We start from the raw sequence: 144,179 nt of genomic DNA on the forward strand, positions 1-144,179 counted from the left end.
GGTTGGAGCAATCAGTGGTAGAAGGCCAGTGATCCCCATGGAGAGATGTTGGTTGGAAAGTGTTGAGGATGAAGTCCAATAATCCTGGTGGTCAATAACAGAGGTCAGCAGGTTCTGATGCTGGGTGCCAGTTCCCCACCCCCAACCCCCGGTCAGTGAGCCCTGCGGTTGAAGGTCCATGTGAGTCCCGAGGTTGAGGCCTGGAGTTCAAAGTCCCATGATCAGAAAGTCCTGGGCTCAATACCCAAACATCAGAGAAGTCCAAGGACTAGCAATTCCAGAGATCAAAGGCCATAAAGCATAGTCAACAACAGAGGGTGAGATCCAAAGTCCCTGGAGCGTTGTGTCCTGAGGTTGGAGGTCTCAAGCCTACAGGGACCAATGTCTGCCACTCTGAGAGTCTGGTACGAAGGACTGGAAGTCAGGGGCCCCAGAGGTGGCCTCATCCTAGGGTTGGAGGCATGATAGTGCATGCGAATTGAAGGGTGAGAGGGTGCGAGAGGGGTTTGTTTAGCTATTCTTTTGTTTTGTTGTGGTGTTGGTGTTGCTTGTGTTGTTCTGCTGAACATACTGAGTGTGCTAATGTTGGTGCTGGAATGTGTGGCAACACTTTGGGCTGTCCCTAGCATGTCCTTAAGTTGTGGTGGTTATTAATGTCAGTGGCTCATTTCATGGTATGTTTCGATGTACAAGTGATAAATAAACAAATCTGAATCTTATTCTGTTGGAAGATTGTTTTGTGCTTCGTAGTGAGTGTTGATGAAGTGAATGCCTTTCTTCATATAAACTTCAAGCTTATTTTTTAAAACCCTGGTGATGGCATGAGGCAGTCTGCCTTGAATCTCACAGCTGACTCATTCTGCTTATTGTTTTGCTGAGGCAAGTAAAATTTGAGAGATGTTTATGATGCAAGAGAATGGTTTGCCTAGAGAAGGATGGTATTAGTGACTCTGTGATCTAGTTGTGTAACGCAGGTGATTTACCCAATGATTAAAATGGAAATGAGATGAAGGAAACCTATGGCTCTCCTGCTGAGAAAGTAGATTCCACTGAGCAGTTCCATGAAAGCAGATGTGGTCTTTAGAATATGAGGTGTCCAGCGGCCAGGTCTTCCCTCAATACTGGGTTTTACTGCTGACCCAGCCATTAATGTAACTGCAACAGAACCATTGTTGGTGCAGTTGCTGAAATTTCTAAGCATAGTCATTCCTGCTCATGATGGCAAACTAACTTTATGCTTTGCAATCAGCCAACAATGTTTTGCAATTGGCCAACTCTGTTTTTTGGCTTAGTTTCGCAATTCTGGGCCCAAGTGCACTCCTCCTATTAAATCTGTTCCTTTTAATAACTTTCAGTCTTCTTTTCTTTCCATTTTCCTCCTTCAGGTATACCTGTACACCATTATGGCCCCTAAAAATGATACTCTATTCACTGTTGTTCTTCAGGACTTCTTATGGGCCCTTAACAATATCTAAAATTGCATGTCTTTATCCTTTTGATAAACCTGTGTTTTAGGTTTAAGCTCTATCCTACTTTTCCCCTCTCAATTTACTGTTCATCTCCAGGATGTAGGTTTTCCAACAAGTTCTACATAGCCAGGTGCCCTGCCCTTTTCAACAACATGCTAATTTGCTTGCTTGAACTCATTCCTCACACTGAACAACTTCTTCAACACCACTCATTTATTCTTTTAGCTTCAGTCATTTATTCTTTTTACTCTTCAACTCAACTAGTGCCATGAAGGTTAAAATTTTGTAGCAGCAACATACTATGTTATGAACCTGACAAGCATAGATTGACAAACTTAAATTATCTTGTGAACAGGAGAATGAGGGAAGATTTGATAGAGGGATACAAACTGATGAAGGGTATAGATAGGGTAAATGAGGTTGGGTGAGGCTAGAACTAGAGATCATGTTTAAAGGTGGTGAGAGAGTGGAACAAGATGCTGGTGGAAGTGGACTTTATTCCCTAGGATATAGAAGACTGAGGGGAGATTTGATAGAGGTATACAAAATGTTGACGGATATAGATAGCTTGCAAGCTTTTTCCCCTCAGGTTGGGTAAGTTGAGATCTAGAGATAAGACTGAGAGGTGAAAAATTTAAGAAGTAACTGAGGGGGATCCTTGTCACTAAGGAGGTGGTGAACGTGGAACAAGCTGCTATTGGAGATAGTAGAAACAAGTTCAATTGTAACATTGAAGAGAAGTTTGGATAGGTAAGTACACAGATAAGAGAGATATGGAAGGCAACAGTCCAGGTGATTAGGCAGAAGACCAGACAGGCACAGAATAGTTGGGTCAAAAGGCCTGTTTTTGTGCTATACTGCTCCATGGCTTGATACCGTAGCAGTTAGCAAAATGCTCTTACATCTTGGGACACCAGGGTTCAATTCCAGCATCCTCTGTAAGGAGGTTTATATATCATCCCACTAGTGCATGGGTTTCCTCTGGGTGCTCAGGTTTCCACCCATAGTTCAAAGATGTACCAGTTAGTAAGTTAATTGGTCATTGTAAATTGTCTTGTGATTAGGTTAGGGCTAAATTGGTGGGATGCTGGGTGTCAGAAGGGCCTGTTCCATGCTACATCTCTAAATAAAATTAATTAAAATGATGAAGAAAAGATAATGGCATTAGTACAAGTTGAGAAAGAGGGAGGAAGAAATTAAATATTGTCAAAGGTTCATTTATTATCAAAGTATGTGTGCAGTATACAACTCTGAGATTCATCTTCTCCAGATAGCCACAAAACGAAGAAAACCATGGAAATCATTCAAAGAAAAACATCAAACCCCACCTCCTGCACAAAAAAGAACGGCAACACGATCATCGACTCACATCCCTGCACGAAAAAGAACGACAACACGACCATCGACCCACATCCCTGCACGAAAAAGAACGGCAACACAATCATCAACCCACATCCCTGCACAAAAACTAACAAAACACACCAAGCAGCAACAAGAACATCAAATCCCAAAACTCTTCCCCTCACATAAAATAACTAACAGACTTGCCACACTGTAACAAGAAATAACGGACAAAGACACTGAGAAAGTCCACCGTTCGTAGTCTATTTACGTTTTTTTTCCGTAGATAAACACAGAACCTCGGTAACATCCTCTGACAGCATCTAGAGAGAGAGATACCACTCAAATGCAGAGATCTTCCCTCCACAAATGCCGAGCGATAGGCCATCACACAGATGACTTTTCTGGTAGCAGAGAAATCTGTCCCAGCAGCAATCAAAAGACAGGCAGTCAGCACTGAATCCTTGCTCACCTTCTGCATTTGCCTCAATGTTTCAATCTTCCTCGACACTTTAGTCAGCGATTAATGAATGCTTCAATTGGCAAAATGGAGTCAATCAAGGAGTCTCTAAGCTTCAGCTCGAGGCCACTTCCTGGAAACTCCTTGGAGGCAACAAAGCACTAGACCACTCAATTTATCTCTAAACTGTAAATCATGGGCTCTAACAGTTCCAGAAACACATTTAAGATGAAAAGCAGACATAAAAGAAGTGAAATAAACAGTTTCGTGGAATATCTGAAAGATGTCAACTGGGGAAACATTGTCCGCTGGTGCCATCTTGACTGATGTCCAAGGTAGTGTTGGGGTTTTGCAGTTCAGTTCAAGAACCTGATGGTAGTGGAGAAAGTAGAGGTCTTCAGGTTCCCAGACATGCTGCCCAAATTAGCACAAGGCTAATTTTGATCACAATGCACAAAGATCGATTAGGAGAGACTATTGATAGCTACAGACACATCCAGCAAGTGGGAGACTTTTAAAAGTAAGATAGGAAGAGTTCAGGGCCAGCCTGTTACTGTTAGTGAAAGGCAAAGCTGGTAGGTTTAGGGTTGATGAGAGATAATGAAGTAGTGGTCGGGAGAAAGAAGAGGCATTTATCAGGTATAGGCAACTGGAATCAAGCAAGTCCCTTGACGCAGGAGCAGAATTAGGACATTTGGCCCATGGAGTTGATCTGCCGTTCAATCATGGCTGATTTATTATCCTTTCTCCATATAACCTTTGATGCTCTTACTAATCAAGAACTTATCCGCCTCCAGTTTGAAGATACCCAGTTATTTGGCTTCCACAGCCATCTGTGGCAATGAATTCAACTGATTCACTACCCTCTGGCAGAAGAAACTCCTTATTTCTGCTTTAAAGGGACATTTCTCTATTATGAGGCTGTGCCTTCTAGTCTTAGACTCCCCCACTATAGGAAATATCCTCTCCACATCCATTCTATCTAGGCCTTTCAATATTTGTTAGATATCAATTAGATCCCCCTTTATTCTTCTAAACTCCAGTGTATAGGCCCAGAGCCATCAAAAACTCCTCATACATTAACTATTTCATTCCCGGGATCATTCTCGTGAACATCCTTTCTTTGATAAGGGACCAAAAACTGCTCAAAATATTCCGTGCAGTCTGATAAAGCCTTGTAAAGCCTCAACATTACACCTTTGCTTATTATATTCTAATCCACTTGAAATGTCATTGGTAACATTGCATTTGCCTTCCTCACTTCTAATGCAACCTTAAAGTTAAATTTTAGGGAACATTGCATCTTCCCTTGAGGAGTACAAGGATGTAGGAATACATTTACGAAGGAAATTAAGAGGGCTTAAATGGGACACGAGATATTTCTGGCAGATAGGGAGAGAATATGTACCCTTAATGGTCAGTCTGATAATCTGTGTGTTGGGTCATAGACTGAGATGGCTGCCTTCTCTATATTGATTGTGGAGAAAGAGATGGAAGCTAGTGAGTTCAGGGAAGAGAACGGTGATGCTGATATCAACATTGTGGAGGAGGAGGAAATGGGCGCCTTGAAACACACTAAAATGGATAAATCACTGGGGCCTGATTATCCTAAGGCACTGTGAAAGCAAAAGAGGAGATTACTGGGGTCCTAGCAGACATTTTAAAATCTTTTTAGCTGCGAATAAGATACTGGAAGAATGAGAGGTTTCTAATGTTGGACTGCAAAAACAAACCAAGGAACTACAGGCTGGTAAGCCTTTCAGCACTGGTAGGAAATCTACTGGAAGGGATTCTGAGATCGGGATTTATTTTCCTTTGGAAAGGCAAAGACTGATTTGGGACAGTCAGCATAGCTTTGTTCATGGGAGATTATGTCTTGCAAATTTGCTAAGGTGGTGGCAAGAGGATTAATGAAGGCATGGTGGTGGATGTTGTCAACATCCACATTTGACCTTGTCCCATGAGGTAGGCTGAAGGTTAGAATACATGTAATCCAAGGAGAATTGGCAAATTGGATTAAAAAATGGTTTGAGTGTAGTAGGAAGCTGCGGATGCTAGTGGGGGATTGCTTTCCCAATTGGAGATCTGAGACCAGTAGTGTGCCATTGGGATTGGTGCTGGGTCCTTTATTGTTTCTCATATATACATTAATGATCTGAGAAAGAATGTAGGTGGAGTGTTAGTAAGTTTGCAGATGACAACAACATTGGTGTAATAGTGGACCAGATGTTATCTAAGGACCAGATCATTTGGGAAAGTGGACAAGGGAGTGGTGGACGGAATGTAACTCGGACAAGTGTGATGCTTCCTGCCTTCAACCAAAGCATTCGGAATAGGAGTTGGGATGCCATGTTGCAGTTGTACAAATTGTTTATTAGATCACACTCAGAGTTTTGTATGTTGTTGTAAGGATGTGATTAACAAGAGAAGCTGCAAAAATAATTCACAGGAATGTTGCCTTGACTGGAGAGTTTGAGTTATAAAGAGAGATCAACTTCCACTCTGCTTTTAAATTCACTTGGTCTATTTCTGATGCCTCTCTCCCCTTCCCCAATCTCTCTGGCACCTCTCTCCCCTTCCCCAATCTCCGACTCCACTTCTCCCCCCTTCCCCAATCTCCGACTCCACCTCTCCCCCCTTCCCCAATCCCCGACTCCACCTCTGCCCCCTTCCCCAATCTCCGACTCCACCTCTGCCCCCTTCCCCAATCTCTCTGACACCTCTGCCCCCTTCCCCAATCTCTCTGACACCTCTCCCCCCTTCCCCAATCTGACACCTCTCCCCCCTTCCCCAATCTCTGACACCACCTCTAGAGCCAAACTGTCTTCCAACATCTTTTATAAACTGCTCATTCCCATTGCTATCTTGACTATTTCTTTTCTCACCTTTACCCTGTAAAAATGATCTTCCTTCCCCTCAGTTACTTTGCCATTTCATTCTCGCATCTGTTTCCACATCCTATGGACTCATTTTCAAGAACTTCATCTCACGTTCTTGATATGTATTGCTTATTTATTATTATTTCTTTTTTTTCCTTTATATATTTGCACAGTTTGTTGTTCTTTGGACCACGGTTGTTTGTTCTTACAGTTGGGTGTGTTCTTTCAATCATTCTATTGTGTTCCTTGTATTTAATGTGAATGCCCACAAGAAAGTGAATCGCAGGGTTGCATATGGAGACATATACGTACTTTGACAATAAACCTACTTTGAACTTTCCTCTCCAGGACAACCCCGATGTCTTCCTTCTTCAAAGGACAGGGTTTCCCTTTCTCCACCATCGACCCATATCACCTCCATTTCCCAGACATAGTGCTCACACTATCTTTGTACTGCCTTAACAGGGATAGAGTTCCTCTTGTCCTCATGTATCACCCCACAAGCCTCTGCATCCAGCACATCATTCTCTGCAACTTCCACCAACTTCAAAGGGATCTTACCACCAAACACATCTTTACCTCACCCCAACTCTCAGCTTTCTGCAGGGTTCACTCCCTCCATAATTCCCTTGTTCATTTGGCCCTCTGCACTGATCTCTGGCACCTCGCCCCTCACCTCCATTCAGGGTCCCAAACAGTCCTTCCAGGTGGTTCAACACTTTGCCTGCGAATCTGTTGGTTGTCTGCTCTATCCGGTACTCCCGATGCAGATCCTCTACATTGGTGAGACCAAACATAAAAATTGGGGGACTGCTTTGTTGAGCATCTCCACTCTAACCAAAAAAAGGTGGGATTTCCCAGTGGCCAACCAATTAAATTCCTATCCCTATTCCTGTTCTGACATGTCACTCCATGGCCTCTTCTGCTGCCCTGATGAAGCCACTCTCAGGGTGAGGAAGCAACACCTCATATTTCATCTAGGTAGCCTCCAACCTGATGGCATGAACATTGATTTCTCCTGGTAATTTGTCCTTTCTTTTATTCTATTTTTCTTTTCCTCTCTCCCCTCCTGCTTCTTCTATTTCCCTCTCTGGCCTTTTACCTCTTCTCTTCACCTGCCTATCACTCTCCTCTCCTATCAGAGTCCACCCACCTGGCTTCACTTATCACCTTTTAGCTTGTCAAATTCCCCCGCACCCCCCCCCCCCACTGTTTTATTCTGGCATATCCCCCCTTTCTTTCCAGTCCTAATGAAGGATCTTGGCCCAAAATGTCAACCGATTATTCATATACACAGCTGCTGCCTGACTTGCTGATTTCCTTCAGCATCGTATGTGTGTTGCCATGGAAAATCGGGGATCATTTTCCCTGGAGATGTAACTTTCTAGAGGTTTATAAAATTATCAGGGGCATAGATGGTCACAGTTTCTGTCGAAAGTTAGGAGAAACTAAAACTAGGAAGTAGATTTTTGATGAGAGTGGAAAAAAATAGGATTAACTTTAAAAAATGTAGGATTAAGCTTTTCCACACCGTTGGTGAGTAGATGGACCAAGCTGCCAGAGGATGTGGGTACAATTACAATGACAAGGTTAAGTGCTAAATATGAGCAAATGAGAATGGTGTAGATAGGCATCAAGGTCAGCTGTAGTCATCACTCTGGTTCAGTGTTCCTTCTCTTTGTGTGCTCTGTCCTGGTGAATCTGTCCTATAGCCACACTATTAGAACAAGGAAGCATCATCTGATCCTAATACCTACTCTTGATTCTACACAAACTCAATTTTCTCTCACTATCAGAGATAATCTCTTTGTTCTGCCATCTCTCTAATACTTTCTGCAACTGATTTCATAGAGTCATAGAGCAATATAGCACGGAGACGGGCCCTTCAGCCAAAGAGTTCATTCTGACCAGGTGCCGACTCAGCTCATCCCAATTTCCCATGTTCAGCCCACATCCTACACCCAGCTGCTTTATTTTATATCTTCAAAATGTGAATATATTTGTTAAGCACTTTCTCTATTATTAATATATTCCTAAGATTTGTGATCTAGCTCTAATATTTCCCAGCTGAGAGGAAAGTCTACCAGCAGTTTTGTTAATGCTAATTAGTGGGTGTTTGATAAGAGAGAAGCCTGTGGTAACATTTCATTTTCATTTCAATTCCCTCCCTGTGGGGAGGTAATTGACATCCTTCTACCACTTGGTCTTTATGGCATGATTAGAACATTGAAATATGTTGAATTTGTACCGTACCACACTGGTCTGTCAAGCAATGCACAGTACTATTGTCATGCCTTATGTTTGTACACATCTCAACTACTCTGAAGGCCCCCCCAAAAAAAGTCCACACTTAAATTTTGCCAGAGATACTCATCCACTGCTTTTTCTGCTGATCTTGTACAGCCAGATAATGAACCATGTATCATGTTCTAAGACTACAAATGAGCCTGGGTCTGACCTGCAGCCTTTTGTCCCTTGCCAGTTCTCTGCTACTTCATGATGTGCCTTTGCTGGAAGAGGAAATAGTTAAAAATCAAACACCAGCCATCAGGTTTAATATCAACCTACTGTATAGTCTAATGAAAGATGTTATTTTTGTAGAATTTTATACTTAAGCAAGTGTAACATTTAAAAGTTTGTGCAAAGAATTATATTTTTTATACATAGATCATTAGTACCTATAAAATGGATGAATACTCATATTTAAGTATTATTTAGAAATAATATCTAACTTGTTTGGGGAAAAAATAAACAAACAATGGTCCATTTCTGTGGAACAGAAATTAAGATACCCAACAATGTTCTTAAAAATTATGAAGGACTTTGCTTGGGAAAACTGTTTTGGCTTTACGAGATACAAGGCCAAAAATGCATGATAACCACTATCACATCAATAAAAAATTTCCTTGACTTCCAACATTCCATGTAGCAATGAGTATCTCATCTTTCCCTGCCCCCTACCCACTCAAACTCTACCATAGTTTTGCTACATTTAATTAGTTTTTTTCAGTGGAACTCAATCTACTTGCATTATGGGCTATAGTTGCAGCTCTCAGCAAGTTACATAGGCAACACCACACAACGTAGGAGAGGAAATGGTTAATAAATAACTCCTTGCAAATATAATTACACTTTTTGGGACAGGAACCAGAGGAAGAGGTCAGTGGTCGGAGCAGTTGCTGTAAAGTTAGATTCAATGTGTAGAGAGACCGTGAGGTGAAACTGGCAGTGGATAGGGCGCAAGAGCAATCAATTGGATGGGTTGAAATGTGTCTATTTTAATGAGAGAATTATCGGGAACAAGGCCAATGAGCTTAGTGCATAGATCAGTACTGTACATGGAACTGCTATGTTATGTCTGTCATAAGGGTAGGAATGGCTGATGAATGTTCCAAGGTTTAGATATTTCAAAATGCACGGAGGGAGGTGAAAGAGGTGGGGGAGTGGCATTGCTGATCAAGTATAGTATCACAGCTGCAGAAAGGAAGGACATCATGGAGAGAACATTTACTGAGTCAATGTGGGTGGAAGTTTGAACTAGGAAGGGAGAAATCACTCTATTCAGATTGTTCTATTGACAGTCTAATAGCGGCAGAGACACTGAGGAACAGATCGGGAGGCAGATTTTGAAAAGTTGCAAAAACAACAACATTGTTGTCATTGTTGACTTCAACTTCCCTAATATTAATTGGTACTTCTGTAGTGCAGAAGGTTTAGATGGAGTGGAATTTATCTGGTATGTCCAGGAAGTTGTGTGGCCAACTAAAGGAGAAGCCATATGGGACCTATTAGTGGACAATGAAGCTGGTCAGGTGACTGATTAGTTGCTGAGCATTTCAGAGACAGTGACCACAACTCCCTGACCTTTACCATGGCCTTGGACAGGAATAGAAGCAGATGGTATGAAAAAAGTATTTAACGGGGGGGGGGGGGGTGAATTATTATGCTATAATGAAAGAACTCGTGAGCATAAATTGGAAAAAGATGTGTTTGGAGAAATGCCCATCAGAAATGTGGAGGTTGTTTAGGGAGCACAGGTATGGGGTTCTGAATAGGTTTATTCCATTGAGACTGGGAAAGAATGATAGGATGAAGGAATCCTGGTTGACAGAGATATGGAGCACCTAGTCAAGAGGAAGAAAGCACACTTAAGGTTTAGGAACCGAGGATCATAGAGGGCTTGTGAGAGTTATACGGTATCGAGGAATGGACTTAGGAGAGCTAAAAGAGGACAGGAGAAGGCTTTTGGGGAGTAGGATTAAGGAAAACCCCAAGGTGTTATAGACACATGTGAAGAACAGGAGGGTGATGAGAGTGAGGGTAGGACCAATCAGCAATTAAAGTGGAAATGTGCCTGGGGTGGTCCATATTGAATGCTTACCTTCATTACTCACCAGTGAGAGGGATTTTGACAAATTTGAGAACAGCATAGAACAGGCCAATATGCTGGACATGTCAAGATTAAGAAAGAGGATGTGCTGGAACTTTTGAAAAACATTAGGATAGACAATACCAAAAAATGGAAGGGGTCTACCCCAAATTATGAGAAGTGAGGGTAAAGATTGCTGTGCCTTTGGTGATGATCTTTGCAACCTCATTGGCCACAGGAGTAGGTAAACTATTAGACAGGATTTAAGAGCATTTGGAGAAGCATCATCTGATTCAGGATAGTCAGAATGGCTTTGTTTAGGCTCAGGAAGCATGAGACCCAGGAGAACATGGCTCCGTGGATTCAGAATAGACGCCTGCAGTAGGCAGCGAGTGGTTGTAGATGGAGCATATTCTTCCTGAGGATTGATAACCAATGGTGTTACACAAGGATCTGTTCTGGGACCCCTGCTCTTTATAAATGACGAGGATGAGGAAGTGGAAGAGTGGGTTAATAAATTTGCAGATGACATTAAGGTTAGTGTTGAAGATTGTCATAGGTCACAATGGGATATTGATAGACTCCAGAGCTCAGCTGAGAAGTGGAAGATGAAGTTCAATCTGGAAAAGTGTGGAAACTTTAGAAAGATGAACTTGAAGGCAGAGTACAGGGTTAATGGCAGGATTCTTAGCAATGTGTAAGGACAGAGGGATCTTGGGGTCCACACCAATGGATCCCTCAAGATTGTCATGCAAGTTGATAAGGTGGTTAAGCATGCATCTGGTGCGTTGGTCATTAGTCAGGAGATTGAGTTCAAGAGCCAAGATTTAATGTTCTTTAAAACTCTGGTTAGACCACACGTGGAGTATCGTATTAATTTCTGGTTGTCTCATTACAGGAAAGATCTGGATGCTTTAGAGAGGGTGCAGTGGAGTTTTACTAGGATGTTGTTTGAATTAGAGATCATGTCTTATAAGGAAAGATTGAGCGAGCTCAGGCTTTTCTCTTTGGAGAAAGGAGGATGAGAAATGACTTGATAGAGGTGCATAAGATGATAGGAGGTATTGATACAGTGGACAGCAGGTGCCTTTTTCCCAGGGCAGGAATGGCTAACATCAGGGGTCATAATTTGTAAGGTGATTGAAGGAAAGTATAAGGATAATGTCAGAAGTAGCTTTCTTTACTCAGTTCTGGGTGCTTGGAACATGCTGCTAGAGATGGCGGTGAGTTAGATATATTAGAGACATTTAACAGACGTAGATAAGCACATGAATGAAAGAAAAATGTAGGGCTATATGGGGGGGCAGGGTTACACTGATCTTAAAAGTTGATTTAAAAAGTTGACACAACATCATGGGCCAAAGGACATGTGCTTTTCTGTTCTGTACTCTGTTGTTACTAAGTAACACTGGACAACAAAACTGTTGCTTCCTGAATACTTTTCAGTTTATCTTGTGGATTTTAGGCTACTGATCATGAAAATCACCATGAAATTTCCCTATCATGCACCATTTTTCTGAAATAGTCTTTATTTGTTATTTCATCCCATAATTCAAGTCAGAATAATTGATATCAGAATAAGGAAGACATTTTTTTGGTTTACAGACAGACAGACATACTTTATTGATCCCGAGGGAAATTGGGTTTCGTGAACAAATCAAACAGGCGATCAATGACAGGCAAATCGAAGAACTTCTAGCGGGACTGGAAAAAAATTGCATGAAAGGCTTTCAAAGATGTTGTTGAAAATTTTCTTGGCAACTACAGAGCACCAAACTACGTGCAGCTGGTTGACAACATGCTTCAAGCCTTCAAAACCATGAAGCATGACATGTCACTAAATATTCATTTTCTGCATTCCCATTTAGACTTCTTCCGCACAAATCTTGGCACTGTCAGTAAAGAGCATAGTGAGAGGTTTCACCAGGACATTTGTGGTTATGGAGAAATGGCATCAGGGCAACTGGAATCCATCAGTGCTGGCTAATTATTGTTGGACACTTGTGCAACAGACACCGAGTACAAACAAAACTCATCAACAAAACATTTCTAGCTTAGTTGAGCTATAGCAAAGTATCAGCACCATTATGCAACTAAACACAATATATTCAATAAAAGTTAATATCTTGCTTCTCTAAATTCCTACGTGATACAAGTAGTCTGAAATATATTTACGTTCAACATCAAGTGGTCTATCATAAACAAAAAAATTCTGTGAAACAAACACTTCCAAAAAAAATTTGTTGTCCAATATAATTAATCTAGAAGTCATAATTATAACTAAAGAATGCTTTCTGACATGGTTCAACTGACAAATGGTACATATAACAGGTCCTATTTACATTAAATTTCTATCTGCCTATATAATGAAATCCTTTTGTTTTGGTTAATTCCAATCTACAATCTCCAAACAATGAAGATATTTAATTTCTTTTTGCTAATTCCATCAGCGTTTCCCAGGACGACAATAAAAATTAAAGAGATGTCAGATAGCACTTGTGGAAAGAAAAATGGACCATTACTTTAGGTTCAGTTCTGATTATTTTGTCAATATATAGGAAAAACTTAAACTTTGGTTCTCTACAAAACCTCCATGATTTTCTAAAATTTCCATCATTTTTGCGGATTTTATTTTCAGATAGTGTGATAAAAAAATACAGCTCAGTAAAAGGCCCCTTGGCCCATAGACCATGCTGAACCATTTAAACTGCCTGGTCCCATTGAGCTGCACCAGGGTCATAGCTCTCCATACCTCTGCCACCCGTAAACATCCAAATTTCTCTTAAATGTTGAAATCGAGCTCGCATGCATCACTTACGCTGCCAGCTTGTTCGACACTCTCACCATGCTCCGAGTGAAGTTGTTCAGAATCAGAATCAGGTTTAATATCACCGGCATATGTCATGAAATTTATTAGCTTTATGGCAGCAGTACAAGGAAATACATGATAAATGAGTATAGAGACAAACAAACGAGTACAATAAGTATATGTATATTAAATAGCTGTTAAAATAAGTAGAGCAAAATAACAAACAAAAAAAAGTAGTGAGGTAGTGTTCGTGGGTTTGATGTCCATTTAGAAATCGGATGGCAGAGGGGAAGAAGCTGTTCCTGAACTGTTGAGTGTGTGCCTTCAGACTTCTGTACCTCCTTGCCAACAGTAACAGTGTGAAGAGAGCACGTCCCCTCATGTTTCCCTTAAACAGTTCACCTTATCCCATGACCTCTGGTTGTAGTCCCGCCCAACCTTAGTGTAAAAAGACTGCTCGTGTTTTCTCTATTCATATCCCTCATAATTTTGTGTCTTCATCTTGGGCCCCTAGCTCCCAGTGGAGCAAAGGCCATCGATGACCTCCCTTCTCCATCACCCAAGTCGATGGTAATGATTGGAGCTCAATGCTTCTGTACTCCACTGTATCCATTGTACTGCTTCACCAGAGCTGTTGGTCAGCATTACCCATTTCCGCTTTTCACCATGGGGACGCAGTGTTGGACTTTGAAAGGCAATTATTTTGTATACCTCTAGCAAATCTCTCCTCAATCTTCATCTTCCAAGGAATAAAGTCCTAACCTATTCAATCTTATAACCACAGTCCTCCAGCAGAATCCTTGTAAATTTTCTCTGTACCCTTTCAACCTGACTTGCATCTTTCCTGTAGGTAGGTGACCAAAACAACACACAGTACTCTAAATTAGGCCTCACCAACGTCTCATACAACTTCAACATAATATCCCATCTCCTGTACTCAATACAGTACTTTGATTTAAGAAGGTCAATGTTTCAAAAGCTTTCTTTACGACCCTATCTACTTGTGACACTACTTACAAAAAATTATGGATCTGTATTCCAAGATCCCTTTGTTCTACCATAGTGCCATACTATTCACTGTGTAAGACCTACCCCGGTTAGTCCTACTGAAGTGTGACACCTTGCACTTATCTACATTAAATTGCACCTGCCACTTTTCAGCCCATTTTTCCACCTAGTCCAGATCTTGCTGCAAGCTCTGATAGTCTTTCTTGTTGTCCACTATACCCAGAAGATTGGAGGTCACAGGCCTCCAGACAGAGAGACAACCATCTACTACCACTCTCTGGCTTCTCCCACAAAGCCAATGTCTAATCCAGTTTACTTCCCCATCTTGAATGCCAAGCAGCTGAACCTTCTTGACCAACCTCCCAATGGGACCTTGTTAAATGCCTTGCCACAGTCCACGTAAACAACATCCACTGCTGTGCCTTCATCAACATTCCTAGTAACTTCCTCGAAAAACTCTTGGTTAGATGCACAAAGGCATGCTGACTATCCCTAATCAGTCCATGTACTCATAAGTCTAGCCCCTTAGAATACCTTGCAATAACTTTCCCACTACTGATATCAGGCTCACCAGCTTATAATTTCCTGGTTTAATTTTAGATGTTTTCTTAAACAGCAGACAACATTAGCTATCCTCCAATCCTCTGGTACCCCACCTGTTGCCAAGAATGATTTAAATATCTCTGCTAGGGCCCCTGAAATTTCTGCACTTTCTGAGGGAACACCTTGTCAGGCCCTGGGGATTTATCCATCCTAATTTGCCTCAAGACGGCAAGCACGTCCTCCACCTCTGTAATCTGTAAAAGTGTCCATGAACTCGCTGCTGCTTTGCCTCACTTCTATAGACTCTGTGTCCATCTCCTGAGTAAGTACAGATGAAAAAATCTATTTAAGATCTCCCCTATTTCTTATGGCTCCATGCATAGGTTACTATTCCGGTCCTCCAGAGAAAAAAATTTGACCCTTGCAATCCTTTTGCTCTTAACATATCTGTGGAATCCCTTAGGATTCTACCTCACCTTGTCAGCTACGGTAACCTCATGTCGTCTTTAAGCTCTCCTGGTTTTTTTTTTCTTATGTTCTCTTGCATTTCTTATACTCCATAAGTACCTTGTTTGTTCCTACCTCCCCATACCTGCTAAGCACCTGTTTTTTTTCTTAACCAGAGCCTCGAAAACCAAGGTTCCATAAGCATGTTATTTTTACCTTTTATTCTAAGAGGCTCATACAAGTACTCTCAAAATTACATTTTTGAAGGTCTCCCAGGTACACCTTTGCCAAAAAACAGCTTTTCTCAATCCACACTTGCCAGATACTTTCCTACATCATCAAATTTGGCTTTTTTTCAATTTAGAATCTCAACCCACAGAGCAGACCTATTTTTTTTTCCATATTAACTTTGAAACTAATGACATTCTGATCACTGGATGCAAAATGTTCCCCTACACAAACTTCTGTCACCTACGCTGTCTCATTCCCAATTAGGAGATCAAGTATTGCACACTCTCTCCTTGGGACTTCTATGACCTGATTAAGGAAATACTCCTGAACACATTTGACAAACTCCACTGCATCTAGTCCTTTGGTGGTATGGAAGTTCCAGTCAACATGTGGAAAGATAAAATCACCTACTATAACAACCTCAAACAAGAGAAAATCTGCAGATGCTGGAAATCCGAGCAACACACACAAAATGCTGGAGGAACTCAGCAGGCCAGGCAGCATCTAGGAAAAGAGTATAGTCAACTTTTCAGCCCAAAACATAGACTGTACTCTCTTCCTAGATGCTGCCTGGCCTGCTGAGTTCTTACAGCAATTTGTGCAAGTTGCTACGCTAACAACCTTCTGTTTCTTGCAACGGTCTGTGATATCTCTACAGATTTGTTCCTCTAAATCCCACAGACTGTTGGGTGGTTTATAATATAACCCCATTAACAGGGTCATATCTTTCTTATTCCTCAGTTCCACTCATAAAGATGCACTAAACGAGTTCTCCAGTCTGTCGTGATATTCCCCTGACTAGTAAGGCCACCCTTCCTCCTTTAATCCTTCCCGCTCTGTCACATCTAAAACAACGGAACCCTGCCAGTCCTGCCCCTCCTGTAACCAAGTCTCACTAATGACCACATATCATAATTCCATGCCCTGAGCTCATCTGCCTTTCCTACGATGCTTCTTGCATTGAAACATAGGCAGCTCAGGACATTAGTCGCACTGTGCTCAACCCTCTGGTTCCTGACTTTGTCTGAAGTCTTATCAACATCTGGTCTTTACAACCATTCCACTATCTGTTCAGGCACTCTGGTTCCCATCCCCCTGTAACTCTAGTTTAAACCCCCCCTTTCCCCAATGCAGTGCTCGCAAACTTTCCCACTGGGATATTAGACTCCTCCAGTTCAGGTGCCAACTGTCTCTTCTGAACAGGTCCCACTTTCCCTGGAAGAGTGGCCAGTGATCCAAAAATCCTATGCCCTCCCTCCTTCCCCAACTCCTTAGCAACTTGTTCAACTGTATGATCTTCCTGTTTCTGGCCTCACTACCACATGGCATGGGTAGCAATCCTGAGATCACAACTCTGGAGGTCCTGACCTTCAAGTTAGCACCTAACTCTCTGAACTCATTTTGCAGAACCTTGCCACTCATCCTATCTAAATCATTGGATTCTACATGGACCACGACCTCTGGTTCCTCACCCTCCCATTTAAGAATGCCAAGGACTGAATCTGAGATGTCCCTGGCCTTGACACTGGGAGGCAGCATACCATCCAGAAATCCAGAATAACCAACATCTGCAGTGTTTTGATTTTGTGAAGATTATACCGTACATTAGGATGTGTTATGTCTACTGCATTGTCCCTACAATCTCAAATTTACTTATTCTTACATAAGTTAAATGCTCCACTATATGTATTCAGTGTAGCATGAATAGAAAACATTCAGTGGTGATGTCATATTATCCAATCTCAAACTGAACATTGATACTTTAATCTATTAAACATTAATTCAACTTTTTTACAAGCACAGAAGATGAAGAAAGCTAATGATATTACTACTAATCCCCCATTTTAAAGGGTTGTTAACTACTAAATTGTTCATACTATTTTAAAGGTTTCAAAGGTACATTTAATATCAGAGAAATGTATACAATATACATCCTGAAATTCTTTTTCTTTGCAACCATCCATGAAAACAGAGAAGTGCTCCAAAGAATAAATAACAGTTAAATGTTAGAACCCCAAAGTCTCCCCCAGCCCCCCTCCCTCCCGTGCGTAAGCGGCAACAAGCACAATCCCCCTCTCCCCCCACCGGCAAAAATAAAGCATCAACACCTGCCACCGAGCACTCAAGCATGAGCAAAAGCAACAGCAAAGACACAGACTTGCAGTACTCATTGTTCACTCAGCATTCGACATACCACGGGCTCTCTCTCTCTCCCTAATAAGGGAGAGAGAGACATCTCCATTTCAGTAAAAAACTCTTAGATGTTGATTAGTTAGCGCTAAGTCAAAATGATTGATAACATACAGATGAACAGATATTTGATATAACGTTTCTTAGAAGAGAATGTTTTTAGTATTCTTAATTTACACCATGGCAACAACAAATTCACACTGCTCAATTCCACCTATGTGACCAATTAACCTAGTAACTCGTACGTCTTTGGAATGTGGGAGGAAACCAGAGCACCTGGAGGAAACCCATGTCTGTTGTCCCTGTGACTACAAAGTCCTTACAGGCAGCAACAGGAATAGAACCCAGGTTGCTGGCACTGCAATAGCGTTTTGCTGATATGCTGCTCTATTGCTTGTAGAACTGCATTAGCATTTAACTAGCTCACTGCTCCCGGGGAAATTCCAAAATCCCAGGCTTAGCTGTTGAAAGAAAACTTTCCACATATACAGTGATATGGAAACCAATTAGTAACCAGCTATCTAAAATTAAAATTTGTAATGTATGGTCAGAGAATGAAATTAAAAATTGCAAAGTAAAACTTTCCCGTCACAAAATTGACACTAAAATATAACACCTACTACAACTCATAATCATCACTTAGAATGAGTCATAGAGTTGTACAGCAAGGGAGTGGGCCCTTCAGTTGACCATGTTAGCCTACATTTTATCCATATCCCTCTAAAATTGAGTTTTGAGTTACTGCTCCCTTGGCTCCCAGACCACTCTCCCTTTCTGGCCATTATGTAAAAGCTGTAGAGAATTTTGATTTACAATACACGGTGAAATAAAATAGAAACTGCAAATTCAAAGCAGTGATAAATAGCTGCAAAACTTATTTCTTTAATTACTGCAAAAAACTTTCAGCAACAAATTTAGAGTGTACATTAGTAGACCAACTTCGTCACCTTTCAATGAGATGGATGGGCTTGGTGCAGTGATATCAGCTTCTCGACACAAGGTGAATGTCACTCAGAAGGAGTCTCAGATCCCCTCATTCAGTAATTTGCGTTCTGTTTTGTTGCTTTGAAAGAAGTTGGGCAACTGCACTGAAACTGCGCTCCACTGAATATGATGCTGGAAAGGCAATAAAGAACACCTTGACCTTTTTCTGCAGTGCAGGTTGGCGTTCAGAAATTTCTTTCTGCAACTGAAAATCTTGATATGAATTTTTTTTAAACCTTAGCTTCAGATCAGTCATCTTGTAGGGAGATCAGTTCTTCCTCCACCCTTCCTGTTAATTCCTCATTACAAGTGTTCATGAATGGATTTATTACCCAATCAAGTGAGGATCCTGAAATTTCTCTGACGTGTCCTTATGTAGCTCACCCAGGTGGACACAGTATACTTGAAGATCGTCACCTGATATTCTTTCTTTCTCTTCCAACTCAGAGGCTCAGAAATTAGAAAAGGTTGTGATGGCCTATGTTGCACTTAAATAGGGTTAACTTAGAAATGTGGAGATGACTGATCTGACTTTGATAAAATTCAAATTATTTCCTCGAAATTGAAGATCAATTTTATTAAGTGCAAAATATTGATTTCCCCCTTTGTATCTTTTGGAGGTTTGAGATCAGAGATTGCCTTCTCCTAGGGAAGCAGTCAACCACAGTTGGGGAGCCCCATCTGCCCAAAGTGACTGGTTTTAAAGTACCAGTAATGTGCCTTTGCCCCTTCTATCAGCAGTAACGGTTCCGCTGGGCTTAGTGCCTAATCCCCACGTGAAGACCAGGAGCTGGACTTGGTTGTCAAAGGCTATTTGAAATGCATGTTATTGTAAGTATTTAATAGGTAGTAGGAGCTTATCCCCATTACCACCTTGCAAATAACAACTTTTGAACCATCTTTTATAAAGTGAACATAACCAAGAAACAAAGATTAATTTCTTGTCAAAGTTGACTCATTCAACTTCAGAGCAAATTCTGTTGTCCTAAGTATGTTGCACAATGTGTCTTCCACATTCTCAGACATTTCATCTATTTGTCTTTGAACAGAGCTGTTGCTTAGTGGAATCACTTCAATTATTTCGTTCGTTAACTTAAGCAAAACTGTACTCAGAACCTCCCTTAATGCTGGCAGAATCAGTTCTTCTCCAACTGTATGTGGCTGTTCAGATTTAACAATGAGCAATGAAAAGTTGCATGAAGCAAGCAAATCATCACTGTTTTGTTGTGAAGTGCTGACAAACATGTTTGAAGTGTCTTTCATTTCTGAAAGTTTTCACAGTGTGACTGAAAACAAGCCAAATTCTTATTTACTTTATCAGAGTACATTCTCTTCAAATGTTCAAGGGGCTTCAAATGCAGTCAAGACCTCTTGAAAGGGCAGATTTTGAACCTTACCCCATTGAACATCATACCCTATTTCACAGGAATTGGGTCACAGGAAATGTGTCACTGCATAATTAGACTAAGAGAATCATACTAGCTAACACTGTACTACAGTAGTGAATGGCAATAATGTGCAGGCCAGGCCCAGAAACAACATGATTTCTTCAGTCCAGATTTTTCATGATATGCCAAATACAGAGGTGTCACATTGCTTTTCAAAAACTATAACATGCTTTGAGCAAAGTCAGACAGAACAGTGGTTAGCAAGAGATTAGGTGGTTACGCAATTATTGTAATCAATTACAAGGCACTGAGGATCGAATACTTATAAGTAATTAATTTCTTAAATTATGCTTGCAATTTCTCAGCCACCCCACCCATTACTGAGTGCCTCCTACTGCCCTCTTTATCTTTATAAAGAGATATTCAAATATCCAGAGGAAACAGGTTGTCACCATACATCTTTCTATATTCCTTATGAATGTCTAAACCTTGGCCTCTTTGGTCCAGGGAAAACAGTCCTTGCATATCCAGTCTCTCCTTCTAAACTCAAGCCTTCCTGTCTCTGTAACATCTTTGTGAATCTTTCCTGTACCCGCTCTTATCTAACTACATTATAGAAACCATAACTGCACCCAATATTCCAGGGGTAGTCTTTTCGATGTTCTACACAACTGTAACATGGCTTCCCAACTCTTATAGTCAGTATTGCATGTGACAAAGGGAAACATGTCATACACTGCCGTCACCATTTTGTCAATCTGTGTCAAAACTTCAATGAACTACTGTATGTACTTGTATCCCCAAGTGATTATACTCCACAACTCTCCCCAAGGATCCTCCTGTTCACAGTGTATGTCTTGTTCTGTTTAAATTTCAAAAATGCATAACCTCGCTCTTTTCTGAATTAAATTCCTTCGCCCACTTTCCCCAATTGATCCAGATCCTGTTGTAATCTTAGACAACCTTCTTCACGGTCCGCTACACCACTAATTTTGGTGTGGTTTGCAGACTTGTGAATCATGCCACGTACATTCTCATCCAAATTATTAATATATGCTTTCAGTAAATATCTACTCTTTTCCTCACTATCTGAAAAATCTAACAGCTCACATTCAGCAGTTAAACTTTCTCTCCACAATTAGTCGTCTAATTTTATTCATTACATTGTACTTATGTATTCTCTTCAATTCTGATTGCTTCAAACTAACTCTCTTCAAACTGAGGTGGTATGAGCTAATTCTTTTCACTTTACCTGCTTGTACTCAGCTCATTTTTCCAAAATTATTTGGAAGAGTTTATAAATGAAAATATTTAGAATAGACTAAATAGTAGATGAAAGACCTGCAGCATATCTTCTGCTGCATTCTGCAAAATATCAAAAAGTGCATTTATTGTTCATTATCCCGAACTCAACTCTTTTCTGTTAATCATAAACTGGAATGTTTGTGACTGCAGTATCAAGTTCCATTCTTGATTCTAACACTTCCCCCAAAAGAGGCGGTAGATTGACGGATTGAGAAATTTGAGATATTCTCCCTCTCCTGTCACACTAATTCACCCACAAAAACAGTTTGAACATTTTTTGTTTCAAAGTATCTGAACTAAATAACTTAACTCACAGTAAATTAAAACAATTCAGGGACCTACATGTAGAAGTCACTTAAATCAAACCTGCTGGCTTTAGAGTTTCTGTTTCCCACATGGTGTTCCCGAAGGAGTGCTCCAGTTAGGCACTGAATAAGACACCTCACACTTCTCCAGTAACACATGACTCTCCCTTTTTAATACATAACCAGGTGAAACTTCATGACATCATCACAGGAAATTGTGAATACCCAAACGAACTAGTAAGTCCTAAACTACCACTAATAAGCAGTTAAAAAAACAACTCCCATGCTTTAAGGCATTTTAAGTGCATGATTGTTATACCTGTATATCATTGTTCTGCGTCTCTTAAATGAATAATATTTTATTATACATTGTTTAATTCGGCTTTGTTTCTATTCACTTCGGGAAGTACGTTTCCCTGTATCAACCTCACACTGCTCGCTTCCCATCTATTTTATAAATGCATGTCTCTAGCACAAACTTAATTTGTATGTATGTGTTTGAGGTCACATTCTTCGCCACACATCTAATTTTCTGAAGTTGTGACCTCAAATGAATAATTATCTGCAATTTTTGGAAATTTAATTTCAGGGTAGGATTTATTTTAAGACAAATGTTCACTCTAAAAAAGACAAGAAGGTTCAACAGAGGTACCTCTGTTCTGTACGATTATGAGAAAAAATATTGAAGTCATAATTATATGTATATTTGACACTTTCATACAGGACTGCCGGAAATCTAAAGTTTGACTGCTTTCGAAGGAGCACGCTAAACTGTAAGAGCACAGGCGCATATCCCGGTCCAGTCTGCAGGGTGGGAGTACAGTACAGGACTCTCCACTTCCCACCTCGCTATGGGATTTCGCACCGGCGACTCGGCTCCGTAATAGGGCTGGTCTAATATTTTTTAAATTAAGTACGAATTGTTATTTGAATAGTTCCGCACTGTTAGAAATTAAAGAGCTGATAATATTTTATGATATCAAACACCAATCGTCAGAAATAATGTACACTAGACTATTTATTAATCTGGCGCCTTCGCGCTGCAAAAGGCAGGATCTCCCAGTGGTCACCCATTTCGATTCGACTTCCCATTCCCGTGCTGACATGTCTGTCTGTGGACTCCTCTACTTCCATGATGAGGCCAAACTCAGGTTGGAGGAAGAACAGCTCATATCTGGGTAGCTTCCAACCTCATTGCATGAACATCGATTTCTCTAACTTCCGGTAATCTCTCCCCTTCCCGCTTCTCCCTGTTTCTATTCCCCAACTTGGTTAGCTTCTCACACCTTACGTTTTCATCACCTCCCCTTCTTAAATGCCCACTGTCCTCTTGTCAGGTTCCTCCTCCTTCAGCTCTTTATTTCTTTCACCTATCATCTCCCAGTGTCTTACTTCATCCCTCTACCCTCCCCTCAACCTGGTTTCACCTATCACCCACCAGCTTGTACTCCTTCTACCCCCCCCCCCGCCTTATTTCAGCGTCTGCCCCCTTCCTTTCCAATCCCGCTGAGGTTATTCCCCTCCATCTACGCAGGCTGATTTGCTAAATTCTTTCAGCATTTTGTCTGCGTTGCTCAAGATGCCCCAGCATCTGCAGAATCTCTTCTGTTTACTATTAGCAAGAATCCATGTAACAAAAATATTAGTTAAATTTTCACGTTGCAACACATACTTAGATTATTTGAGTTCAAATTGGTAAATAGTTAGAGCGGAGATGAGTCACAACTCATACGTGTGCAGGGAAACGCGTAATGCGATCGCAGAACTGTATTCTCCTATTTCGAACGCTGATAAAAATGGTTAAATGCAATACTTGCACAACTCTTCTTGACATCAGGGAGTTAACAACAGAACGCTCAACCTATTATCTTCTTACGTGCTGATAGATCTCGCTTTTCCAGTTCGGTCCCGGATTCCCCTATTTGCACTTCAGTGCTCTTAGGCATAATCTTCAACTCCACATGTTGACTTTATCCACAGTCTTGGAAAGATAAATGTTTACAATTCGTCCCCCAGTAAAGTCCGCTGGCAAACAGTGTCTTTTATTACTAATGCAAATTTTGGCTGCTGAACATAAGGAAAATAGCCAGAGTAATATCCATAAAACTGTATAGGGGCGTAGCGATACAGTATCTTCCAGAGTAATAAAGTACAGTACTGATTGGAGGGTAAAGTCTAAGTGTACAGGCAGGATGATATAATTCTCCATGTAATTTGATCGATGCGCACCAAATATTGGACAGACCATGTTGTACCGCGTTGTGTCTGTTCACCTTGCATGCCAGGTAAAGTTACACTTGGTCCAAGCTTTGTCCAGAGAGGCAGCTGTGTGTCCTGTCGCCAGCCCGGGCCAGTCACCTTCCCTCTCCCTCTCCCAGATGGAGCGTTGCTGCTGTCAGGTGGCGGCTGACGTCAGGAACCTGGTGGTGGCGGCGGGGGTGGGAAGGGAGCAGGGCAGCCGGGAGATGAGGCGGCGGCGGCGGCGCGGTACCTGAGCCTCCCGGTAGAGCTCGGCGCTGTCTCCGGTTGAAGGTGAGAGTGGCTCTCGCTGCTGGATTGCGGTTGTGCCTCCAGGCGGGGACAGCCGCCTGTCCGGGCAGGTTCGGCCTAGCGCGGCAGACGGTCGCGTTGTCGCCGCCGGTAGCAGGGCGGGGGGCGGCTGCCGAGTCGGGGAAGCGGCCGATCGGAGAGGCTGCGGGCCCGGGGCGGGAGGCGCGGCATCGGCCTCGCGTTGGCCATCACCTGTCATAGGCTGGGCTGGGTGGTGGCGAGCTCTCGGCCTTTCCGAATCGTCACGTCTTCTTGTGAGGGATTTCCATTCAGATGTTTCATTCTAATCCTAGTTGTCTGGAGCCTAATTCATTGTTCTGCTCGTAGATCATATTGTTTTAATATTTAATGACAGATGGTCGTGGGGAAAAGGCGACGATCAGAGAGGAAGGCTTGGATGTTTCCCCTTTTCATTTTTGAAACAGCCCAGATTTCCTAAATGAATGAAGAGAAATACCAATTGCGCTAGGATTATATAAATTCTGGAGAATCATAGATTTTGCAGGTTCACAGAGACGCGGGTTTCCTTTGATATTGTTTCGGTTAATGTTTTCATTCAGCGAGGCAGCTTCCAATTTTTGTGCAGTTTAAATTTCGGTCCCGCTATTATCGTTAAAACTGTAGCTTAAAAATAAGTTTGTTTTACCAATATAACATACAATTCGTGTCTCGAATTTTTTGGCTAATTTGAGGGGGGTTGCAGTTTCTGTCTGCTTTTGCTGGTTTTATTTTGGTTGCATGTGGCAAATAACTGGAAAAGATGGGTGGAAACTGGAGAGGGCGACCTACTTTCGTGGTTTGAATGCGCTGTATGATTTCAGTGGAGTAGTTAAAACAGGAGCCACTAGTACACAGTGTTCATTGCATTATCTTTGTTACAAAACGTGCTGAAAATTGTCTTCTTTCTCTCCTTCAGCCTTTCCTCCCTAAGCAACCAAACTGGAAAATATTGCATGGCTGGCTGGATATCCAAGATTAGTTTCAAGACAGTAATCTTCTCTATGCTCTAAGTATTTCAAGACTCTGGAAGAGAATTGTGTGCATGTAATTATTCCCAGATATCAAATCTTTCCATCTTGTTATAATTGTATGTGTTTCACTTGTTAATATCATATGTGACTAAAGAATATGAGAGTTTAGAGGACTTGTGAAGATTGATTTATAATGATTGAATTTAGTTTATAGTACTTAGTGAAAATATTAATAAAAATCATTGTTTTAATTATTGATCAATCTTGCATTACACAAAAATAACATTTTTTCTCCCCCTTTACTCCAATTTTTATTTTAAAATGTGAATTTTAAGAGAGAAAATACTACAACTTATTAATCAAATCTGTTGTACTTGTTTTAGCATGTTGAATTGTGGAAATTAGGTGCCAAAACACCAAGAATGAGTGTTACTTCGTGGTTCCTGGTGAGCAGCTGTGGCTCTCGCCACCGACTCCCAAAAGAAATGATTTTTGTTGGGCGAGAAGATTGTGAACTAATGCTTCAGGTAACTAATTTTAACTATAAGTTGACCTATTCTCAAATAAATTATCTATAGAGGGAGAGAGAGCAAATAACAACAGGAAAGCAGTGGAAGATTGTATTCTCATTTAGACTGTAAGGTTATTGGGTTTTTTTGCTGTTAGCTCATTCCTGGATGTTCCTGTACCACTCACTGGCAAGAGTACATCTCGATAGAGACTTATCCTCAGATGTTTACCAGTGGTACAAAGAGGTGCATTCTAATTTAGCACTTAGTCCAGTTGTCCACATACATGAAAATCACAGTTCTGGCTCATAATTTTCTTGTATTTTGCCAGTTCTTTTAAACTTTTCCTTTTCAGCTGAGAATAAAGGGTTTTGGAAATATTTTCACTGTGCCATTAGTTCATTTATAACTTTTGGTTGTTTTTGCTGGTAGAAATGTCAGGTAATGAGGAATCAATGCTGAGTTATCTTTGCATACCCGATTGACATCCGTAGTTTAAGGAAAAGTAAAATTATTGCTTTAGCTTGTTGTACTAATATAAGGATGTTTAGTCCCTGCGTTCTCATGCATAATGCAGGATTTGGTCAAAAGCATTATAATAATTTTCATAAAGTACTACAGCACAGAAACAAGCCCATTTCGGCCACTTAGCCTGTTATTCCCATCGATTTGCACCTGGACCATAGCCCTCCATACTCATCGTGTCTATGTATTTATGAAAACTTCTCCTAAACGTTGAAATCGAATCTGTCACTAGCAAATTGTTCACTCGCACTGCTTACTGAGGTTCCCCTTATATATTTCGTCTTTCAACCTTAACCTGTGACCTCTAGTTCAGTGGAAAAAACCTGCTTGCATTAAGCCTATCTATGTTCCCCCGGCACCCCAAATGTTGTAAATCTCTAACAAATCTCCCCTCATTCTCCTACACTCCAGGGAATAAAGTCCTAACCTATTCAACCTTTCCCTATAACTCAAGTCCGGTAGTCCCAGTATCACCCCTGTAAATTTTCTCTGTATTCTTTCAATCTTATTGATAGCTTTCCTGTAGATAGGTGACTAAAACTGCACACAACACTCACCAATGTTTTTTTTTGCTCTCTTTTTGTACTACTTATTGTTTATATATGTAGTTCAAAAAGAGAGCAAAAAAAAGACGGTGAGACCAATTGTGTACAGGAGCATATGCATCAAATATGGATTGAACACTCTTAAGTCTAAATGTTGACAACACACAAGGTTGTGTAGAAGGACAGAGCTAAGATACGCTGGGACTTCCAAATATGGACTGATAAGCTGTTACTGGCCAACCAACCAGACGTAGTAATACTGGACAAGGAACAGAAGAAAGCTATAGTAACAGATGTGGCAATCCTGAATGACAATAACATCGGAAAGAAAGAATATGAGAAGCTGAAGAAATACCGAGGCTTGAAAGAGCAGATAGGAAGGATGTGGACGGTTAAAGCCAGAGTTATCCCAGTGGTGATAGGAGCACTTGGAGCTGTGACACCTGCAGTGGGAGAGTGGCTCCAACAAATCCTGGGAACATCATCTGAGATGGTGGTCCAGAAGAGCATACTACTAGGAAAAGCAAGGATACTGCGTCGAACCCTCAAGCTCCCAGGCCTCTGGTAGAGGACTCAAGATTGAGGGAAAAATACACATACACGCCACCCATAAGGAGTGAGAACAAAAATATGTATATGTGTGTTTATGTATGTATGTATGTGTGAATGTGTTTATGTGTGTGTGCATGTATCATTTATAGATTTTTAAATTATGTATTACAATGTACTGCTGCCGCAAAACAACATATTTCTCAATGTGTACAGTAGCATAGTGGTTAGCACAATGCTTTACATTACTAGTGACCCAGGTTCAATTCCCACTGCTGTCTGTAAGAAATTGGCATGTTCTCCCCATGATCGCATGGGTTTCCTCCGGGTGCTCTGGTTTTCTCCCACAGTCCAAAGACACACCCAGTGTTAGGTTAATTGGTCCTTGTAAATTGTTTCGTGATTAGGCTAGGGCTAAATCAGGGGTTGCTGGGCAGTGCAGCGATTGAAGGGCTAGAAGGGCCTACTCCACACTGTATATCAATAAATATATATTAAACCTGATTCTGACTCTACAACTTCAACCTAACACCCAATTCCTGTACTCAATACTTCGATTTACGAGGGCCAATACTCCAAAAGTTCTGTTTACGACCTTAACTAATTGTCCCTCCACTTTCAAGGAATTATGTATCTTTACTTCTAAATTCCTCAGTTCCATCACACTCCTCAGTGCCCGACCATTCATTGTGCAAGTCCTACCCTGGATTGTCCTCCCAAAATGCAACACCTCATGTTTGTCTGCATTAAATTCCATTATTCAGTCCATATTTTCATCTGGCCCAGTCCATATTGCAAGCATTGATACCTTTCCTCGCTGTCCACAGCTTGTGTGTACTTTGAGTACGTGTCCTTACATGAAGATGTTGATGGATGTGAGTGCTGTGTGTGGGATGTTCTTGCTTGGTTTTATATCAGTTGTTGGGATGAGGTAACTTTTCTAGCATGGTAACAGGCCTTCTGGCCTAATGACTCTGTGTAGTCCAGTTAAACTCATGTGACCAATTAGCCCTAACCTGTACGTCTTTGGAATGTGGGAAGAAACTTGAATACCTGCAGGAAACCCACACAGTCACTGGGAGAACGTATAAACTCCTTAAAGACACTGGCAGATTTGAACCAGGGTCATAGCGTAATGTTAACTGCAACACTGTTGTATTTCCTTACTAATATGGATTTTATCCAGTTGTTTTCTCCAACTAATTACTCTGTTCCTAATGTTTCTGAAAAGTTATTTGTGTTATATCTTGGAAACTGAACCAAAATATTTTTTTCAATTGGTCTACCTTTCTTTAGCTGTCCTAAATTTATTTGTCTGCACAAGGTCTAGATTTGACTGCAACTTTTTCTTATTGTTTTTAATATTTCAATCCAGCTGGAATGAAGGAGTAGTCAGTATGTTGTGTTAGGAATTCAATCAGTTGAATGTTAATGATTGACATCAATTTATGCAATCATTATCCTGAGGTGGTTCTGTAACTTTGAATATTTAATTGCACTTCCTTCATAATAAATAAATTCAGTCAGTCTTAAATAAACTACCAGTTATTACAATAAAATTAATATATTAACATACCAAGCATTAACAGTGGAAGGAATCTAAAGCAGATTAAGGTGCTGGGAAAAGCTAGAGACCTTGACATCTTTCATTCAAGCATTAAAAAGATTGTTTAAACTAGTATTTAGCATGTTAGACCTATTTATAAAATGTGCGATTTAAATGTAGCCATCAATTAGAGGTACATATTAGCACAAAGAATTAGTCTTTTGTTTAAGGAACTTAAAATAAAATTCAGCCTGAACCAGTGCAATTAAAAGCTAATGCTTCTCCTTGTCAGGAAAGTCCAAAAAAAACGGGTTTGGGCAGTCTGGATTAAATTTCTAATAGGGGTTGCTCAACAGCTCCAAACAACAATCTCACAAGAATGGTTGGTGTAAGAAATAAAATGGTAATGATGAAACTGCTCTTCCAGGCTGGCTTGAGGCCAAGTAGAGCAACGTACATGTTGGCACAGATTTCATTTTAGCCCTCACTTTGATGGTGTAAGTTCTAGATTCTATTGCTCTTTGCTGCTACTTGGTATAGATTCAACAAAACCATGCAAACCTTATTTGTTGCTTCACAATGAATTTGTGTACTATCACAAATAAAAGCTGTGGATGCTTACCACTGCTCTTCATTCTAAGCTGGAGGACGTGCTCCCTAATATTGAGTAGAATATGATAATGAAGTGACATAAAATATTTTTTTCTGCTGTGGTCCAGTTCTATGGAATTTGGTATGTCCGCCTATCCTACAAGAATAGGTTACTCCCTCCATGTCAGTACTGGAGTGCATCTTCACTGTTAGGACTGAGGTGGTTCAAAAAAGGCACCATGCTTACACAAGTCTGGTTGAGAATTAAATGCTAGACTTGCTAGTTGTACTCACAACCAATGAAAGAGAAATTATATTGCCAAAAAGCAATTGATGCAAATTTAGTTTCACCTTTGATAATTTTTCATGTATTTCAAATCAATAGCTTTATTTTATACATTGTCCCTTGGACATATTTTTAGGTTGCGTATGAAATGCTAGTGGTTGTTGACGTTCAGTGGGAGGAGATGCAGTGCAGTGTTTTAGTGATTTCTCACCATCTAGGTAGCAAATCGCCAGGATTTGATAAAATAAAAAGATTTGAAAATCAACTCTTTTTATTTTCTCAAAGCCAGAAGATTTTGAGAATCTTAAATAAAAATAGAAAATGCTGTGGGTTCTTAGCAATCAGATAACACTTGTAGAATGAGATAATGAAGAATGAAAGGTTTTTGATTTGAAATATTTTTGATGCATTTCTTTTTCCACAGATGCTTCCTGAACTGCTGAATGTTTCCAGTGTTTTATCTTTTCAATGCAAAACACTTCAGTATTTATATAATCAACAGAGCAAATAACAAGATGACTATTAATTTTAAATAGGTCCCTATAGTATCTATAAGTGGAAAATATTTAGTGTTAATTAGAAATCAATAGAAAATACTACGAATATCAAGTGTATGAAACTTTCATCCCCAGTAGGGTTCAGAGACAGTTAAAGCTGGAAAAGGATCAAGTTTTAGTTAACTTCATGAAACTGCATATTGAAGAAAGGCCTGAAGTGGCCATCATTTAGCCTGTCACCATAAACTAATTTGACTTTTTTTTATTGTTCTGATTTTTACTTGTATTCTTTCTGAAATCCTGGAATAGTTGTACTGTAAAAGAATTTTCACCTTCTCCCCAACTACCTTCCTTATCCCGTTCATTGTACGTTTTTGTATTCTTCCTGTTCTTTCCTTGTTTCATCTGCCAGCCGCTGTTTCCTGTCCTAATTAAGTTTTTCTTAGTCTGGCCCTCCTTTTTCACCATTCATTGTCTCTCTTCTCCCAATCTGATTTCTCTTTCCTTCTCTTTCCATCCATGTCAGCTTTCCCTTACCTTTTTCCTTTTTTTATTTATTGTGTCCTTGCTTGCTTTGTCACATCACCCACCCCCCCAAATTTGATTGAAACATATTGATTGAATAAAGGGAAAAGAAACTTGCATGTGGATCTTTTCATGACTTCAGAATAATTGTTTTAAATGTCACTGGCATCCAGCCTAGAGTGGTTTTTGCTGTAAAGTAGAATCTGTTCAATATAGATAAGAAATTCGATGTACATATCACAAACAAGCGAAAATCTTCAGATGCTAGAAATCCAAGCAACACACACAAAATGCTGGAGGAACTCAGCAGGCCAGGCAGCATTTATGGAAAGAGTATGGTCGACATTTCAGGCCGAGACCAATCTTGATAAAGGGCTTTGACTCAAGATGTCAACTGTACATTTTTCCATAGATGTTGCCTGGCCTGCTGAGTTCCTCCTGCAATTTGTGTGTGTCAGTGTTTATATGATGTCTTTGCTGTGCTATGTGTTATGATTGTAGTTACTTATAATACAATAAGAAGCGTGCTAAATTGGAACCAATTAGCACAATACTGAAAATAACTATTTCATATAGCTAAATAGCTAACATTCATTATACATGTTCTCCCAGTCTCGCAGTGTAGACAAGCAACATGCAGTAATCAACTATGACACAGCAACAGATGAGCATCGGGTAAAGGACCTTGGAAGTCTAAATGGGGTATGTAGAAAAACAATAGAGTCATTGTTTCACACCATAAGTATTTTCATGTTAATACAGTTCACTGGGTCAGAAAAATACTTAATTTTACTAAGATGAAATTCAAATCATGGTAAAAGTGCTCTTCAATCAAAAAAGTTCCATGATACAGTTCTGGTTTGAAATTCTGCCTTTTTAAAAACTGAGACATTAATTATTCACTAAAATTATTGTTAATTTTAGCCATATTGATAGAAGTATCCATCTTTCCTTTTGCATTTGAACACTTCTCGTGCACTTGTAATATTGTTCCTGAATTTCTCTTTGCAGACGTTTGTAAATGATGTGAGGATTCCTGACCAAATTTACGTAACACTAAAAGTGAATGACACTGTTCGATTTGGATATGATATCCTTTCTTAATCTAATTCACCTTTGAAGCTCTTATTGGATTTATAGTTGCCAGTGTGGAAGTTTTGATGTACAGTGCTGTGGTGAGATTCCTGTAGTAATGAGTGCAGTTTTGTTCTGTTATGCATAAGAAAGGATAAGCTTGCCTTCTGTCAAATGTGGAAGCTGAATATGAATTGTTACCTCTCCAGATCAATTCTGGATGCAGCTTGAGTATCAAAGTCCATTAGCAGTCTCTTGACTGTAATAACAATGCAAAAGTAAGACGTATTCGGAGGATTGGGGTGCAAATGAATAAAGATTACATGTCTTGTATGAAGAATGAGGTGGACTGTATGACATTCTTTGTCTTTACAACAGCAATCAGCTAGGTTTCTATCATGTTTACGCGAAAAAGGTAATGGTCTTCTGTATATTTTTGAAAAGACTTCATGTATTCAGTTAGGTTATTTCATGGGGGAAAAAGGGTCAATATCATGGAATGAGAACACTAACCTGGGAATAGTAATCTTAAATGCAGAAGTGTTAATGAGCATATACCGCAAATGTCAGTGACGATTTGAAGATTTGAGTTTGTGAGGATAGACTTATTGAGGTGCATAGTGTTGTGGTACAGGTTTTCGAAACCATCATGCATGTGGCTTTAGGAACTACTAATAGAAATGCCTTTTAATGCAACTGATTTGCTAATGAGATAATCTTTGTTTACAGGAAAGTGAAAGAAAAAACAGTAATTTTATACCTTGCATAAATACTTCTTCAACAGCGGACTTGTGGACAATATTAGAGTCAAAGAGAAGTACAGCTCAGAAACAGGCCCTTCGGCCCATCTAGTCCATGTCAAAATAATTTAAACTTCCTACTCCTATCGACCTGCACTGAGACCATAGCCCTCCATACCCTGACTATCCTTGAACCTATCCAAAACTCTATTAAATGTTGAAATCGAGCTCACATGAACCACTTGTGCTGGCAACTCATTCCACACTCTCACAACCTTCTGAGTGAAGAAGTTTCTCCTCTTGTTCCCCCTAAACTTCTCACCTTTGTCCCTTAACCCATGACCTCTGGTTGTAGTCCCACCCAACCTCAATGGAAAAAAGCTTGCTTGCATTTACCCTATCCATACCCCTCATAATTTTGTATACCAACATCAAATCTCCTCTCAGTCTTCTTCTCTCAGACCCAGCAACATAAATTTTCCTTGTACTCTTTCAAACATGTTTCCTGTAGGAAGGTGACCAAAAATTCTGGATCTGCTGTTTTTCAGGCCATGTTATAACTTGGTTGTATTCCAGAGTACCATTTAGGTTCAAAGATTCAAAGTACATTTATTATCAAAGTATATATGCATAATACAATACTGAAGTTTGTCTTTCCCACAGACAGTCACAAAGCAAAGAACCATGGAACTAACCTGTTCAAAGAAAAACATCAAACTCCCCCTACCCTCACAACACACAAAGCAAAACACGCAAGTAACAACAAAAGAACGAGCATAAAACAAAATCAAAAAGGAGATTTCAGTATTGTTCAGCTCAGTGTTCATTATCTGCAGGCCACCCTGATTCGCCCAAGAGTAATAACAAAAAAGGAGCGACCAAAACTAGAACACCTCATGAACCTGAATTAGAGTGCAAATCTACAATCCACGTCAATTACACCTTGATCCAACATAATCCACCGACAGCATCGAGGGAGAGAGAGAGATAAGGACTTTCCGCCGTGAGTAGTGAGTGAGAGAGCAAGAAATCATTATAGCAGACACCTTGGGGTCTGGCAGCAGCGAGTGAGAAGCTGTTGATGGTGCTGAACACTTGTTCACCTTCTACACCACTCAATGATTTCAGTCTTCTTTGGCGCTTTAATTGACAAGAGATGGAGTTGATTGTGGGCTCGCACACCATTTCCTGGTTTCCTGGCCTCTTTGCTGTACGCTTTGGTTACAGCCTTGTGGAACACTTTTGGAGACAGAAAAATGCCAGATGGCCTGATCAGCCTGAAATCGCATTGCCAGAATGTAGATTATGGGCTCTAACAGTTGCAGAGCCACATCTGAAATAAAAAGAAGTGAAAGGAATCACTTTGTGACCCATCTTGAGGATGTCACCTTTTGAAGCATTGTTCACTGGTGCCATTGTTTTGATATTGCACTTTCAAATGAAAGTTCAAAGTAAATTTATTATCGAAGTGTATGTATGGTACCATATACTATCTTGAGATTCATTTTCTTGCAGGCATTTGCAGGGAAAAAAGAAATACAGTAGAATTTTATGAACAAATACACATAAACAGACGAAGACTGACAAGTAACCAATGTGCAAAAGAAGACAAACTGCAAATTAAAAAATATACCAAGAACATGGGTTGTAGAGTCCTTGAAAGTGAGTTTGTAGGTTGTAGAATCAGTGTAGAGTAGAGGTGATTGAAGTTATCCATCCCAATTCAGGAGTTTGCTGGTTATAGGGTTATAACTGTTCCTGAATCCATTGGTGTGGGACTAGAATGTATCTCTTGCCTGATGGTAGCAGTGAGAAGTAGGCATGGCCTGGATGGTGGGGGTCTTTGATGATGGATGCTGCTTTTTATAGCAGCGTTCCATGTAAATATACTCAGTAGTAAAGAGGACTTTGTTGTGATGAACTGGGTGGTATCCACTACTTTCTGTAACCTTTTCCATTCCTGAGCATTGGAGTTTCATACCAGCTTTGAGCATCCATAGAAATTTAGCTAAGTTTTTGGTGACAAGCTTAATCTACACAATCTTCTAAGAAAGTAGAGAGTTGTTGTGCCGTCTTTGTGATGACCCTTGTGTGCTGGTCCCACGATAGGTATGTTAATGTCAAGGAACTTAAAGCTACTAACCCTCTCCACCCCCATTCCCCTAGTGACGACTGGCTGATAGACCTCTGGCTTCTTTGTCCTGCAGTTGATAATCAGCTTTTCGGTTTTGCTGATGATAAGTGAGAAGCTGCTGTTGTGGTACCACTCAACCAGATTTTCACTCTCCCTCCTATTTGCTGACTCATCACCACTTTTTCAAATTTAAATGCAGCATTTGAGCTGTACTTAGCCACACAATCATAAATATGAGGTGAGTAGAGCAGGAGGCTAAGCACACAGCTCTGTGCTGGTGTTGCCAATTTATACTAACTGGGGTCTACCAGTGAGGAAATTGCGGATCTAGTTGCACAGAAAGGTACCAAGCCCCAGGTTTTGAAGCTTAGTAATGAGTTTCAAGGGGATGACAATATTGAGTGCTGTAGCCAGTGAAGAACATCTTGATGTATTCATCTTCATTGTCCATGTGTTCTGGAGCTGAGTGAAGAACTAATGAAATGGCAGCTGCTGATGGCCTGTTGTGATGGTAAGCAAATTGGAGTGCATTCAGGTCATGCCTCAGGCATGAGTTGATATGCTTCATGACCAACCTCTCAAAGCACTTCATAATGGTGGATGTAGTTGATGCTGGAAAATAGTCATTGAGGCAGGATACACGTACTTGGGCACCAGTATGATTGAGGCCTGTTTGAAGCAGGGGGGTACCTCAGAAAGTGGGAGGTTGAAGATGTCCGAAAACACTCCAGCCAGTTGATTAGCTTAGGTCTTTAGTACTCGACCAGGTCCACTGTATGTGCCAGATGCTTTCCGTGGATTCGCTCTTCTGAAGGATGATCTCACGTCAGCCTCAGAGACTGAATTCGGGGGCTGTGAGAGTGCACAAAGGTGTCTCCATGTTCTTTTGGTCAAAGGGAGCATATAAAGTTCATCTGGGAGAGAAACCTCATTGCAATATATGTTGCTTGGTTGTGCTTGTGTTGGCATTCAAGCCCTGTCACAATTATTGAGCATTCCACTGTGATTCAAGTTTAGTGTGGATTTGTCACATTGCACGTGAGATGCCTTTCCAGAGGTCATACCTGGACCTGTTATATGAAAGTGTTTTCCATACCTGCTTTGCTAATGTTTAAGTTTTACTATTCGTTTCTGGCTTAATATTTCTTTTATAATCCATTAAAATCATTATAAAGAGCAGTATGGTACTGTAACGGTTAGTGGAATGCTATTACAGCGCTAGCAACCCGGGTTCAGTACCTACTGCTTTCTTAAGGAGTTTGCATGTTCTCCCCATGATTGCATGAGTTTCCTCCGGGTGCTCTGGTTTCCTCCCACATTCTAAAGATGTATGGGTTAGAGTAATTGGTGGTATGGGTTTGTTTGGCCAGAAGTGCCTGTTACCATGCCGTACTTCAAAATTTAAATAAATAAACAAAAGATTGTAAAGCTGTACAATATATTTTACAGCTCCTTTCAACAAAAGTACTTTTCTACCAGATGTAATAACTTTAATAGATCTCAAAGCCATCCATTTTATTCAAGACACATTCAGTTAGTAAATACAGTGGATTCCAATTAATTGAGCCATCAGTTAATCAAGGCAGCCGCTTATTTGGGCCAACTCTTAAAGAACAAAATTTAATCAAGTCAATATCTAGGATTCCTTTCATCTATCTGGGACACTTTGCTGCTTAATTGGTGCAGGAGGCAATGCCAAACAGTTTTGTACCTAGCATCAATCGCATGCATTTGAGTGGCTGTTGAGACACCACACAGTACTTATAGTGAACAGTTTGTAAATAACTTCAGTTACGAGTGTTTGTGTTCAAAAAGAGCGTTTTTTTTTGTCACCGATAGTTGGTGAGAAATAAGCAGTAAGACAATTCAAAACTGTTTGCTCACTGCGGTTTCAAGTACTCATGCTTGGAGGTACCAGACACAGCTGGAATTAAAATGAAATTATTTCACTACTTCAAGTTGGGAACTATAAAGAATTTGAAACTATCAATGATCATCTTGAATGTTACATTGAAAATGAATATTTGATGGCAGTCCATTACCTGCACTAGATTTTATTCATTTATAGTCAAATCAAAAGAATACAGCAGCATTACCTCGAAATTCCTCCATCAGTAACTTTTAGGAACTAATACACAGTTTTATAGGAGTATTGAAAGTGTTCTAATCTGTTCTGTATTTCATTTAACTACATAATTTGTTACTCAAACAGAAGTTTGTCTTTTTAAAAAAATACCTTTTTAACTATTTATGTGAAACTTTGACAGCAGCTTAATTAGGCGAAAATGTACTGGTTCTGATACGTGCAAATTAACTAGAATCCACTGTACATAAAAATATAGTTTTTCTTTGGAAACTGGTAATGGCTTATATTTGCAATTAGGGAAACTGTAACAGGAAATTGCAGTACATGGATTTGAGAGCGAAATAACAGATCTTATGGCACTGTATTTCTCTCACTCCCAATCTATTCTATTTCTCACTGGATAGGTTTCCTATTTTTTTTTTTACCTTGTTCATTATGCTCTCATCTTCTTTCATTAAAGAGGTAAATTACTTGTTTTGGGGAGGTTAAAATGACATATTAAGGAGGAAAGGATCAGAAGGTTTAATTAATTGAAGTTAAGGAAATTAGGATGGGAGGGAGCTGAAGTGGAGAATCAACAGTTGGTTTGTTTGCCCTATTACTGTACTACATATTCTGTGAGATTTTGGGTCTATGCATTTGTAGCATTAGCTTTACTTCACCATTATTAAGTCGATTATCCAGCAGTTTCACTTGCAAAAATGATGCCCTATCAGTGTGCATAGGAAAATTACAATAAATTTCTGATCCATATTTTTTTAAATCCCATCCACAGCATTTTGGAGGTGGGAGAGCAGCCAGATGCCTTGCTACATATTGGTACCAATGACATAGGAAGGAAAAGCAAAGAGGTCCTGAAGAGAGAATTTAGAGAGCTAAGCAGAAAGCTGAAAAGCAGGATCTCCAGGATAGTGATTTATGGATTTCTACCTATGCCACGTGCCAGTGAAGGTAGAAACAGGATGATTTGGCAGATAAATGCGAGGCTGAGAAATTAGTGCAGGGGACAGGGCTTCATGTTCTTGGATCACTGGGATCTCTTCTGGGGGAGTTAAAACTTGTACAAAAGGGACGGGTTGCACCTGAACCCGAGGGGGACCAATATTCTTGCAAACAGGTTTGTTGGAGCTGTTGGGGAGTGTTGACAGGGGAATGGAAACCAGAGTGAAGGGACTCAGGATTGGACAGATGGTAAAACAGCAAAGGAAATGTGCAGTCAGATGGTCAGGAAGAGCAGGCAGATGATAAGACAAAGTTGAAGACTGCAGGGTAATATCAGTGCATTAGGGATGCAGAATCAAAAAGGGTAGCAAATACAGTACTCAAAAAGTTATATCTCAGTGCGCGGAGTATATGAAATAAGGTGGATGATCTTGTAACACTTTTACAGATTGTCTGGTATGATGTAATGGCCAACACTGAATCGTGGCTGAAGGTTGGTTATAGTTGGGAGTTGAATGTCCAAGGTTACACATTGTATCGTAGGGATCGGAAGTGGTGCAGTTACTATTACAGAGAAGGTGCTCAAAAAGCTAGAAGACCTAAGGGTACATAAGTCACCCAGACCAGATGAACTGCATCCTAGGGTTCTGAAAAAGGTAACAGTGGAGATTATGGAGGCATTAGTAATGATCTTTCAAGAATCACTGGACTGTGCCGTGGTACCACAGGAGTGGAAAACTGCAAATGCCACTACACTCTAAGAAAAGGAGGGAGGCAGCAGAAAGGAAATTATAGACCAGTTAGCCCGACTTCAGTGTTTGGAAAGATGTTGGAGTCAATTGTTAAGGATGAGTTTATGGAGTACTTGATGACACAGGACAATATAGAACAAAATCAACATGGTTTCCTGAAGGGAAAATCTTGCCTGATGTATCTGTTGGACTTCTTTGAGGGGATTACACATAAACTAGATAAAAGTAATGCAGTGGATGTTGTATATTTGGATTTTCAGGAGGCCTTTGATAACGTGCCAGACATGAGGCTGCTTACCAAGTTAAGAGCCCATGGTATTACAGTAAAATTACTGGCATGGTTAGAACATTGGCTGATTGGTAGGAGGCAGCGACTGGAAATAAAAGGATCCTTTTCTAGTTGGCTGCCAGTGACAAGTGGTGTTCCACAGGGGTCTATGAAGAACTCTGGGCTTCTTATATAAGAAAAGACGTGCTGGGGAGGTTCACAAGGATCATTCTGGGAATTAAAGGGTTATCATATGAGGAACATTTGTAGGTCTGTACTTGCTGGAATTTAGAAGGATGGGGGCAATCTCGTTGAAACCTTTCAAATGCTGAAAGGCCTAGACAGAGTAGATGTGTAAAGTATGTTTCCCATGGTGGGGGAGACCAGGACAAGAAGTCACAGCCTCAGGATAGAGGGGCATCCATTTAAAACAGATGCGGAGAAATTTCTTTAACCAGAAGGTGGTGAATTTGTGGAATTTGTTACCACAGGCAGCTATGAGGGCAGGTTATTGGGTGTATTTAAGGTGGAGATTGATAGGTTCTTGATTGGTTATGGGGAGAAGGCCAAAGAGTTGGGCTGAGGAAGAAAAAAAAAGGATTAGCCATGACTGGCTCAATAGGCCAAATGGCCTAGATTTACGACTGTGGCTTATGGTCTAAACGGTGTTATTCCATGGGAAGGCAAGCCTTAGGGACTGCGTACTAGGTGAAGTGAGCAGCAATGTCAATTTTGAATAAACCTTTTAGGAAGGTACTTGTTTCCAGGATTTGGAGATAGGTGTAATTAATTTGCAAGAGCAAAATGAGCTAGATTGGCTCTTAGAGTATTTTTATAATTTTGTTTCCTTAACAAGTTTCACATTCTAACATGTATATGTTGGAAAAAAGTACTCACAGAGTTCCTGAAGAAGCCCTAAAGGTAAGTAGAGCTCAGCCATCATATAAATCAAAAAGAAGGGAAAAAAATGCAAACTAATCTTTTTTTTTTCTTTTGTGCCTTGATAGCATGAGAAATACACCAGTCAGCTTCAGATACACGTGAAAACAGCAGAAGATAAGAAAGTGGAACAATCTGATATGGTGCAGGACCACTCAAGTACAAAATTGGAGTCACCAAGGCAAAACCTTGAAAAGACTGAAAAGAAAGGTGTGCGTATTCGTTATTCTTTGGCAATAGATGTCACTCTTCCCTTCTGTAGTAGTTGTTAATACAACAATATTACATTTATTGCATTAAAACTGGGTGGATTGATGAGATGTTGTAATCCACTCAATTTCAAAATACAATCTAGTTTTCAATAGGAAAGGATCATGAGGTTTACTTGCAATGCCTCTTATCGTTAAGGTAGAATTGAGGTTTGTTATTTACATTTTGTAATGGTAATTCTAGTAACCTGCACTGCAGCTTTAGCTTGGCCTACAAGCTCAGTTTATGTTCATATAGCAGCTATATTACCAATTCATTGTGCAGTGGTGCAGAATAACTACAGGGAACAAGAACATTTCTCAATACTCTGCTGGCTCTTTACATCTCCATATGTGTCAGAAAAGAGGGGTAGGTCAGCAGCCAAAAGGCTTTACTTTGCTACTGCAGAAAATGCATGTCCTCACTTTATTGCGTTTAGGGTACTAGTTTTGCTTTTCTGTAGCTGAATCTGGATGAATTATGAGCATGTCTTTATCTAGTAATCAGGAAATATGGATATTATTCCCATTTTGGATTTCCTATGACCTCAGTTCCATAACTTCCACTGCAAGCAGACGTAACTCCCCAATATGGCCTGTTCAAATTTTCCCTGATTCCCTGGCAATTGTGCAGGTTACTGCTGGTGTGAGTTGTCCCAGTCTTCAATGCTCCACCTTAGTTGCATTATATCAAAGCTGGGTACTGTATCAAGAGAATTAACTCAGAACCTAATATTCATATTCATGAAAAAGAAAATGTGCATTTGCTCTACTGTTACTTGGAGGTAAGCAAGGAGATAATAATAAGTCAATTTAGCATGATGGCCTTTAATGCAAAGACATTGCTGTACAAATGTAAGTCACACTTGTGGCAATATTATACAGCTTTGGGACAACTAATGGAAAAGCATGGGCACTTTGGTCTCTGTACCCAAGAAAGGTATACACTGGTACACTACTTATTGCAGATTCATTAAAGCACTCATGGTATTGCAGTCTGAATACTCATAGGTATATGCCACCAAGAAGACATCTGTTCAAGCTACTCTTTGCTGTGTCAGGAACTGGCATGGAGCCCTGCTGTCACTGCCACCAAGTTGTGGGTCAATGAGATCATGTTTCATAGATGCAGGAATGTAGCAACAGAGGGCAAGGGTTTGCAGCAGGTACCCAGGATAACAACACTATCAGCAATGCATTTCCCTATAAATAATGGCAATTCTTAGTACTGATTCCATTTGCACTTCTGTCTTTAAGGACACACCCCAGGTGGTGAGCAAGGTACCAGTGTATTTGCCTTGGAGGTGTTGTATTGCAGATTGACTGGATGGGTTTCTGGGTTGGGGGAGTTTGAGTTTGAAAAGTGGAAATTCAGAAGAATGAGAATTGATCTTTGTAAGATTTTGAGGGAGATCGAGAGGTTTAGATGTTGAGTTTCCTCTGGCTGGGCAATTTAGAACTAGGAAGTGAAGAGTAAGAGGCGAGTAAATTAAGAATGAGTTACTTCAATCAAAGAATTGTGATTCTTTTGGATTTGTCGACTTAAATTATGAATGCTGAATTCTTGAGACTGTTTAGCAGATTTTTGGACATTGATCCAATGGGTATGGGGATTGGCTGAGAAAATGTATGAGATAGAGTGTCAGTTATGATTCTGTTGATTGATGGTGTAGGCCTAGCTTCTATTTGTGTTCTTGTAGGTTAAGTTTTCATAGATTAAGTGCTGCATCTTTAAGTGCCTCTGAAATACATAATATAGTCAATTTATATCAAAGAACATTTTATTTTAGCTACAGAGTTCCTAGCTTACACAAATATGCTAACAGTTCAGTTTTAATAATACTCTCTGACATTGTGATGGTAGTAATATTATCATATTAATCTCTGTGGCTGTTTCATTGGCTGTAAAGGAATTCTACTGTAGCTGAATCAATTCCAGAGTATAACCTAAAGCAACAAAATGTAGATTGAGATATGTTGCAATTTATTGTCACTCTGGCGAACCTATGGCACAAATGCCTGAGATGGCACAGGCAAAAATTTTGTTGCCCCGTGATATGCAGTGCCGCCTCTCATTTCTTTAAACTTAACTTTTTTTGTGAATAGGTTTTCTAATCTGTTGATTTCAATCTGTCTCTGTTATACTTATATTAATAGTAAAACCTATTGCTGCAATCACGCAGAACTTTATTAAGATTACTTTTGGAGTAAGTATCGCATACAGTTTTGGTCTCCTTTTCTAAGAAAGGCTATGTTTGCCATAGAGAGTCTGGAGCAAAGGTTCACCAGACTGGGGTGGTAGAACTGTCCTAAAGGAAGTGATTGGATCAGCTGAACCATATTTAATAGAATTCAGAAGAATGAGAAGGGATCTGTGCTAGCCAAGGACTCATCTTCACCCACCTGCCTTTTCCTCATGGCCCTTAATTCCCCTACTATGCACCCCATAGCTCTTAATTCCCCTACTATGCACCCCATAGCTCTTAATTCCCTTACTATGCAAGGGTCTCAACCTGAAATGTCAGCAGTCCATTCTCCTCTACAGATGCTGGCTGACTGGCTGAATTCCTCCAGCAGCTTGTTTTTTTTTTGCTCACTAAGCTTAATTGATGGGGAAGATTATCCAGCCAACTCTTCTATGGGCGGCTTAATATTGTCATAAATTGCATTGTATTTTAAAAGAAAAGGTTATTTGATTATCATGGTTCTTTTCTGGAGTGTTGTGACTACACAAGTACTTTGTTGGTTATAAAACAGAAAGAATCTTAAGATTTAGTAGAGTAGATATTCATGATGGTTCCAAAATTTATTCCGTTGGAAGTCAATGAAATGAAATTGGAGACAGAATACAGTGTGCGATTGCATAGTGCATTTAGTGCCTCTAAACTAGATAGATTTTCTCATAAAGTTAAATTACCAACTAAATGCCAAGTTCAATTGTATTGGACTGTATGTTTTTTATTTAATATTTCAAGCAATCAATGAAGCCTCCTGATGCATAAATTATGTATACTACTGTAAATTAAATATAAAACAGATTTAAATATTTTGGCTAGTAATTATAGAGAATACAGATGTAACTCTGAATTACTTTGTATATTAAGACCATTGTAATGGAAGGAAATTAATTTTCCTGTATGGTACAGGTTGACCACCACAAATATGGAATGATTGGGACCTATGCAGTGCTGGATTAATGATTTTGACAAATCACGGGAGGTTAGGTTAATAGACGATTTTGTCTGCGTTGTAGAACTGCTCAGGACTTAAATTTTCATCAGAAACTTAACTTAGCAAACTCAGCAGCTGTTTCCTTCTCTGCTGACTGTTTTTCACCGTGCATTGCACAAAATATTATGCCATGCTGTTGTTTGAAATGCTGAAGCCACTGTAATCACACTCGTAATCCAGTCCTCATTCTATATGAAATTATTTCACATGTTTCTTCACCATCTCTCCTGACAGTTCTACATCTTCAATGGCATGGAGTTTAAACCATTTTATGAGAACTTTATCTAGTTATGAACTCCTTCCATCTTTCGTTGTTTTCCTTATGCACGTCTCTTTTTTTTTTGATTCGCTGTCAGCAAAGAACTGGAGCAACTTTTTGTTTCGTTATATCAGAAACTGTGGAAGAGCCAATGTTATGCAAGTCACATATGCGTTTCACATTCACACCACTGACAAGTTTTTTCCAGAACTTCCACCTTGTATAGTTAATGTATTGCTTTTGCGCTTTACATGAGAAGCACTTCCTTTATTCAATGAAGACACGACTGAGGCAAGATACACACAGGTTACAAAAATAAATGCAGAATAACTCAAGGGAATGACTTGCTTCTTTTAAAGATCTTGCTAACAGCTAATTGTGCTAATAGCGCCACCAAAACAGTGCTGATGAATTGGCGCAGTGACACAGGACATTTGAAATTAGGCTGGCGAAAATTATGACTGAACCAGTGGTGCAACCAGATTACTGATTCCCAGATTCAAGGTGGTCAACCTGTATAAGCTTTTTCTGTTGAATACTTCGTGTAGTTTTAGTAAATATCTTAAAATTCTTCTGCCATTACTTGATGGGAAACTCGGGATGTTATACTGATAGTGGACCTGTTTTGTGGGTATACTATATGTCTCATTTTCTATTATGTTTTGGTGAACAAGTCGCTGATGCCGTTGAGCTTGGCCTATATGCATGCCTAAACATAATACTGATATGGGAGTGACTTGGATTCTGAGTGGAAGCAATGTAGGTTGAATAGTTTCTTGTTTGTGCATTAGATTTGCTACATTCCTTTGGAAAGCCTCTCACCTGAGGTGACATGCTGCATTATGTGAGAGAGAGAGAGTGAGAAAATTGTGATAGATTTTCTACTACAGCTTCAACAGGTGTCTTCTGCAACTTAAAACTGATTGAAGAAACTCATTAAACTGGTTTGCCTTGTTTAATTTGTGAATTAGTTCAAAACTACACAGTTGAAACTGACTTCAATAATTATTTGTTGGTATATTTTAGTCACTGTGCTTAATATGTAAGGTTCAGACAGTAGGAATACTAGTTTTTTAAGGAGGCATTAAGAGCATCCTTTGATCTCTTATTCCTGAGTAATTCCTTGCTATGACAGAGCTAGGAATAAGTTGGCCTATTTCTGAAGATGTGAATGACAGTTCTGCCCTTTGGAGATGGCTGAATGCAATTAGACCTTCAATTCTGTGATTTTGGCCTGGAGCGTGTTCTGAGGTTGGTTTATTTATTGTGCGGATGGGGTTGGATGATTTTTGCATAGAAAACATGCGATTGGCATTTTAGATCATGGATCAATCTTGGGTCACAAGAAAAGGACATCCATGCTTGTGTTAACTTTAAAATAAATAAATAAATATTAAAAATCATAATAGAAATTTGCAGAGGTAGCCATTTAGCCCATATTATCTCCAAAGGTCAAAGAAGTCCCATTCAGTTCCATTTATGCTCTGTAACCATGTAATCTGCTTCACAGTTTACTTATGAAGATTTCTGTCTCTTTCAGCCTCTGAGATAGTGATTTCCAGATTCTCACCACTGTCTGGATGAATAAAAATATCTTCTGTGTTATTCTTTAATTTTTCAATTCCTCCCTGCTCTTTGTGTTGATTGATTTAAATCTGTACTCTAGGCTGTTGACTTCCAAGGAAAACGGGTTGTACCTATAGACTGCACATAGGTCTCTTGTGTGATTCAATTAACTCAGCATTCAGTTTCTTTTGTTCAAGGAAAATCTTTACAGTCAATCCATTATTTCCACATAATTAAAACTCTCCAGTGCTGATAGCATCCTCATGAAGCTGCTATGTGTGTTCTCTCCAGTGTGAACATGGGTGTTTTATACAATTTTAGAATAATTGTCTTATAGCCTATGCCTGTTAGTCTATGCCAGTACTAAATATAGTTCCACATATCAACCTATTTTACCAATCTGTCTATTGCTTCCAAAAGGCTTCAACAATCCTGTTAACTATTAACCATTTTGTCAATTTTGTTTCAATTTAGGTTTCAGATTGACATATAACAAGAAAAACTTTGGTCCTAATTTGACCTGCAGTGGATCCTACTGCACACATCTGTCCAGTTCAGTAGTTTCCAACCTGGGGTCTGCGGACCCCCTACTTAATGGCATTGGTCCATGGCATAAACATAAAAAAATTGGGAATCCTTAGTCTAGTTGGAGAATGAATTCTTAATTATTGCTTTTCGTTTCTTATCTCTTGGCCAATGGCATTTTTCGTTATTCATGGACAAGTTGTGACCATGGTTCAGAAGGCCAGTGTTTACTTTCCATCCTAAATTAATTTGAGAAAGTAGCAAATTCTGTCTAACTATTCTGATTTGTGCGGTGAAGATATGCTTAAGAATTCTTTTAGGGAGTTTGAGGACATATTTCTAAGTCAGTATTGTGTCTGACCTATAGTGGAATATGAGGTAGTGGAGTTTGCATATACTTACTCTATGTTAGTTAACAGAGATGATAGATTTTGATGAGAATTTGATGAAAAAATTGATGAGTTGAAAGTAAATTTAATTTCAAAGTACATGTATGTCACCCTGAGACTCATTTTCTTGTAGGAATTCAGCCATCATTCACTCGATACACTGAGTTGCCTCAGTGTATTTAGTAGAAGACTGGCTGAAATACAAATTCCAAATCTTCATTTTGAGCATATTATACATTTCATGTTGTATTTTTGCTGCATACATCTTTGATTTCTGACTTTTTCATATTACATTTATTCTTTGGCTAAGAGTATTTTTGTTTTCTGAATGATTATTTGGCAAATACATTGCATTTGGTATAGCTTAAAAATATCTTGAATATATTATTTGTATTAAAATACTCTAGGAGCATTTTTTGTAAAATATACCTTAATTTGCATTACTTTTTAAAAACAAATTAGACATGCAGGATTGTTGACTTGCATTTGAAAGGTAATCGTTCTGAAGGATGGGGTTGAAGTTTTAAGCTAACACTTAACAGTTGGTTTTTAATGGAAGATGTTTTGTGTAAATTGAATCAGCGTGGAGCATGTCACAACATGTTTTGTGTCATTGCTGGTTTTGTCCAGCTCAATATTACAAGATCACTTTGGACAGCGGGAAGAAAAAAGGTTTGAGAATATTTCACTCTCTGAGAGTTAGAAGAAAATTAAAAGTTTAGTTGTGTATGGATACATTTCCATTTACAAATAGACGTAGGAACTAAACAATGGGAATATCTGTAAGAAACTAGCTAATTTGTATATAGTATTGATATATGAGTCATTAAACTTAATGATATGTGATACTTCTACATCATTGAATCAACCCTTACATGTTAATAAGATATAATACTTATAAAAAGTAAATCATGCAAGATTTTTTTCCTCTTAATGTAATTTAAAAATGTTTGGTAAAAAGAAGTGAAGAAATAAGCAGCAGACAAAAACTTTTTTGAGTGTGTTAAAGAAATTAACACTGTAGAAACTATTACCTCATTCTCGGCATCAAAGGAATGAAAGGTTGGCCACGCCTGAATCATGTGCTTAAAGGGATTTTGAATTACATATTTTGGAGCAGCCTGATTAAGTAACTAACAGCAATAAATTAGGAAGAAAGTGAAAAGCAATGATGGTGTAGAAGATGAATATGCTTTCAATTCCATGTATGGCTGGATTATCAATGAGAGTTAGAAAATAGAACTTTGATATGGTTGCTGAGACGAAAGCAATTTTACACATGAAATAATTGATAATTGAACAAGAATTTGTAACCAAGAGGAATAGATATAAACTCGAATCAAGATAACAGAAACACTGAGGTTAAAGCACACCACAAATCTGTAAAGGTAAGTAGACCATTAACCCTTCAATTGTACTATTTAATTTGTCAGAGCTGTGTACATCAAAATCCTATTTTTTGTCTGTCTCCCTTAATGTTTTGATAAATTTTGAACAAAACATGGATGACTATTATTGAGGATATGAAGGGAAGGAAAAGTTATCGAACTTGATAACACTTGTTTCAGTTTTTTGGGGCGTAAGCAAAGAATTCTTCTAAAATTCTTCACCAAAATTCTTCTAAATTTTACATTAAAATTTTCTTTATTTCAGTACTAATTACCCTTGAGACAATTTTATGAATTTGTCCTTGTTGAAATGCAAAAATTTGCAGTGGTGGAAATCTGACCTCCAAAAAAGCTTCCATTATTTCCTCTGTCACAAGAGGTATAGAATTAATGTTTCGGGTCAATAAACTTCATCAGAGCAGAAAAAGTGAGAATATTTTAAGATGCAGAAAGGACAAAATGAATGTTTTTATTAGGATTGAAATTAAGATAGAGTAGGCAACTTCTCTCTTGGTTTCTACTCAGTCACAGATATTCCCTTTGTTTCTCATTCCCCAACTGTAAATTGAAACACACTTGTTTATTACTTTTCCAATTCCATTGGTTACTGACCAAAACTTTAACTCGATTGCGAGGGTACATTTTGCTTATGTTTTATCCATTCTTTCCTTAGATGGTGGCACGATTAGACCCACTCCTCTGTATGGCCAACCATCGTGGTGGGGAGATGATGATGTGGATAACAAAGGAGAAAGTGGTGAACTGAAGAAAACTGATTCCATGAAAGGTATTTGTCAGTTTATAAAGTTAACCTACTGATTTGCCATATTTATTTGTCAACGTAATCTTAGTTGGATTTTAGAAGCAGCACAGTTTACCATGTGAATGGGAGTAAGTCCGCAAACCCTTATGACGTTATAGCCAGATTCACTCAGCAGTCTGATTGGAATTATATTGACTTTGTACATGAGGAGTAAAAATCTTTACGTTACATCTCTGTCTGAATGTGCAAAATAGTAATTTATAATAAATAGTACGTACAGTAAGATATACAACAGAAAAGTCAAGATAACTTAGAAATACAGTTGTGTCAGCCTATGACACGATCTGATGGCCTGGTGGAAGAAGCTGTCTCGGAGCCTGTTGGTTCTGGCTTTAATGCCATGGTACTGTTTCCTGGATGGTGGCAGCTGGAGCAGTTTGCGGTTGGGGTGACTCGGGTCCCCAATGATCCTTAGTGCCCTTTTTTACGCACCTGTCACTGTAAATGTCCTGAATAGTGGGAAGTTCACATCCACAGATGCGCTGGGCTGTCCACACCACTCTCTGCAGAGTCCTCCGATTCAGGAAGTACAGTTCCCATACCAGGCAGTGATGCAGCCAGTCAGGATGCTCTCAGTTGTGCCCCTTTAGAAGGTCCTTAGGATCTGGGGACTCACGATGAACTTCTTCAACTGTCTAAAGCAAAAGCGGTGCTGTTTTGGATGCAATCAGTTAGAGATACTCATTTCAGGAGTTTCTTCTAGAGAAATAAAAAATGCTACAAAAATATGCTTATTTTCATACATGTTCCTTCATTGATTTTTTAACCTAGTGAAATAAATTGCAAGGCAGGTAAATGGCATTTAACTTCATGTATAATCAACAGTCACTGAGTATTCCCACTTAAATTCACAGAGCTAATCCTTCTTCCTGTGTATATCAATCCTTTAAGTTGGAGATTCTGGTTGCTCCACAAGCACCCTAATGCAATCCCCTCAATTCAAGGGGACCAGGTCAGAAATTTCTTCTCTCTGTATTACAGGTGTTGCTTTAGATATAGGCCTCATTGCTGTTCTATTTCTTGTGGCTGGCACAGTGGAAAATGCTGGCACTTGCAAGGTGCAGCTCAAGTAGCAGCAGTACTCTAAATATTCTCATTTAGCTGTATCAGGCTGAAAAAACACAACTGCTTCCAAGGTCAGTACAGTCAGCAACGATGTCAATGCATTTAAACGAACTATCGCTGCTTAAAACCCACGGAAACAACACCGATTCTGGTCAGAAGTGCCCACAGAGGACAACTCGGAGGAAGTGCGGGTGTAGATCAGGGTTACAAGTATGTTTAAGGAAACAGGGTTTTAAACTCCCTATACTGACTATCTTGCTGGCGAACGTGCAGTCTCTGGTGAATTAAATCGATGGTCTTAGAGCCAGGGTGCTGAATCAGAGGGACACTAGGACTGCGCGTGTCCTTTGTTTCACAGAATCCTGGTTAACCCCTTCCGTACCAGATGCAGTGATCCAGATCGACAGGTTTACTATACACTGTCAGGATAGATCTATAGTGTCTCTCAAAAGCAGAGTTGGAGGAGGATGCTTCATGATCAACTCTTCTTAGTGCACAAATATATCAGTGCTGTCCCAATTCTGCTCGCCAGACCTAGAATATCTAGTAGTTAAGTACCATCCTTTTTACCTACCACGGAAGTTCTCTGGGGTCATTTTGGTAGCAGTTTGTCAAGCAGGCTTTAGATGATCTGAGTAATGGGAACAACATGTACAAAATAGTGCACCCTAATGCCTTTACCATCGTTTTGCGAGATTTTAATCACGCCAGTCTGAAAAAATCAGCTACTATCAACAGATCACTTGCAATACCGGAGGAAACATCTTTGGACACGACCTCACTTTGTTTTTAATATACAGTATTTCTGTTTTTGCACATTTAAAAAAAATCTGTTTAATATATGCAATTGATTTACTTGTTTATTTATTATTATTTTCATTTTACTTATTATTTTCTCTCTGCTAGATTATGTATTGCATGGAACTGCTGCTGCTAAGTTAATAAATTTCATGTCACATGCCGGTAATAATAAACCTGATTCTGATTCTAGTACTTGCCAGCAGCAACTAGTCCAAAACTCCTAAGGCAAAAGTAGTACAGGTTTCCCCCGCAATCCGAAGGTAGAGCGTTCCTATGAAACCGTTTGTAAGCCGAAATGTCGTAAAGTGAAGAAGCAATTACCATTACTTTATATGGGAAAAATTTTTGAGCATTCCCAGACCCAAAAAAATAACCTACCAAATCATATCAAATAACACATAAAACCTAAAATAACACTAACATATAATAAAAGCAGGAATTATATGATAAATATACACCCTATATAAAGTAGAAATATTGCATGTACAGTGTAGTTTCACTTATCAAAATCAGGAAAACAGTGAGCCGAAGTCGATTTGGAGAAAAAAAAATCGGCATGTACACGCATACGTATGCACATGCGTACGCACGTACACGCATACGCACACAACTACCCACACAAGGTTTCACGGTCATTGTAGTCTTTCTCGGGGTAAACACACGTATAAAGCGGGCGTCTTTTTTTCGTAAAAGCAAAAATTCTCTTTGGTTAGCGAAAACAGGTACTAATGTAGGTCTTTCGTAACAGCGAGTTGTCGTAAAGTGTATGTTTGAAAAACGGGGGACACCTGTACACCTGTACCAGTATAGGATAAGTAGATTATTACAGTTTAGAGAGACTCTCATACTATCTACAGACTGCAATTTTAAACTCATCAGTTTTGCATCCCAAGTCTGGTAGGAATTATGTGCTACATGTGCCATCCAGAAGGAACAAATAAGATGTCCAGTTTTATTTTTCCTGTATTATTATTTAATCTCTAAAGGGTGCCTCTTTTTTTTTCTCTGCCTGTTTAGAAAATATAATGAATATTGTTAACACTAAATAAATCTGCTTAAAGTTATAATTTAACCTAAGTGTTGTAGAGCCAACAGTTTGCGAAATTCTCTCTCCAAAGAATACCCTTGTTATGTCCTTTTGAGTTGTAACAGGTAAACAAGTATACAGTAAATAGATCTATGGTCATCTTTTGTAGTTGTACAAATACTGTAAATGCTAAACATACACCCCATGCTTCAATCTGTTAGTTATATTGAAGCACTCTTGCCTGGTTCTGAGTACAAAGGATTTTATTTCAGGTTTTACAAGTTTGCATAAATTATTTTAATATCAAAGTTAAAGATATAGTCTTGGGTTTTGGAGAGTGTAACTAATTTGGCCAGATTCCATTTTAAGAGGGCAAAAGCCATGTGCAGAAGAGAAGGTACTTCTGTTGAGTTTCATGCCTAGCTTGTGCTGAATTATCTGAAAAAATAGCACTGCAATTAGCACCACACCAAAGCATCAGGTTATAATTAGCACTGCCTTACAGTAAATGTCAACCTAATTTTGAATTCACTTCCCTAGATTGTGATTTAATCCATGGCCTCCGACTCAGAGAGGAACACTTACTAAACCAAAGTAGTACTATGAATCCTTCCTGGTTTCCTGGCTACTTTCTGAAAACTATCCAGGAAACTTCATGCAATTACTTAACGTAATTCAATGAATCTAACTGCAGCCAGTTAGAATGCCTTTAATGAGCATTTAACAATCTTTGTTGCAACTTGTACAAAGCATCTATTTCTTGTCTACCCGACCACCTTGTCTGCTTTTGTATGGCTCAACGGTAGAATGAAGGGAAATCTTGCCAAGATCTTTAGTTATGTTTGCTAATAATATTTATCATAATTACATTGACCAATATACAATTCTTTTTGAATATATCTCATTTAGACCATCCCTGACAATTCTGAAATAAACCCAAAAATATTAAAAATACCTCACTAGAGATTGAGAGAGAAGCAGAATTAACATTTTAGGTGATGATCTTCATTGGAGATGAGTAAACTAAGTGAGAGGTAAAATCAAAAGGGGAAGGGAATGAAGAACTAAAAAATACCTTTGATAGAATGAGGACATCAGAGAAACCTGTTTTTCTTTCATTATAATAACATAGATCCTTGTATTTCAAACTTGGATTTTTACTTCTGAGAGCATATAATTATTTTTGGAACATGTAGTAAGGAAATTTCTTGAATGAAATTCACTATTTCCAAAACACTTGTTTTAATTAGGCTTATTCTACAAATACTTTATACTTTTGATGATACTTCTGGTTAGATATTTTAAAATACTTGCCAGAAATGTTAATGTCATACCAATTTAATAAGTCTTCTGCAATACCATTTCATCTAGACTTTTCAGCATATCCTTTTGTACTTATTAAATCTATTCTTAAATGCATCCAAACCATGGATGTCCAATGACCAAATGTGGGCAACCATAAATGTCCAAATGATGGTTATCAGCTTACATAAAAATGTTGATTATTTCCTTGGAAATATTCTGCAGTCATCAGCATGATATGTAAATATCATATGTAACTGATGGTCAGTGACTTGTAGTAGTAGCAAAGTGCTCAATTAATTAAGTGCTAAATTCTGTTCAACTTACCTGTGATTTTCCCAGTCATTAGTTGTAGATTTTTTTTCCTTGGGAAATGAAAATGAAAACCAAAGTTATTTAATGCAATAGTGTGATCTCACGTCACACTGAGGTCATGAAATGATGTGGCTGTTGGTTTTGGTACTGAAACTGTTGAAGCAAGAACACTGTCAAGAATAGAATAAACTCCACACAAAGGCTGATTCCTGACTTTATCAGGATATAGCTTGGTAACTGAATCTGGTATTTACAAATTAATTGGCCTTTGTCCTCTAGACATATTTAATGTTAGCTTCTTCTTTTACTTTCAAGAATCGTTAGATTCTGGAATGGTTCCAGAGGACTGGAAAAATGCACATCTCACTCACACTATAAGAAGGGAGGGAGGCAAAAGGCAGAAAATTATAGGCCAGTTAATTGGGAAGATGTGAGAGTTCATTATTAAGGAAGAGGTTTTGGGGTACTTGGAAAGTGCATAATAACATAGGCCAAAGTCAGTATGGTTTCCTTAACAGGAAATCTTGCCTCACAAATATGTTGGAATTCTTTGAAGAAATAATAGGCAGGATACACTAAGGAGCATCAGTGGATGTTGTTAACTTGGATTTTCAGAAGGCCTTTAACAAAGTGCCACACATGAAGCTGCTTAACAAGATACAAGCCCATGATATTACAGGAAAGATACTAGCATAATAGAAATTTTGTTGACTGGCAGGAAACAGAGTGGAAATAAAGAGGGCCTTTCTGATTGGCTGCTGGTAACTAGTGGTGTTCCATAGGGGTTGGTATTGGGTCATCTTTTTTTTTCACATTGTATTTCAATGTCTTGGATGACGGAATTGAAGGCTTTGTGGTCAGGTTTGCGGACAATATATAGATAGATGGAGGAACAGGTAGATTTGCGGAAGCAGGGAGTTTGCAAAATGACTCTGACCGATTGCGAGAATATAGTGTAAGGAAGTGTGTATGGTCATGAACTTCAGTTGAAGGAATAAAAGTGTAGACTTTTTTTAAATGGGGAGAAAATTATGAAAAATCATATGTGTAAAGGGACTTGAGAGTCTCTTGTAGGATTCCCTAAAGGTTACAGGTTGAGTCGGTGGTAAGGAAGGCAAATGCAATGTTAGCATTCATGTTGAAAAGACTACAATATAAAAGCAAGGATATAATGCTGAGGCTTTAGAAGATATTGGTCAGATCGTACTTAGAGTATTGTGTGCAGTTTTGGGCCCTTATTCTTAGAAAAGATGTGCTGGCATTGGAGAGATTCCAGAGGTGGTTCACAAGAATAATACCAGTCAAGAAAGGTTTAACAAATGAGGAGAGTTTGATGACTCTGGGCCTGTACTTGCTGGAGTTTAGAAGAATAAGAGGTGATCTCATAGAAACCTATTGAACATTGAAAAACCTAGTGGATGCATGCAGGGGAAGAATAGGACCAGAGGGTAAAGCCTCAGAGTACAGGAACGTCCGTTTATAACAAAGATGGGGGGGATTTTCTTTAGTTAGAGAGTGGTGAATCTGTGGAATTTATCGCCCATAGGTGGCTGTGGAGGCCAAGTCATTGAGTACAGTATATGTAAAGCGGAGGTTGATTGGTTCTTGATTATTCAGGATGTCAAAGATTACATTAGAAGGCAGGACAATGGGATTGAAAGGGATAATATCTCAGCCATGATAGAATGGTGGAGCAGACTCAATGGGCCAAATGGCCTAATTTGTTGCTATGTCTTATGGTCTTAAGGTCTGTCTTCTAGAACTCTGTTGCTTTGTCATATTTCACATCAAAATATGATTAGACAATATCTCAGTGAAATAATGTCCAGCCTGTGATGTTGAATTTGCATCATAGTTAATGTAACACTAAAAGATAAAAATTATTTTTGAATAACATTCAATGTGTGGTGGGACTCTCATTAAGTACTGTCTTGACTTCTCAGTGTGTCTCAAAAAAGTGCAAGAACAAGCTCATGAATTATTTGTGTTTCTAAGATACAGACTAATTATTTACCAACTTCTACAGCTTTATCTTTTCCTCTTAATGTCGACACAGTGCATTTCTGAAACAGTGCATTTCATCAGCTTCCTTTCCCATTTCTTTTCCATGCACATTCTACCCACGTCCCATCTCTCTTTCTCTTGAACCCATTTTGATTAATTACCATCTCTTCTGCTATCTTTCCTCCTCTTTTATTAGCTGGCCTTGTAAGTGCTTTTCTATTTCAAAATACCCGGTATTGAATTCTGAATGAAGTCCCAATTTTTAGACTTTCTAAAAAGTGTTACTAGCTTTCAGATTAGTGCCTATATGTCCCACAAAATTGGAATCCCTCTTGCACTCAAATGCCCATTCATGATTTATGGGGGTGGCAATAGTTCATTATTCTTCTGTATCTGTCTTTATTTTTTCTTCTTAGGTGGCATTGTAGTGGTTAGCGTAACACTCAAAAGAGCCAGCTATCACAGTTCAATTCCCATAGTTGACTGTAAGGCATTTGTAAGTTCTCCCTATGACGCCAAGGGTTTCTTCCAGGTGCTTCAGTTTCCTCCAACATTCCAAAACATACAGGTTAGGGTTAGTAAATTGTAGGCATGCTATGTTAGTGCCAGAAGCATAGTCACAATTGCAGGCTGCCCTCAACACATCGTTGGACTATATTGGACTATGGCACAAAGAACACGTTTCACTATATGTACGAAAGAGAAAATAGTCTCCATTGTCCAAATTGGTGAAAAATCTTTACTTAATTTTATTCTTAATTATTTGATAATGATTCGGGGTAATTTCCGCAAACCATGTCAGAATGTGTTGGTAGGATTGTTATTGCCAGCTTCTGCTTCTATATCTTACATTGCAACTGAGGATCCAGTTTCCCTCTATTCCCTCCTTAAACCTCTCTGCCCTCCTTTTACACCTCTAATCAGTCCTTCAAACCTGCCTCATCAACCCCAAAATATTTTTTTTTGTGGTGTGGTGTCAGTTTTTGTTTGCACTTGTGAAATATTTTTGCCTGACAAATCTGTTGGAATTCTTTGAAGCAATAACAAGCAGGATGGACAAAGTAGAATGGGTGGATGTTATGTACTTGGATTTTCAGAAGACCCTTGACAAGGTGCCACACATGAGGCTGCTTAACAAGTTAAGTGCCAGTAGTATTCCAGAAAAGATGCTAGCATGAATTGAGCACTGGCTGATTGGCAGGAGGCAAAGAGTAAAAATGACAGGAGCCTTTTGTGATTGGCTGCCAGTGACAAGTGGTGCTCCCCAGAGGTCTGTGTTGGGACTGCTTTTTATATTATACTGTATGTCAATGATTTGGATGATGGAATTGATGGCTTTGTGGCTGAGTTTGTGGATGATATATGAAGAAAGGTGGAGGGGAGGTTGTGTTAAGGAAGTAGACAATAGAAGGAGTTAGATAAGGAGAATGGGCAAAGAAGAAGCAAATGAAATACATTTTCAGGAACTGTCTGGTCATGCACTTTGATAGAAGAAATAAAAGGGTAGACTATTTTCTCAATGAAGAGAAAATACAACAATCTGAGATGCTATAGGACTTGAGGTCCTTGTGCAGGATTCTCTAAAGGTTAATTTGCAGGTTGGGACTGTGGTGAGGAAGGCAGATGCAATGTTAGCATTCATTTCAAGAGAACTAGAATATAAAAGTAAGGATGTAATGTTGAGGTTTTATAAGGCACAGGCGTAGCCACACTTAGATTATTGTGAGCAGTTTTGGGCCTCTTGTCTACGAAAGGATGCACTGACATTGGAGAAGATTCAGAGGAGGTTCATTAAAAATGATTCTGAGATTGAAAGTCTTGTCATATTAAGAATGTTTGATAGCTCTGGACCTCTACTCACTGGAATTCAGAAGAATGAGGGCTGACCTTATTGAAACTTATTGAATGTTGAAAGGCCTTGATAGAGTGGATGTGGAGAGGATGTTTCCTGTGGTGGGGGAGTCTTAAGACCAGAAGGCATAATCTCAGAATAGGGTGACCATAAAACCGTAAGACATAGGAGCAGAATTAGGCCATCAAGTCTGCTCCATCATACAATCATGGCTGATCCTTTTTTCTATCTCCTCCTAAACCCCAGTTCTTGGCCTTCTCCCCATAATCTTTGATGTCATGTCCAATCAAGAACCTATCAATCTCTGCCTTAAGTACAACCAACAACCTGGTCTCCACAGCTGCAAGTGGCAACAAATTCCACAAATTCACCACCATTTGGCTAAAGAAATTTTTCCACATCTCTGTTTTGAAAGGGTGCCCCTCTATCCCTCTTGTCCTAGACTCTCCCACCATGGGAAACATTCTTTCCATATCTACTCTGTCTAGGCCTTTCAACATTTGAAAGGTTTCAATGAGATTCCCCCCTGCCATCCTTCTGAATTCCAGTGAGTACGGACCCAGAACCATCAAACGTTCCTCATATGATAACCTTTCATTCCTGGAATCATCCTTGTGAACCTCTTCTGGACCCTCTCCAATGCCAGCACATCTTTTCTAAGATGAGGGGCCCAAAACTGTTCACAATACTCAAGGTGAACCCTCGCCAGTGCTTTAAAAAGCCTCAGCATCACATCCTTACTCTTGTATTTTAGACCTCTTGAAATGAATGCTAATGGACGTCTTTTTAGAACAGAAATGAGGAATTTCTTGAGCCAGAGAAGCAGTCTGTGGAATTTGTTGCCACAGGTGGCTGTGGAGGCCAAGTCATTGTGTATATTTAAGGCAGAGGTTGATAGATTTATGATTAGTTAGGACATGTAGGGATACGGGAGAAGGCAGGAGATTGGGGCTGAGAAGGAAATGTGTTAGCCATGATGAAATGGTGGAGCAGACTCGATGGGCCAAGTTACCTAATTCTGCTCCTATATCTTATGGTCTTGACCTATTGTGTTTAAAGGTGCTTCATAAAATACTTCTGGTGACAGAATAGTGACAGAGCAGTATTAGACAGCTGTGCCAGTGGCAATGGAGCTGTAAGATCCAGGAAAAAGGTACAGTAGAGCAGACCTTGAGAGATGGGAAGCACTGATTCTAAAAGCTGACACATCCAGAAAAATTAATTTATGTGCATTCTTCTCCACAGATAATTCCAAAGAAATCCCACGAAGTGAACAGGAAATTAATGGAAACCTTCCAGATTATAAAGATTTTGGAGATAAATCTGTCTATTCATTCCGAAGGGAGCCCAGCTACTTTGAAATTCCAACAAAAGAATTTCAACAGCCGTCCAAGTCTCCGGACAGTGAAGTTCATGAAATTCCAACAAAGGACACTGATACAATTCCGTCTCCGCGAGTTCATAGTCATGCTTCCTTTACTATTGAGTTTGATGATTGCACACCAGGCAAAATGAAAATAAAGGATCATGTGACCAAATTTCCTTTGAGACAGAAAAAGGCTCAACAGTTAGAAAAAGTCCCTGTACAAAGTGATGCACTGTCAGCAGAGAATAAAGTGGTTGATTGGCTGGTTCAGAATGACCCAAGCTTGTTGCTGAAAAGGCAGACACCAACGGATATTTACAGCACCAAGAGTGATCAACAGGTTCATATAAAGACACTAAAAGGTATTGTTTTTCTTCTGATTATTGAAGCCTCGTAGGAGCTTAAAATCAATGATAACGTTTAAATATGAAATAATATTCTTTTTCAGAAGGCTCTTCTGACTACCATAAATTTATTGGCACAATCCAGACCAACTTTGAATACAGTTTTTCAAAACAGATACAGAAAATATTGAACCAAAGGTCTTTAATTTCCAGTGTTATTTTTTCTCTTGTTCTACGGGGATGTTGTCCCACCTGCTGAAATTTTCAGCAGATAAGAAAGAAGATGCTAATGTATTAAATTGGTTTGTTATTTTATCTGGAGTATTAATCTTTCTTCCTCGCTTAATAGGTTGTAGACATGAAGATGGTACTCAAAGTGATTCAGAAAATCAAATTGCTCCTAAACAACAGGAAAAGGGAGACTCATCCCTGGATTCACCTCCAAGGCAAATACAGATTTACAGTGATGGTAAAATGTATGAACTCCAACATGACCAACAAGATATGCCCGTGGGTCAACAAGCTTTTGTTATTGAATTCTTTGATGATGATAATCCTCGTAAACGTAGAGCACACTCTTTTACTCAAAACGCAAATGCCATGCACAATGATTCTTATATCGCTCTTAGAGCTAAACTAGAAAAGCGTAAAGGCACCTCAACCAGTGAGAAAGTGTCAGTACAGCAAGCACACTCTTTAGTGCAAATGAGCAAGCCTACAGCTAGTTCATCACTTCCCCAAAGGTCTAATTCACTGAAGAGGGAAAAGACTGAAGAACGATTTAGCACCTCTGCTTCTTCTAGCTGCAAAGGTTCACTTCGGAGTTTTGGGAGTGTGGGCCGAAAGAGTAAACTCAGCCAGGAGTTTGCTGCTGAGCTGTTGAAAGAAACTGCAAAAAGTGTTAAGGTGGATAAACCTCCAGATCCTATTCCTGTGGCAGTTACACGTGTGCCGGTGTCACCTCCTTCACCAGAGACATTGGTATCACCATTAACACCTACAACAAAGGCATCCTCGAAGCCAGCCGATTCACCAAAGCCAAACTCCAGACAGGGTGATCAAGATAGTTTAAGTGACACTGGCACATATACTATTGAAACAGATACACAAGACAAAGAGGTTGAAGAGGCTCGGAAAATGATTGATCAGGTAAGAAGCAAGTATAAAAGTATTATATTCAAAGAAAATATAATCTGACATTTTCTATTAATATTTAATTCCATTATTCTTACACCAGTGATGATCTAATTATTTTTGACTGTATGCTTTTGAGTTGCCAGTTAAGAATAGAAATGGACATTTGTAATGCACTTCTTCCATGGCTATATATTGCTCCTTCCATGGTTTCATATTGAATAATTCTAATGATTATCTACTTTCATGGCTCACCAAGTGACCTTGTTGGTAGCTATTTGCTGTGGTTTAACTGTCTTACCTGTGAATAACTTGAATTCATTTTGTTGCTCCACCTTTGCAGGTGGGCAGTGTTGGGAATGTCACACTTAATAATCCATACAGGTGGGTTATGTGTTGGAATTGCAGCCCTCCTTGAAGTCATTTCTTCTCTGGTGTTAGGTAGATATAGCAGAATTTTGACCTATTAGTCAATGAATAAGTCAACCCAACGTGATATGCTGCTTAGATGACAGGATAAGCTTCCCATGCTCGCACTTTGTTTCAACAAGCAGTCTACTGGAGGAACACAGCAGGTGAAGCAGCATCTGTAGGAGGAAAGGAATTGTTGATGTTTTGGGTTGAAACCCTGCATCAGAACTAACATTGGAAAGGCGAGTTGACCAATATTAAGAAAAGAACTCAGCACTGATAGCCCTTTGTGTTCTTGCCTATCTCTCCCAGCAAAAGGCTCCAATCTTCACACCACACCCTTCGCTGTCCCTCTCACTCTGTCTCTGAACTGCAACCCAGCTCCTCTCTCCTACCTGGCCTAACTTCTGTGCTATTTTACACACTTTCTCAGTCCTCTTCTATGTTTGTCCATAGAAGACAGTAGGGGTAAAAGGCTGTTATTCTGTCTGGAGATTCGTGACTAGAGGTGTTCAACAAGGATTGGTGTTGAAACCTTTGTTGTTTGTGATATATATCAATGATTTGGATGAAAATGTAGATGAGTGGATTTGCTTGTTTGTGGGTGATACCAAGATTGGTAGAGTTGTGGACAGTGTAAATGACTGTCGAAGAATAAAGTGGGATATAGATCATTACAGATATAGGCAACAATAAAATGAACAGAGAAAGTATACAGTAAGTGGTAAGCCCCTTAATAGCATTTTGTTCCAGTTTACTACAGCTACACAAATGGATAAAGTAGTAGAGAAAACATGTATCATGCTTGCCATATTGATAGAGATATTGAGAATAAAAGTAAGAAAAGTCACACTAAAGCTGTATAATACGCAGACCGCACTTGGAGTATTGCCACTCTGATCTTCCCATGATAGAGAAGTTGTGGAGCAGTTTACTGCCTGGATTGGATGATAGGAGATATGAGAAGTTTGGAAAAACTTGGGTTGTCCTCACTAGAACATCAGAGACCGAGGGGAGACCTGATTGAGGTTTTTTAAATTATGAGAGCTATATATAGGGTAGCCAATCAGAATCTTTTCCTAGCATCAAAATATCAAACACCAGAGGACAGGCTTTTAAGATTAGAGCGAGGAAGTTTAAAGGTGACATGTGAGTAAGTTTTTATGCTGAGAAGGGTAGGTGTCTGAAATGGGTTATCAGGTAGTAGTGAAATGAGGCAGTTTGGTGGAGTTTGAGGCTTTTGGATATACATATAAATATGAAAAGAATGGAGGGATATGGATGATACACAGGAAGAGGACATTTAATAGATATCAAGATCGGCACAACATTGTTAGCGAATGGCCTATCGAATGCTGTACTGTTCTATGCTCCCATAATCACCTCAGCTCCTGTCTTATCACTCCCTTTTCCCTCTTTATACTGGCCGCCTCACCTCACCTCTCTCAGTATTGATACAGGGTTTTGACCCAAAACATCAACAGTTCCTTTCTCCCCCTCACAGATGTTGCTAATCCTGTTGAATTCCTTCAGCTGATTGTTTATTACACCAGATTTCAGCACTTGGTGTTTCCTGTCACTTTGTCCATTTTGGTGGAGGAGGTCATGGATCTGAGAAATATTGTTGAAATTGGTGCAGACTGTTGTGTGTCTGGAGCCAGACTATGATGGGGTAGGGACTTCCACCATCACCAGGTACTCATCGGTGGTGCTTGACAGTAGTTTGACTGATTTTCAGAACAATTTAGACCTATACTTTGGAGGCAAATAGAGACATCTATTATCTTTTATGCTTTTCCTTTCTCATGTACCTTATGGCTAAAGACCATCTCAAGCCTTTTCTACAAACTGCTCATTATGAGTGGCTAATTGTTTAAAATTCTACCCTTCCTGTCTTCCAAGATGATCAAGCTTGATAGCAGAGCTAAGATCAGAAATTCAGATTTATAAATTTTAAACCCTTTCAGCACATTCTTGATCATGTTGTTTTTAATAATCCAAGAGTTGTTAAGTAATTTCAAGGAATGTCTTGATTTGCTGACAATTGAACAGGTTTTAAAAGGTTCAGAAAATTTGTTCATCATCACCCATCCGTAGAGCCATGCATGTGCAGTGCAGTGAACTAAAATAATCAGCCTCTTTTCCCTGCCCTTTGGCTCGCCATTATTAATATTTAGATTCCTTTATCAGTAGGTGTGTATGAATGGTAATATGTAATAGAGTAAGCCTCTTTTTTGGGTAATCAGATAATTAAAAATAGATCTCTCAGTACATACAAATTGGTTAACCACAGGAACAGATACCTTTACACGATAGGTAAGATGGCTTCATAAAGTAGAGCCAAATAATTGAGTTAATCCCTAATAGCAAGTATTCAATCATTGTTCCCATTAATTGACTTGTCTCTGTGTTTAATATATTACTGCTTTACTTACTTGAAAAGCTGTAGCTTACTAATTCTTATTTATCTTTAACCAGGTATTTGGTGTTTTTGAATCACCTGACTTTACTGGAATTAATTCAGAAATTTATAGACCTGTAATCGGTGGCAAAGATTCTCCTACACAAAGGGATGAGGATAATATATGTTATCAAAATACTAGCACTATTTACCAGCAAGCACCTACGTTACAGGCACATCGCACTACAGCCATTACTGGCTCTGATACTGTGCTACAGGTAATGCTTCATAAAATCATAACTACTGTTGTAATACAGGAACTTGAACTTGACCCCTTGTGTCATATCAGTTTGGGTCACAGAAATTCAACCTTACAGAATTCACAAATCAGTGTTAAAAAGTACCATGATACCTGGTAACAATTCTCACAGAATTAATGTAGGGGAAAGCTATCGATCTCATATTTCTTGATGCTTTTCATGCAGATAATACAGCTTTGTGTTAGAACAATGCAATATGGATGATTTTCTAGGAATTAGGAATGCCACCCTATAACGTGGGAGTTGCCTACATCTAGTTTTTGAGTATCCAGCCATTAAAATAAAGCGTACCACTTCATGGTGCATAAAATAAAATTTAATTATACATTTACTGTGTTTTTTGTAGTGTTGCTTCATGCTACTAGTATTATCACTTGGTGTTTTGCCTGGCTATGGGATTCTTTGGGTAACAATCATTCCTTGACCATTACTACTGAAGAATTTAATTGGAATCTTAGCACAGGATTTGTATTACTGAACTGATCCAGAAGCCTGAATTAATAATGTAAGCCGAAATGACAGTTTCTCGCATGATAGCGAGAAAATTTCTCTTAAACCCTTCTGGTTCACTATTATCATTTAGAGAAGAAAATCTCTCAGCAGGACCATAGAGGTGATTGCAGGGGTGAAGTTGGCTCTTAACTGTCCTCAGAAAAGACCTAGCCCACTGCTGAGATGTGAGGACATGGAGGATGTCCTCATCTTGTGAGGCACTGCAGTTTTACCAATGGTGATAAATTCAGCACACATTTAAATCAGCACTTCAATGGGGTGCTTTGGGCTATCAGGGGAAGAACAATACCATTTCACCAGAATCTGTAATCTTGTTTCCTGGTTGAACATTTGCCTGGTTCGGTGTGGAATTGGGTCCTGAGTGTAATGTCAGACACATCTAAAGATAAGAAGAAGCTACATTCCTGGATAGTAATTTTTGGGAAATTCCGGGCCAGCCATAATGAGAATTTAACGTACAAATCTATGCACAAATAATATTTTGTATTCTCTTGGTGTGAATTCTAGATGCGTCCTGTTGGCCCCATAGCCCATGGAAAGCAGAAGTGGGTCTCGAGGTGGGCAAGTCTTGCTGATGGCTATAATGGTTCTGTGCCAATTAGTGGAATCCATGACCTTCAACAGGGAAGTGAGTATTGAAGTGATGTCTTTCTTACACTTGCAAAAATACCTGAAAGTTTAATTTGTTCTGACCTTCTGTCCATTTTTATATTTTTTATAGAAGATGCAGCTATAGTTGATATTGGAATTTATGGCAAGAGTGTGGAAACTCTAGATTCAGATGCAGCGTCAACAACTAGTCAGTCATCTCGAAAACGTCGGACTCTCCCACAGTTGCCACCCAGTGAAAAACTTGATACTCCAAGATCAAAAGATTACCTTCAGCCACGTTCTCCTCCTAGCTCTGAATCAATAAAGAAATTAGAAATGGATTTACGCTCCTTTCCACAGCCTCAGGAAAGATTGTTTATTTGTGAAGACAAAGACTTGGATCCTGACAGTCTGAGTGATGATGATAAGTCTGACGATTCTTCCCATATTACAAAAGGGAAGAGTAGGAAGTATAGAATTTCCCGGGTTACTAGAAAAATACACCAAGAGCATACATGGAATGATCAGCGAACATTTGACATTTCTGAAGTTGTATCAAAGATGACTGATGCATACACACAAAGTACAGGCAAAGAGCATTTAGACTCTAAAAGTGGCACTAAATGCTTCTCAGAGCATGATCTGAAATCTTCCTATAGTAGCACGAAAGAAAAAAAATCGGAAAGCTCCGCTAAACCAACTTCAGTGACCAAAATGACATTAGCGAGCTTTGAGAGAAAGATGAAAGAACAAGAGTTTAGCTCAAAATCCTGCAGTATTTCATCCTCTACAAGATGGCCAACTGTCCCAGATACTAGCAAGGCTGCTGTGGAAAGCACGGATGCAATCAGCGCCACAAGTAAAACAACTCAAATAAACAATAGAAGCCCTTCCCAGGAAAGAAAAAAGACTTCAACAAAAGATTCTCGAGTATCTGTTATCAGACAAGAAAGTTTTACTAAAGACAGACCAAGTATTGATACTGCAACATATAAAATTCCTAATATTTCAAGCCGTTTGTCAGTTAAAGATCATGCAAGAGCCTCCCACAGGACAGAATGCACAGAAGACACACATCTCATTCTGAAAGATACAGAAGCTGCAATGGCAGCCTTAGAAGCAAGACTCCATTCTCAAGATATCCATATTAGTCAACAAGAAAGTAGTTCCCATCTCCAAGGTGATTCCTACTCTGGAGAATCAGATAATGATACAACAAGTTCTGTCAGTTTGAAAAGTAAGAATACCACTAGTTCTGTGCAGAAGCAGAAGAAGATCAGTAGCACGCCCAAAGGGAAAGCAGCTGCATCAGTTCAAGACCATCCACACCAAGCCAATGCTCGGGAACGACTGTCTGAGAAACGCCGAGGCCAGCTTCTGGATACAGCCAATAAACCAGACTACAGTCGCCGTTTCCAGCTGAAACGCAGCACAGGATCACGTGGCTCCACAGACTTCACAGATGACGAGAGGTCTTCTAGCCTTCCATATTTACCGATAACCGATGCACACTCTTCTGACCAGGAGCATTCTCAGACCAGTAAAACTCAACTGCGTAAAAAGTTTTCTGGTTCTCTGCGCATAAAGGAGGACTTGAACAAATCAGCAAAGGGTTCAGTACAAACAACACTAACCCGTTCAAACAGCCTTTCAACACCCAGGCCAACCAGAGCATCCCTGCTGCGCCGTGCTCGCCTTGGGGATGCTTCAGATAATGAGAGTGCTGATGTGGACAAAGTTTCCTTGGCTTCAGAACTGTCCACGACAAGCTCTACATCTTCAAAACAACCAACTGATAAAAAACTATCACGGCTTGATATGCTGGCTTTGCCCCGGAAACGCACAGGCTCACTCACTGTAAATAGTGACACGGAAACTTCGGTGCTGAGGAGCAGTTTTAGTGCAAGAAGCGTTGATGTAACTGCTACTAGTCGCAAGTCTGTCAGTGCTGATGCTAAAGCAGCAGCTAAGAAAGTTACTGCAAGCACAGCAAAACAAACAAGAGTCCGTGGTAATGGTACAAAATCAGTTTCTAGTGAGTATACACTAAAAGAATATCAGAAGTACATTCTTTCTTTGGAAAGCTAATCATAAGTGAACATTTAACTATGCTTGGAAACCTTTTAAGTTTCCAGATGTTTTCCTTCTGAATCAAATGCTTGTTTTTTATTTTTCCAGACCCTGGACATCTGTTTTTAATTCCCATTTTAGTCTTTCCTATTGCTCAATTATGCTCCTTTACAGCTCTCTGTATTTCCCATTTCTATATTTCCAATATTAATTCTCCAGTATCATCCTCTGAGTTAGCAATATTTACTTTTAATCTTCTGTTTCTTTTTACAATTCAATTTTATATAATTTGCTGGTTTCTTTCAAAATTACTCTGGCCATCCACTATTTTCCATTGCATTGTATGTCTTTTCTTTCAAATTGTTGCATAGATTAACTCTGTAGTTAGCCATGGATAGTGTTTCCTTCTCATAGAGTCTGCCTTTCTGATTGAGGTACATCTCTGCTGAGATTTATGAAATATCTCTTTGAATATTTGTCATTGCTAATCTTTGAACTTAACTCTTTGAACTGTCTTCCATCCACTCTAGCCAATTCTAGTACCATTGACTGACTTTAAGTTTAGGACACTGGTTTCAGATTGAATTTGAAGTCCTACTGTAGTGTGATCATGCTTTCCTGGAGATTCACTTAACGATGAGATACTTAATTAATCCTGTCTCCCTATTTCTTAATGTTTCTTCAAGCTACTACGCAGAGACACTACCTTGAATTCTATGAACTTGTCCTCAGGACCATGTATGCCAGTTTGATCTGTCCAGTCTATATGATTTCCCAAAGAAATTACAGTGGCTTTCTCATAGCCTCCAGCTTTTCCATGTTTTTTGTTTATGTTCTATAATTAGCTGCTTCAAGTATCCTATGTACTGCTGCCAACAGTGACTTATTACCTTTGCTCTTTATTACTTGCCATCTGGACATAATTTATACCACATTATCTATTGAAACTCCCTGATTTAAAAAATTCGATAACACTTTAGTGAAGTTCTTTGGGCAGTGTTAATGTTGACAATGTACATACATGTCAAGTTGTTGTGGTGATCCTATCCAGTGGTCTTTTTTTTTAAGAATTTACAACTAAAGTTGATAAAGAAGTTAAACTCTTACCATCTTAATTCTCAATATCTTTTAATTTTTCTCCTTGTAATCCTCATGTTGGCTCTCTGAATTCACATTCCTATCCAATCTAAGCATCTGTCTCCATATAAACATTTTTCATTTCCCACTATGCTGGAATCCTCAATGCCCACTTTTCTCCATCCCATTAAAATTCCATTTACTTTTGCATATATGGAAAAATATAAAGTCCTGCCTTCCAACTCCCAACCAAATGGTTCCCAAAGTTATCATTCACAACAGCCTATAACTTTGCAGCTTTCACTCATCTTCATCTTTAATGACCTCTGCAACAGAAAAAAAAAATGCCATGTCATTTCCACCATCTGAATTCTCCAAAGACAAAGGGACAAATGTGTTCCTTTGCCTTGGGAGAATATGCATGGTAGTTGTTCTGTTGACCCATCACTAGATCAATTAACAGAGCCCTCATGACAGGTGACAAAAACAGGGTGTAAAATGGAGAGTTTTTTCACTTGTTCTTAGATCATCATGAGGGTCTTAATCCCACTTAGTATTTTAGTTTTATGAAGAAAATATGCCTGTGTTTAATGACCAGCTATGTGAGGGTGAAGGTAGACAACAAGTGTCTTTTATTTGATAGTGCAATATTCATTTCTGAAAAAAATTTACCTTCTGTCTATCTTCACCCTCAGAGTCCATCATTAAGGCAGTCCAATTTTTTTCATAAAACCAAAATACAAAGCTTTTCCTGCTATTATCTTACTAAAAGTCAGCAAAAATACCCTGAAATTAATTTGCACTTCCATATCCTTGAACTACATTTACTTTCCAAAGGAATATATACTTTCCTCCAGCTGCATTATGCCTGATCTCTAATCTGGATTTTGGGTTAGTTTTTAAGTCAGTTCAGGCTCAGTGGTGGGCTGTAAAATGGTTTCGGTGTGCTACTACACTATGGCGTAGGATTGGGTTATGTGGAAATTCATCATTTGCAACTTGGACTGCAAGAGGAATGTTATTAAATGTTTGTTAACAGGAAGAGTGACATTTCGAAGATGTAAACAAAACTTATAATAATTCTACAGTACAACTTAGAAGCTTTTGTGAAAGATTTTGTTTAACAAATTTCCCAAATCCTGAATTAAGTGTAGATCAGATGAGCCTAATGAGAGTATTCCAAAGTATTCAATTTCAAAAGTATTTTCTATGATTTAGTACTATTATTGGGCCTCATCAATATTATATGAAAATATTATATAAGCTTTGCTCAGTAATTGCATCCATCTTTACAGTATTCTTCGAATAAAGTTAATAAACTAGTGAACAGTAAAAGCTCTAATATTAACTTGTATCTTGTTAAGGCTTAAGTTTTTATTTCATATTTTAAGGTCTAATCTTATTAACTCTGAAATACTAACAAGAACAGATTAACCATCACACTGGGTTTAATAACATACTTTGGTGACAAGTCATGGTATTGGCTTACTTAAAAAAGCTCAATGAAATAATTATTGAGCATGATGAGGTAATGTTTTATTTTTCATTACTAATTTCTGATAAGTTCTCTAGCTATTTTATAATCAAGTTCTTACAGATGGAGATTAAAACTTGTGTTTTGTGCTTCAGAAGTTCATATATTTATGATTGACTTAAGTGTTCACTTCTTTGCTGGCCTAGATTGCTAGTTAGATGTTTAAAACATTATATGCACATTAATGTTTTTTTTAAATTTAGAGATGTCGCGTGAAATAGGCCCTTCTGGCACTTGGTGTTGCGCCGTCCATCAACCCCCCACAACCTCGATTTACCCCAAACCCAATCATGGGACAACTTACAGTGACTAGTTAACTTATCTGGTATACCTTCGGACTGTGAGAGGAAACTGGAGCACCTAGGGAAAATCCATACATTTCACAGGAAAGACATATAGAGAGAGGCTCCTTTCAAAGGATACTGGGTTTGAACTCCAAACTCTGATGCCCTGATCTATAATAGCATTGTGCTAACTGCTACACTACCCTGGCACCCTACAGTAGTAGCAATGTTTACCACATAGCATTTAAATCCCTATTAACACCAATCAATCTGTGGCTATTGATTATGATTATTATGCTCAAGTGTATGTCCTAACAGTATAAGTATTGATTTTGATGTTTGTGCATAAAATAGGTGATAGTTGTGTTTAATAAAACACAACAGCACTGGGACTTTAGCAAGAAAGTTAACTGTGATCATTTTTAAAAAACGTATAGGTGGTGCCTCATCTGAAGTATTAAGTCCCAGTTTAAGATAGTTGCGATTGTAAAAGAGGTGGAAAATCAGTAGAAGTAGATTGGCTCAACAGGTCAGAATTTAACATTCCGAATGGACTAAAACAGCTGAAGTTGTCCTGTTTAAGGCAGCGTTAGTTTAGAGGAAGTTCAATGGTGCCACTTACAGATGACACATTTAAAATAATTGGCAAAACAACCTGAGATGACATAAGGAGAACTTTTTTCATGCAACAAACAGTTAGAGTTTGGAATGCACTGCCTGGTTGCATTATGGATGAAAATTCAAACATAACTTCTTAGTAGAAAACAGCCACCTGCCATTGCTAGCATGTGTTGTTTCCAGTGGGAAATAGTTTCACATTTTTTTTGTATTTGAAGAGATGTTTCCTACCTTTAATGATTTTGCTCTGCCATCAAAGTTATGTCAGAAGCTCTCAGCTGGTCAGGCAATGTTTGCAGAAAAAGTTAATATTTCAGATCAAAAGGTTAATATCTGCAATTTCTGGTGATTTACTATTTAAAGATGTGTTCCCTCATTCTAGCCTGACACTCCAGAAATAGGGGTTTCAGCTACTCAGCCTATATATTCTATCAGTTTCTTTCAAAATCCTTAAAACCCTAATGAAATCACTCCATAAATTCTAAAGAGTATAAACTAATTTATGAAATCTTTCTATATATAGCACACTCTTGATAACCTGGCGACATTCTGATGATACACTCCTTCCAATGCTAATATAACTTTTCTGAGATACATTCCCCAGAGCTTTGCGTAGCAAATTTATTCACTTTTGCTTCCTTGTTGTACTGTTAAAATTGCATTATTCTATTCGTGCTTTTTTACTTTCTTTGTACCTCATCTGTATACAATTGATACCTAAACTTGGGTCTCTTTGAGCCATCACTGGTTGTAGTTTGTTATTTCCATGCTTGGAAATAACAAAATCTACACAAGAGTTTTCTTTCCAAAGCCAAGGAATTCGTCACATTCTTGAGATTGTTGAAACAGCATTGCTAATGTCATTTTTGTAAATGGGAAAATGTTTTTAAATAGAGGCGTAATTGTTTAAAAAAATGCTCATGTCTGATGTATGTAAATTCACTTTCCAGGGTTCTAAAGCTTCTTGCTAACCTCAGCTTTCGAGCACAGCAATATGGCCTTTCCAAAGTGTCAGAGTTGTTTAGAACATAGAAACATAGAAAACTTACAGCACAATACAGGCCCTTCAGCCCACAATGCTGTGCTAAACATGTACTTTAGGAATTACCTAGGGTTACCCATAGCCCTCTATTTTTCTAAACTCCATGTACCTATCCAGGAGTCTCTGACAAAGTCTTTGTTTGTGACAAAGTTAAACCTCTAACCAATGTTCCTTGCTCAGCTACTTGTAGAAAACAGGTAAACACTGAGGTAATGTAGGCCCATGTTTAATCAACGTAAGACAGTGAGGTTATGCTAATTGGCCTCCATCAAACCAGGCAACACTAGCTAAATTATCTGCACCGTCATGAATCAGTTCAAGGTAGCTTGCAGAGCTGACTGATTTTGTCACTTAGCACTTCAAACATGGGTCACAGGCATAGCTGATCAGTCAGTCAATAGTTGGGATATCTGTATACTCATAGAGCCAGCCTTCACAGAGTTTAGTTTTGGGTGTCAGGGAGCTCTCCTCAGAAGCACTTAGACCATCTGTGTGAATTACTTTGTCCCAACAAAGGTATCTGAAAAACATCACAGGCAAATAATGTTAACCAGCAGCAAAACAGTATAGATGTTAGAAAGCACTGGGGATTGCTAGGAATGACAAGGAGAATGAAAGAATGAAAATCTAGAATTCATTCCCCAACCTTGGCTTTCTGCGACAGACAACTCGCTCTTAGTTCGTAAAAAGAAAAAAATTCACCTGTGTTTAGAAATCCTTCGTAGTTTATAAATCTTTTGTAATTTGTACATCTTTTACAAATCAGAAATGCACTATGAGTTTTAAATATGTCCTTTAAAAGTTTTTGTCTAAATTTAAACATGTATAATTTAAAAATAAAGTAAGCTGTGTTTCAATTACTTCATTAGCTGGAAGTGTCTCCTCCTTGGTAGGGAGAAGAAACCCACCACTCAAATAGTGGGTATTGGCAGCTATATCTCACCATGGACACTAGACAGGGAAGTAAGCTAGTCCCTGAAGAGTAGGTTGGTACTGTATAACCTCCATTTAGTGAAGGTACCCATAGATACATATGTATATCAGATAGGATTTAACATCTCCTTTTAACTTCAGGGCTTTGCAAACAGTGAACCAATACCATCACAGCCTCTGCTCTAAACTTCTGAACAATCTCCATTTGTAAGAATTGTGAATGTCATTTAAAATCTTGGGTTGTTCTATCTTTTGCCTTTGTTCTTTTACCACCTTTCTCTTTGTTTAAAACTAATTATTTTACAAGACTCAAGATGGAGACAGCAAACATCAGATTACACTTCTACTTCAGAGGAGGAGTATAACTCAAATCACACTTCTCCTAAACACAACCGCTTACATGCCTCAACAGCTACCCACAGCAACAGAACCCAGTCTTCCCATTCAGGAAGAACAAGACAGAATATGAACGATGTTGATGATCCTTATGAAAACTGGACTACCCACAGTGCAGAAATTGCAAGGTATTGTGAATTTTGCTTTATGCTATTAATCCTAAAACCTAAATCTGTGGTTATGTACACCATTTAGATATATATTCTCTCTCCTTTGTCCTACATAGTATCATGCACCATTTGAAGTAAAAAGCATGGGCTTGTGATCTGCCTACACCTTGTCCATGTTATTGCTGTTAATCCATCTGTTAAATGAGCTGTGAAATGCAGAGCACCAGCCTGCTATCTTTCTCCGGGATGAAATGCCTAGCTGTTTAACCTGTGGCAAAGATGTTAGAAGTTCAACATCAAAAATTAAGGATAATAACAAGAGGTGATCTAATACACCAAGTCTACTACATGCTCTTGTAACCCCTAATTGAAGGGAAAGGAAAAGCCAAGTTTTATAGATTTTCTTTATAATGTATTGCATTTTCCAGTGAAAAGAATAGATGCCATAAACTTCCTTGCTGGCACATAGATCTGATTAGAGCTTCTCAATGTGCAAAGTCTCTGTAATGAGACTCAGAGGATAACCTGGACTAACTTTGTTGAAAACACTAAAGGTTGTAATTTCAACTCTGTACATCTCTTCTCATAAAAGAGTGATTCTTGATATTCCATAATTTTTAATTCTTATGAAAATTTTCATTCACAGGCATGGAAACTGTCTGAGTGCAAGTGATATAAATTAATTTGAAGTACTGTACTCTATGTAGAAGAATCAAGTTTAAACATTTTCCTGATCTTGAACAAAAATAATACTTACGTTTCAGATCTACAATTTTCTTTTGATTTGTATTCCTTCTCTTGAATAATTTTTCCCTTCCATCAGCGAGTCTTTTTTCTGAGTTAAATTTACAAACACCTCTATCTTCGATACAGAATGCCATAATATTGGAGTGAGGATACTGTCTCTTTTGTGTTTTTACCTTTGGCAGTTGACTGATTGCTGATGAGATTGGTTGCAAGAATTGTTTTGTTGTCTGCTGAGTTTGGTCATTGGAGACTTTACCATTGACATCAAATTACTGAACAGTAGTAAAATTATATACATATATGTCTACTTTCCAGACAATTTCATTTAGAATTGGAGATTTAAAACAAAATTGGTTTAAGTTGACATTATTCATCTTATCAATAAAAAATACCATACTTACTGAAAATTTTAATAAAGCAATGACCAGCAAATATTAAATATGCATATGATGAAATTTGTTTCACAGACAATTGTTTAGTATGGGTTATTGTGCCTTTCAGCTACAGCTTAGAAAAATAATATATTAAAGTTGAATGTACTGTTCCCAACTAATTTTGAGCACCACACTCTAACTACTCCCTCTCCCACTACTCTCATTGTCTGTTGGGATTTTCTGGGTGACTTGTAGACAAACAGTCAGTAAGTTAAGTTTACTTCCTAAGAATGCAGGTCCTGTCCCGAGAACATTAATCAGTGATATTATTAAAAACAGGTTGCTGTTACAAGAGCCTGTTTTAATATTATTTGCTAGTATTAACCAGTTAATCTACTGTTTGATATGATTTGAGAAGCTAGTTATTTAGATATTCTTAAAATTAATATTAAAATAGGTCTGTTAATAAGTAGCTGCATAATGTGTATAAATTTGTCACTCAAATTAGTTTTATAGTATGTTTTTTCAATCTGATTTTGCCAATGACTAAGCTTGCATTGCATAATTACTGAAATTAATAAAATATATCACTGACAGTACAGTTTAACAAATAATTTCAGGATTATTGATTATACAGTCAACTACAGGGAATTTTAATTTGTCACAACATATTATCATTCCATTGATACTGACTGAATTTTGCTGTCACCTTCCTAAAACAGCACATGTTTTGGTGTGAGTACTACTTTTGGAATTCATTCAAAAGTCTGTGCCAATGGGGAAGGCATCAGCCCTCAACTTCTTAATCTCCTTCATCCTGATAACATTTCAGAAAATGTGTTCCTATTGCACATCCCATCTTTTTTTTCCACGCCTGCACTGACTACCATTGTCTCAGTGTCTCTTATGCTTTGGAAATCCCTCACATCTAGTTTTCAACTGTTTCTAATTTGATATGACATTTCTGAAAACTAATCTTGGCAAAAGCTTCAGTCACCATGCCTATTATCATAAAGCTTGTCTCTGTATCCATTTTCCTTGAATCTCAAACCTACTACAGACATACAAGTAACAGATTTAATACATAAACACATGGATGTAAAATCAGTTCTAGTGTTTCCAGATTTCGGTTGTGCTCAAACATTACAAGTTTTAGAACAATTGAGTGAAGTCACTGATGTTATGTTCATAATGTGGCTGAATTCTGCAAAAGGAACATTGAGAGCCAGCTCCCACTGCTTACGTTACTAAAATCAAATCCATTACACTCAAGTCGGATTTGCAAGTCACATGAAACTAGGCTCACATCTTTGACTGGCAAAAGTGCTACTGAATGAAATGGTATTAATATTGGAACTCAGTTCAAGAGAATACTCACCCAGGCAACTGATTGGAAATGGTTGTGACATGAGTACACTCAAGAGTTAACTTAATATCATGTAAGAGTTACTTTGACACAGTTAAAACCTATATTAGCAGATTATGAAAGTGTACTTGTTTCAGTGTAATTTGTTTTTATTCCTAATAGTTTTAATTGAATATCACATGTATCTACTTAAACGTTTTGTAAATGATGACTATCAATCTGTGTTTCAGACTCAGCCAAGATCTAGCTAAAGATCTGGCAATCCTTGCCAGAGAGATTCATGACGTGGCAGGAGATGGAGATTCCTTACCACCTACATCTGCCCTCAGCTCTACAATTTCAGCCAGGGAAGAGGTAAGTTCACAAGTTTAACAAACTTCCAGTGTGATCTTGCAAAGGTTCATGTAAGTATATTAAAATATATTCAGGGATAAAAGTCATCTATCCATTTTAAGTTGATGACAGGGAAGTGAATATTAGAAAGCTGATTCAGTTTAAATACTAGAGATGATCAGTTTTACTTCCCATTAAAGTTATTTTTTTGACTTTACAGAGTCTTTAAGTTTATTCATAAAGAAGCAAACAAGTACAGATACCACAAATAGACACTGTGGAAGTCCTGTTTTGTCTTTCTAAATTGAAAGCCAATTAGTAATGCAGATAAATTGAGTCTGCATTCTAGAAAGACGTCTGGATTAGAAATACTTTGATCAATATTGTTTACTTGCAATGAAACATTTGCAGGAATAATACATATTTTTAGTACCTTGTGTGGAATTTGGAAAGGGGGATGTGATGAGTGCTTCATATTATTCCTGATTGTGTGCAACTAGATTGATAACTTTATTTAAAAATGTATTTTTTTCTTTAACTGTTGAAACTTTTCCATTATAACAATTTTACATCTCCTTTATTGTCAATCTGTTTACTTGGACAAGGCAAGCTTTTGAAACAACTCCATTTCATTCAAATCTATTTATTGCAAATATTTGAGAGTAGTTACAATTAAATAATATGTTGTTATATCTCACTCCCTTTTTCATTGACCCAGATTCCAAAGTCATCATCAAAGACATCCCGTAACTCACAGGTGCATCATTTAGTTTCCATCTTTCATTTTTAAACATGTGATTTCATATTTGCTTAATCACTGAAAAAAAACATTGTTAAACCACGATTTTAAATACACTTTACACATTTTTTTAGTTGGTGCAGCACATTCCTGAAGCAAGTCTGAACTTCCAGAAGGTTCCTCCAGAATCTTCGGGAATTAGAAAAGATTTGGATCAAAATATGAATGATAGCAAAGATCCAGATTCAAAAAGAAGAACCTGGAACAGAGAAGAGGTTGTCAATGCTTTCTTTATATTTAAGAAATGCCATGAGTTGCTTTTATTTTCAACTGTGTTGGTGTATCATTTTATATCAATTATTGTAGTGACTGATAAATTTGTAATACTGTAAATTTATGTGCATTGTTTATGATGTCAATGTGTCATTGCAAGATGTTGTGTGGAATTGCTTTATAAACCATCAACAATACATTTTATTGAGATAGGCAGTTAATTATGAAAGAGAATAGTCAAGATTCGAGCATCTAGAATCTGATTCAATTAGTACAGAAATGTATCATAGAATCAGAATGATGCAGTGCAGAACATGGCCATTCAATCCATTAGATCTGCTTATAGAGTAATTGGTTCTTTCCATCTATCCCATCAATTTCCTTTCCTCAAAATATTTAATTATCTTTTTATTATACTGGTTAATTTTACTATGGAATATTCTTATATCATTCTGTAGTCCTTTCCTGATTCTGAATACTGTTGAGGGAAAAAAGATAACTTTTCATGTTCCGTAGGGTCCTTTTTGAGATTACCTTAAACTGATATTCTCTGGTTATTTATTCTTCAGCCATTGGAAGAAGTTTCATTTGTAATTCTTACATGAGATGTGGATGACACTGGCTTATGTTCTATTTCCAATTTATGTCAAGATGGTGATGAACCACTTTCCTGAACTTTAGACTTTGGGTTGAAATCACTGTTAATGAGAAAAGATTTCCAAATATTATTTTGTTTACATCGTTCATCCATTCTTCATAATATTGTACACCTCCATCAGGTGTGTCTTCAGCCTTTTCAACTCTAAGGAAACAAATTCTGTTATCTATCTCTACTCAACTAAAATATCCCATTCCAGGCAATATCCTGGTTAATCTGCACTATTCCCTCTCTGATGCAATTTCAATCTTCCTGTAGTGTGGTGATTAGATCTGCACAGAATATTTTCAAGTGTGACTTAGTCAAAGTTTAATAAAGGCCTGCATGCTTTTATATTCTGTGCCCTAGCTAATGAAGGCCAACATTCCATATGTGGGCTTCAGCACCATATCTATTTGCTGTCCTGTGAATTTTTATGCTCAGGTCCCTCTATTCTTTAACACTCCCTATGGTCCTAACATTCAGTTTTTACTTAGACTTTCCAGAAAACATCACCTCACACTTGCTGGGATTAAATTCTATCTGCCAATTCCATTTTACCAGCTGATTATTATTGTTCTATATATAAGACTACCCTCCTCACTTCCTTCATTGCCATCTAAAAGGCACACAGTTTAAAGATATTCAAGGATGGATATTAATGGTGCCTTGCCAGGAATGTAAACAAATAAAACAAACAAACATACTTAACTGCTGTGTTATCTGTCTAGCCACCTTCAAAATTTGAGTGCAATTATGCTTGGGTTTTGTTGTTGCTTACCTTTTGATAATGTGCCACTTGCTTGGTATTGTCCCTCCTTATTGCAGACAGTAACCAGAGCAAAATATATCACATCATGCTTTTCTGCTTTGAAAGTCTTCTTTAGTGTTCTGCATATTTCATTGTCTTGGGTCTCTTGGTATCTGTTCTGTGATTTCCATGCTATGTATTATACCAAAAATTTGAAACAGTATAATATTTCTTTCCAATTCTAAGTTAATAATATATATTAAGAATGGCAGAGGTCCCCAGGAGATCACTATAACTCCCTTCAATCTGAAAAACAGCCAATTGTAACAATATCCATTACTAACTCTGAACCCACGTTGCTAGTTTTCACTTTTTCTCCCATGAGTTTTAACTAATTAATTAATAATTAATAGTTTAAATGCATTTTGATGACTTTATAGACAACATCAGTGGCCATGTCCTTGTCCTTCTTGTCATTAGAAATGATGGCATTTGAAAGCCATTGATATAGATGTTATAGCTATGTAATAATAAAACAGACATCAAAGTAATTGCACTAAAACAGTTACCAAACTATTGGTCCATTAATACAGTACTAACTTTATACCACAAAATTGAATATGTAATTGAACACATATCAAATTTAATTACTGGGCTAAGGACTAAAATATCTCTGTTATGTGCATTAAGCCAGGTGTAGTATGGTTAGCTGCTAACATTTTACTTTACAACATTTTCTGTACCAATGGTAGTCACATTTCAATAAATCTCAAATTAGGAACAGCTATCATTTTTGAGCTAATGATTGCCATGATTAAGGGTATTCAGATTTCTGTCACTTGGAACATCTATGGCAAGCAGACAGAGTGGGCTTCAATTCCTAGGTTAGATTTTAACCTTGAACCCCGTTCAGAATCGAAAGTCTTTATAAAACAACTATGAAACTTGCTAGGAGCATGAGCTGACAATCATACAGGGTATACTAGGATCTTGATGAATAACAGAACTCAGTATCTATCTCCAGATGCAATGAAATTTACAATGCATGAATTCAGTATCATTGGGTACATAAAAAATAAATAGTCAAGGCAAAAGAGGTGAAATTAAAAAGTAAAGGAGGCTGAAATTATTAGAAATAATTGTACAACAATTTGCAACTTTCTGGATGTGTTTGAATGGGAGTTACCTGCTGTGATAGTTACCAATCTTAAAATTTTGTTAAAGAATTAATATGGAATTGTTACAAGTTCAGAATGGCAAAAATGGCCAGCAGCTTGTGATTTAAAATCTATAGGATTTCCTCTCTTCATCACAAGCTGGTCAGTTTTCACTATAATAAGATTATTAAATCTCTGATAAAATAACTTAATATTTTGATTCTTTGAGGTCTCCTTAATAATTTTATAGGCAGTGTCTAACTGCAGTGGCATATCCTTGGGTTGCAAATTGACTTGGATGGCTATTTCCTGTAAGCCATTTGAGACCTAAAATTCTGAAGTGTATAACATGACATGATTGTAGTCATGACCAGGTTATTGTTGCGTGTGGTTTTATTTTACATGGCAGAGAATTATGTAAGCAACATCACCGACAATGCGATCACTTTCCAATGAGGTAACTTTATTCAAGCTGCACCCAATGTTAATAACACTAATATCTTATGTTATATTTCTAATTACTAATGTCAAAGATGTGATTAATGTTGTGGAATGTCATTAATTACATAATAATTGTTTTTGTATCTAATTCTGCATTTTTATTTAGAATTAGTTATTTGTACATTTATTTTAATTCCCTCAAATTACAAGGAAGCTTATGTCATAGAATTTGCTTATGTATGCAGTATGCTTTGACTATTCTGATTTAAATGTCAAAATTTTAATTTTCCTCAAGTCAGAAGTTGCATTCCCAAATCTTAAAATATTTTTTCAAACCTAAACAAGTTAGTTTTATTACAGCAATTAAAGAAATAAAACAAGCCTGAAATAATTTATTTTCATACTGCTTATCCAAAAAATTAAAACATCTTGTATTCTGAAGACAAACATTTAATGCCATCTTTATCAAGGTGTTCTTTTCTGATTGAGAAGTGTTGTGAATATATAATTCTGAAAGATCCAATATTGCTTTAACAATTATCTAGTGGAAGAATTAAGAAGGACGTAAAAAGAGAACTTAATTTTGTGACTGGTGTGTAAATCCACAAAACTATGCTTTTTAAAAAAAAGTTAACTACTTTCAGATAACTTGGAGAATTTGAGTTATTTCCATGATCTTCCAAAAAAAATTCTTAAGAGTTTCCAGATGTGTTTTTTGGGCAATTTGGCAGAATCAGATGAATTTTAAGTATTCAGTTTTCTTGTGCTGTAGAGTTGCTGCTTGTTGAGGAGTGATGTGAAGGAGGAAGTAATCATTCCACTCTGACCAAGGAACTGCTCTAGTTGTATTTGCCATTTGAAAATTATTGTATAGCTATGGTCTTCTGAGTTCTAGATGAAATCTTGGCATTCTCCATTGTCATATACACCGCAAAGGTTTACTGATGATAAAAGTAAACATTGCATTTACCAGTTGTGTTGGTCTTTGCATTGCATAAAAGGTTACTCTTCAGTAATCTGGCTTGGCAAACTGTTTGAGATATATCATGCTGCACAGAAGTTCTCAAACTATTTATGTAATTTGGAACCAACTTACTATAATGTCCCAGAGCTCCTCCAACTCACATCCCCCAGAGGATATATGGAGTTTGGAAAAGCATCAAAAGAAACAGTATACATACTAAGCCCAGATTTTGTAGAGATGGTAAAATCTTATGAGACTGGTAACAGATTTCAAAGTCAGTTAAATTAAAATGGAAATTCATTTTTATTAGTAATTCACCTCTACTCCAGCCTTTGTAGCTTTCTTCAACTGTATCAAAATGAATTAATTCAACTGCCATATATTTAAGGTACATAAAAGTAATCCTGCTATAAAATATCCTGCAGACCTTAAAATTTTTGCAAGGGTCACAATGGAGTTCTCCTAACAGATAACTTGATCTTTGTGGGAGCTTTCATCGTGGTCAATAGTGAGTGTTTTATATATCTCTTGTTGTAAAGCCAGGGCCATTCTTTTAAGTCATTTACATACATTCAGTTACAGCCAAGACTTTTCATTTACAGTTAAATCTGTATTTATGCCATTTTGTTAGATATTTTATAAATTGCACTGAGCTTCCTATTAGCTATTCCAGGAAAACAAAATCCATCTCAAGCCAAAACTACTGTAGGATTCATGATAACTGCAATATGTTTTATCTTTCAATTATTTGAATATTATTGAATATCTAATTTTTTAAGGCAAAAATGTTACAAACATGTGTTCCATTTTAGGTCATTCTGGATAATCTGATGTGGAATTCAGTTTCCCAGCTGTCTCAGTTTATACGAGAAAATATGGAACAGACTGCAGCAAAAATAAAGTGAGCAAATCTGTGGCATTTTGATGTATAATTTATGAAATGAATATTAACATATTCATTTAATGGCTTCTGAATAATCATAGTCCAAATGACTGCATGTTGAGATGTCAAAGCATAATGCTTTCGTAGGCAGTATTGACATTCACCTGGATGAAACATTCATTACTCTACTGCCTGTATGGTTCACTAGTATGTGATTTTTTTCTAAGATGTTAAGGGAAATTGTGAAAAAGGAGACTTCTACAAAGCAATAACTTGTCCATCAGTTATTTTTTCGTAGTTGCTAACAAGGCTGTGATGTGACAGCTCCTAAAATATAGACACTGGATTTCAGTTAATTGGGCCATTGGTTAATCAGGGTAGCTGCTTATTTGGGACAACTCCTAAAGAACAAAAACTCAATTGAACTCTGTCTTAGTTGAAGCTACTGTAGTGTTTTATGATACTCAGAACACAGATAAACATGCAAGCTGTCAGATTTTAGTCATTCCCTCAAGGAAAATTCGACTGGTACTCAAAGGCCTATAAAAGATCCTTCCCTTTGGAAGCTGGTCTCGCCATCTTTGGCTGCTCGCAATCTACTATTTGTTTCTCTACAGCCATACAACAGTCTCTGATGCTGGGGATGATTGTTGCCAAAAGACTTATCTTTGAGGGAATGGAAATCACTCTCTCCCCCTTCCTTTCGGAAATGGTTGGCTGATATGATCTCAGTCATACAGATGGAGAAACTTAGGTTCCTGAGAACCAATTCAATTAAAAAATTTTTGGCTATCTGAGATCCATTTCTTGCCTACCTGGACGAGGCCGGGGGCAGATGAACAATACCCCCCCAGCTGATTTCTCACAGACCTCATTTGCGATTTAATGTTTAGTATTTTTGAGCACATTGTACATAGGCATCCCTCTAATGTTATGTTCTTTTTTTGCTCATTTAATTTTTACATCTGTCTGAGCTGGTATGTTCTTGTTGATTTCATTGGGTTATTTTGAAAATAAAGTATTACAAAAAGGAATTCCTCACTGGCCAGATGAAAGCTGACAAATGTTCTAATTTTCTTTGCATAATTTATAATTTTTGAATGTGAAATCTGACACCTTTTGCAACATAATAAGGATAATAGTGTAGAGGTAAACCCATTGTTTGTTTTGCTATTGCAGTCATTGACAGGGAGATCTTGTCTGAAATTCTGGTTTTATGCCATTTCAGGAAAAAATAGTTAAATTTCTTTACATTATGACATAATTTTTAGAACTGACGTATCTTGGAGCTATTGTGCAAGTGTGGTTTGTGAAGTTTTAATTGTGTATTGATATATTTAATGTCAATCTTAAATCTTTTAAATGATACTTTTCTAAAAAAAACTATTTGTTTTTCTTTTTAGAATTCTGTTCCAAAATAAAGACAGAAATTGGGAAGACATTGAGGCCAAAATAAACTCTGAAAATGAAGTACCAATTCTCAAAACATCAAATAAGGTAACCTTTCTGTTTAAAATATTGCTTATCTCTCATCAATACTTTTGAACTACTTAAAAGGAATAGTTGAAGCAGGGTCTTGCTTCCTGTCAGTGATGCTAGCCTCATTATATCCCAGCTTCTAACCTCATTTTGTAGTGAGGTTTTATTCTCTTTTATTTCCTATTTATTTGAGCTAAATAGTGAATGCCAGAATGCCATCATAGTTGAAATAGATTATTTTCTCAACTAGCATCCCCCAAGCTCTGTTTCCTTGCCTAACACTCCTACTAGGCATCATTCAAGCTATTCTGCATTGTGAAATACATTCTTTTGCTATTTTAATCAATGAGCCATCAAAGATATCTTAATATTGCATAGTGAAAACCTAGTATTAATTGAATGTAGGTATGAATACATTGAAAAAGGCAAAAGTTGCTAAATGATTAGAAAATTTGCTGTCATCAGGAAGATGGGTCAGGAGCCTCAGGACCCACACCACCAGGTTCAGGAGCAGTTATTACCCCTCAGCCATAATGCTCTTGAACTAGAGGGCATAACTTCACTTGCCCCATCACGGACCTATTCCCACAACCTATGGACTTGCTTTGAAGGACTCTTCATCTCAAGTTCTTGATATTTATTGCTTGCTTATTCATTTATTTATTTTTATTTGTATTTACACAGTTTGTTGCCTTTCATACATTGTTTGTTTGTCTGACCTGTATTGATTCTATTGTGTTTACTGTGTATGCCCACAATAAAATAAATATCAGGGGTGTATATGGTGACATGTATGTACTTTGGTAATTAATTTACTTTGAACATTGAAGAGCAGAAAAACAGCACGTTAATAATAGTTACTCATTCAATGATATTCTGATATTATATGTTGTCTGTATATGTCAGTAAATAAATACGTGTTTAGAACAATGATGCATACTGTTACATACCCCGTAACTGGGTGTCTGACCAGCAGAGAAAGAAGCTATCCGTTGGAGTCTGGTGGTACTGTATTTAAAGGTGTTTATTAATAAAAATAAGCAAAACCGTATCAATAATGCAAATATACATATAACACAAGGTAGCAGTAATAAACCTAAAAGTGTAGGAATAATAATAATAAGCATTAATAAACAAGCTCTATCGATGTCTAGGGGTAAATGAATTGTCATAGAATATAAAGTTCAGTTCAGTTCATGAGTGCTGAGGTAGTTATGCTTGTTGAGTTGTAATTGTTGGAGAGAGAGAGAGAGCGAGAGATTAAGCAGTTGCAGTCAGCAAACCTTCTTGTTGCCTTTTGATTCCATTGCACCGTTGTTGTGGTGGTCACTCAGCTATGAACTCTCCGTTCTTCTGTGGTGGACTCGTCACTTGGGCATGAGTGGACACACACACAAGTCCCCACCGGCCCTGCTGTAACACTGTAAGTTTTACTGACCGATCTCCTGGTTCGGTCTCCGAAGCCCCCACCTTTCTTGTGGGTTCCAACACTCAATCAGTGTCCACTGGCGTGTCTGAAGGGTGTCTCTTCAGGCCTGTCTTTTTATCCCTACTAACGGGGTCTCAGCTATCCATCAATTCTGAATGACTGTGTCCATCAAATCATGCCACTCCTACATTCCACTGAGGAATGTTAATGAGCAAACTATTGTCCTTGCAGCGAAACAGTAAATAATTCAAAAGGAGTCACAATACAGTTAATCAGCAATCTCCCTCTCTCTTATCTGTCACAGATGTTCTTGCCTGTTTTTCGTCTCTCTTTCTCATGGTCAGCATAGCAACAGTAATAGTTTGTGGTTCTTGGGGGGGGATGGTTAACTCTGTACCCCATTGTCCATCAGGTCTGTTCATCACTCATAACAATACAAAATGATGGAGGACTTTGTGATGAAGTGTCTTGCACCTGAAATGTCAACTTTTTATTCCTTTCCATGGATGCTGCCTGACCTGCTGCATTTCTCCAGCATTTCGAGTTTGTTACTTTTGGATTTCCAGCATTTGCAGAATCTTTTGTATTTATAACAATGAGCAATCTTCTAAAAATAATGTTAATACCTAAACCTTAATACAATTATATCATTGTGAAATCTTTTTTATTAACAAATTATCTTCTGATTGTTAACTTGACTCTTTTCTATTCTAGGAAATCTCTTCTATTTTTAAAGACTTGAGAAGAGTTCAGAAACAATTAGATGGTTAGTAAATTAATTGAAACTCTGTGCAATGGATTGTTTGCTATTCTAAGTGATCTTCTTTATCAATTATCACATGTGGAAAGATACATGCAGGAAAGTTATTTCAAACATTGTCATAGATATAATTGTATTGATTCACACATGCAAATTCTTTTCCCAATATTTTGCAAGAAGGATGATGTACTAATATATCTCTTACTTCACAGTAATCAATACAATCATAGACCCTGATGGATCTCTGGATGCCTTGACTGCTAATCAAGTGCCACCAAGTTCTGCTTCAGCTATGAAGATGAAAGAAAGGACTGTTAATACAATGATCTCCTCAAAAGATTTGCCTAAATCACCAACGCAGATACCGATGGCATACACCCAGCAGGGCTCCAAACCACCTCAGATGTCATCTGACCCGGACAGCATTGACTCTGACACCGAGTGTAATACTCAGTATACCATGGTAGAGCCAAATATGGAAGATGCCATTACAATGCTTTGAAAGAGCATGTTTTGTTTTGGCCATTATTGCGCCAGTGTGTATTGTCATTGTTGCAGTGTGAGGGTGATTGTGGGAAAAAAACTGTATAGAATAATATTGTGACTGATATATTGCACAGAAAGAGCTTTTTGGAAAAAAAAAATGGAAATTAGCAAAAAAAAACTTAGCTAGGCTGCATAATACTGTGGCAACGTAAATTCAGCATACGTGCAAAATGGAATGTGACTGAAGTCGAAAACATTTGAGTTCTTGACTAAGACGTGCCATTTGAATATTACAGTATAACTGCCGTGCACTGAAGAACATTCTAGTTCCACAAGTTCCGTTTTGCATGTCAAGTTCAGCACAAACTTAATGATTGAACAATGGCTCCATATTTAGCAAGTTACTACATTCTTAGTATTCTTTTGCTTTTTATAACATGATATAATATGGACAGACTGATATTTAACACACAGTGGTGTTTTCAATATTGGTTAATTATTTTGTGAGGGAGAAATCAATCATTGTGCTCTAACCTAATCTTTATTTTCTTGTAAACACGTAATAGTTAAATAGCTGTATTCAGATCAAGTATGTGGTATAATTTCATCACATCAGTACTATGCATGAATACATAAGGTTTTTCTAATCCTTGATAATGTTGAGCAGCCTTTAATTTTGTGGGAGGAAACCCATACACATCACCTCAATAACACGACAGTTCTAAAGCTTCCAGACAGTTTTCTAATTTAAATTATAACCAATTCAAACTAACACAACCTCCTCAGCCAGTAAATTCTGCAAGAGCAAATTGGGACTTTCCAACCAGAAAATAGTAACGCACAAACATAACTCATACTTTAAAATGTTAAGGTTTAACTAGGAAAGTATTGCATTTGGAACTGTTTTCAGTTATATGTGCTTCAGCTGAGTTTTTTTTTCTCAAGCTGTTCTTTTAACATGGTTACTTTTGCCTTTCATATTATCCTCTTTTCAGCTGGGAGTGCACACACCCATCAATGAACTTCCCCATAATTATAGCTAATTCCACCAGCGCATGGCATGCCTTCTCTACTGATCTAACATGCCAATGATCACAGAACTCTTTCATAGGGAAGAATTTGCCTTTGTGATATTTGTTGTTCAGATAGCTTGCATGAAGGTTTAGAATAGTAATATTAGAGCTGTCAAAGAGTCAGATAAGGTAAATGACTAAAAATGATGCTGATTTTTGGAGAAGTTACATTAATATTGAAAAAATATTTCTCCTTTATTGACAGAAGCATTAATGATGCCTACGGTTGTGCTGATGAGCTTCAGAAACTTAGTGCACAAGCTCTAGAGCTGATAAACCAAGCAAAAATCATTAAAATTGAAAATACCATAAACAGTACAAATATGAAACATACGCAGGACAAAGGCATTAAAATATTAATTCAGTACAAATATCCTTATATGCCACACTGTACTACCAATATATTGCATAAATAACAGCAACAATGTTCTGTGATAACTGGAATGATAAAAATGATAAAGTAGCACATCCCCATCTTTGTAATTGTGCTATTTATTTCAGAGACTTGGTTTTTAAGAAGTTTGACCTCCTTACTGAAGATTAACCCATCTAACACAAAACCAAAACCAAAGATCTTAGCTTTTCACCTACATTTTCTTTGAATTCACTCTTCCACATCAGTTGGTTTAATACAACTTCCAAAGGTTTATGGATCAGTTCTCACAATAATTAGCCACCTTCATTTTATCATTTCCTAAGATGTTAATTAATGAACAAATGACAGTGTGAGGCTACCTATAGTACACAACATAATGGATGAGTATAATTGTGGCATCTATATACTAACTGCCCATTATGCCATTGGCATTTAGGGCAGCAATGAAGATCCTCCATTTCTGTCTGTCCTTGGCCATCTTTTGGTCTTGCCAGTGTTCAGGGCTTTCTTCATGATACCAATAGCTTCCCCTCAGTTTTCACTGCGCATGCAAGTCCCAGTTGTAGACTCAGGAACACTGTCGCACACAGATTTAGAAAGATTCTTCATTGCTGTTTCTGTAACAATTGTGTCTGACCGGTTAGAGTTGTTAGACCAGAGATGAACCCCCCAAAACTAGAGGACTGGTGGACTGCTCTTTGTCTGGCCTCCACACTTTGACCTGTTTGGCATGGGTCCCGACCAAGAGTCCTGACTCCAGCCAACATAGCTCTCCAGGTCACTGAGGCACACAACCTTCCAAACCACAACAAGGTTGTGACCTTCTTAGAGGGTATCTGTATACTTTGTCAGTTATGTTCATGTGTCTGCCTGTTCCTGTTTCTAAGCTGCATATGTTGTTTCAGTGTATGTTTAACTACTCGCCATAAAAACAATAAGCTGGTGGTATGGCAGCAAACAATTAACAATGACTAATGTTTAATGTGCACAGCACCTATGATGTCAAATCCCCTGCATTTCTTCCTGGAGTGCAGCTTTTGGTCTGCATCCACCTTTTATGTAGTGTGTACTGTAGGTATCTGTGTGAGAATTTGAATACAAGATGTACTTTCTTTTGTTTAAATGGTTACAGAACAGTGAAGCTATATTATCCAAACTTCGGTTCCTTTTCTATTTATTTGCTGCAAATAATTCTGTTTTTAGAAAGGAAGTATGCTTCAACCTTTAGGTTTAGTCCTGATTTGACTGATTGCTCTCAGCAAGTACACTGGTCTTATGGGGGAAAAATATTGTCACCTCTTTTCACTGAAAATTAAATCAATAGCAGAATTGCAGGTCTCTTACAGCAGTACACGAACATATTATTGTATGTTGCTTAAGTAGTGGCTCTTGTATGTTCATAAGTTAAATTTTATGGGGACTTTGCTATTTTAATTGTTGACAAATAACAAATTTTGCCAAGCAGTTTGGAAGATTCTGAATTAGAAGCTGATATCTTAAATGATTAGTTAATTTAATAATCAGACGTAGTATGCTTACACTAAATTTTTGTAAATGTAGAAATATGTAATTCCTTCAATATTGTTGTACACTGTTCATAAGTAATGTCCTGTGCTAAAATGTCTTAAGCACTTGTTGCTAGCCTGCTGAAACTGTACTTTTTCTTGAGTGGCACATTTATTATTTTACTTGTAACAAACTCTATTTAAATGAGAAATACCAACTGTGCAGTTTTGATTTCTAACTGGATCATGCCATTTTTGGAATATTGTATTTCTGTACACACTCCAGCTTTCCATTTGTTGTATATTTCACTTTTGCACAATTGTATAAAGCTGAATATACTCGGCTTTCTTCCATTTTTGGCCAGTTTCAAAGGAGTAATTTATTTTGTTGCCTTATAATGAATATCATGTGTAAATTTTGTTGAAATGAAAGCATTTGATTGTTAAATTGTTTTGCACAGTAGTATAATTTTTAAATTCTATTTAATTTTTCCATAGAATGTAACTACAATAAACCATTCTACATAGCAGTGAAATGTTTGTGTTTTGAAAATCCGTGTGAACAACTGTTGAATTGCTAAACTGACCAGGCTGCAAGATGAAGTATTTAGAAATCATAAAAAAAATTGACTCATGTCAACTCAAGGTATCATACTGCTCAGTACCAAACTGGGACTTTGACTGCTTTGCATTTACTTACACTCTTAAATTGTAATGGTGTCCTTGGTGAACTAAAGTATGCTTAAAATGGCAGAGTATTTTGTTCATAACATTTCCTTCTCCTCAAAGTCTAGCAGCTGGCATCCCAAGGAGTTAAATAATCACAAATTTACAGCACAGAATTTGAGTTTTTGGACTGTTGTATGCATGCCAACCAGAAATCCCACTCATAGCTCTGTATGTTGTATTTTTTCAAATGCTTTACCAAGTACTTTATAAATATAAGATTCCACTATTCTTTAAAGCAGTAGGTTCATTTGTTGAGCGAAATAAATTTAAATCTGAGCAAATTAATTTAAATATATCCCCACAACACACACAAAATGCTGGTGGAGCACAGCAGGTCAGGCAGCATCTATAAGGAGAAGCACTGTCGACGTTTTGGGCCGAGACCCTTCGTCAGGACTAAATATATCCCCACTAGTTACTGATCTTTTGGCTAAGGTAAATGGATCCTTTTGTTCACCACGCCCATGCCTCTCATAATTTCCATTTTTCATTCATAAAGAAACAATGCTCCAGCCCTCACAGTGCTAAAAAATCCTTCCTGTACTATTGCTGGTTCTCTTTTGCCGGGTACAGTACAGTTTCAGCATGACCTTTCTGATTTTGTATTCAGTGCTTTGACTGATTCAGATAGAGTATCCATATCCCAGCTTACAGACATACCTTGCTTCCTCAGATCCCTATTTTCCATTATGTTTGGTATCCAAACATTTATCAGGTGTTCTTGCAATGTTTGCCCTCTACAGACATGACTTCGCACTTCTGAGAATGGAATTCCACTTGCCACTTTGGTGTCTCCTATTTCATGCAGCTCCAGTGACCTTGGCATTACTATTGTCTGTGCAGAGTTTGTTCATTTTCCCCTCGTGCATTGGTTTCCTAATACATTCTAAATGCATGCTCGTAGGTTAATTACCTGCTGTACCATACTCCCTTAACATAAGTTGAGGGTAAAGATCATCAAAAGGGAGTTGATGACCAATTATGAGAGAGACTGTTGTAGGGGTACAAGGAAGAAATGGGAATAGGACTCTGAACCTGATGGGTCAAATAGCTTCCTTGTGCATTGTTGTAAACCTAAAAAAGGTCATTGGTTCATTGTTATCTTGTGAGAAAGCTGACAATTTTATGTTTCAAGACAAAAGTATGTTTTCTAAACAAATTAGGAAACAGATTCATACCAAACTTCTATGACTTGTTCATTTCATGTGATATTTTCAGTAATAATAGTTTAAATGTATTTAGACTATTTCAGACTCTTCCAGTATCTTGTGTTACTCAGAAATTCAGATTCAAGTTGGATTTCAACATGAATGTTATGTTGAAGGGTTTATTTTTATTAATGTTCTATAAAATAAATGGTTTAATAGTGCAAATGTTCAAAAGTTAAAAGTATTGTTTGGTTATTTGAACTGAATTGCAAGACACTAGATGATTTGCCACAGGTTATGCTGGATACCACATTGGTTAGTTAGCCTGAAACTGCAAGTTATGACATTTCTCATCCTGCAGTATTGAGCAAACACGAGGAAATCTGCAGATGCTGGAAATTCAAACAACAACACACACAAAATGCTGGTGGAACACAGCAGGCCAGGCAGCATCTATAAGGAGAAGCACTGTTGACGTCTCGGGCCGAGACCCTTCATCAGGACTCAGACAAAGGGTCTCGGCCAGAAACGTCGACAGTGCTTCTCCTTATAGATGCTGCCTGGCCTGCTGTGTTCCACCAGCATTTTGTGTGTGTTGTTGCCTACAGCATTGAATTGTGTTGTGCAACTAATGAAAAAAAACATCAGTCACAATTAGCAGGCCAGAGCTGACTTGCTGTATTACACCAAGTGGCGCCTGATTTATTATGCATTATACCTGGTTTTGGGGCCATCAGCCTTCAAACCCAAGCCTTATTGTTTAATTGTCGGCCATTGGAAAAAAACATTCTGGATAATTTTATGGTCTGACTTGAAGTAGCACCAGAAGAAGAAACAAATTCAGACTTCTCAAGAGAAACTGATCAAGTAAATTTACTACAATTGATGTAAATTTTAAAATAACAACAGCACAATTTTTTAAAATGTATATGAATTGTAAAAAGCTCGCTGAGTGCTGTTTTAAGCACCTGGTGTTTATGTTTATTCATAATCAATCACATTCTGGTTATGAACAGGAACCACTTAATAAAAATATACCAAAAAGATAATGAAAATGTGTTTTTTTTTATTACTTGTTTCGGTTTCGAAAGTCTGAGTGTTATCCATCCCCAATTTCCTTTGAATTGATTGGCCTGCATTGCCTTATCAGCTTGAATGAATCAATCTCTTTATGCAAATGAAAACTAGGTGGAATTTGGTGATAACAATGCAGCCCAAAACCAAACTACATCAAAAAAGAAGTGCATAACTTAAAGAGGAACTAAAAGAAATGTAGCTGTTTGAATAAAGGTTCCATCACGTCAGAGCAGATGCTTATTATGGACTGAACAGTCGGTATCTGTAGATGAAAACAGCCAGCAAAACACCCCAGCTTTTCTATACTGGTAAGTACATGTGCTGCTTTTCTGTTATCCAATACTGCACTGAAGTTACTCCTGACTTAAGCAGTTTTCTTAAAGTAGTAACCATGAAGTTTGTTTTTGTGTGATTTTGAATTCTTGCTTAATAGTTGATTTTACACAATTATAAAGACTAAAACAAAAGGTGGTCCTTAGCATTAAATGGATGTAAGCCCTCTTCCCAATCTTAGGCAGTCCTTAATGAAAATTAAATTCATATAATTTCAGTGCCTTAGTTAGTGAATGGGTTCAGCTGATCTTATAATTAAATGAATTCCTTTGAATATATGCAAAATCTAATCATTGAAGTGAGCTACTCCTTCAATTCTTGTGTGCAAGGTCAGATAATGGACAATGTAGAGATCTTCTACTTCAACCTTTGTAATCAGGGCCAATTTATTAACGCAGTGATGAAAAGCATTCAGATGACAACGGCATACTTACTGATTCAAATATTTTCCTCCAAATTTTTAAACTGTTGTTGCCCTTTTATACTTTCAACAAGGCATTGTTTTACAATTGCAACTTACCATTCATGAGCCTCATTCAAACCTTGCCTAATGTCTACATACTCATACATTCACCAGGTAAATAGTACTGATTAACACCTGGAAGCCTGGCAGATTAGGTTTTTTTTCTCTCTTAACCCAGCAAATTGTAGAGCTTTGAACACCTGAGTTTAACTAATTTGCCACAAATTGAGCCTGTGACCTTGTTCTATAGAATGCAGTTTCTAAATCAACAAACTTGTTTAAACATTGGGTAAGTGATTTAAAATACTAATGAGATGCAGTGAATGCTGTGGAGCAAGGACAGTAGCCTCCAATAAGTGAATTTGTAAAAAGTGAATAACGTAGTCAAACAAGAACCCAAACATACATTTGAAATCCACAGATACACTAATCTGTATTCTTAGACTGCTCGTTATTTTCAGTTCCTTTGTATAACTGTATTTCTGATATGTGCTGTAGATCATATGAGGCAGAATTAAAGTTATGCATTTGATCTAACAGCATTTCAGTTAATGGCTTCACATGCAAAGCCAGTATGATTTAGATATATGTGTGTTTTGATAGTGGAGGATATTTATGAGAGGTCATTATTAATGCCAAATATAACTGACAAATTGAGTTATTAGTTAATTTTATGATATTGCATGATAACATTTTGGCACAATTATCTTAAATTGTTTTTGATTCAAGATAAATTACTTATTCATTGGGTATAGGTGATGTACGTGTGGCTATATTGCTCATTTTAATACAGTATGACCAATATCAAGCGTGAAGATGTCAAGAATTTTCTGCCAACAAGATTAGTGTTTTTTTTTAATTTGTTCAGACATGAAGAAATTAAATCATAAGGCTTTATTACACTAAGAAGGAATAATTTTGAGTTTGTGGGATAAAATAAATTGGAGTTTGTGGCAGTATCAAATTATTTATGGACTATCATGCTTCTCGTGACCCAAAATGTTAACACAAAATTATTACAAGTTCTAAAATGACTAAAATCTGAAATACTTGAAATTAGTATGCTCACTCCCTTTAACCATGCTTATTTATGATAGCTTTGAAGATCAACTGGATTCAGAGAACAATTCTGTGTGGCACGTTGTAATACATTGGCATTCTACCATAACATATGGTATACAAATTATGTTAGGTATAGATGGGGTAAATGCAGCACATTTTTTCTACTGGGGTTGGGTGAAATTAAAACTAGAGGTCAGGAGTTAAGGGTGAAATATTTAAGGGGAACATGAGGGGAAATTTCTTCACTCAGAGCGTGGTGAGATTGTTCAATGAGCTGCCAGAGGAAGTGGTGGATGTGGATTTGAATTCAACGTTGAAGAGAAATTTGGTTAGGTACATGGATGAGAGGGGTATGGAGGGCTATGGTCCAGGGGTGGATTGATGGGACTAGGCAGAATAATAGTTTAGTACAGATTAGATGGGCCAAAGGGCCTGTTTCTGTGCTATAGTGTTCTATAACTATGTCTGAGTAATTTTCTCTGACCATTACTTCTAAAGGGATGTAGTCAGCCCTATATCAGTAAGGGATGGGATAGACAAAGTGCACGTGTGTCCAATATCATTTACATATTTATAGAAGTATAAAATTAATATTTTGATTAAAGGATAGTTTGCTTTGTTGCCTTAGCTGTAGTAATTGAATTTGAGGTGCCATTCTTGGTAACTAATTCTGCAAACGTGTCCTGTTCGTAAAGGTTGATTACTAATTCATGCTTACTAGATGTGATACTGGAATTAGGAAGAATGTGTGGGGATCTCATTGAAACCTACCGAATGTTGAAATGACTAGATAGGGTGGATGTGGAGAGGATGTTTCCTATGGTGGAAGTATCCAGAACTAAAGGGCAAAGCCTCAAAATTGAGGGGCAAACTTTTAGAACAGAGGTAAGGTGGAGGTTGTTTTAGCCAGAGAGTGGTGAATTTTTGCAAAGAGGCCGGGTCTGTGGATATATTTAAGGTGAAAGTTGATACTTCCCTGATCAGTTAGGTATCAAAGGATATGGCAAGAAGGCAGGTGTATGGGACTGAGTGGGACCCTGGATCAGCCATGATGGAATGGCAGTGCAGACTCGGACGGAATGGCCTAATTCTGCTCCTATGTCTAATGGTTTTATGGTGATGATCTGCTATCAGTTATTTAATTACTGAAGGATTTTTAGAAGAATTATCGTGTATATTTGTACCTGTGGAGAAACGTGATCTAACCGTATCAATTTATTGATTAAGAAAATCCTCTATTTCATCTTTACCGCAGTCCGGAACCTGACTGCATCATGCAGAATAACTCTATAACATTAATACTATGGCATTTGATCTTGTACTGTGCATTTAAATTTTCCAATAATTTGGTATCCACATCTCAATGCTTAAGCATCTGATTACAAACTAATTATAATTAGTGACTGAGTTTTTTTGCAGTGAGCTGTAGCATTTGTAATTTATGTAAAGGAGAAAATGTCTAAGCAGAATTTTGTCAGACTTTTCTCAGTCCATCTTTTATTAAACCCTGTATTAAAAAAGCTATCCAAACCATGACTCATTGGTAAATGTAAACCAACGAAAAATGTCATTACAAGCAATTTTAAAACCCAAATGAGATGGATAGTATGAAAAATAGCAGTTAAATTCCTGTGTATCCCCTTCTGTCCAAACATAATTCTGGTTTTTAAACTAAATTATTATAGCAGAATTTATATGGTTCTGTTTATCATAGTAACTTTGCAGAGTGGGAAAGAGGATGTAAGCAACATGCTAATATAAAAGTTTGGAAATCTCAGAAAATAGTTAAACTAGATGTTATATATTGAGAGTAGCTTTATTCTTAGCTGAGGTTTCTATATGCCATTTGACATCTATGAACACAAGGTACTATTTGATATCTAATTATATAGAATTATTGGTGACACCATTGTGGGACTTGCTCTCGGTAATTCTTTAGTGGCTGATATTTTCCCCCCAGCTGACTATATTGTGTTTTAAAATCATTTATTATAAATATTTAATTTAAAACGTATCTGAATCCCAATATTTTGAAAAATGTTTTTGATTTTAATTTTGCGAATGTATTCAGCTGTTGTTCAATTTTCTTAAGATAGTGGAATTCAGTATAGTACCTTCTTGAAAATCTGTTAAAATATTTGAATGTTTTGACCAGATGTAAAACCATAGTTTTAATCACTTCTCTTTTTCAACCACTGTCGTATGAGATCGAGCCATATTAATTCTATAAAGGGCATTTTATAAAAGTAATTCAAACTGGTGGCTGTTTATATATAGGTTCAATCACTTACAAAATCACAGTTTAGGAAGTAAGTGAAACTGCTATATGCCTTTACTCATGGCAGGAATATGGACATTAAAGTCTGATACTAAACAAGAGTAAACTGAGGCTAGTCTCATTGACCATGCTCCATTAGCTAAATAGGTTACATGTGACAGTTGGCAAGAAAAGCCAAAGTTCAAGAACACTAACATTCTCATCTTTCCAATGATTATTGATCAAATTGGATTGGACCAAATTCCCTCTGTCCTGTCCTGTCCCTCCCTCTGAGAGTGTTGTAGGTTATCAATGCCTTGTCTCTAATGTAAAGAGAATATTACCCAGTAGCTTAAAGTATGGAAAAACTATCATCAAAACTGACACCCTAGTGAATATCTCCACCTTCTCAAAAGGAGAGTTCAAAATTGTACTGTGCAGAGGAAGAAAGCTAGTGAAATTATTCTGATGTGATACTGCATGCTATAATATACTATGTCAATTTTACATGTGATCAGAAACATCAACAAGATAATTCATATTAGGTACAATATTGAATAAATAGCAAGATGTCACTATTCACAACTGAGAATTGATATACGCAGTGCTGAACTGTAGTGAGGACTTAATTTTGTTAGTACAATCAGTTGACTATTGTGTAGCAAGTTAATTTGTCAATGAAAGTAACACTACTTCACACAACAGAAACTGGAAATAACAGCGAGTTTCTCAAATTCCTTTCTCTGCAGCAGACTAACAACAAACAGATGTGAAACTTCAATCTCATTTCCTCTTTTTATACTTGGTGATCATTGGCACAAATCCATTCATGTTAGTATTTGGTCTATTTTGGTTAGTATAACCACTGATTCATTGCTTATTTTATTACTTTATCATGTTAGATGTTTTCATTGAAATTGCTCCATTTGTGTGCTGATACACACTAAAAATGTAAACTTAAAGCTAAAAAATATGTTCTGTTAATTTTCAGAATTTTCTTAGTATATTTGCTTTTCTTCCTAAAAGAGCAAAATGCCATGTTTCTTTTGTAGGAATATTTTAGTGAGGTTATTGATGAGATGAGGGAAACACGATAGATAAAGCAACATCAAGGAGCAATTTACCCCTAACTGTTTCTATGCATCCTCTCATTGTACGGATGTAGGAAGTTGTCTGCCTACTATCTTATGCCCTTTGTTGAACTGGCCAATCTCAGCTGCAGGGGTCCTGTAACAGGCCTCAGTATCCTAAGATTTAAAAAAAGAGGGAAATCATTAATGATTCAATTTCCAATCAATCCCACATCTTCCAGCAGCAATTTTCATTGAGAAACACCATGCTAAGAGCACCACCTGGCACATTGTTGCAAAGGTTAGTTTGCTTCTGGGGTGATCCATCCAATTTTGTGCCATAGCTGTCTATAGCCATGCTAAACAGTGGGATATTTACCCACTTGCACACATGACTAAAGTATAGTGTGCAAAAGCCAGAGAACCTGTATGAAACTGATGTAGGCTCCCATGTGTTTCTCCATGCAACGTGCTTTCTATGTCATGTTTAAAATAAGACAAAGGAGCAGAACGTAAGAGATTTTGCAGATGCTGGAAATCCAGAGCAACACACACAAAAGGCTAGAGGAATTCAGCAGGTCAGGCAGCCTCAATGGAAAATAAACGATTGATGTTTTGGGCTGAGATCCTTCATCAGGACATCCCTCCATTTGGTCATTCAGTCATTGAGTCTGCTTCATCATTCAATCATAGCTTGTTCAAAGTAAATTTATTATCAAAATATATACAATGCCTATAAAAAGTATTCCCCCCCCCCCCCCCGGATGTTTTATTGTTTTACGACATTGAATCACAGTGGATTTAATTTGGCTTTTTTTACACTGATCAACAGAACATGACTCATGTCAAAATGAAAACATCTCTACAAAGTGATCTAAATTAATTACAATTAGAAAACACAAAATAATTGATGGCGTAAGTATTCACTCCCTTTAATATGACACACCAAATCATCACTGGTGCAGCCAATTGGTTTTAGAAGTCACATAATTAGTTAAATGGAGATCACCGTGTGCAGTCAAGGTGTTTCAATAGATTGTAGTAAAAATACACCTGTATCTGGAAGCTCCAACTGCTGGTGAGTCAGTATCCTGGCCAAAACTACACCATGAAGATAAAAGAACACACCAAGCAACTCCATGAAAAGGTTATTGAAAAGCACAAGTCAGGAGATGGATACAAGATAATTTCCAAGTCACTGAATATCTCTTGGAGTCAGTTTTCAAGAAATGGAAAGAATATGGCACAGTTGTAAAATCACCTAGAGCAGGTCGTCCTCAAAAACTGAGAAACCATGAAAGAAGGGGACTAGTGAGGGAGGCCACCAAGAGACCTTTGATAATCCTGGAGGAGTTTCAAGCTTCAGAGTCTGAGATGGGAGAGATTGCGCACAGAACAACTGTTGCCTGGGTGCTTCACCAGTCATGGTTTTATGGGAGAGTGGCAAAGAGAAAGCCACCATTGAAAAAATCTACCATGAAATCTTGGCTGGAGTTTGTCAGAAGGCATGTGGGAGACTCTGAAGTCAGCTGGAAGAAGATTCTATGGTCTGTTGAAACCAAAATTGAGCTTTTTGGCCATCAGATTAAACACTATGTTTGGCGTAAACCAATCACCACACAATCAAAAATGCACCATCCCTACTGTGAAGCATGGTGGTGGTTGCATCATGCTGTGGGGATGCTTCATTGCAGCAGGCCCTGGAAGGCTTGTGAAGGTGGAGGGTAAAATGAATGCAGCAAAATACAGGGAAATCCTGGAGGAAAACCTAATGCAGTCTGCAAGAGAACTGCAACTTGGGAGAAGATTTGTTTTCCAGCAAGACAATGACCCCAAGCACAAACCAAAGCTACACAGGAATGGTTAAGAACAACAAAGTTAATGTCCTGGAATAGCCAAGTCAGAGACCAGACCTCAATCCAATTGAGAATTTGTGGCTGGACGTGAAAAGGGCTGTTCACTCACGATCTCCATGCAATCTGACAGAGCTTGAGCGGCTTTATAAAGAAGAATGGAGGAAAAATTACAGTGTTCAGATGTGCAAAGCTGATAGAGACCTATCCACACAGACTTAAGACTGTAATTGCTGCCAAAGGAGCATCTACTAAATACTGACTTGGAGGGGGTGAATCAATCAATTTGTGTTTTATACTTGTAATTACTTTAGATCATTTTGTAGATATCTGTTTTCACTTTGACACAAAAGAGTCTTTTTCTGTTGATCAAAAGCCAAATTAAGCTGTAAAACAACAAAACATGAAAGCCTCCAAGAGTGGGTGTATACTTTTTATAGGCATTGTGTTTGTCACCATATGCGACGCGGAGTTTCATTTTCTCGTGGGCAAACTCAATAAATCCAATAACCATAATAGAATCAATGAAAGACTTCACCAAAAGGGCGGATAAGCAGTGTGCAAAAGACAAACTGCAAATACAAAAAAAAAAGTAAGAAATATCAAGAACATGAGATGAGGAGTCTTTCAAAGTGAGTCCATTGGTTGTGGGAACATTTCAGTGCTGGGGCGAGTGAAGATATCCCTTCTGGTTCAGGAGCCTGATGGTTGAGGGGTAATAATTGTTCCTGAATCTAGTGGTGTGAGTCCTGAGGCTCTTGTACCACATTCCTGAGGGCAGCAGTGAGAAGAGAACATGTGCTGGGTGGTGGAGGTCTCTGATGATGGATGCTGCTTTCCTGCAACAGCACTTTCAGTGTAGATGTGCTTGATGGTGGAAAGATGGTGCTGACTTTTAGTAGGATTTTCTGTTTGAGGGCACTGGTGTTCCCATACCAGACTGTGATGTAGCCAGTCAATATACTCCCTACAACACATCTATAGAAGTTTGCCAAATCTTTACAAACTCCTAAGGAAGTAGAAACATTGCTGTGTTTTCTTTGTAATTGCACTAACATACTGGACCCAGGACAGGTCCTCTGAAATGATAATACTGAGAAATGTAAGGTTGCTGACCCCCTCCACTTCTGAGGACTGGCTCATGAACTTCTGACTTTCTCTTCCTGAAGTTGATAATCAGCTCCTTGGTCTTGCTAACGTTGAGTATGTGGTTGTTGCTGTGGCACCACTCAGCCAGATGTTCAATCTCCCTTTCCCATACGCTGATTCACCGCTACCTTTGATTTGGCCAAAAACAGTGGTGTCGTCAGCATCTTAAATATGGCACTGGAGATGTGCTTAGCCACGCAGTCATAGTGTAAAGCAAATAGAGTAGGGGTCTAAGCACACAGCCTTGTGGTGTGCCTCTGCTGATGGAGATTGTGAACAAAATGTTGTTGCCAATCCAAACTGACTGAAGTTTGTAAGTGAAGAAATTGAGGATCCAATTGCACAAGGAGGTATTGATGCCCTTACCCACATCTTCTCCATTTCCTGCACTTCAGCCCTCACCCCATCCTCCCGTCACCAAAACAGGTTCCCCTTGTCCTCACCTACCACCCCACCAGCCTCCGGATCCAGCATATTATCCTTCACAACTTCCGCCACCTTCAACAGGACCCCTCCACTAAGGACATCTTTCCCTCTCTACCCCTCTCTGCTCTTCGCAGGGATCATTCCCTCCACGACTGCCTGGTCCACACGTCCCTCCCCACAGATCTCCCACCTGGTACTTATCCCTGCAAGCGTAGGTGCTACACCTGTCCCTACACCTCATCTCTTACCACCATTCAGGGCCCCAATCAGTCCTTCCAGGTGAGGCAACACTTCACTTGTGAACACAAAGTGCACTGCAGATGCTGTGGTCAAATCAACACGTACAACAAGCTGGATGAACTCAGCAGGTCGGGCAGCATCCGTTGAAATGAGCAGTCAACATTTCGGGCCGAGACCCTTCGTCAGGACTGAAGAAAGAGGGGGCAGGGGCAGGGGCCGATAAAGAAGGTGGGGGGAGGGTGGAAGGTGCCAGGTGAAAAGCCAATCAGAGGAAAGATCAAGGGGTGGGGGAGGGGAAGCAGGGAGGGGATAGGCGGGGAGGTGAAGAAGGAATGTAAGAGGAAAGCACTATGGGTAGTAGAAGAAGGCAGAATCATGGGAGAGGTGATAGGCAGCTAGAAGAGGAGGCAGAGTGAAAGTGGGATGGGGGAAAGGAGAGGGAGGGAAATACTGGAAGTTGGAGAATTTCATGTTCATACCAAGGGGTCGGAGTCTGTTGGGGTAATCTATTGCATCCGATGCTCCCGGTGCGGCCTCCTCTACATCGGCAAGGCCCAACACAGATTGGGGGACCGCTTCGTCGAGAACCTCTGCTCCATCCGCCACAACAGACAGGATCTCCCGGTTGCCACCCACTTCAACTCTGCTTCACATTCCCATTCAGATATGTCCATACATGGCCTCCTCTACTGCCATGATGAGGCCAAACTCAGGTTGGAGGAGCAACACCTCATATACCGTCTGGATAGTCTCCAGCCCCTTGGTATGAACATCAAATTCTCCAAATTCTGGTAATTCCCTCCCTCTCCCTTCCCCTATCCCACTTTCACTCTGCCTCCTCTTTCAGTTGCCTATCACCTCTCTCATGATTCTGCCTTCTTCTACTACCCATAGTGCTTTCCCCTTACATTCCCTCCTTCACCTCTCCTGCCTATCCCCTCCCTGCTTCCCCTCCCCCACCCCTTGATCTTTCCTCTGATTGGTTTTTCACCTGGCACCTTCTACCCTCCCCCCCCACCTTCTTTATAGGGCCCCTGCCCCCTCTTTCTTCAGTCCTGACCCGAAATGTTGACCACTTGTTTCAATGGATGCTGCCTGACCTGCTGAGTTCATCCAGCTTGTTTGTACGTGTTGATTTGACCACAGTGTCTGCAGTGTACTTTGTGTTTGGTATTGAGGCCAAAGCTTTGAAGCTTATTGATTAGTTTTGAGGGTATGATAGTATTGAAGGGGTTGAGAGGGAAATTAATTTTCCCTCTCAACACTATTCTCCTGCCTTTTCTCTGTAACTTTTGAAGCCCTGACTATCAAGATCTGATCAACATCTGATTTAAATATACCCAATGACTTGGCCTCCACAGCCTCCCATGGAGAATGATTTTGTTCTGTTGATTTGTTCACATATTTTGTTGCTTGGCATACAATATTTAAAGCAAGAATATAGCAAGAAATGCTTTGCAATGTATTTTGCTTTGTGGACTCCACGAATTTCTCATGTAAGTATGGCTCCTTTTATTTGGTAGTTAGATGCTGCTTAATCAGGCAGCTGTGCAATAAGCTTAATGTCTTACACAAAATGAGGAAGTGGTGTAAATTTGGAATAAAATACTCCTCCAGTGAGTTGCCATTATGATACAGAACAAATACCAACGTTTTCTAAAGAGCTTCATCCTTCAACCACAAACCATAAAAAGTTGGAACAGCTGGAATAAATAATGAAAAGTAAAGACATAATAAGGAAGTACCAACAGCTGCAGACAAAAGGTTTGAAAGTAATGTTGGAAGCATGTGAGGCTGAGATTTATATTGATACAAGTCTATAGGCTTTGGGTCCTGCTGAAGGGTTTCAGCCCAAAATGTCAACTATAGTCTTTTCCTAGATGCTGCCTGGCAGCTGAGTTCCTCCGGTATTTTGTGTGTGTTGCTCGGATTTTCTCTTGTTTAATACTTCGATTTTGCAGTTCACAAATCACCTTGAATCAAGGTCTTCCATCTTATTTAATCTTGCCCATAACACCACAATTAGAAGAAAATTGGCTGTTTCTGTCAGTAAGCCCTTAACTTGGTGTCAATTAATCATTAGGAATGACTTCCAGGTGTTAACATTGCACAAAAATGTTTCTTCATACCTACTTCAAAGATTTCCTTGCAATCTCAGGCTTGTGTACATTAACAAAGAGTTCTAGGTCTACTTTCTGCAGTCAATCTAAAGATGTTCAGCAGTTCTGCCAGTGTAGTTTGTTATAAGAAATTAGAAATAAAGTGTTATAAATTTTATTTTCCAGGCTCAGACATTGCTTTTCTTCTAAATAATTAAACTAATTGTTTTATGTAATTTGATGTTTTAAGCCAATCTGATGTTTTCAATAGCCCAAGCAATTCTGTCTGTTACTCAGCTTTGCACATTTCCAGTCTCTGACTACATTTTACTCAAAAGATTCTGAATTCTGAAGATCTCACAGGATCATCTTTTGAGTTCACTCTTGAATTTAGATCCATTAGAACATATACAAAGATGCCCCTTTAGACAGAGACAAGGAGGAATTTCTTTAGCTAGGGAATCTCTGGAATGCATTGGCAGTAATGGAGGCCTAGTCATTGGGCATATTTAAAGAGGAGGTTGACAGATTAGTAAGGGCTTCAAAGGTAATGGGGAGAAGCAGACGAATCGGGTTGAGAAGGAGTAACAGAAAAACAGTCATCGTTGAATGGTGGTGCAGACTCAATGGCCTGAATGGCCTAATTCTGCTCCTTTGTCTTACGGGCTAATATAACAAAAGTAATTTCCTCCTTTATATTGTTAAAATTAAGCTCTTGATTAAAATATTAATATGTTATGTTGGATCTCTTGGGGAAGCAGTTTTGGGATCAGTTAAGGAGTTTCTGAAGTAGATCAGTCATTGAGATCTTCAGGATTGTCACAGCTGAATAAGCAATTGAAGAAATGGGCATAGAAAGAGGGAAGGAAGAAATTTGGTAATGATGTTGTCAGGTCACTGTTAATATAAGCCCTGTCTATGTGTTGGAACTTTTATATCATTTTGCTGATTGATGCAGAGGATGTTTGTGGCTGTAACAGAACTATATAAAACACTGACGATATTCAGCAGGTCAGTCAGACTCCATGAGAAGAAAAACAGAATTACTCTTTAGGTTGAATACCCTTCCATTGTTGAAGCTTTGACATAGTGAGTATTTTAAGCATTTTCTGTTTTTTTTAACTTAAGATTTCCAGCTTTGCTACTTTTTATTTGTCACTAAACAAAATACCTATTGCTCAGTACAGTTTTCCACTGTACAATCAGTAAACCCAAACTCATTTGAGGAACAGCTTCTTCCCCTCTGCCATCATATTTCTGAATGGACAATGAACCCACGGACACTACCTCAGTAATTTTTCCTCTCTCCATGCATTACTAGTTTAACATATATACTTATTGTAATTTATAGTTTATATTGTTATGTATTGCATTGTACTGCTGCAGCAATGCCAGTGACATTAATTCTGACTCTGAGCGACAGCCCACAAATTCTCATTTGCACTTTCAATGTACGTATAGCAGTCTAGATGTGGCAGCTGATTTTCTCCATTATAATAGAGGTAATAATTATTGCACCATTACTTATTGCTGCACAATCTTGACCATTGCATTTTGTAATCTGTAGGTGCTTTACCTGGTGTATGTGGCTGCTGCCTATTTGTAAATTCCAACTTCCTCATCCTGTATAAGGTATTGAAAATAGCATGTCTTATTCATATTAGTACCTCAAATTGGTCAAGATTTAATTCTCATCAGCACCATTACTTAATTATAAAAAAATTAAAACACTAAAAGGAGGTACACAATAGAGCTATTTCATTACAATTCCAGCGACCCAGGTGTATTCAGCTGTCTGCACTGAACTTGTTCTTCCCTTCTGACTGAGTTTCTTCTGAATGTTCTGATTTGCTTCCATGTGCCAAAGAAGTGCTTGCTGCTAGGTTAATTATAAATAAGCCCCAGTGTCCAGATGAGTGGTCAAATCTGGGGCAGTTGCTGAGAATAAGACAGGATCAGTGTAAGTGAGAGTTGATAGTTGGGGTAAACTTAGTGAGCTGACTGCCATGAATTAATGCTACTTAATGGTGAAGCATCATCTTTCCTGAGCTGTTTGGAAACATTTCCCTTTTTTAACTATAGTGCTCTAATGTTTTTACTGAAGTTACATTTTTTGGGCAAATAATAATAGAATAGGTATTTTGTTGAATTCAAGTGGGAAATTACTTTGTTACAGCAGCAGCATTTAAAAACACACTTAGCAATAATAAATAATAATAAATAGTAACTAATAAGAAAGGACAGAATAATATACCAAGGTGCAATAATGTTCAAAATAATAAAACAGAGACTATTGTACTATGATGTGTGTTTTCCTGTTGCACAGAGATGAACTGTTGTATATGCTTACTGCATTTGGTACAGAAGAATTTCTGTACCAGTCAAGTCACTTTTTATTGTCACTTCAACCATAACTGCTGGTACAGTACACAGTATAAAGGAGACAACGTTTTTCAGGACCATGGTGCTACATGAACAATACAAAAACTACACTGCACTATGTAAACCAACATAAAAACTACACTAGACTACAGACCTACCCAGGACTGCATAAAATACACAGAACAGTGCAGGCATTACAATAAATAATAAACAAGACAATAGGCACAGCAGAGGGCCGTAGGTTGGTAGTCCAATGGCTTGGGGGAAAATCTGTTACATCAGCTGAATGGCGGCGTCTGGGATTCCGTCCGTTTCTGTACTCCCGCCGAGTATTTTGTTGCCACGGATGTAGTCCAATTTAATGTCCATTGGAGAGCAGAATGGACGGGAGAGCCGGCCGGCTAGGGCTTGCTTTTTTTTCCTGGCACGGACTCCTGCCCGCTCACCTCGCTTCTGCTTCCTTGCACACCGCTTACGACGTCCCCACCTCCGGCCACCGGCATCAAGCGACTCCAAGGATTGCAGGCACGATTCCCTCGACAAGCAGACACTGGAGAGCAGAATGGACGGGAGAGCCGGCCGGCTATGGTTTGCTTTTTTCCTGCCACGGACTGAATGGCAGGAAGATCAATTGAGTTCTGCCTAAGGGTAACAGTTGTATGGTTTGTTGCTCAGAAGCCATTGACACACTCAATACCTGAAGTGACTCATTGGTAAATGTAAACCAATGAAAAATGTCATTACAAGCAATTTTAAAACCCAAATGAAGGAAGAGCTGAATGAGTCTTATCAAAAGGATGCTCAGCTCTTGTTCAGTAGGTCAGGGGTTCCCAACCTGTGGTGCCCACACCCCCAGGGGGTGCAACAAAGAGTGGCTTGTGTCCTTGAGTGACGAGTCACGAGTCATCACTCAGCCAGCTGCCAGTGTGCCTTGAGGGGTGGTAGTAACGTTTGTCCCAAGCACACTCCAGTCTCCCGCTGCCCGAGTCGAGAGACGTAAACTCACTCCAGTCTCCCGCTGCCCGAGTCAGCGTTGAGGATTCTCATCAGTGTTACCTGGGAGTTACACCTCAGAGTTGAGGAGTCTCATCAATGTTAGCTAGAAGGTTACGTCTCAGAGTTAAAAATCATCTCGTAATGCCAAAATCTTTATACATCCCGAATCAACCATCGAGTAATGTCTTCGTGTTAAAACCAAACCCGCAGACAGTAGGTAAATTATTCAATTATAACATTTTTAAAAGCCACATTTTGATAAAAAGCAGCTGAAGTCATTCATTCGTATTTGTCTCAATTCATTAAAAAGGTTTCTGAATTTCAAAGTTTTTTTTTCACTTAAAATGTTTTTTCTTGAATCGTTGATAATTTTGAATTGTGTTAGTTGAGGGGGTATCATGGTTAGCACCGAGGACTTTGAATCGTGTGATGGGAGTTCATATCTCCGGTAATCATTGGAAATAGGTGTGTAAATTCAGTAGAGAGTAGCCTAATAAGTTGCGTCACGTCCCCTTAGCATTTCCACCTGACGATTTATCTTGGCGTAACCGCAGATAATATCGTAATATAATATTCGAAAGCGTATTTCTCACGATACTTTGCTATAGGCGTGTCTGGTTGAGTAAAGCGGTCATCCCTGATTTAGATAGTTTTTCTCATATTAGCTCATATTTTTGTCTTTACCCTTAACCCTTCATTAACCCTTCATCATGTCAAAAAGAAGGAAATGGGATGATGACTATGTGTGCTGTGGTTTCACTTGCACAACAGGAAAACCCCAGTGCATTCTTTGTAGCGTTGTGTTTTCCAACTCAAATCTGAAGCCATCCAAGCTTCAAGAGCACTTCAAGAACAAGCCTGGCGGAGCTGATGTTGAAGGACATGATGTTGGGTCATTGAAAATCAAAAGAGCTCATTTTGATTCACAAGGAACTCTTCCAAAATTAAGTTTTGTTTCTGTTGAAAAACCACTACTTCTTGCTTCATACCAAATAGCGTATAAATTAGCCAAATCCAAGAAGTCCCATACAATTGCGGAAGATCTCATCAAGCCATGTGCACTGGAAATGGCAACAATTATCCTGGGCAAAGAAGCAAGAAAAAAATTTGAACAGGTGCCCCTATCAAATAATGTCATTCACAACCGAATCAGTGATTTGAGTGAAGATATTTTGGACTAAGTCATCTCAGATGTCAGAGCTAGCCCTCTTAAAGTCTCTATTCAGTTGGATGAGTCAACTGTTGTCTCCAGTTGTAGTCAACTCATCACATTAGTGAGGTATGTCAATGATGGTGCTGTGAAGGAAGATTTCCTGTTTTGTAAAGATCTGAAAACAAACACAACTGCAAAGGATGTGATGCAGCTGGTGAAAGACTTCTTTGCCAAACATGATTTAGATATCAAAGTCATTGGTTCTGTGTGCACTGACGGGGCACCTGCAATGCTTGGAAATAAATCTGGCTTTTCTGCATTGATGAAAAAGGAGATTCCAGACTTGCAAGTTACCCATTGTTTTCTTCATCGACATGCTTTGGCATCAAAAACATTGCCTCCAAATTTGAAGAAGGTCCTTGATACTTGTGTGAAGATCATCAACTGGATCGGGGGCGTGCTTTGAACCATCGCATTTTCAAATCATTTTGTGAGGATCCGGGAAGTGAGCATTCAGTTTTGCTTTTCCACACAGAAGTCCATTGGTTGTCACGAGGACAAGCTTTAACCCGCTTCTTTGAACTGCGGGAAGAAATCAAAGTTTTTCTGGAGGAGCGTGAATGTGATCTGGTTGGGGCAATGGAATCACAGGAATTCGTCCAAATGCTGGCTTACTTAGCTGACATTTTCACTCATATGAGTGACCTGAGTGTTTCTCTACAAGGAAAAAGGATAAACATATTGAAGGCTTGTGAAAAGTTGAATGCCTTCAAAGAAAAGTTACATCTTTGGCGTCAAAAGGATGGAAAGAGGCAGTTTCTCAAATTTTCCTTCACTAGAAGAGATGGTTGATGATGCTGGATCCATAATTCCTACTGTGCGTGAAGAAATTGGGGCTCATTTGGAAATGCTGTCAGAATTGTTTGATGGATATTTTGCTGCTGGAGATCTGAAGATTTCAGAACAATGGATCATGAATCCACACTCCTACAATTTGGAGAAAATGTCAGATAATGAAGAGCTGAAGGAAGATCTTATGGATTTGCGGACAAATTGAGCTCTTGAAATGCAATTTGAAAGCAAGACTTTGGAGGAGTTTTGGTGTGCAGCACTGGATACGTTACCAAGACTTGGTAGATAAGCACTCCGTGTCCTCATTCCATTGTCAACAACATACTTGTGTGAATCTGGATTCAGTTCTCTTTTGTCAATCAAGACAAAATCTAGGAATCGCCTGAATCCACAGGCAGACCTGCGGATCGCAGTCAGCAAGGAAGTTCCACGTTTTGACAAAATCATGAATAAGAAGCAGGAGCAAAGAAGTCATTGAATTTTATGTTCACAATTGGGATTGATTTTACTGTTTACAATTTTTTCTGATTAAATTAGAATCTAATTGCTCAATTTATATTTGCATTTTTTTGCACTGAGTTAAAAGCTTATTTTTTTTAAGTTCAATTTGTTCACCCGCAGTATTGTATGTGGTTCAATTTGTGGTTCAAAAATTAGAAATTAGACTTCTTCATCTTCAAATGTGATATTACTTTTGTAGGGGGTGCGAACATTAATCAAACATTTCCTGGGGGTGTGAGGCATAGACAAGGTTGGGAACCACTGCAGTAGGTCATGGAGAGGATGTGTCTGATTGTCCATAATGGATAACAGTTTGCTTAGCGACCTCCTCTCCTCCACTAACTCAAAAGAGTCTGGGTTGTAGCTGGGATGGATCCAGCCTTTTTGATGAGTTTATTTAATTCTTTTCCATCACCAGCATCGATGCTGCTCACCTAACATCAAGCCGCAAAGAAAACTACACTCACTACAGGTAAAAGATCTCCAACATCCTGCTACGCACATTGAAGGACCTCAACTTCATTAGAAAATAGAGTCTGCTCTTCCCTTCTTGTAAACAGCCTTGGTGGTGGATTTCCAGTCAAGCCTGTTGTCGAGGTGAACACCCAAGTATTTGTACTCCTCCACCACAGCAACATCTTCTCCCAGAATGTACACAGAACTCGTCACAGTCCTCTTCCTCCTAAAATCCTCCTAAAATCAATCACCATCTCCCTGGTTTTGGCCGCATTCATGAGCAGGTGATTCCTCCCGCACCACTCCACAAACTTGTCAACCAGTCTTCTGTACTCCCACTCCTGCCCATCCCTGATACACCCAACCACTGCAGAGTCATCAGAGAACTTCTGAAAATGGCAAGACTCAGATTTGTACTGCAAGTCTGCGGTGTACAGTGTGAACAGAAACGGAGACAGGGCAGTCTGTTGTGGTGCTCCAGTGCCTCTCACCACCATCTCAGAGTGCTACCCAGCTGTTCAAACTGGGGTCTATCTGTCAGGTAGTCAGTAATCCAGGAGATAGTAGAATTGTCCACACCCATCCTTTGCAGCTTCTCGCTCAGAAGAAGTGGCTGGATTGTTTTGAAAGCACTAGAGAAATCAAAAAATATGACTCTCACAATGCTACCAACATCATCCAGGTGGGAGTGAGCTCTCTGCAACAGGTAGATGACGGCATCATCCACTCCCGCATGAGGTTAGCAGGCAAACTGTAGAGGGTCCAATGAAGATCTCACCTGCGGTCCAAGGTAAGTCAGGACCAGCTTCTCCAGCACCTTCATCCCCTGAGATGTGAGGGCAATTGGTCTGCAGTCATTAAGTTCAAATGGAGTCGCCTTCTTGGATCCAGGAACAAAGCAGGAAGTCTTCCAAAGCATCAGTATCTTTTCCTGACTCAGATTCCCATTGTAAAGGTGTTGCAAAATACCAGACAGCTGGCTCACTGGGGCCTTCAGTACCCTGGGGCTGGTACGTCACACCTGTACTTACTGGTACAGAAGAACGGTCAAAAGTTGCAATGAATAGCTTGAAGTGTCCACAAGGCCTTTGATGGGGTCAAAGTCCTGGCCCTACCTCAGGCAAGTTATTATCTTAAGAAACATTTAAAGCAAGAAAAAATAAATAATTAACAATATTTTAAAATGTGACTCTAATTAAAAACTAAAATCATTTAAAAATGCACTTTATCCTCTTATTTAAGAGGACGAAATCTCCATTAAAATCAATGGGGCTTCTGATCTTGAAGAGCTGAGGGGACTCAATAAGATTCCCCCGGGAAACTTGACAAAATTGAACTCTAGCACTGGCATCCAGCAATGGAGTGCATTCATTGATGAGGCACCATCTGTCATTCAACGAGTCTGGCACTTTGGCATTTGGCAGAGTTTAGGACTCTACTGCCATTTAAACAGCTAATTGAAGCTGTTTCTGTTTGAGACTGTTGGTATTTGTTAACAAGGAACTTCCCATTGCATCACACGCACATAATTAAAATAACATTAAGCTGTGTTGGTTATTGTTCTGAAATGTTGATTGCCCTACCTCATCCCCAAAAGGTGCTAGGATCTAGATGTAGCTGTGCCAAACATAACTTCCAGCATTACCTTGGTACTTTTGTCAGATCAAACATCCTGTCTTTCTTCTTGGAGTAATCTTATGTCTTTTATATTTATTTGTTGAAAGAAATGAGGACCATGACGTCTTCTCACAGATGATCAGCCTACATACGTTTGTTGAATATTGGTTATAGTGATTAAGTATTAAGTGACTACAAGGAGCATGTGGACACAAATCTACAAAAGAACTGGAGAATCAACAAGAGATTAATCCTGGTGATGCACTATCAATAACTCCAAAAGACTGGAAGTAGAGTAAATACTGAAAGGCTTTTATTAGCATCAAAACGGAGCATGTCCATGCTGGATGACTGTGGGAGGAGCAGTGACACAATCACCTTTATCCAGGGGTCTGTGGGAGGAGCCACAGGAGCAGTCAGCAGAGGGGCGTGTCCAGACAGGTATACATGGTTTACCACACCTAGAAAAGACTAAAAGCAGAAATGTATGTTTACTTAACCCTTCAGTCTATAATAGAAATGAACTGCACTAAATTTCTATGTTCATTTAGCAAATGGTTTGTGGAAATCTCTCACTGGCGTTGGCATCATTATTATAACATTAACAGGAATAACTTGCCTTCTGACTAACATTTAACTTTCATATTCCACCCCGATTGTCCATGTTTCCAATTAATTTCAAGATAAATATTGTGTTATTAGATATTATTACTCAGGTTTAAATTTAATTCAAAATGAATATAGAGAAAAAAACAGTAAATCAATGTTTAATTACAAGTAAGCAAGAGATGAATTTCATATTTATTAGAAGACTTTAATGAAACAAGAGTAAATCTCTTCACAGTTCCACCAGAATTTTTGATTTGAGTCCCCAATAAGTGTAATGAGTCTCTCTCTTTTCAGAAATAATGGATGGAAAGCGACCTGCTGACGTAAGAAAGACTCAGATCTTAATAATTCCAGTGGCTGGCGTCATACGCATACAAGGGTGGAGATTAGTTGTCACTAATCAATCATTACAGCTTCAAGCCATCCCTGGTTTACCTTCCCAAGGTGCATCAGCTCACAGTTCGGGAAGGCAAATTCTATTAGAATATAGAAATTGAAAGGAACTTAGGTGTGTTGATGTAGAAAGGGATCTTAGGGTGCAAACCCAAAGCTTCCCGAAAATAGTGACACCAGTGGACAAAGTAGTGAAAAGAAAACATTCGGTATGCTTGTCTTCAGAGGCCTAGGAATTGAGGGAGCAGAAGGATTGGCATGCCATCACCTCCTCCGACAGCTCATTCCTAATATTCACCATCCTCAGTTCTTCTTTAAATTTTTCCCCTCTTACCTTGTATCTGTGTCCTGTCATTCTGGACTCCCCGCTTTGGGAAGGATTCTGACTATCCTATCTATGCCCCTCATAATTATATAAATTTCCAGAAAGTCACTCTTTAGCCTCCAACAGTGAGGATAAACCCAACCTATCCCATCATTCCTCATAACGACAGGCCTTCATCCCAGGCAACACCCTAGTAATAATCATCTGTACTCTCCCTCTTGCTACCCTACCTTGCTGTGGTGTGTCAACCTTAACTGCATGGTCTACCCATGGTCTAAGCAATGAGAGGGGAAAGTTTTAAAGAAGAACTGAGGTTTGTGAATATTCGGAATGAGCTGCCAGAGGAGGTGAAGGAGGCAGATCCAATCTTCAAAGGACATTTGAACAGTATAGGAAAAGAGGAGAATCTTGGCATATTGCCAAGAAAATAGGATTAGTGAATGTAAGTATAATGTTCAGCACGGACAAGGAGAGCTGAAAAGGTCTGTTTTTGTTCAGTACGTTTCTATAATTCCTGCAATAAGTTTTGTCATCTTGATGCAGTTTCCACTAGGTGTGACTGCATATAAACACATGTTGTAATGAAGTTTTCATACCAATTATCAATTTACTATATGATGTAACTTCAAAACATTAAACTGATTCAAAGGAAGTCCAAAATGTGATCGAACTTCGGGTTTACTTTAAGCGAGGCACATGCAGCATCCCTGCTGCACCCAGTGACCCTGTGATCTCTGACTCAGAGGCCGATGCTAGGCTGTCTTTAAAGAGAGTGAACCCTCGCAAGGCGGAAGGTCCCGATGGAGTACCTGGTAAAGCTCTGAAAACCTGTGCCAGCCAACTAGTTGGTAAATATTAGGAATGAGCTGCCAGAGGACATTTCAACCGCTTACTGCTACAGGCAGAAGTTCCCACTTGCATCAAAAAGGCAATAATTATACCAGTGCCTAAGAAGAATAATGTGGGCTGCCTTAATCACTACCGCCCGGTAGCACTCACATCAACAGTGATGAAATGTTTTGAGAAGTTGGTCATGACTAGACTGAACTCCTGCCTCAGCAAGGTCCTGGACCCATTGCAATTTGCCTATTGCCACAATAGGTCAACAGCAGATGCAATCTCAATGGCTCTTCACATGGCTTTAGACCCCTGGACAACACAAACACCTATGTCAGGATGCTGTTCATCGACTATAGCTCAGCATTTAATACCATCATTCCCACAATCCAGATTGAGAAGTTGCAGAACCTGGGCCTCTGTAACTCCCTCTGCAATTGGATCCTTGACTTCCTAACCGGAAGACCACAATCTGTGCGGATTGGTGATAACATCTCCTCCTCGCTGACAATCAACACTGGCGCACCTCAGGGGTGTGTGCTTAGCCCACTGCTCTACTTTCTGTATACATATAACTGTGTGGCTAGGCATAGCTCAAACACCATCTATAAATTTGCTGACGATACAATCATTGTTGGTAGAATCTCAGGTGGTGATGAGAAGGTGTACAGGAGTGAGATATACCAACTAGTGGAGTGGTATCACAGCAACAACCTTGCACTCAACGTCAGTAAGACAAAAGAGCTGATTGTGGACTTACAGGAAGAGTAAAATGAAGGAACCCAGACCAATCCTCATAGAGGGATCAGAAGGCAGTAGGCAGATAGTGCAGGAGTCCCCTGAGGTCATCTCCCTCCTAAACAGATATACTGTTTTGGATACTGTTGGGGGAGATGTCTCATCAGGGAAAGGCAGCAGCAGCCGAGTTCATTGCACCATGGGTGGCTCTGCGGCACAGGAGGGAAGGAAAAGGAGTGAGAGAGCTATAGTGTTAGGGGGTTCGATTGTAAGAGGAATAGATAGGCGTTTCTGCGGCCGCAAACGAGACTCCAGGATGGTATGTTTCTTCCCTGGTGCAAGGGTCAAGGATGTCTCTGAGCGGCTGCAGGACATTCTGGAATGGGAGGGTGAACAGCCAGTGGTCGTGGTGCACATAGGTACCAACGATATAGGTAAAAAACAGGATGTGGTCCTACAAGGTGTTCTATGTTTCTATGTTTCTAGAAGTGGAGAGAGTGAGCAGTTTCAAGTTCCTGGGTGTCAAGATCTCCAAGGATCTAACCTGGTCCCAACATATTGATGTAGTTATAAAGAAGGCAAGACAGCGGCTATACTTTATTAGGAGTTTGAAGAGAATTGGCATGTCAACAAATACACTCAAAAACTTTTGTAGTTGTAGCGTTGAGAGCATTCTGACAGGCTGCATCACTGTCTGGAATGGAGGGGCTACTGCATAGGACTGAAAGAAGCTGCAGAAGGTTGTAAGTCTAGTCAGCTCCATCTTGGGTACCAGCCTACAAAGTACTCAGGTCATCTTCAGCGAGTGGTGTCTCAGAAAGGCAGCGTCCTTTATTAAGGACCTCCAGCACTCAGGGCAAGCCCTTTTCTCACTGTTACCATCAGGTAGGAGGTACAGAAACCTGAAAGCACACACTCAGCCATTCAGGAACAGCTTCTTCCCCTCCGCCATCTGATTCCTAAATGGACATTGAATCTCTGGACACTACCTCACTTTTTAAAAAATATACAGTATCTCTATTTTTGCATGTTTTTAAAAATCTATTCAATATACATAATTGTTTTACTTGTTTATTTATTATTTGTTTTTATTTTATTATATTTTTCTCTGTTATTTTATGTGTTGCATTGAACTGCTGCTGCTAAGTTAACAAATTTCACGTCCCATGCCAGGGATAATAAACCTGATTCTGATCTGATACATGTCACATGGTAGCATGAGAATGCATGCAATTCATGTATTTAAACATATAACCTGCAGTTAATTATTTAAAGCAACAAGAATGTTTAATCAACTATATACATACCAGATTACTCAAATATTACTGAGATATTAAATATGCAACACTCCTCCCTGCTTAGTTATAAACAATTCAATAGAGAATGCATTCCAACTGTATACGCAGTATGTTGAGTACAACTAATATACAGTATATGGATATCCGCAGTATAGCAAATTTTAAATTGTCCCATTCAGGCCTGAAGCTTAAATTGCTCTGGAGCCTTTCTTACTCTTGTGGGATAACGTCTTTCCCGACCAGGGCAATCACTCTGCCTGGCAGGTGAGACTTCTGGCTGTGAAGTAATCTCAAGTTCTGGGGCCTCCTCCATGGAGGCTGTAGCACGTGACCTAGAGGTCACAGTAAATGATTCTGATAGTGGTAGCCACCTTTCTTCTGCTCCTTTTTCTTCTTCTAATTTGTGCATCTTGATCTTGGAAAGGTGCACTTAGTTCACTGAAGTATTCTCTTAATCTCTCTGTTGCTCCTGTTTATGAGCTGATCTCTCCTCCTGGTTTCCTCATCCACAGCACAATGTGGCAAATTTTCTTATTTCGCATCTCCACTGACTCCTTTCTTTCTGGCTTTCCATTCATCCAGCTGGGCTTTGGTCATTGCATTTACTCTTACAAACAGCCTTTTGTCTCCCACCTGAAGTTCATGCAATAACCTTAATGCACACAGAGTAGTTTCTGGTTCTTTATACTCGCAAAAGCTGAATGCTTGCAACTTTCCAGAAGCTCCGTGAACTCTCTCCCTGTTTAAAACCAAGCCACATTTTGCATGTAACTGTCTGATTAACATATCAAAAATCTTTCTCAGATGTATTGCTTACTAAAAGTGTTGCAGTCAGACCACTTACTTCACTTTCACACTTCCTCTGAGCAACATGGGTCCTTCCTTGGTCCCATATGCCTCCCAACCAGAGGCACAGAGGTTGCCACCAACACCTGTTTGGGCAATAGTTCATGGTGTTTGGCATGGTGACTGTTGTGGCATCACCCACTAACTTCCTTAATATGTTTTCAGTTGGCTTCATTGCAGAGAATGTGGCATGCAAACTGTGGATAGGTCTCCAATCAAGTTGTACTTGTCTCAGCCAATCACACACCAACAATGCTGGCCCTCCTGTTTTTACTACATACAAACCCAATGTGGCTTATTGGTTGATGTAATTTACTGTTATGAATGTCATTCCCACAGGAATTTGCTTTTCTCCAGTATAAGTTCTTAAATGGATATCTGCAGGCTTCAGTTAGTATCTAATATGCCTCTCAAGCTCATTTTGTGGAATGACTGAAACAGCCAAACCAGTGTCCAATCCATTACAATTAATTTGCCATTCTCTTCCGGCATAAGCCATCTTGCTTGTCTATTGTTAATTTTATCAATTCTGCACAGTCCTGTGACACTCCCAGCATTATCAGATTTTTCATCAACAGCATGCAGATTAGTGCTCTCCTTGAAACTGCAGATTGATGTTTTTAACTTTTTCTCTTCCCTGAACAGTCCATTTATTTTTGTCTTCCCAAAATGGTCTTTGTATGTGACCCACTTTTTTGCATTTTTGGGAAGTTTCACTTTTAAATCTGTATTTGTTTGGTGAATTGAGCCTCTGCCACACACAACGATAACACAATTTGTTCACCCAAGCCGGTTTCTGTTTTTATAATGCCATTTTGTTCAAGCTCACTTTTGTTTCTGACTGCAGTTCAATTGTATCTGTCTGTGGTCTCCATTGAAACAGCGATTTCAACTGCTCTATAGAATGTAAGTTGTGCCTCAGTTAGGAGCTGTTTTTGATTGCTTTATTTTAAGATTACACAATCTAAATGATCTTTTAGTGTATCATTAAGCCTATTACTAAATTGACAATGGTCAGACCATCTCTTCAATTCCACAATGTATGCTGAAATGGACTCTCCTTTTTGATTTTGTTTCTGAAGCCTAAACTGTTCTGCATTCAACGCTGGCTTTAGCTCTAAATGTTCCTGCATAACTTTTACAATATCAGCAAAGATCACTTATGCTGGTTTGGTTGGACCAATCAAAATTTGAAGCAAACTGTATGCCTTTAAACCCAAAGCACTAAGCAAAATTGGTGCTAATTTCTCATTGGGATATTTCTTTGCTTCCATTTGGTCAGTATGTACTTTGAGCTCATAGGACTAGATGTTTCAATCCCTTTGACAAAGCAGATCCTAAGTCAGGTCATATCATAGAGATCTTGAGGTGAGGCTCGGTGGTGATGCACCATCAATAACTCTCTGAGACGTGAGGCGAAATATCGGCTTTTATTGACTGGAAGAAAGAACAAGCAGTAGTTGACCACCATACTACATCCTGGAGACTGAGGGCAGGGCTCAGGCCTCAATCGCCTTTATACCGGGGTCTGTGGGAGGAGCCACGGTCAGTGGTCAGCAGGGGGGGGGGGGGGGCGTGTCCAGACAAGTATATATAGTTCACCACAGGTGGGTGGCAGATGCTTCCCAGGGGTCATCAGGTGGGCACCCACTTTCTTAAATGTTTTGTCAATTCAAGCCTACTACATCTCCAGAGGGCTGAACAGTGCGACCTGGCATCCCAGGTGCAGTCCCCTTTACATCTGGCCACCCATGTGTCATTTTAGGGCACAGACGCTGTCACTTCTTTTCATCCATAACCATTGGCTGCTTCACTCAGCTACTTCCGAGAATTCTTTTATAGCTCGCCGCTGGCCCTGGCCTTGGATTCCCAACCCCTTCAGCAATCTGACCCTGGAAATCATCTACAGCCATCACTACTGGGAAAATCTGCACCTTCCATTCACACTGCTCAGCATCCGTGGCTAGCTCAACGTATCTTACATGTTTCCGCTCATACGCCTCAAAGACTGCACCTTCCCAGGGCACTGTGAGCTCTCACATTACTACAGTTTTCAGTCTGCTGGACCACAAGACCAAGTCTGGTCTGAGGGTTGTAGTAGCTATTTCTGGGGGGAAATACTAGCCTTTTGTCAAGGTTGACAGCCGTGTTCCAGTCACAGGCAGGCTGACAACAGCCATGTCACTGAGGTTGGCGCTGTCTGTCCTCGTCGGACGAAGGGGATGGTGGTTCGTCCAGTCATATGGGGCTTAGAGTTGTTATTTAGCCTTTGCTTCTCCACAACGGACACCAAACGTCTGAGGACCTCACTGTGCCTCCACGTGTATCTTCCTTGAGTGAGGCTTACTTTGCAAGATGAGAGAATGTGCTTGAAGTTTGCTGTTCTTCCAGAGTGGACAAGCTGGGTCTTCACCAAGCTTCAGATCATTGGGTCAGAGTTTTTTGGGAGTTGGGAGAACATCATAAACAGCTCTTATAAGGAAGCTAATCTTTCTTCCTTTTTCCCATGTCTTTCCAGTCTTTTCTCAATGTTTTCTCACCTTGTCCACCGTCCCTCTTTTACCTGAGACTCTTGCATACCTATCTGCTCCTCCTGTTGCTGTACTTCCTCCACCACCATAGCTTGCCCTTGCTTTTGTGTTGTTGCCTTTTGCCAAATGGGCCTATTTGAACCTGTGCCAAGGCCCCCTCTTCCAGATTGTACCTGGCCCACCATGTCTGTAAGCCGGAGTGCTGCTTTTGCCTGTTTTACTGGCTCTGCTGGACACCACTTTCTACCTGCTAAGGTCCAGGGTGCAATATCCTGGACAACACTGTCACAAGATTCCAAGAGAGTCATCTTAAGCCTCACCGTGGCACATTTGAACTCTTCAGTCAGCCCCGTGACAGGTAACTCCAGAGTTCCTTTGCCACACAGGTAGATCCAATCATCTGTTGTGTAATCAAACGTGACAATTTTTCTGACTTAGCCAGCCATTTCTATTTTTATGATTATTATCACACGGTAGTCACTTTTTGGGAACCTGTGAATTGTTCTATTTTCTAACTTTTTAAAAACTTGATTGTGTCTTCCCTTCCAAAGAATATTTGCTGCTGCTCCTTTTTTTAAAAAAAAAACTTGACTGTCTCTGCATGTGGAACACAGCAGGCCTGGCCTGCAGCGTTCCACCAGCATTTTGTGTGTGTTGTTTGAATTTCCAGCATCTGTAGATTTCCTCGTGTTGTCTCTGCATGTGCTGTGCTGCATTTTTTTCACTCACAGTTCCTCGATACCTATTTTTTCAGTTTGAACATTTTGCTGCACTTCAACAGGTCAATAACCCTCTCCGGTTTGTTTCATCCTTTCTGTTCCCCTCTCCTCAAAACAAACAGGCTTCGCAATTCTTCTCATCTGTCTCTAAACTTGTCACAATCTCCTCCACTCCTATATGGACCTTTATAGCCATCTGTGAATGGCCTACTGATTAAAACTTTCAGCCGCCTGTCATGCTTATTAAACTGCTGAATAATTTAAATTGCAGCATTAAATTTGAAATCTAATGGCTCCTATTTGAATGCTATCCAGCCTCAGCATGTGTCTTGCCTTACTAGTCCTTTATAATCAACGAATAATACTGAAAGATATTCTACACTCATTCTAATAAAGCTGAATTTTCAGAAGTTCTCCTTAACTTAATCAATATAAGTCTCTGTGTCAACATTCAGAATGAAAACTGACCTTAGGCTTGCCATGGAGTGATGGCTCCCCACTTCCCAGCTGTCACCTTGAACTCTCAAGGAAGTCTAGTGCACAAACCCTCTCCACTCACTGCCTTCAAAATGGCGTTACTTTTGCTATTTAATGCTCTTGAATTCTATGAAATTTGTATTCGTAAATCCATGCACTAAGTAGGAACAAAATTACATTCAGTTGTCCTCTTTCTCCTACCCTCTGACTGGAAGGTAATTCTTCTTTGTACTTAGTTATTTGCAAATCAACTATCAAGTAACATTTATCTGTCTGGCACCAACAAAGTGTAGTCAGTAAGGATAAGCAGCAACACACTGTCACAATTATTCTCAGCACTGGCATCCGCAGTCCCCTGTTCTACTCCCTTTACACACATGAGTGTGTGGCCAGAGTTTTTTCTCTAACTCCACCTATAAATGTATAAATGCTATCATTGTAGTGGATGTATCTCAAATAATCATGTGTCAGATACATGAAGGTTAGCAAAACAAAAGAGCTGGCCATTGACTTTAGGAAGGGGAAGAGGACAATGCAATGCTCCTGTTTCCATCAATAGTGCTGAAGTCAAGAGGGTTGAGAGTTTCAAATTCACAGGAGTGAAGATCACCAATCCTGGTCCAGCCATGACCAAGAAAATCTACCAATGCCTCTACTTCTTCAGGAGGATAGGGAAATTTGGCATGTTCCCTTCGACTCTCACCACTTTTTGTCAATGCATTATTGAAAGCATCCTATTCAGAAGCATCACAGCTTGGCACGGCAACTGTTCTGACAACAAGGAACAGCAGAGGGTCATGGACATAGCTCAGTAAATCATCAAGACCATCCTCCCTGCCATCTATGTTTCTCGGTGCCTCAGTAAAGCAGCCAGCATAATCAACGGCTCCAGCCATCCTGGACATTCTGACTTCTCTTCCCCAGCCCCCTCAAACTGTGTACAAGATACAAATTCTGAAAACACGTACCATCAGGCTCAAGGACAGTTTCTATCCCATTGTTATATGAATATTTAATGTTTCCCTAGCACAATAGACTCTTGACCACTCAATCTACCCCAAGCTTTACTGTCTATCTGCACTCTACATTATCTGTACTTTATCCTGCACTCTATTCACTGAGATGATCTGTATGAACAAAGGCAAGCTTTGCACTGTACCTCAGTACATGTGACAATTTTAAACCAGATTACCAATTTCAATGTACTATCTCAGAATCTCCCCTGAAAGGTGGATAGAGGTTTCCCACTCTATATCCTTTCTGTAACTGCCCTTTTTTTTAACCCTTAATGAGACAGCTCTGCAAACTGGGCAATCCGGATCTCCTCCAAATCCCAAGAACTTTCTACAGGGGCACAATTGAGAGCATCCTGGCTGGCTGCATCACCTACTGGTATGGGAACTATACCGCCCTTAATCGCAGGACTCTGCAGAGAGTGGTGCAGACAGCCCAGCGCATCTGTAGTTGTGAACTTCCCATGATTCAGGACATTTACAAGGACAGGTGTGTAAAAAGAGCCCATAGGATCATTGGGGATCTGAGTCACCCCAACCACAATCTATTCCAGCTGCTACCATCCAGGAAGCAGTACCGCAGCATAAAAGCCAGGACCCACAGGCTCCAGGACAGCCTCTTCCACCAGGCCATCAGACTGATGAACTCACAGCAACTTGCGTGTACTCAATATTACATTGACTGTTCTATTTATTATAAATTATTATAAATTACTATGATTGCACATTGCACATTTAGATGGAGACGTAACATGAAGATTTTTACTCCTCATGTATGTGAAGGATGTAAGAAATAAAGTCAGTTCAAATTCTTTCCCCTGCTGCCCCTTCCCACCCTCTGTGCGGCTTAAGGCCAACTTGTTCTCCCTCTTTCCCACTTCTGAGGAGCAGTTTATACCTGAATCATTAACATTTTTCTCTTCCTACACATGATACCTGAGATCCAGCATGTTCTGTATTTATTTCAGATTTCTAGTACCTGCAGATTTGGGATGATCAATCAGAAATCCATGCTGGCTCTCTGTAATTAATTCAGACCTCTCTAAGTACTCGTTAATTTGTCCAAGATTATTGTTTCTCAATTCTTACTCACCTCCAGTTTTAAGTTGACATCTTATAGCTTTCAACATGTTCTTGAATGTTTTTTAAAGCAGGTATGTTTCACATGACATTTTCCTATCATTTGGCACTTTCCCTGTATCTAGGAAGAATTGGAAGATTAAGGCACATCTTCCACCATCTCCATCCCTACTTTTCTAATAGAATTAGGGTGCCACTCATGCAGATCATCTACTGAAAGCATATTCTACCCCATGATTTACCTCTATTTCCCCTGTTCCTGCTAATATTTTGTCCTCAGGAAGCAAAAGTGCGGGAGGCCATGGACTAGTTCCTTACCTTTAAATGTATTTCACTGTTCTATGCCAAGTTCTGCTCTTTCAGAAATTTGAAACAAAAAGCTTGAAAAGGTTTTCATAAAACCTTTTAAACAAATTACTTTTTCAGTAACTTATTTTTCTAATCAACAGAATTGTGTTTATAACAAATTAACATCTGCATTTCACAATAGCATTAATTGTGACTTTGAACTAACAGGAAAAAGGATACATACCAGTTTTACCAGTTGCAGAAATATCAGCTGAGTAATTCATTTACTTCATATGTTGCTCATTATATAATGGAAAATCCAGGCTGTTTAATGTTTGATATATTTTATGGCTAGCATCTGCCATCTAGTGTTACAGAAGTGTAGTGTCCTTCCAAATAATCACTGACAAAACATCAGTCAATAACTTGAAGGCAACACGAGTGAATCTGCAGATGCTGGAAATAAATAAAAAACACAAAATGCTGGCAGAACTCAGCAGGCCAGACAGCATCTATGGGAGGAGGTAATAACGACGTTTCGGGCCAAAACCCTTCATCAGGAGTGAAGTAACATGGGATGGTCAAGGGGGGATAAGAAGTGGCCATTTCCCATTTCCCTCCAGCCTATCACATCCCAGCTCTCTACTTTATCCCTCCCCCCACTTCTTATCCCCCCTCGACCATCCCATGTTACTTCACTCCTGATAAAGGGTTTCGGCCCGAAACGTCGTTATTACCTCCTCCCATAGATGCTGTCTGGCCTGCTGAGTTCTGCCAGCATTTTGTGTTTTTTAGTCAATAACTTGAGTTGTGATATATCTAATTCTTTACTTATGATGACAGAAGTTTACTGTGTGACCTCAATTATCTTGGAAAGCTGTAAACATATCACAACAGTGCAGTGTCAAAGTATGTGTCCCTTTTATCTCCCCACAGATGAAGCCCTTTGGAAACCTACATCACCTGCTGCATATGTTGAAAGACAAGTGCCACAGGAGAGACATCAACAAATGGGTAAATAACAACGCATAGGCAAAGGGATCATAGTTGTGTAAGAGCCTGGCAAATGAAATAGTTCAAGTATTAAATATATTTGGCGTGTGTTAATTTGCAAATTAGAAACATAGAAAATCTACAGCACAATACAGGCCCTTTGGCCCACATAATTATGTACCTGGGTTACCCATAGCCCTCTATTTTTCTAAGCTCCATGTACCTATCCAAAAGTCTCTTAAAAGACCCTATCATATCCGCCTCCACCACCGTTGCTGGCAGCCCATTCCACACACTCACCACTCTCTGAGACATCTCCTCTGTACCTACTCCCCAGCACCTTAAACCTGTGCCCTCTTGTGGCAACCATTTCAGCCCTGGGAAAAAGCCTCTGACTATCCTCACGATCAATACCTCTCATCATTTTATACACCTCTATCAGGTCACCTCTCATCCTCTGTCGCTCCAAGGAGAAAAGGCCGAGTTCACTCAACCTGTTTTCATAAGGTATGCTCCCCAATCCAGGCGACATCCTTGTAAATCTCCTCTGCACCCGTTCTATGGTTTCCACATTATATAACACATCCTTTACGTGAAGCTTGTACCTGAGCATCAAAAGTACAAAAATGTATTTCACTTGGCATCATCCCCTTGGGATATTTCTTTCTCATTTGCAACAGGAAAATTTGAAGATGGTCATTCTATCTTCTATTAACTACTTTGGCTAAAGAAGGTTTCAGTAAAATTTTTAAAAACATGTTTTTTTTTACAGCATCACTTTTCACAAAGCAATTCTAGAAGGTGTATTAATGTTTTTTGTATAATAGTATATACTTATGTAATATAATTTCTTCAGTCATCTTAGAACAATGACTAACTTTTGATAGGTTTTATAGTCATAGGAAAGGGCTGCGATAAGGATGCTGTATCTACATTTAAGAGTTTGATCTTTTTTCTCCATTTAGAGCAGGAAAGTGGAGGAGCTAGCAGTTTTTTTAAAGTGTGTGATTTTCTAAGTGTGTGGCAACTCAGCTAATAAAAGGAAGGTGGGGTACAGCAGAGTGGCCAGTGTAGGAATGGGAATCCGAGGCTTTGGCTTGAGAGCCTCCAGCAAGGAGGCAAAGTTGCGAAGCAGTAAGAACAGGTAAAGTTCTTTTTATAGGAGTTAATTCAGAGCTCCCCAACCTTTTTTATGCCATGGAGCCTTACCATTAACCGAGGGGTCTGTGGATCCCAGGTTGGGAACCCCTGAATTAAATACATGGACACCAAATTACAACCCGTTGAGTGAAGTACAGATGCAGGATTAGGTGATGTGTTGCAGCTGCAAGATGTGGGAGCTGGTGACCGCATCTGCGGCAAGTGTTAGCTGCTTGAGGGATTCTGGCTCAAAGCTAATGGCTTGGATGCGTCAGAGAGGGGGAGAGTACCCAGACACTATGTTTCAAGAGGAAGTCGCATCTATTTCAGACTTGGTCTGTGGCCAGACACAAGAGAGTTTGCCTGTAAGTCAGGCAGAAGTCGTTCTGGAGGAGCCTCAGCCCTTGAGCTTGTCCAGCAGGGCTGGGTTTATTGCTTCCTATGCAGATGGGAGTGGAGACTGTAGGAAGGATGAGCAACCAAACTGTAGCACCATTATTATGGGGGGGCATTCAAGAGGGGGGACAGAAGAGAAATGTAATTAAACAGAACGTAGTTGGGGGAATAGACACATTTCTTTGTCACAAGAATCTAGAGTTCCAAAGGCTGTGTTGCCTGCCTGGTGCCCAGGTTTGGGACTTTTCATCTGACCTGCAGAGCAATTTGGAGTGGGAGATGTAAAACCTGGTTGGCATGGTCCATGTGGGTACCAGTGATGTAGGAAAAACAAGGGAAGAGGTTCTGCTGAGAGAATTTGAGCAGCTGGGGACTAAGTTAAAATGGAATCAAAAAGGTATTAATCTCTGGATTGTTACTTGAGCCATGTACACATTGGCACATGTTTAATAAGATCAGAGCACTAAATGCATGGCTCAAGGATTGATGTGGATGAAGTGGGTTTGAACTGGTGAGACACTGGCACCAGTATCGGGGAAGAAGGGAGCTGGTCCAATGGGGCAGGCTCTACCTGAGCCTAGCTAGGACCAGGTTGCATAACTAAGGCTACGGACTGGGCTTTAAACTAAATAGTAAAAGCGGTGGGTTCAACAGATTGGAAAAGTATGAATTAAGTAAAAGGGAAGGAGAAAGCAGGAGTGGTTACAAAAGTCTCCAGAATTGAAAATAAAGGCAAAAAGATCTGAAAGGGATAAAAATTTACCTTCAGGTGACATGAAGACAGAATTGAAAAGGGTGGTGAATACAAGATTGAAGGTGTTACAATATGTTTGAATGCACATTGAATGCAAAATGAGGTAGATGAGCATATAGCACAGCTAGAAATTGACAGGAATGACGATGAGGCCATCACGGAGTTATAGCTGAAAGAAGATCACAGCTGGGAGCTACACCTCCTATTGCAAAGACAGACAGGTGGGCAGTGGCTTGGAGTGGCTCTTTCGATTTAAAAAATGGGAATCATGTACAGGACTTGGAATATTAGCCTGGATGTGGCATACAAATTACAATGGAAGAGAAGAAATGGGAAAAGGGCAATGGTACCGTGGTCTCGGGGGGTTTCAATATACAGGTAGATTGGGAGAATCAGGCTTTCAGGTTATGTGTTAATGATTTGGATGATGTGATTGATGGCTTTGTGGCTAAGTTTGCAGATGATACAAAGATAGGTGAGGGGTTGATAGTGTTGAGGAAGCAAAGAGTCTGCAGAAAGACATGGACAATTTACGAGAATAAGCAAAGAAGTGTTAGACGGAATGCAGTGTAAGGAAGTGTATGGTTATGCATTTTGTTACAAGGAATAAACATGTAGACTATTATCTTGGTGGACCAAATTCAAAAATCAGAGGTGTAAAGGGACTTGGAAGTCCTAGTGCTGGATTCCCTAAAGGTTTATACTGTATGCAGATTGAGTCAGTGATAAGAAAGGCAAATGTTAGTCCAAGAGGATGAGAGTATAAAAGCAAGGATGTAATGCTTTATAAGGCATTGGTCAGACCATAATTGGAGTATTGTGAACAGTTTTGGGTCTCATACCTAAGAAAAGATGTGCTGGCACTGGAGATGGTCCAGAAGAAGTTTACAAGAATGATCCAGGGGTTAAAGGAGTTGATGTATGAGTAGCTTTTGATGACTCTGGGCCTGTACTCAGTGGAAGTTAGAAGAATGAAGGAGGTTCTCATTGAAACCTACCAAATACTCAAAGGCATAAATAGAGTGGGCATGGAGAATATGTTTTAAACAGTGGAAAAGTATAAAGCCAGAGGGAACAGCCTCAGAATCTAAGGGCATCCCTTTAGAACAGAGATGAGGAAGAATTTCTTTAACCAGAGGATAGCAAATCTGTGGAGGCCAGATCATTGGTTATATAGACGTTGATAAGTTCTTGATTAGTAAGGGCATCAAAGGGGAGAAGTTAGAAGAATTGGGTTGAGAAGGAAAATAAATTCGCTATGATTGAAAGATGGTGCATACTCTATAGGCCAACTGGCCTAATTCTGTTTCTATGTCTTATGACCTTAACCATTTGATGGCAAAAATGTCACAAATGTTTCAACCCTATATTAAATCTGATTTGATTCTTTCCTTTTAACTTGTCTCTATTTTTCTCACAGATTTCACTATTTTGCCATACAAAATGGTTATTTGAAATCAAAAGCAGAACTGAAAAGAAGATGAAAGAAGCTTGTAAAGATGCAGTGAACGTGAGGGAAAGGGATAATAGGGTAAAACTAATGTGAGCAGTTGAGAGAACATAGACAAAAGATGAGGGAGGAACAAAATGCAGAGAACGAGAAGTGAGAACTGTAGCATGTCCTTTATAGCATACCTTCATACAGTAGTATTGATTGGACTAAGTGTATCTCATGATGACAGCAATTAGAAATAAACTGGTTTGAGAAGGCCTTGCTTTCTCTTTCAGATTCTCTGTAATTTAACTTCTGACATTTTTCTCAAGCTGTTTTTTTTGTTTGAGAGTTGTAATAATGCGGATTGTTTGTGTTAAGTGCAGCTAATGTTTTAATTATATTTCCCAGTTATTAGCTCTGCAATAGTTGATAACTGTTTGCTATGGGGTTTTTTTTTGCCACTGCCTTTAGTAAAATATTTATGATTTTAAGAACATCATAAAAATTGGGCAACTGGTTTCATTATTTTACTCAAGTTTTTAATTAGGACCCTGCGGAATATTAGTACATAATAAAAATACTGGAGGTTGTGAAGTGTTTAATCTGGTCTGTTCTAAAATCTTACATTTAATCAAGTCTTCCAGGTACCAGAAAAGTAGGTGTGCTTTTAATTGGCAGCAGCACCATATTTTCGAATGATAATTCCAATACACCTGAGGAACTCAAGTTTGTAAATATATTCCTTCAAATGATATTTATGACCTGGTCTCGTAGTTTCTTTCAAAGCTTGAATACCCTATAGTTCTTGGGTAGGATCACAGAATCAGATCCAATATTTCTTGAGGATATGGAATGTTTTAATCTATGAAGAATTACTTAGTGTTCAAGTTTGCCATTTTATATTTTGAGTGACCACATAAAGTAAAATATCCTAAGTATGTATTTGTACAGCATTTTTCACAAGCTTACAATAAAATTATTTGCACACCTTAAAGCTAGTTTAAAAAGTAGCTATTATGACAATGAAAGGAATTACACAGGAAAATTTGTCATTAGCAGGCTCCAACGATCCACAATTGCAAATAGGATTTTTAAAAATGCCATTGGTTGAGAGTAGCACATTGGTCAGTTTCCAATTGTCTGTAATAGAAATACCTTCTAGCAAATCTGCCTTTGCTCAATATTTTACACCCCTTCGGAATGATGTTATTACAGTAAAAACTTCTAATAATTAGCTCAAAGAATCACGGCCATTCTTCTTCGTGCTGATAATTGTTTTCATTGATACACTTTTTGGAAAACATGAGCAAATATATAACTTTGATTAATAGTATCTGTAAATGTTTTGGAGACTAATTTGATGTTAAAATTGATTTATACTGAGTTAGTAATCTGTAATTATGATGCCTCTGATAAGCTCTCTGAAATATCTGCTACAAAAAAGGATAAACTTTTAAAAATTGGGAATACTAATTATATCCCATAATAATTTAATGTTGCAAAATGTATGAAAATTATGAGGACAAATTTAGTAGTAACTATGATTTTCAATAGACAAATATATTTGTTTGAATTTACCTTTTTGCATTTATTCTCATTCCATCTCACAAATAACCAACTTAATGACATAAATGTTTGGCTGCAATTATATTTAAATTAGAGATTGACATTAATATTAAGATCAATACTAGAAGGCAACTAAACAAGGGAAAGCACAAAAAACATGTATTGTGGTTTTCTGTTTTTTTGCATGTATCTACTTGATTTTAAAATATACTTCTTTGTGCTTAATTGTATTTTCAGAAGCTTGGGTTTGTTGCCTTCCTGTTGCTTATGATCCTTTGCTTGCTGAACTTTGCAGTTGTCCAAATGGTGTGCAAATCAGCAGAGCTTCCTTCCAATAAAAACAAACATTGGAAAAATCAGCAAATCCCAACCTGTGATGATCCTTGCAGGTGAGATGCTAATATCACCAATCCTGTCTGACACTTCAAAGATCAGTTGTGAATTTAGTTTTATTAGTTATTACTGAAATTCTAGTAATTTTTTAAAAAATTGTCAGATTTTTTTTAGATTAAAGTACTTCAACTTGTTCCATCAACTCTAATTTCATTACTACTCTTTCTTTGTTGTTTTCCTTACTTATACAGATATATCCAATTGTCCTTTAAATATTGTTAAAGTGACCGCTTTTTCTAGTCCTTTTCCAGTTTGGTTCTGCCCAGACATAGTGCAGAAAGGTGTGGCTAATTTTGGAAGTCTGTGAGTCTGAACTGCAGCATGCCTCATCACATACTCTCAGAGTCTGCTGAATGACAACTCAAGACAGGGAGGCTCATATTCTCCTCACTCCATAACTCTTATCCACTACTGTGCCCCATTCTTATGACATTGTTGTGATGTGACTGTTTGCATTGTACTCCACACTCCCTTCCCTCAAGGAACCCGGGAGGAAAATAAACATATTCTTGCCATATTATGTCACCAAGCAAATCTTCAGCCCATTGTTTAAGTCAGTTGCAGAGACAAGTATCAGAGAAATTGATTTCTGTGTTTGCCTTTTTTAAACACCTGCAAATATTATTTAGTTAACCATGTGAAAATATATATAGTTTTATCATTCATTTTTAAATGTTATATCTTTTTAATTCTTTAGAGATTTTGCAGCCAATGAAAACAAGTATATACTGTTTATCTTATCATTTTGAAATCTCCAGTATATCTTACCTTGAATGTTCCTGCTGTACTAAAGAAATACTAATTTTTCAAAACTTTCTTTATGACATCTACAATCAACATCACCTGAAGATTTTTCACCTAATATCATCCCAGAAGCCTGGGATTACTTTTATTTTTTATGACTCTTTCTCTTTTGAATTTTCTTCTTAAAAGTTTTCAATTCTGCACCTACAAATTTTTCTAACTTTTCATTATTTCCTGCCTGAGATCATGCAAGTTCCTATTGTTTGTATCTGACACATATTTGTTCATGTCATTTAATAATTGTGTGTTTTATTTTTAATCTGTATGAGTTTGCCACACCCAACAATCAGCAAATTTGGAACATTAATACGTTGGGCGTCATACACCTATAAGCTTTAAACAAACATCCCAAGTTGGATGGACTTAGTTATTGACAACATTGGGTTAATATAGTTAAAACAGATCTCTGAAAATCCCTTAAAGCTTCTCTGATTATTTCAGAACCACTAACTTATATTATGTGCAATGTGTTGTACTCTGAGACCAGTACAGTGTAAAGATAAAATTTGTACAAATTACAAAAATAAATAAATATTGCAAAGCAAAACGAGTATTAAGGTAGTGTTCATGGGTTGATAGACTGTTCAGATATCAGACAGTGGAGAGTAAGAAGCTGTTCCTGAATCATTAAATGTGGATCTTCAGGCTACCTTCTCTCTGGTGGTAGTAATGAGAAGATGCCATGCCCCACATGGGAAGGATCCTTAGTGATGGATGCCACCTTCTCAAGGCACCGTGTCTTGAAGATGTCCTCAATGATGGAGGGAGGATTGTGCCCATTATGGAGCTGGATGCACCTACAAACCTCAGCAGCCTCCTGCAATCCTGTGTGTTGGTGCCTCTATACCAGGCCGTGATGCAACCATTCTGAATGCCCTCCATCGTGCAAATATAGAAATCTGTAAATTTCTAGCAAGTCCAAACTATTTAAGGAATATGTAGGCTAGGACCTTATTTATTGATTCATAGGAGACTGAAGGGTAACCTTAGAGGTGTATAAAATTATGTGGGTCATAGACATGGTGCATAGTTACAGTCTTGAATCACAAATCTAGAGGACATAGGTTTCCTTGAAGCATCATGCTAACTATGTCTTAAACTACGATTTCTCTGCTGTAGTGTAAGGCTTTCTCAACATTCACATCTCTGGGGGCCTAAATGTTATTGTCACCATAAGCAGTGGATCAAAATTTCTCCAGCATTGCAGGCACCTATCTCCACTTGTTCGTGCTATAGATTCCAAAGGCCTGTCACTGACTCCAGTCTCATTTCTGTGCAACATCATAACGGATCACATTACTGCTGAGGGGTCTAATTTCATTTCTTTGCTGCTTACCACTGATAGTTGATGTGTTCTCCTCATTGTCTGTCCTTGATTGGATGTCTACCCTAGTTGATACAGTTGTATGGTGATATCTACAATTGGAGAAAACATCAGAGCTCAGATTGGGTGGTTGGTGGGCACTGAAACCACACAGTAGTGTATGTTATAGGGATTGAGGCTTTGAATAATGTAGTCTCTGCAAATATTTTGTTCATTCACCTTTACTATCTTGCATAACCAACTTCTATTGGTGTTTGAATACTTGTTTAAGTGGTCAAAGTGAAATATAAAAGTAAGATCCATCTTCAGCTACTTTTTCTTGTGCACCCATCAGTGGTGTATTCACTTCCACCATCCCACTGCTTGGTGACTCCAGTTCTAGATGACGCCATTCAACGGCACAGAGTATTAATCTGCAAGTGTCATCATTCTTTTAGGTTTGTTCTCATTGAGACAGTCCCTGATGGGTTGGTCTATGCTGAAAATGCTTCAAGATATCAATCAATATACAACTCCTGGATGAACCTCATAAATATGGCAAACAGTAGCCTTGACATTGCCTCTTTCTATTGGACTCTTACTGGGGCTGATATAAATGTGACTGATCCCACCTCCAAATATGTAAGTAAAACTGTCCGTGTTAACCTCGTGCTTGGCTGTATTCGCTGGATGACATTGTGTTTTCTAGCTTTGGATTATAGAACAGTACAGCACAAGAATACACTCTTTGGCCTGTGGTGTCTGTCAACCATGATTTCAATTGGAACTAATCGCATTGTCTTGCACATGGTCTATATCCCTCTGTTTCCCTGCCAGTTCATGTGCCTGTCTAAATGTCTCTTAAATGTTACAATCATATCACTTCCCCTGGCAATACAATCTAGACACCTGCAATTCTATGTTAAAAATGTTATCCCATAAATCCCCTCTAAACTCCACCGGCTACCTTAAAAATATGTCCTCTAGTGTTTAACAGTTAAAATGGAATATTAGGTTAAGCTAGAATCAGATTGGTTTTTACTCAAACTTGACAAGTCAGAGAAAAGTCAGAGCTGATGTGAACTCTGACCATAATCTCACAATGATCCTTGGATGTGTCAATGGCATTAAAGAAATGGAGGACCCTGCTCAAAACGGATTACTTTTCGAGGAAAAAATAATAAATTACAACACAGGCAATCTTAACTTCAGTGGTGGGGCAAATGGAGAATATTTTCAGGGAGAAAAATCAATTCAGTTGGGGAAACATGAGTTTGTGAAAATCAGTTTGCACGGAGTTGTTAAATTCTAACTTTACTGAGCATTCTGATAAACTAACAGAGGTTATTGCAAGTAGGATTGTAGGTGACATATGGACAAGGACATAGTTAAATTCTCCATCTAGGAAGTAGGGAGATGGAGCTAGGGAGTTTGGATTGTGGGGCAGAGGGGTCCAGTGGTGTTCTAGATCTTGAAGTTTGGCATATGGGGGAGAGGAGGTTGCAATAGGATGCTGTGAATTTGCAAAGATTGAAAGAATGACACTGATGTGAGAAGCAGTTTGAGTGTCATATTGGTGAAGAATTAGATTGGATGCTGGTTTAGATCAAGCATCTGATCTGCAGTTGGTTGGTTGGTTGCAGATGTGTTAGCTCACGATTGGCTGGGAGGGGTGAGGATCCTGATGCTGGTGGGATTTGGAAACAATGAGAAAGTGCTTCTATAATAGGTGAGTATTATATCAAGCCTGCCTATTATTGGTTCCAGAGCTGAGGATCTGATCAGATAGAACACTCTTAATAACGGTGATGCTGTGAGGTCCTGCTTCTGCATAAAAGGGCTACAACATCTAGATGAAGGTTTCCAACTGTTGGATAAATCTAGGCTTTTCTATGCCTTAAGCTGTGAACTTCATGAGATCTGCAGCAAGTTCACAATATTTTTGTGATTAAAGTTGAATCTGAGCATGCAGTGCACAAAATTATTGCACTGTGCAGTCCAATTTCTAGGCCATGGTGCAAAGATGACTTGGGTATAGTCTTGACAAAGGCAGCAAATGTTTCTTTTTCCTCTCTAATCACAGAGAAGTGGTTAAAAGATTCCACATTACAAAGCTGGCAGAACAATTTGACCAGGCTGTGGATCGTGGGAGGAAAGAAGGAGGGAGCTATCAAAATTTCAGGAGTGGAATGGGTGTAGAGCATTAAGGGGAGAATTAGGAACCTGGGGAAAGGACATAAAGGGCCAGGAGTTGAGGAAAGTAGTATCAAGTGTGAGGACATTGTGAATTGCAGGGTCTAGGATTTGGGGTAATGAGTGTGAAGATGTTAAGAAGCCTTGAGGCCAGGATATTGATAACAGGACAATGGGAGTCAAGGCCAAGCACATTGGAGGGAAATTAATGAGCTGACTGCATCAAGTATATTTTGCATCAGGGAATGGGTAGTGAGATGGATCAATCATGATCAGAACATGGCCTGAGAAACACAGAGAGTTGTGAAGAGCAGTCAGGCTTTTGAATAAGGGTCTCAAATGACATCAGCAGCGAGATGAACGTGCAAAATAGGCTGAAAAATTCTAAAGAGAAAATTTATTGAAGATAACCCATCTGGAAGACTATTGATGTCTTAGATTTCTCATGCCTCATTTAAAGCAAGGCTGGTTGTAGATGGTTCATATTCTGTACAGAGGTCAGTGACCAGTGGTGTTTGCAGGGCTCAGTTCTGGGACCCCTCCTCTTTGTGATTTTTATAAATGACCTGGATGAAGAAGTGGAAGGGTGGGTTAGTAAGTTTGCTGATGACACAAAGGTTGGGGGTATTGTGGATAGCCTGGAGGATTGTCAGAGGTTACAGTGGGATATTGATAGGATGCAGAACTGGGCTGAGAAGTGGCAGATGAACTTCAACCCAGATAAGTGTGAAGTGGTTCACTTTGGTAGGTCCAATTTGAAGACAGAATATAATATAAATGGTAAGAATCTTGGCAGTGTGGAGGATCCATGTTGACAGGACACTCAAAGCTGCTGCGCAGGTTGACAATGTTGTTAAGAAGGCAACCGGTGCATTGGTCTTCATCAACCGTGGGACTGAGTTTAAGAGCCGAGAGGTAATGTTGCAGCTATATAGGACCCTGGTCAGACCCCACTTGGAGTACTGTGCTCAGTTCTGGTCACCTCACTGCAGGAAGGATGTGGATACTATAGACAGAGTGCAGAGGAGATTTATATGGATGTTGCCTGGATTGGAGAGAGGACCTTATGAGAATAGGTTGAGTGAACTTGGTCTTTTCACCTAGGAGTGACGGAGGATGTGAAGTGACCTGATAGAGGTGTATAAGATGATGAGGGGCATTGATCATGTCAGAGGCTTTTTCCCAGGGCTAAAATGGTTAACATGAAGGGGCATATTTTTAAGGTGTTTGGAGATAGGTACTGAGAGGACGTCAGGGGTAAGTTTTTCACACAGTGAGTGGTGAGTGCGTGGAATGCACTGCCGGCAGCGGTGGTGGAAGTGGATACAATAGGGTCTTTTAAGAGCCTCTTAGATAGGTACATGGAGCTCAGGAAAATAGAGGGCTATGCACTAGGGAAACTCTAGGCAGTCTCTAGAGTAGGTTACACGGTCGGCACAACATTGTGGGCTGAAGGGCCTGTAGTGTGCTGTAAATTTCTATATTCTGTGTTGGTCCCCATTAAACTATCAAGCTTCAGGTGCACAAATGAGTTATGCACATGTGATGTGAAAGCTTGTGTTGCATTGTGTTGTGTTGCTTGTTTGTGTTCCCTAAACATGACACAGCCTCTCATTGTATGTGTATCATATATGTGAAGTATGCTGGGTAAATGTTTTCACCTTTGAACTCACTGAAAGTCCTATTGCTCAGTAAATGGGCTTTAGATCAAATTCCTTTATGGAGATCATAAAGAATTGCATATCACAGAAGAATTTTTTGTCCAATGTGTTTTCATATTAGTATGCTAAAAATTCTACAAATGACAGTAAGATAATTCCACCACTAGGTAGCATTAGCTGTGTGTTCTATGACCCTCATTTGCTGTAGATGAAATTGAGTGTTATTATGGAAGCAATGTCAAAGACACTCTGAGGTGTTCTATTAACGAGATGAATTTCTGAAGCTTAATCTCTATGCCAAGTTCTTCTCTGATTTGTATTTTTGCATGTGTAATCTGTTAAAAGAAAGGAACTGAATTATTGTTCTCTTTTGTTTTTAAACATGTACTGCCGTAGGGTGAAATCATACTTGATGAGCTGGGGAAATTGCCTTTAAGGAGAGTCAATGTGCGTGTGGCATCGAGCATGTTGAAATTCCCACATCAAGAGTCAACTGACCTTAAAATCTTGAAAGAGAAAGGTGAGGACCATAAACGCTTGTCATCCTGTGTTACCTCAATGGGATTTGTCAATGAAGGCTTATTAGAGATCTGGTAGAAAAGGCAGCACTCTTAGAATCTGTGCAGAAGAGTACTGGAATCTGGCATAGAAACAGAAACAGAAAACCCTAACTTGGGTCCTTAATTCTTGTATCAGTAGTGTTGCTGGGTTCTGCCCACGTTTTTGGATGGAAGTCCTGGTTTGCCACACTGGATTTTAGCAGATGAATCTTAGAAAACATACTTTGCAGTATAATATGCTAGAAAATTCAGGCAATTTGCTTAGAGTCATATAAAGCAATACAAGATGGATGCTGGCTCTTTGGCCCATTGAGTCCATGCTGACATGGTGCCCACATACCTCATCCCAGTTCCCTGTATTTGGCCCATATCCCTCTCAGCCCCATCTCTTCATGTACCAATCCAAGTGCTTCTAAAATGATACCATTATATTTGCCTTAACCACTTCCTCCGGCAGCTCGTTCCATATACTCACTGCCCTCTGTGTGAGGAACATACCCCTCAGGTCCCTTTAACTCTTTCTCCTCTCACCCTAAATCTATGCCCCCTAATTTTGGACTTCCCTACCCCTGGGAAAAGGCCATTACCTTCCCTCTTACCTATGCTTCTCATCGTTTTCAGTATCTCTGTAAGGTCTCCCCTTATTCTCCTATGTGCCAAGGAATAAAGACTTACTGATCAAGCCCTGTGCACCTGCGTCCAAATTATTTATATAAATAATAAATAACAAGAGTCTCAATACTGACCCCTGTGTGTGGCACACTTCTAGTCCAGGTAAAACCCTCTGCTTCCTACCACAGAGACAATTTTGAAGAAGGTTGAATTTGGAGAGATGTTATCGTCAAATGTTGAATTAAGAAACAGTAGAAAATAAACAACTGGACAGGACAAAAATAAAGTGCTGAAGTATAAACAAAGAACAACAATAAACTGATATATGAATGAAATGCTACCTCTGTTTCTTTTTCTGCACTACTTAACCGGCTGAGTATTTTCTGCATTTTCTGCTTGTAACTAAAACAGAAACTTAACTTAAACACACATTTTACTATATCTTATGGTCCTGTTTTTGTTTGGTACTGTTTTAATAAAATCACGTGATATTAAATATAATGCTTCACATTTGAGAAAGGTATTTTCAATTACAGGAATTCAAATCAGGAATGTGAATTTTCAAAAAATAATGCATGGTGTTCTTCATTCAAAGCTCTGGATTGTTGATAACAAACATTTATATATTGGGAGTGCTAATATGGATTGGCGAGCATTAACTCAGGTAAACATAATTATTCATTGTAAAGCCCTCCCACTGATAATTATCTCCAACAACATTCTCTGAGAATAAGTTGTGCTTAATTTCTGTAACAGTTTCTCTTACTGGTATACCTGAGCATGTGCTGTATAAAAATTAATTATCTTGAGGTAGACATGATTACATTTGACTAAAATATTTTAACTAGAGATGCAGGATTCAGCAATCCTCATCAATCATTCCTTTCTAGCTGTTCACATACTGTTTACACTATTTGCATTACATGGTGCAAATCATTCCCTTGATTGTCCAGCAGCTCTCCATATTGTGGGGCCTCCTACAACTTGATACTCAATTCGTGCGTGGGTGCTATAGACCACTCCTACACGTTTTCCCTCAGCTCCATGGCAGCCTTTTATGGAGTTGTTCTGTGGCTGTTGTGGAGTGAGTTCCTTTACAAAATGATGAATGCGCCTGTGATCAGCACTACAGTGTTAGAGTACTCCTGAAGTCAAGTTTCATTTTATCGTTTCTGTGTACAAAGCACCATAGCATCTCTTTTTATTGGCCAATTTCCAAAACTTTTGAAGGGAATCAGACTAGTCTCTAGCACAATGCAACAATGCGTAATACATGTTAGGTGTACCAAAAAGAGGGTGAAATTCAATTTCTTGCATCTGGAAATGTCCAATATTATCAATTTCATTAGCTATTAAAATAATTCTGGTGTCAAATACAGAATTATTGTTAAAACAATTTAAACCAAATGGTTCTATTACAATTCAGCAGCCATTTTGATTGTAGTACAATTCGGTCAAGCTCTGATGTTATCGAGTGGAATCCACATTGCGAACAAAACTAAGTAGTCCTTGTAGGATCTCTTGTAGAATGCTTGTAGGATTGAAAATTACTTTCAAGTAGTAAGTATATATTTTTTGCAAAGATTTGCACAAGGTTTTATTCTCTGTGCCCTTGTACAACATAATGGCATGGTCCCTTGTACATCCTTTTTTTTTAATATTTCACATTACTGGGTCCCAAGAATCACAACCAGAGGTCACAAGTCTCCAACTGTATGCTTAGCTGAAAATGACCAGTCAAACATCCTCATATCCCGCTAAAGACTTCATAGAAGTCCATTGAATCAAAATGAATTTCAATTGAAACTGGCCCAAATTCAATAAATTATTTAAGTTGTTCAATAACTGTAAGACATCACTTTGAATTTTTCAATGAAAAGTAGGAATGAAATGTAATCTTCAGCGTTTTGAAAGCATTTTGAAATTATATTTAATAGCCTCAGCAATTGATTTATTTGGTTATTCCAAACTAGTGAACTTGATTGTAGCAGATGTTGATTAGCATATTTAGTTTTTAAAACTATTTCTTGTCAGTTCTCAGCAATATACAGCAATTGTGTTAATACTGTACACTAGCAGTTCGTTTTACTTATGACACAGTAAAGCAACATAAGATTTTAAAACTTAAGGAAATCCCTCAATCTGACTGATACAAAGCTCTCATTCTGGACTTCTAATGTAAAGCAGATCACTGGCTTAGAACATCAAGTACACATTAATTTGTGGAAATATCATAGTAAATCTACAACTATATGGGAAATCCATCTTTTGGTCATGGATAATTTGATGTACTTTTTCCAGGTTAAGGAGCTAGGTGCTGTGGTTTACAATTGCAGTTGCCTTGCCAATGATTTCATCAAAATATTTGAAGCTTATTGGAGTCTTGGACTGCCAAATGCCACCATCCCTACACCATGGCCATCTTCTTATTCCACAAACTTTAACAAAGAAACACCTCTTGACGTAAAACTGAATGGAACTGCTGCAAAGGCGTACTTCTCAGTGAGTTGAAATAAGTATTACTTTTCTAAAAAGAAATATGAGGTGATGGGCAAAACAGCCTGTAAAATGGAAGCTCAACATTCATGCTGAGTCTGGTATTGATATTGCCACAATATTTGAAGGCAGATTTTTCGTCTGGTCGGAGATTTATGAGGACTGGTGCTCAGATCTTGGTGCACATTTTATGATGAATGCAGTAAATACACCTCCAACTTCCACCCTACCCTAAAGTTCACTTCGTCCATTTCTAACACCCCTCTCCCCTTTCTTGATATTTCTGTCTCTGTCTCTGGAGGCAAACTGTCTACTGATATCTTTTATAAACCTATTGATTCCCATGGCTATCTTGACTATACCTCTTCCTACCCTGTCCCCTGTAAAATTGCCACCAGTTTCTCAGTTGGTGTTTGGATTACATCAGTTTTTAAATACAGGTTCATGGAGTCTCATGATTAACTGTGCAGCTAAGACTACCTCAATGCTTTTTTTCCCTTCCACTTCTCTGGGCCTCATCTTGTGAGCACTGCTCAATTCAGCAATTGTGCGTAATACTAGCTTCAGTGCTATCCCGCCTGTTTCAGCTGAAACGTTGTAAATAGAAGTAAGTAAAGTGCTGTTTCTGAGACTGAAAAGCATCTATGGGAAAAGGTAGCAAGCATACTGTTTGCACAGGGTTTTGTTTCAAAGTATGCATATGAGTGACTGCGGCAGACAGAAAGAATGAAAACAGATTCAGTCTAACCCTAATCTTTTCCATATTGTCTGTGATTAGAGGATTGCATGGATAGGATTTGAAATATCCTTAGTTTTGTGAGCACCAAAAACTAGGGTGTTACTCCAGTGGAGTACTGAGGGAGTATTGCACCTTAGTCTTTTGGATAATATGTAACACCTAGAGGTAGGTTTATAGGTCCCATAAGGACAGGACTTTCTGGCCAAAAGAAAGTTTTAGCCAAAATTGACTCTTTCTTCAATATTGCTTGAAAAAAAAACTTAAGAACATATTTTTTGTGGGAACTTGCCAAAAACACTGACTGCATTTCCCACATTTTCAAAGTACCTTATCAGCTACAGAATGCTTTGCAATGCTCTGATAGGGACATGGTAGAAATTTTATGAATATAGAACTTTGTTCTTGCAGCCTCTGTTGTAAAGAGCAGCACTTTCCTTCAAACTGAGAAATAATGCTGACAGATTAAAATTGGTGATTTAGACAAGTAAGAAACTTGGACGCACTGTATCAAGCTTCTCACAAATGCTTAAACCTACTTAGACCTGTTAAGTTTAGACAGACAAACCGACAGACATACTTTATTGATCCCGAGGGAAATTGGGTTTCGTTACAGTCGTACCAACCAAGAATAGGTAGAAATATAGCAATATAAAACCATAAATAATTAAATAATAATAAGTAAATTATGCCAAGTGGAAATTAGTCCAGGACCAGCCTATTGGCTCAGGGTGTCTGACACTCCAAGGGAGGAGTTGTAAAGTTTGATGGCCACAAGCAGGAATGACTTCCTATGACGCTCAGTGTTGCATCTTGGTGGAATGAGTCTCTGGCTGAATGTACTCTTGTGCCTAACCAGTACATTATGGAGTGGATGGGAGTCATTGTCCAAGATGGCATGCAACTTGGACAGCATCCTCTTTTCAGACACCACCATCAGAGAGTCCAGTTCCACCCCCACAACATCACTGGCCTTACGAATGAGTTTGTTGATTCTTTTGGTGTCCGCTACCCTCAGCCTACTGCCCCAGCACACAACAGCAAACATGATAGCACTGGCCACCATAGATTCGTAGAACTTTTACTTATTTTTTTAAATTGTTGGAGAAAACTATTAAGACTTAAGCTGAAAATAATTTAGTGAATCTTTCCTTCAGTGAAATCCTTGGAAAAAGAATTGAGCACAAACTTTAGATTCAAAATTAGAAGAAACAATTAGAAAGCTGAATACTTCCCTTGTTTACATCTTGACAGATATCCCAAGGAGGTATGTTTCCAAGCAATGGATTTGAGATCTATAAATTCAGTCAGTGAGTTAGAAAACATAGAAACATAGAAAACCTACAACACATTACAGGCCCTTTGGCCCACAATGCTGTGCCGAACATGTACTTACTTTAGAAATAATCTAGGGTTACACATAGCCCACTATTTTTCTAAGCCCCATGTACCTATCCAGGTGTCTCTTAAAAGACCCTATCGTACCCACCTCCACCACCATCTCCAGCAGCCCATTCCATGCACTCACCACTCTCCGCATTAAAAAAAACTTACCCCTTACATCTCCTCTATACCTACTTCAAAGCATCTTAAAACTGTGTCCTATTGTGTTGGCCATTTCAGCCCTGGGAAAAAGCCTCTGACTATCCACACATCATCTTATACACCTTTATCAGGTCACCTCTCATCCTCCGTCACTCTAAGGAGAAAAGGCTGAGTTCATTCAACCTGTTCTCCTAAGGCATGCTCCCCACACAACATCCTTGTAAATCTCCTCTGCACTCTTTCTATAGTTCCCACATCCTTCCTGTAGTGAGGCGACCAGAACTGAGCACAGTACTCCAGGTGGGGTCTGACCAGGGTCCTATATAGCTGTAACATTACCTCTCAGCTCTCAGCTCAATCCCATGGTTGATGAAGGCCAATGTGCTGTATGCCTTCTTAACCACACAATCAACCTTCTTGCCAAATAGGCTGAATCATTACCCAGGAACCTAGGAACAGAGAGAAGAGGCAGTTATAGAAAGAAGTGGTAGTTATAGAGAGAGTCAGCCTAAACACCAGCAACCACGGACTGATTGGATTTTATTGTTTTTCTGTGCTGCAAATTCTTTGCAATTCTTTGTGAAGTTTTAATATGGAGGCCTCAATTTGTTGAGTGGCTTATTTAAATTAGTTACAATCAATTAGTTGTAGTAGTTTGAGGTTTTACAACCTGAAGCTATTGCAGAAGCAACAGAAAATGTTGGAACTACTCAGCAACTCAGTCACCATTTGTGGAGTTGAGAAATATGGAGGACAATGGTAATGTTAGTGTCACTCTGCAGATGAATTAGGTGAAGTAATTTAATGTTTCTTATTTGGATTTGTTAATTCAATGGGCTGTACTTAAAACCTGTCAAGGATGTTATTTATATTACTACCACTACTGGAGCTGCATATGTACAAGTTATCAAGAAAGCAGAGATGTCATTTCTAAGTACTAATTATGTATCAGTCACTGCATAAGAACTGGCATTAAAGAAAACATTTCAAGTACTAACTTATTGATTTATCTAGAGTTCTCCTCCAATGCTGTGTCCAAAAGGCCGGACTACTGACATTGACGCTATACTCAGTGGCATTAATGCTGCAAGGAAGTTTCTGTATATTTCTGTCATGGAGTATTTTCCGACTTCACGTTTTCTGCGACATGTATTGTAAGTGAAATGGATTACTAGTACATCAGGAATGCATGATTATAGTATTTACATAATTACAGTCATAATTTATATGATTGTAAATCTCATTTTGTTGCCTAGATACTGGCCTCTTATTGATGACTCACTGAGGAAAGCAGCGATTGAACGTCATGTTCACATCCATTTGTTGGTTGGTTACTGGAAGCATTCAGATAAATCCATGCTGGCCTACCTTCAGTCTCTGCAGGCTCTAAGAAATATCAAGAAAGTCCATTTTGATGTGGTGACTAACATATTTCTTTCCTTTAAAAAGTTACTAGTTTCATCAAAGTCTGTCTAGATTTTATTAATTCTAGGTTAATTTATTAATGTAAGGATTAATACAGAAATGTATGTGGAGTAATCTCAGTTCTTATAAATTACTCATATTTTGAAACAGTCAACAAAATACTTAGCATGTTGCTGTGAAGGATATTTAGAATTAACTTATCATCATTCTTAGGGTCTTTAAATTCTACGGCATTTCTAAAGGTATATAAAGGTATAGTAGTTCATGTTCCAAGCCTTCCCTGATAATGCTCCCAAACTCTTTCTACACTATATTGATGACTGCATTGGTGCTTCATTGTCACCCATGCTGAGCTCATCAATTTCATCAACTTTCCCGCCAACTTCCACCCTGCCCATAAATTTACTTGGTCCATTTCTGACACCTCTCTCCCTTTTCGATCTCTCTGACTCCATCTCTGGAAACAAAATGTCTACCAAAATCTTTATAAAACTACCAATTGCCATGGCTAACTTGAGTATACCTCTCCCCACCCTGCCTCCTGGAAAATTTGCCATACCCTTTTCTCAGTTCCTTCATCTCTACCACATCTGTTCCTAAGATGAGGCGTTTCCTTCCAGGACATCTGGGATGTCCTCCTCCTTCAAAAAACGGGGGTTCCTTTCTCCACAATTAATGCTGCTGTCTCCTGCAGCTGCTCAGTTTCTTGGACATCCATGTCATCCCTTCTTTCTGCCCCCTTAACAGTGATAGAGTTCCTCTTGTCCTCACCTACCACCCCATGAGCCTCCACATCCAACACATCATCCTCCTCAACATCTGCCATGTTCAACAGCACCCTACCATGAAACACATCTTTATCTCCACCCAACTCACCACTTTCTGCAGGGTTTGCCCTTCATGACTCCCTTGTCCATTTGTCCCTCCTCACTAATCTCCCTGCTGGTGCTTATCCCAGCAAGCAGCAGAATTGCTACAGCGACACTTTCACTTTCTCCCTCATCTCCATTCAGGGCCCCAGACAGTCCTTCCAGGTGAGGCAACCTGTAAATCTTTTGGGATTGTCTAATGTATCCAGTGCTCCTGATGTGGCTCCCTCTACATTGGTGAGACTCCCTCTACATTGGGGACCAATTTGATGAATACCTCTGCTCTATCTGCAAAAAAAGGAATTTCCCAGAGACCAACCATTTAAATTCCTATCTCCATTCCTGTTCCAACATGTCAGTCCATGGCTTCCTCTTCTGCCATGATGAAGCCACTCTCAGGGTGGAAGAGAAATGCTTCATATTCCACTTAGGTAGTCTCCAACTGGATGGTATGAACATTGATTACTCCAGCCTCCAACAATTTTCTCCACCCCTTCCATCTTCTTCAATTCTCCGCTCTAGTATCTTACCTCTTCTCCTTGTCTGCCTATCTCCCCCCCCCCCAGTGCCCCTCTTCCTTTCCTCTCCTATCAGATTCCTCCTTCTCCAGCCCTTTGCCTTTTCCACATATCACCTCCCAGCTTCTTACTTCATTCCCACCTCCCATCTGGCTTCACCTATCACTGTCTAGCTTGTCCTCCTTCCCTTTGCCCGCACTTTCTTTTTCTGGCATCTTCCCCCTTCCTTTCCAGTGCTGATGAAGATCTCAGCCCAAAACATCGACTTCATTTATTTCCATAGATGCTGCCTGACCTGCTGAGTTCCTCCAGCTTTTTGTGTGTATTATACTAGGCTTTGATTTTTCTTATGCATAATGTGAATTCTTGTTGACTAATAGTAATATAAATATTACTATTTTGTAGAAAATCTTTATGGTTCCTTTGGGGAAGTTTAGCAAGATTCCTTATGCAAGAGTGAGCCATTCCAAATACTTTGTAACAGAAAATATTGCATATATAGGTAAGAGGTTTATCATTGTTTCAATGCATTAGTGTTCTAAGTCAACAATTGTAATGTGGAAACAGATTTGAGAATCCAGTGAGTGGAGCAGAAGACACTGATTACAAGTAAGTACACTAACCATTTATTTACAGACAACTAGCAAAACATTCAACCAAACATCTAAGTCAAACAAGTACTTAGCTAAACCACCCTAAGTTACAAAAACTATGACACTAAACATTCAGTAACACTTCAAATTCAACAGGTACTTTGTGTGTCCCCGAGAAACACAACTACAATGGTAAACAATCAGGATCTCCTCAAATCACTATAATTAGGATAATTAAAGGGCACTCTTAATAGATATCACTATGTATTAGATGGTGGTGTATGTCCAATAAAGATGCACCATTTGTGTTTGCTTTGAACCTGGTGATGGAGGCGGTGGATGAGGGAAGTGCAGCTGTAATAGGCTGGGTGACTTGCTGGAATAAATCTTAAAGAGGGAAACATTGCAGACAAAGTGTGCCAGTGATAGAAAGAGTGCAGACTCTGCTAGTGACCGCAAGGAAAATAGAACAGTGCACCTTGAGTGCTGTAGTTGCACCCAACCAGGTAAAGTATGAATACTTAATCATGTTTCTGGTTTCTGACTTGTAGACAGAGGTTTTCAGAGGTCAAGAAATAAGCCTCTCATTGCTGAATATATGCAGGTCCTGCCTTGTTCTCAGATGGCTGAGGCAGCTCAATAAATACTTTAATCTGTATTATTTTGTATTCCTTTAACACCTTGACTATTTCCATTAATACACTTTCTAATTATCAAATAACCAAGAGTGCATATATTGCCATTGATGTTTTAACTACATCATTTATACTCCTTTCACCTGATATGATTCTTCTGTAAAATATGATGTTCATATTGTCAGTATTTTAATCTGTGCAAGAATCTTTTTGTTATAAATCAGTATCCATTTGGTCCAATTACTACATCCAACATCCAGTTAGTTAATTGAGTACTAGTGAAATTGGACCATTTGATTGATTGCAGGTCAGAACTGAGACTTCTTGTTGGGTTCCTTGATATGTTATAGAAATTATTGCCAAACATATTAAATAGTAGAAAATAAAAGAATATCTTTAGGTTTGCAAATAAAGATTCTACACCAAATCATTTCAGACATATTACTCAGATTTTGGAGGGGAACTATTTCTGCTTTGCTGCAAATATATTGTTTTCATCAAGCGTACTGTCTTCCAGGTACTTCAAATTGGTCTTATGACTACTTCAATACTACAACTGGCATTGGTCTGCTGATAAATCAGACTTCAGGATACAAAGAAGAGGCTGATAATACAATTCATCATCAGTTAAAAAGTCTATTTCAAAGAGACTGGAATTCCAACTATTCCATCACCTTGGATGATTTGGAAGAAGATCTTTTGTATTAAACTAATGGATTCAAATTATGCTTTGTAGGTACTGTATATTTGGGGCAAAACACAAACAGGATCTTTTAAACTCAGGAGGCTTTTGTTTTGTATGCTCCCCTTCAACTCAGAGGTTGTGAACTGGAGGAGAGTAAGAGGCAAACTCTCACTGCGTTGAAGAGTAGTGCAAGAGATAGAAGCTTCCTGAATCATTGGGCTCTTGGTAAATGCTAAATAATTATGTGAGCTGAGTGGGATTCTTTCATTCCATTGCAGGATATATCTACTTCTACTTGTGAGGAAATTACATGTTGGACCCTGGAGAAACAAGACCTGCCAATGTTGGCCAGCATTGGCTGGATAACTTTCAAGGCTCTCT

At 38.9% G+C, this 144,179-nt stretch overlaps 2 protein-coding genes across 9 annotated transcripts in view; both read left to right on the forward strand.

Annotated features, from left to right (window-relative positions):
• The first annotated feature begins 22,482 nt into the window (after positions 1-22,482).
• cep170ba (centrosomal protein 170Ba) lies at positions 22,483-88,005 on the forward strand. Of its 8 annotated transcripts, none has more exons than XM_073039792.1 (21): positions 22,483-22,501; positions 25,195-25,322; positions 25,633-25,776; positions 31,435-31,524; positions 31,834-31,912; positions 39,681-39,739; positions 39,826-39,967; positions 48,037-48,150; positions 57,798-58,280; positions 58,612-59,411; positions 62,286-62,486; positions 63,549-63,669; positions 63,763-65,667; positions 71,498-71,714; positions 74,414-74,537; positions 75,235-75,273; positions 75,390-75,530; positions 80,291-80,379; positions 81,765-81,858; positions 83,984-84,035; positions 84,242-88,005. In XM_073039792.1, the coding sequence occupies exons 3-21, from the start codon at positions 25,672-25,674 to the stop codon at positions 84,529-84,531; spliced, it is 5,145 nt and encodes a 1,714-aa protein (XP_072895893.1). In that variant the 5' UTR covers positions 22,483-22,501; positions 25,195-25,322; positions 25,633-25,671; the 3' UTR covers positions 84,532-88,005. The 8 variants fall into 8 exon arrangements, with proteins under 8 accessions (XP_072895893.1, XP_072895894.1, XP_072895892.1 ...); XM_073039793.1 differs by lacking the exon at positions 22,483-22,501 and adding an exon at positions 22,623-22,641; XM_073039791.1 differs by lacking the exon at positions 22,483-22,501 and adding an exon at positions 23,789-24,013.
• A 34,805-nt stretch (positions 88,006-122,810) lies between these two features.
• The window catches only part of LOC140724534 (5'-3' exonuclease PLD3), a 21,960-nt gene continuing 591 nt past the window's right edge, over positions 122,811-144,179 (forward strand). Inside the window, exons 1-11 of the mRNA XM_073038977.1 lie at positions 122,811-122,984; positions 125,190-125,300; positions 127,008-127,159; positions 129,729-129,912; positions 133,521-133,644; positions 134,833-134,960; positions 136,598-136,798; positions 140,088-140,227; positions 140,330-140,492; positions 142,291-142,387; positions 143,631-144,179. The exon at positions 143,631-144,179 is cut by the window's right edge and continues 591 nt beyond it. Coding sequence (XP_072895078.1) covers positions 122,811-122,984; positions 125,190-125,300; positions 127,008-127,159; positions 129,729-129,912; positions 133,521-133,644; positions 134,833-134,960; positions 136,598-136,798; positions 140,088-140,227; positions 140,330-140,492; positions 142,291-142,387; positions 143,631-143,821 — 1,665 coding nt within the window. The 3' untranslated portion in view covers positions 143,822-144,179. The remainder of the gene's footprint in view (positions 122,985-125,189; positions 125,301-127,007; positions 127,160-129,728; positions 129,913-133,520; positions 133,645-134,832; positions 134,961-136,597; positions 136,799-140,087; positions 140,228-140,329; positions 140,493-142,290; positions 142,388-143,630) is intronic.

The sequence above is a fragment of the Hemitrygon akajei genome, chromosome 3, assembly GCF_048418815.1.
Source record: "Hemitrygon akajei chromosome 3, sHemAka1.3, whole genome shotgun sequence".
NCBI classification, from domain to species: Eukaryota; Metazoa; Chordata; class Chondrichthyes; order Myliobatiformes; family Dasyatidae; genus Hemitrygon; species Hemitrygon akajei.

Coding starts and splice junctions, on each gene's coding strand:
- cep170ba (XM_073039792.1), top strand. CDS start 25,672: ATGAGTGTTACTTCGTGGTTCCTGGTGAGCAGCTGTGGCTCTCGCCAC. Junction 80,380..81,764: donor CAGACTGCAGCAAAAATAAA/GTGAGCAAATCT, acceptor TTTTCTTTTTAG/AATTCTGTTCCAAAATAAAG. Junction 84,036..84,241: donor AGTTCAGAAACAATTAGATG/GTTAGTAAATTA, acceptor CTTACTTCACAG/TAATCAATACAATCATAGAC.